Here is a 142078-nt window from a genome sequence, read left to right on the forward strand (position 1 = left end):
ACATTTAAGAGCCTGCCTTGGCTTTTGGTGTCTGCATTTTTCCCATCTTCCAGGCCAAGTTACAAAAGTTTTGCTGGTATTATTCACATCAGAAAGTGCTTGATTTATATAAAACCCAAACCACTAAAATCTGGACTCATGAAAGCAGTTGCTAGAAAGGAAGGAGTGGAGCCCTTGCAGATTTTCTGCAGACAGAGTGAGTGCAAAGGGGCAGCTCTGAGCTTTGTCCAGCAGTGACAGCAAATGCTGCCTGCCCTGCTCAGAAGCCCCTGCAGATGTTCTTTAGGGATGAAGGATTATACACACTCACACAGATCCCAAGCAGGTTTTTCTCATGGGTTTCCCTTGTGCTGTGCTGGTCCCAGCCTGCTGCAGGGCGATGGAGCTTCTTGGAGTGATGTCTTCCCTAAACAACAGGCAAGCTGGCAGCTGCAAAAATGCAGAAGAGAAAATTAAGCCATTTTTTTTCTCCACAGTCCTTCCCTTGCTGCTTGGGAATGGACTGTCCAAAGAGCTCAGAGATTTTGAAGCAGACCCAAGGACAAATGTTCTGAATTCTGCCATCTGTTGCCTCCCCTCTATCACTGGTGTTCCATAGCTGCTCTACAAATGTTTTAGTGGAAAGCACTGTGACAGTTTGTAAAGAACATCTTCACAGTCTCTTTTCCATTTCCCTCTCCCTTTTCCCTGCTCCCATGTCCAAAGCAACCTCCTCTCCTCTCCTCTCCTCTCCTCTCCTCTCCTCTCCTCTCCTCTCCTCTCCTCTCCTCTCCTCTCCTCTCCTCTCCTCTCCTCTCCTCTCCTCTCCTCTCCTCTCCTCTCCTCTCCTCTCCTCTCCTCTCCTCTCCTCTCCTCTCCTCTCCTCTCCTCTCCTCTCCTCTCCTCTCCTCTCCTCTCCTCTCCTCTCCTCTCATTATTTTGGCTGCCATGAGGGATCTCTGGGGAGATCCTTGGCCTGTGGTACCACCTGGCCCTTAGCAGAGCAGGGCCCCTTTTCCAGGGTGTCCCTCTCAGCCATCCGTGAGGACAGAGATGGGAAAGCTGCTTGGGAGAGCTGGAAATTAAGAAATGTTCCTTGAAACCGTGCCAGTGAATCCCTCCAAGGGCGAGGGACGGGTTCCTGACAGCAGGTACCTCCTCTGCTCGCTCTGAGCCTGCTTGCAGAATCCAGGCTCTTGTCCTCCTCAGGGCCCCTCTCTCTACCCCCACTCTCCATCCTCATTTCTGAACCAGCTCCAGGGTTGATTTCCTGCATGTTTGAATAGGACCAGCTTGACACAGCCTGCCTTAGGATGAAATCACCAACTTGGCTTGCCTTCTGTCTGAAAAACAAATCCTTCTGCAGGGCTTTCATCTAGAAAAAGGAGAAGGATTCTGAAATGCAGACAGGCCTCTGCCAAGATCCTGTGAACTGCTGCCTGAGTAAAGCTTATGTTTTCTGTGTGCTTAGCTTATCTTTAATAAAGGTAACCTACCTGGGATTTTACCCTAAAACCCACCAATGGATCTCTTGCTGCTCCCTCCCTTAGTGGCTCAGAATAAGGAAGTAGAACAGAGGGAAGTGAGGTATGGGTGCTTGCAGGAACCTGCTGTTTCCACAGAGGAATGGGAAATCTCACCCCCTGTGGGAGCAGAGAAGGGGAAACTGTGACACCAACCTCAGAGTGAGAGGGCTTTCTTCCATGTCCCAATCTTCCCAGGTATTGAGGTTGTTACAGGAATATCATCTTCTGGATACCTGGGCTTTGGCTTTCCCAGCACTCGGCAGGAAATGATGATGGTGAAGATGATGGTGATGGTGATGGTGATGGTGATAACTTTGGGGGAGCTGGGAGCTCTGCAGGCATTTTTTTTTTGTGTGCAAGCAGCACCATGCAAGGGCAAAGGGGTCTGACAAGCACCAGGGGCCTGCTGCACACTGTGGCTCCTGCACTGCTTTTGGGACAGAGTTCCTTCTGTGACAGTCCTCAAATGTGCCAAGCAATGGATGGGCTGTTCCAGCTACAGATGGTTGGCAGTATTTGCATCCTACATGAGTAAGATGCCAAAAGGATAAGGTACCAGCTGCATTTGAAACCTCAAAATTATCCCAAGGCCTGTTTCTGCTGTTGTCCAGCCCCTCTAATTTCCTCTTCCAGAAGAGAAAATGAAAGAGGAGTGGAGATGAGCAGTACAGCAGAGTCCTGGAGGTGAGAGATGCAATGGGAGTCTGGGCTCAGTTTGGTGCAGGGGGTTCCAGCCCAGTCCTCCCCAGCTCAGGAGATGCTGAGCCACACACCAAGGTCCTCCAGCCCTGCTCTTCCTGGGGGAAGGTGTTAGCTGGGCACAGGCAAGGCTGGGTTACATATTCACTCTGCTCACCCTTCTCCTTGCTGGAGAGCTGGGATCTGGAAGCCTCCATCTGGTTGTCATTGGTACCAGAGCAGCATGTGGCCAGGACACGTGTAACTCACATTTTCCTCTGGACCACACTCAGCCTGCACTCACTTTTTGTGGGGGAGGGACTGGAAAAACCATTGACTCACTGGCAGGAACAAAACATTCAAAATCCTGAAATGATTCTTTTTAACAAAGCTTTTCTGCTGGTGCAGAGGAAAGGGAACAAGTGTTGACTAGGAAAGTTTGGGGGCTGCACGGAGTTTTCCTTCTGTGAGGAGTAGGAGGGATATGCAGAAGGGACAGTTCTTCCTGGCTCTGCTTCCATCAGTGTCAGGTTTCTGCTCTGGCCTTGCTCTGTCTGTACCTGGTTAAACCCACACAGAAAAGCTGAGAGCCACTCTAGCTCTGTTCCTCAAACCCTGTCTGCTTTAGAAACGTCTCCATCGGAAATGGAACCCGGGGGGGCTCTGTAGCTCAAACCCCCCTGTCAGCTTGGGCACAGTAACCCAGACCAAAAGGCACTCTGCAAATGGCTGAAAGGCACTGAGCTGGGAGAGGAGGGGCTCAAAGGTTTGACCTGGAATTCAGGTACAACGCAGCTCTGCTGAACCCTCCCTGGCACCGCTGCAGGTGCTGTTGTGCAGCTCTGGGCCTCAGGTTTCCTACACCAACGGGTCAAAGCCTGCGGTGCATCAGGCATGCTAAAAGCTGATCTACAGAGAAAGAAGAAAATAAATCTATAGAAAAACCACAGACATAAACTGCCTGTGGGCAAAAAGGCCTCAAATGTGGGCAACCTCCCCTCTGCCCTGTGCCACAGCCGAATCCAACAGCTGCACTCGTGTCTGCTTCAGTGAGGCTGAAATGCCTTCAGCTACTGACAGAGCTCCTGCAGATCTGAGGAGGCTCTGCTGGGCCTAAGATCTGAGCCAAGCTTAAGCCTGGATTCTGTTGCACCCAGCTCCATTTGCCACAGTGGGCTCTGCCAAGCTCTCCCGAGCCCGGGCAAGATGTGCAGTTGTACTTCTCAGCCCTGCTCTCCTGCCTCTGCGCTCTTCCTCCCTCAGCCTGCTGCTGGAAAACACAGGATCATGGAGATTAGCCAGAGCTCAAAGGCCTTTCAAGTATTTTCCACAGAGCACGAAACCTCTGTCTCTGCTCCTTGCTGGCGTCACACAAAGACATTTCTCCCCCACCCCACACACTCTCCCAGACATCTGAGAACAGCGAGTGTCTCACAGAACTGAAGAGGGTTCCTGTCCTGAAACCCAGCAAACAATGAGATGATTGAACATCTGCAAGGAACAGATGCTTCTCATATCCCTGGATGGTGCAATTCAGCGTGGACTTGATGCCACCAGGGCTGTCTGCCCCTGCAGAAGGGGAATCGGGGCTCCTTGGCAGAGCAGAGCTGTGAGTCAGAGCTGCTGGTGCAGCTGGTGCCTCGCTGCACAGAACACACTGAGAGCCCCAAACAGCTGAGGATCCCAAAGCACACAGCCAAACAGGGAGGGGCTCACAGCACGTGTGGGCAGGAGAGAGCAGGAATTACTGGAAGCAGGGCACGGGGGAGATGAGCAGTACAGCAGAGTCCTGGAGGTGAGAGATGCAATGGGAGTCTGGGCTCAGTGCTGAGTTTGGTGCAGGGGGTCCCTGTACTCCAGCCCAGTCCTCCCCAGCTCAGGAGATGCTGAGCCACACACCAAGGTCCTCCAGCCCTGCCCTTCCTGGGGGAAGGTGTTAGCTGGGCACAGGCAAGGCTGGGTTATGTATTTACTCTGCTCACCCTTCTCCTTGCTGGAGAGCTGGGATCTGGAAGCCTCCATCTGGTCACCACTGGTACTGGAGAAGGCTGAAGGCACAGGAGAGGCCTTGGCACTCAGGCACTGCAAAACCAGTCAGCTCAGCCCAAGTGGCCCAGGGCTCCTCTCAGAAAACCTTGTCCCAGCTCACAGCAGGGTGTGCAGCAGAACTGACCTGCTGGTTCAGCATGGGGAGATTCCAACCAGAAAAACTGACACCTTTTGCAGGTGAGTAACAGGGACTGACCCACGACCATCAGCCGACAAGAACGACCCCTTTTTGCAGCCACTGCTGAAGCAGAAGCCTCTTGTGTCCTGCAGCAGCCCAGGAATGGACAGGAACAGAAGACACCTGTCCTTCAGCCTCAGTCTGGGAGTGCCTTGATCAGGTATCCTGTTTCTCTGCTGAGCTCCCAGGGAAGCAGGAGCAGGTGCCTTTGTTTTGGCAGTCTGAGGCTGCCAAGCCAAGCTCTGTGGGAAGGACACTTTGAAGACAGATCCTGTGCTATTTTCACAGCCCAGCCTTCCATGGTCTGACTCGTGGAGATGGATGAGTGAGATCATACCTGCCAGGTGAGAAAGGGAAGAGCTGTGCTGACAAGACCCACCTACAGCACAGGAAAGGGAGATGAGGATGTTGCAAACTGCCACAGCTTTAGTCTGTGCTCAGCTAAGCTGAGCCCTCCGATCCAAACCCATGAAAGTTTATAGATGAAATCCACAAGGCATTAATCTAGTTCCGTCCCTTCCAACAACCAATGAGCTGCCAAGCAGCAGCTTTGGGTGTTACACAGAAATAATCCCAGCCTGAGCTTCTTATGGCATCATAAATTGCCTGTGTCGTCAGTCAGCAGAAACCCGAGATAAAATTCTTTCATTTGCAGTTAATTATTTCCAAGCATTTGCAGCCTTAGCAGCACTGGTGAAAGGGGCTGCACTGACAGCCCTGAAGAAACAGGCTTTGCATGCGTCCACAGGGATGGGCAGAGGGGAGCCAGCAGCAGGAGCTCCAGCCTGCTCTGCCAGCGACCTGCAAGGCTTGGGCTGCTCCTCCTTCCTGCTGCTCCACGCTGGGCATGGCCCTGGAAAACCCCGGACTGATGGAGCTTCTTCCCAGGGCCAAGCCCAACATGACTTTTAGCCTGTGTCTGGCAGCCTGGGAGGGTGAGGCAGCCTCCTCCAGCCCCGCTGCTGACGTTTATCATGGCCAGGTGCAAATCTTCTTGCACTGGCCCAGAGCCACGAGACCAGCATGTTTTTCAGAGTTTCACCCTCCTACCAGACAGTGTTTTTCAATATTTTGCATTAAATCTTCTGCTGTATTTGATTAGCCTGCAGCAGCTGTTTTCCACTCTCACAACAAATCATAAATCTATAAGCTTATGTGTGAGAGACTGTCTGTGCCTGAGAATGCTGCTGTCTGAGAAAGCGTGGCTGCACAGCTGCGTGTGAGCCTGCACCTGAACACGGGCTGGGGACACACAGCCAAGGCAGAGCCCTGGCAGCAGCCAGGCTGCATCTCTGCTGGAGGCCAGCTGGTTACACAAGGTGGCTGAAATGTGTGTGTGAATGAATGTAAGAACTCCTGCGTGGATACAAAGGAATTTGTGTGATTCCATAGATGAGTTCCTTACCATTCCACACTCAGGACATCAGAAGAATGCTAAATAACACTTGAGTGCACCGGTGTGAGCTCACATATGGGCACCTTTCTGTGAAGGGAGGTGAGTTTTAGCACAAACAGGTACAACACACCAGCCTGGAGATGTCAGAACAGAGGTAAAAAAGTGCCACAAATCCTTAACACACCCATCCCAGTCCACAAAAACACAGGTCCACGTGCAGTCTGGTTTGGGATTGTGTGTGCTCAGTCAGGAGCTGCTTGTTGTGAAGCCAAGATCTCCTGTCTCATGGCCAATTCAGATAAGGAGAGCAAATGGCTGAAAGAGAAGGGAGGGAAGCTGCTACACATATTTAAAAAAAAAAAAAAAGGTGTTATTCAAAGACTATAAAAGGCAAAAGTTTGGATGAAGGAGAAGACAGAGGGTTGCCAAGTCATTGCAATTAAAAAAAAAAAAAAAAAGGAGGAGGCTGTTGCCAGGTCTTGGCACGTGTGCTTTTACTTGTGTAAATCAGTCACTCTAGACCTGTGGTAGTTCTTGCTGACAAGCTGTCAAGCTCCTTGGCTGGGAGAACAGGGCATGTGCTTTACATGCACTTACAGAATAGTAAACTGTTATTAAAAAGGGGAAAAAACCCCGGGCTGATTTACTTGTGGTTTTGCCTGCTCGGCTGTATCATCACAGAACAAATGCACTCCTGCATGGAGCAGTGTGGATCCATGGAAAACCACGGGCTGACCCCCCCGTGGAAGCACTTGACCCCTCAAGGGGAAGGGCACAAACAAAACATCTGCAAGAACAGAGAGCATCAGATGAAGAAAGAGGCTGTGAGAAATGCTACTCACTCTCAAAAAATCTAAAAGGTTTATTAAAACCTTATCAAAAATACAACAGCAGACTCAATGGAGAAAATAATACCAGGAGCAGAGGATTTTCCCCACCAGGTGCTCACCCACACAATGGAGGTTTCACCTTTTAACCCTTTAGCCCCTCCCAAAGTTCTGTCCATCCACTCCTCCTTCTCTGTCCAGGGCTGGAGATCACTGCCTTCAATCCTGACTGGAGCTCAGGTGCTGCCATGGTAACAATGCCACCCTCCCGACTGTCCCAAACCCAGGGCACCCCCTGATGACAACACAAGGGGGGTAAAACACAACTATAAATCTATAATCCATGATATTTGCCTTTTAATTGTGAGAGTCAGCCACGGCATTCCTCAGCTAGCACAAGGCCACGGCCACAGCAAGGCTGTGAGGATTTCAGGGAGCCCCGAGCCCCTCGGGATGTGGCACCTGAGAACATCGCAGCCGGGCCGGGGAGATGGGGACAGCACCTCTGGGCAGGCTGAGATCAGCCCGGGCTCAGAGCCAGCCGGGTGAGCCGGGCTCAGAGCACAGAAACCCCGAAAGCGCTGGCAGCCGAGTGCCGAGCTGCCCGGGGCCGGGCAGGGGCTGGGGCAGGAGCGGAGCAGGAGCAGGGGCAGGGGCAGAGCAGGGGCAGAGCAGGAGCAGGGGCAGGGGCAGGAGCAGAGCAGGGGCAGGAGCAGGGGCAGAGCAGGGGCAGAGCAGGAGCAGGGGCAGGGGCAGGGGCAGAGCAGGGGCAGGAGCAGGGGCAGGGGCAGGGGCAGAGCAGGAGCAGGGGCAGGGGCAGGAGCAGGAGCAGGGGCAGGGGCAGGAGCAGGAGCAGGGGCAGAGCAGGAGCAGGGGCAGGGGCAGGGGCAGAGCAGGGGCAGGAGCAGGGGCAGGGGCAGGGGCAGGAGCAGAGCAGGAGCAGGGGCAGGAGCAGGGGCAGGAGCAGGGGCAGAGCAGGGGCAGGGGCAGGAGCAGGAGCAGGGGCAGGGGCAGGGGCAGGGGCAGGAGCAGAGCAGGGGCAGGGGCAGGAGCAGGGGCAGGAGCAGAGCAGGGGCAGGAGCAGGAGCAGGGGCAGGGGCAGGGGCAGGAGCAGGAGCAGGGGCAGGGGCAGGGGCAGGGGCAGGAGCAGAGCAGGAGCAGGGCAGGGGCAGGGGCAGGGGCAGGAGCAGAGCAGGGGCAGGGGCAGGAGCAGGGGCAGGAGCAGAGCAGGGGCAGGAGCAGGAGCAGGGGCAGGGGCAGGGGCAGGAGCAGGAGCAGGGGCAGGGGCAGGGGCAGGAGCAGGAGCAGGGGCAGGGGCAGGAGCAGGGGCAGGGGCAGGGGCAGGAGCAGGAGCAGGGGCAGGAGCAGGGGCAGGAGCAGGAGCAGGGGCAGGGGCAGGGGCAGGGGCAGGAGCAGAGCAGGGGCAGGGGCAGGAGCAGGGGCAGGGGCAGGGGCAGGGGCAGGAGCAGAGCAGGAGTAGGGGCAGGGGCAGGAGCAGGGGCAGGGGCAGGAGCAGGAGCAGGAGCAGGGGCAGGGGCAGGGGCAGGGGCAGGAGCAGGGGCAGGGGCAGGGGCAGGGGCAGGGGCAGGGGCAGGAGCAGGGGCAGGGGCAGGGGCAGGAGCAGGGGCAGGGGCAGGGGCAGGGGCAGGGGCAGGGGCAGGGGCAGGAGCAGGAGCAGCAGCAGCAGCAGCAGCAGCAGGAGCAGGAGCAGGAGGAGGAGGAGGAGGCTGGAGCTGGTGCTGCTGGCGGGAGGCAGGAGCTCTGTCTGAGCGCTGGCAGCGCTGGCAGGGATGGGCAGCAGCCAGCAGAAGACAGGAAGGATGGATGTTCTGCTTCGGGGAGGAAAGGAGAATTAAAAGCAGAAAATCCAGCAAAGGATTTAGAGGGATGTCATCCGAAGAGAATAAATAGAGAATTGTCTGAGGAAAACCTGACCAGACTGGTTCTCTCTGTGCCGGCCCGGGACAGCCCCACGGAACCGGCCCCGCCCTGGCCCGGGGCTGGCCCGGGACCGGCCCGGGACACATCGGTGGGACACCGTGCCACCAAACACCCAGCCCACCCCATCAGCCTTCCCCAGACAGGCTCTGCCAGCCCAGAACACCCTGACTCCTTTTGGACAGCACTGCAGCATTCCTGGGCTCAGCTCACGCAACAGATTTTTGGGGTTTTTTGGGTTTCTTTTGCTTATTTTTTGAAACATCCTTGTCAGGACATTCAAACCTACAAGAAGTAAAAGTGAAACCCAACACAGATATGAAATTTCATGGTGCCGTTTGTAGCAATACTTCCAAAACTAGCTTTGGCTGGAAAGCAGAGCTGGATCCAGGGTCCACAAGACACACAGAACATCAGTATTGGGAGGGATGGAGGTTTTCTGTATGCCTTCTACTGTATTCCTCTGTTTGTAGCCCCGCAGCTCTGCTGTCATGTGTTCTGAGCAGTCCCAAGGGCCTGGTTCTCCTCAACAGCACATTTTTGCCACTCTGAGTTTTACTGCTTATTTGTTGTAGTTATATTTGGAGGAAAATGTAAGACAAAAACTATTTTAAAAAATAACTGTCTGCTAACAAAACCAAACCAAACCAAACACAACAACTGCAACAGCCTAAATCTCAAATTGAGAGCTTCTTTAGCCTGCAAACAGACGAAATTCCAGTAATAATCCTACCACTAATTCACAGGGAGTACAAGTTCATCAGGACACAGACCATGGACATGACAGCAAAAAAAAAGGAGAAAATGAGATGTTTGTGTGTACTTGCACAGCGAGGCTGTGGCCAAATCGAGCACTCAGGGTTTCCAAATCCCAGCTCCTGGTCCCAGCTGACAGACTTGCTGCCTGAGGGCCTCAGCCCAGATCAGAGCCTGGGATGCTCTGCCATGGCCGGTGCTGCTGAGGGCTCAGGGTGGGTCCTGTGCAGAAGGTCAGCCTTGTGCAAGGCTCGTCTGGTGGAGCAGGCTCTGAGCCAGGCCTCCATTCCAGGCTCTGAACCTCGCTGATGACTTCAGTGTCCAACTGTCCTGACAGTGGGGGCAGCTCTGCTGCCAGGACATGCATGGATCTGGGGCAGCCCCAGCCCTGAGCTGGCAGCTGGAGCAACAGCAGCACCTCAACATCCTCACAGCTACACCAGCACCTCAACATCCTCACAGCAACAGCAGCACCCAACATCCTCACAGCAACAGCAGCACCCAACATCCTCACAGCAACAGCAGCACCTCAACATCCTCACAGCAACAGCAGCACCTCAACATCCTCACAGCAACAGCAGCACCTCAACATCCTCACAGCAACAGCAGCAGCACCCAACATCCTCACAGCAACAGCAGCATCTCAACATCCTCACAGCAACAGCAGCAGCACCCAACATCCTCACAGCTACACCCAGCACCTCAACATCCTCACAGCAACAGCAGCACCTCAACATCCTCACAGCAACAGCAGCACCCAACATTCTCACAGCAACAGCAGCACCTCAACATCCTCACAGCAACAGCAGCACCTCCATGTGCTCACAGCAACAGCAGCACCTCAACATCCTCACAGCAACAGCAGCATCTCAACATCCTCACAGCTACACCAGCACCTCAGCATCCTCACAGCAACAGCAGCACCTCCCTGTGCTCACAGCAGCACCCAGGCAGGAGCTGCAGGGCACAGGGCAGCAGCCCAGCACAGCTGTGGGCCAGAACGGGCTCTGTGGGTACACAGAGCTCAGCACCCACTGAGGGAGGGTCTCCTGCCCCCCAGGTGAGACCCCACCTGCAGAGCTGCCTCCAGCTCGGGGGTCCCAGCACAGGAAGGAGCTGGAGCTGCTGGAGCCAGGCCAGAGGAGGCAGCAGGATGATCAGAGGGATGGAGCAGCTCTGCTGGGAGGAAAGGCTGAGAAAACTGGGGAGCCTGGAGAAGAGCAGCTTCAGTTTGACTCAACTGTGGCCTTTCAGTACTTAATGGGGCTGACAGGATGGGGAGAGACTTCTCGCAAGTTCCTGGGGTGACAGGACAAGGGAGAATGTCTTCAAACTGACAGACAGTAGATTTAGGTAAGATATATGGAAGAAATTCCTCCCTGTGAGGGTGGTGAGGCCCTGGCACAGGGTGCCCAGAGCAGCTGTGGCTGCCCCTGGATCCCTGGCAGTGCCCAAGACCAGGCTGGGCAGGGCTTGGAGCACCCTGGGACAGTGGAAGGTGTCCCTGCCACGGCATGGGGTGGAACCTGGGTGAACTTTAAGGTCCCTTTCACCCAAACCATTCTGGGGTTCTCTCTGTGTCACACGGGGTCACCTGCCGGTGTTTGTGCAGCAGAGAACTGACGCTGGGCAGCAGCACAAAACACACAGGCTCTGACTTTTGGGGCCATCACTGCACACCCCAGCCCAACAAACCCAAGCAAACACCTCAGCTCTTCAGTCCATAGTGATCTCGGGGCGTTCGCTTTGGTCTTCTTTAAAAGGTGTGGCTGTGAACGAGTCATGAGGCACAGGGGATTCGAGGAAGGGGCTGTAAGAGGTTAATTGGATTCTATTTGGAGAGGGATTTAGGCTGGCTGAGTTTTTTCAGTCAGCAGCACATAGTGGAACATGTCACTTGTAATTGAGCTAATGAAACACCTCTGGAGATAAAAAACACAAGCTAAATTCAGACTTGGCTGTAGAGACTCGAGGTTCATTCACCACAAGGTTATGCAGAGATGGAGCTGCTCTGTTTGAGCTCGGGCTCTGGAGGTAAGAGCAGGGCTGGGTTTACTGTGCAAAATCTGCTTTTTGTCACTCAGGGCTGCTGGACCTTGGGGTGATTAAGCAGTCTGTTGTGTTGTGGACACTCTTCCAGGCCAGGAGCCCACACTGCCAAAATGCTAATGCAGTTCTCTGAGTGCAGCCTCTCTCCTGCCCCAATGCTGTTATATCTGTGTTCTATAAATAGGCATTTTGCTCCACGGTTATTGCTGGGGAACTACACATGGCTGAGCTGAAGGAGGGCTGCCAATACCTGCCCTTTTCCATGAACCTTTTGGTGACTCTCAGCACAGTCCTTTTGGTTTTCTCAAGGGTAATGAAGGGTTTGTTTTTCAGTCCTCAAAACCGTGACAAAAGCACCTCTGTCCCAAAGCCAAGCTACCAAACATGACTTGAATGCAAGCAGGGGAGAGTTGCCTTCCTGAGCCTGCCCAAAGGCCAAGCCAGAGTCCTCTTTGTGAGAGATTTTAATGATCTGGAATAACCTTGCCTTCCAAGTCAAAAAGAAAACCTTTCAGAGGCTGTACCTTTCAGAGCAAGGTATATCATGTTAAAAAATAAAAGGGAGACATTTTCCTGCTCAAAACCATAGAGGTATTTTGTACAAAACCACCATCTCCATCTTTTCAGAATGAACCTGAATGAAAGTCACTTTCTAAATTAAAAAAGTTGCGGTGAAAATTAAGTTTCCAATTTTGCAGGTTTTATATTCTTGCTTTGGGGATAATTACAATTATCCAGTAATTTCCTTTCCAAGACACTTTCAGAAAACTAAAACTCCACTCCTTCCTTCCCTCTGTCTCCCTTCAGGAGATAGAAAATAGAGTTAGTTTTCATGAGCAAAGTGATTGTGCTTGACACCCCTGATAAAAGAAACCAACACCAACACTGTAATGAATTTAATGCCGTTGTATAAAAAATATCACAGGCACAAGGACCTGAGTTCCTCCTCTTGTGTGCCAATTTCAGGACACAGGAAGCCCTGGAATGATGTGGCTGCAGTCTGTCAGAGAAAACCATAACAGCACAAGGCAAGAAGAAGAGGAAGCCCAGACTTACACCCATGGCCCTGCACAGATCTAGAGGGCGAGGACAGGAGGGGGCTGGGTTTATATCCTAGTGACACTTGTTCAGCAGGAATTGCCTCTCTCTCTTTGGTTTCTCCTGCTGTGGTTTGATTCTTCCCTCCTCCTGCAGAGGTTTGATTCCTCCCTCTCTGGCTTTAGGCAAGAAGACAGGAAAGCAGCTGCCTGAGCTACCAGCAGGAACCTGGAAAATGGAATGTCTCAGGGGAATTAAGGGATCAAAACATCCAGGGTGCTGCAGGAGAGGAAAATGTGCCCAGGTTACAGCCTTGTCCCTCCCAACACCCACCTCAGAGCTCTGTGCTGGCCAGCACACACACGAGAGACTTCCTCAGAACACGAGTCCTGCAAAGCCACTCTGGGATGGGAGTTCAGGCTGCAGGCTCTCTGGCAGCAGCAGCAGCAGCAAAGACAAAGCCACTTCATGCCCAGTTACAGCTCTGCAGCTGATGGAGGGAATTTGCATAAACAGCAGCTGATGGGGAAAGGCCCCATTGCCACCTCAGCACTCCAGGGAAAGGGATCCCATTCTCTCCCCAAAGCTGCCCAGCTCCTGCAGTGCTGAGACAAAGAGGGCCGAAGCCAGTAGCCAAAAGCTCCTTAAGACATGGCAGGCAGTGACAAGGATCATCTCCATGGAATGGTTTTATTGCAGCAAGGCTCCCCAGCCTCCCTTGATGAGAGCCACACTTCAAAGGCAATCTGGCCTGGATTATAAACTCTAATATCTGAGGAGCCAAGAGCTTGCAGTTTCCCATTAAGTGGTATTAATTGCCCTGGTTATCGTGCTCTGCAGTTTGACCTAACCTACTGATTCCCCTTCCTCTCTGCTGCAGAACATCCATCACTTTTTAAAGGGTTCCATAAAGCTACGGGGAAGGCTCTGGTTTGTGTTAGCTTGATTGCTCTGGACTGTGACAAAGCACCCATCACAGCTGCCCAGCCACACCGTAGATCAAGCTCCTCTAACCTTGCCATGTTCCCAGAGGGAAGGCCAGGAAAATCATCAGATTTAACCTCCCAGGGCTTTATTTCTGGCGTGGAGGATGTCAGAGGCCATGCAAGCTTTCACTTTTTCCTTGTTCTCTTAGAACCCACAGCAAGCAGGAAAGGCAAGGGAGAATATTGGTTCCTCTGGGTCGGGATTGAAGGCACTTGAGGCAGCAGTTCATGTTCACACTCAGGTGTTTATTGTTTCTTATCAGTAAAACAGTCTCACAACCATGAGTTCCGCAGCCTTTCATTAGCAAGGCACAAAATGGCCAGCAATGTCTTGGTACAAGGTCTTTTAAGACTAAACTGTCCAATTAAGAGCTGACACCTGGATTATTTTCCCTTTTAACCCAATAACTCATCCCTTGAAGCTCGCAATGCAGACTTTTCTGTCCAATTATAAAATGCCACCCAGAGCCATGGAGAAGAAGGAAGAAGGTGGTAAAGAAGGAAGAAGAAGGTAAAGAAGAACAACCTGCCTCCACCCTAAAACCTCCATCTTGCTTCATATTTATTTCTGTATTGTAAAACCCCAAACTCCAAGTTTTCCACCCTGTGACATCACACACTTCTAACCAACCCCACACCCACAATGCCAGAGCTGTCAATCAGTTCTGGAAGCCTTCTCCACTGCCTCGGGGCAATGCAGGGCTCTCTTGTGGGTCTGTGCCTTTAAACACTGAAAGTTTAAAATTCTCAGCATCCAGGGTTCCAACAGGAGAACAACAGAAACAGGACCTTGGATGCCACTCAACAGCCAAGGCCCCATGCAATGCTCAGTGCCTGGCCACAGAAACACAGGCGTGAACAAGTGGCCTTTGGGAACTCCACAGCCAAGGCTTTTCTGGGGATCAGCTTTTCTCCTGAGCCATGAGGCTGCTGGGGATGAAGCCACATGTCCAACACCTGCTCGTGGCAAGGCTGGTAGGGATCAGCTCCTGGCATGCATGGATAGTCGGTGTTTTCCATCCTGCAGTGTTTTCATCCCGACTGAACCTGTTCTGTGCAGGACAGTGAGTTCCCAGGGTGACTCACACTAAACAGCACATGGCAGTGGATGTGTAGCAAACCCATCCTGTGTAGGGTCCTCCAAGATCTGCTCCTCCTCTCCCTCTGGAAGCAAAAAGCTCAGGACTCTTCTGCTTCCTGCTACTCAGGGTGAAAAAGGTGAGGAGGAGCAAAGAAACAACAGGTTTAATTCCTATTCCCCGTGTCTCCCTCAGTGCTTTATTCCCTGAATCAACAGGAAAAATTCACAGAATCACAGAGTGTTTGGGTTGGAAGAGACCTTTAAGATCATCTGGTTCCAACACCCTGCTCTGGGCAGGGAACCTTGCCCTGGACCAGTTCTGGAGAAACAGAAAATCCGCAGTGATTCTCCAATAAGAGAGGTTTGATACACCTGCCTCTGAATGGCAAATGAGTTCCAGGGGTTTGGCTCTGGATTCCAGGGGTTTGGCTCATGTCTGCACTAAGCCATTGCTGTATGAACAGTAATTGCACCCTGCCCCACCAGAGACATCTCAGGGAACGAGCCAGGAACAGCTCCTGTCACTGCAGGCCGGGCTCTGACTCAGGATTTTCCCAGGTTCTCTTTCCATGAATCCAAGCCCTCTCAAGCAGTATTCACCCTGGGGTGCCAGATGCTCCTTCAGCTCCACTCTAACATCCAGATGGAGAGTGGAGGGGATGCTGTGGGTGCACACGTGAGCGTGGGCTTCTCCTCCGCTGCTGTGAGTCAGCCACAATCACAGCAGCCAGTGATACTCTGCTGAATGCTTTTAAAAAAGGAGACCTAAAGGAACGTGAGCAAAATTAAAATACTGAACTAGCTACTCAGATTAAAAGAACACGAGCTGTAAACCTTAGAAGAGAAACACAAAGTTGCCTCTAACACAGAAAGAATTTTTAAGAGCAATTCACTCTGTTCTTCAAGGAGCTTTTTCAGCCTGGGCTTTTGCTCACTTTTTCAGAAGAGGCTGACCTGAGCATTTTTTTATTTCTTTCAAGCATAACAATCCAACCCAAAGCCATTTCTTTTTGTCTGGCTCTGTATTAATTTCAATTCCATCAACGAGGCAGTTGCATAACTGTTGTTTGTAATTGCTGTCACGTCAACCCAGAAACTGATCACTGCAACACTGAAGTTATATAAAAGGTTTTGTTAGGATTTTTGTTATTTTTCTCGTTTAAATTGTGGGAAGATGAAGTCCTACCCTGGAGAGATGTTTTGGTTTTCTAAGCTCTGTTGTCTATTAGTCTTGTGCTTTGGTGTCTTTTCTCTCCAGTTTTGTTTTACGCAGTGCAAGGCTCTGTTTATGCACAGAAACTCTCCAAAAAGTTCTGTGCACCCCGCTAATACACAGGCTATAAAATAAACTCTGCTGAGTCAGAGAAGCTACTGGCAAAAGTAAAGTTCACAAAATGGGTTTGCTCTTAAGGAGCAATTTAAATTTCTGGCAAGGCAGACTGTTTAAACGCTTCAGTGGCTGGAATTGTAATTTACCTTGTTCTTCCCAAACCAGCGGGCTGTTTCCATGCAATGATGGAGTATCAAACCCCACGGGATCCTTTCTCCTTGTGTGTGTCTCTTCACCCAAACCCACAGAATTGCTCCTGGAATTGAGAGTCAGCTCCTCCAAACTCCTCTGGGTGTCCTTGCTCCTCCTGGGCACTCCTGATCATCCCCTTTGACCCAGGGCTGTGCTCACCTGCGAGGGAGGCTTCTCCTGCCCCCAGAGGATTTGAATGATCCATTTTACCATTCATTTGCTGTCGTGCTGGAGGCACAAATGCCAGGGAACTCACAGATCTCTTGAGCCCAAGGCAGTCTGAAAGCCATTCAGCCCTGCAGACAGAAATGCTTCAAGCCAACAAATAATTAAGGACTTTATTTTGACATCAGTGAATTGTACCCAATGCTTACTCCACTTATGTTCCTTCAAACTTAAAAGCAATCTGTTTGTAGCTGGCATTGTTTTTTCTTTAAAAAAGTCTAGACAATGTCAGATTCTGCAGGGGAAAAAATGAAAGAGAAAAATATTCTGAAGTACCATCAATGCTCACTCCCTCTTAAAAGAAAACCCTTCAAGACCAGAAAATAATCTGCTCCTACAGTATCTTGTCCTGCCTCCCTGGGGAGGAGAAGCTTGTTTAGAGATGGGCATGGGATGGCAGGAAACCACATCTCTCATTCCCACTCCAAAATCAAGAGAAGCTTGTGAGGGCCAAACCAGAGCAAAGCAAAGTTCTTGCTGGAGGTCTGAGCTTGTGACCCCTTTCAGCAGAACCAGCTCCTGTGGGGAAGCAGCAAGGAAGGAGTTGGTCAGCTGATGTTTTCACATGGTCATTGTTCAAAATCCCTTCTGGATGAGCACACATGGATTGTGTGTGCACCTTCAGGGGAACAGGCAGCTCTCTGGGAGAAAAAACTGACACCTTCTGAGTGCTGGGAGCTTTGCAAACCACAGATTTCAGGCACCTAGGGAGGCATGGGGGAGACTGGGAATGCAGTTCAGCCAGATGCAGTGCATGCATTCTTAGACACTCCCACAGGAACCCAGTGGTGTTTGAAACGAGAGGGGTGTGTGTCAAAGCCAGGGCACAGCCACTCAACACACAGTTACATTTAATTCATTAATTCCATAATTTGGATAGAAGAGATCAAACTTCAACAGGGAGGTAAAGGTTCAAGTGAGATACACTAATAGATGCCCTGTGAGTTGCTCCCTTACCTTCACCTGAGACCTTGTGACTGAGACAAAGGCAGCTCCTGCTCAAAGGCAATTAACTCAAGCCCTTAGAGTGGTTTTCAAACACACAGATCTCACTCTGGGTGTTCGTGGCCTATTTCTCAAGGATTTGTGAAAGGCAGCTAAGGAAATCAGGGCTACTGCCAGTGAATCTGCTATTCCAGCATGCTGGTGTGCTCTGCAAAGCTGCAAACAGAGCCCAGACCCCACAAGGACTGCACCCCCATCTCTGGGCTGGAAGAAAGGCCCTGCCACGGACACACCTCCCCTGCTCTGCATGCTCAGGGTCTCACAGTGGTGATGGCACCCCACTGCTCTGGAGATGCAGCTTGTGGAAAGCTAAGAAGAAATAAGAAAATGCATCTCAGAATTCAAAACCCTCTGATAATGTACTGAAAGAAATTTATGTTCTAGGTTTAATCCCAAGTGTAGTTTAAGGCAAGTTCTTTCTGTTTTAGTTATCTCTCTTGCTCTGTTTGGAATCCAAGCACATGAGCCACATAAATTAAGATGTCCTGTGTTTTTACATCTCTCTTGTGAAGAACACCAGCATTTCAAAGAGCTGAACACTTCCAACAAGTTAGAGAGGAGAAATAAAATGGTGTTTGCATTGAAACTGTATTCATGCATAACCCAAGCCAGTTTCTCTCAGCAGCTTCATTTTCCTGGGGATATCACCTGGGTAGCAATCAGCCCTGGGAGAACTCTCGTCCCTGCTCTGCCACATTCTCAGTAGCTGAGTTTGGTCTTAGCTCAGGCACTCTCCTCTAAGCAAAAGAAATAATCCTTCATTACTGTCAGGAATAAAATGCTGAATGCTCTAAGGAAGCCCCACAAAAAGCTTTAATAGTGTGCACTTGCTTTGTTAAGGGTGCCTAACAGATGTTTCACACAAAACATGCAGTGGTGCTTTGGAAAATCCTGCTCCAGTCACCAGCCCAGGCCTTGCCATCCACCCAGGGGTGCCCTGCACTCACAGCTCCACCATCCACCCAGGGGTGTCTGCCTGCTCTGGGTGCTGTGTGTGCATTCACAGCTCCACCATCCACCCACGGGTGCCCTGCCCTGCTCTGGGTGCTGTGTGTGCCTTTACACCTTCACCATTCACCCAGGGGTGCCTGCCCAGCTCTGGGTGCTGTGCATTCACAGCTCCACCATCCACCCAGGGGTGCCTGCCCTGCTTGGGGTGCTGTGCATTCACAGCTCCACCATCCACCCAGGGGTGCCCTGCCCTGCTCTGGGTGCTGTGTGTGAATTTACAGCTCCACCACCCACCCAGGGGTGCCTGCCCTGCTCTGGGTGCTGTGTGTGCATTCACAGCTCCACCATCCACCCAGGGGTGCCTGCCCTGCTCTGGGTGCTGTGTGTGCCTTTGCAGTCAGCCAGAATTCACTGCAGACTCCAAATGGGACCTGGCTTCAAAGAACCAAAACTTCTGCTTTCATGGAGACCCAAGCCTCTGTGTGTCACGCTGCATCCTCTCCAGGGCCCTGACCAGATGAACTCCCTCCTCCAGTTCTGCTCTTGGCTCAGACACCTGTCCCTGTTCAGGTTCTCAGGGAAAGGGGAACTCGGGATTTAGAGACTCTCAGGCCCTGCCCGTGTTCACCGGGCTCCAGCTGCTGTGCACCAGGGAGTGCTTCTCCACGTCGTGGCTCACTCCTGTGACACACACTGAGCACTTTGGCAGCTCAGTATCACTCACCCCAGCCTGCTGGTTATTGAGCTGGTGTGGGGCAGAGTTACCTCTTCAGCCCAGCACTTACCAACCTGCCCTTTCCCCACGTTATTGTTGGTCCAGCCAGGATTGCAGCTCGCTCACAGGTGGGTCTGTAGGAGGAAAGTGATTTTAATTGCAAGGGTTGTAGAAACAGCAGAGATGGATTTCAAGTCCCACACTCTGGGCTGTTTCACGACTACTCTGAAGCTCACAGCTGCCACTACGACTGCCTACTGTACTTTTTAAACACCTTCTGCTTTGGCTAATTTGAGTAGGCTCCCCCTTGGCTTCCCATCAACATCACCCGTGGAAAGTTGGCCCCAGCACTTTCACAGAATGAGGTCTAAAGAGAACATGAACAGAAGGCAATCTAATATACAAAGAAAATGAAACAGAAATGTGTACTTTATTCTTAACACTCTTTACTCGTGTAACTTCTCCAACCATCTATTAACGTTAATTTTGTTTTAAACTACCTTTCTCCCAGTGACAGCTTCAGCACCGGCGAGTTCTCCTCATATCAGCTATTTTGGGACTAGCTGTAAGCAAAACTATAAGAGAATGTAGCTCAAGGGACAGAGTTGCACCTTCTCACTGAAGGTCCAGGTTACTCAGTTGTACTGCAAGGCAAATGCTGGCAGAGTTAAATAATGACACAAAGCAAAGATATACTCCATAAAACATTAATATTTTAATGAAAAATCTTAGCTTCATATTTCTATCCAAAGACACTCAAAACTAGTTTTTCTCCCCCCTTAATTTTGACCTATAATGGGACCAGTTTGGAGATTTTTTTTTTGTATTTTGGAACTTTTTTTTTAAAGATTAAACAACCAGGCTAGCAAAAAGGTACCCAATACATACTTTTCTTATATCAAACAAGCTAGTATTTCAATACAATGTAACTATACAGAATATATACATTACACATATGATCACAAAGCAAACACTACAGGCTCAGAACAGATTTGAAAAAACATGATATTCACATTGATTACAATAACTCTAAAAATGATTGTAACGTTGAAACGGCACTTAGTTTACAAAAAAAGTCACAAAAATATATATAGCCACCAAGAACTATGGTTCCTGAAAAATACTAATAGCCAGATAGTATTATATAAAATGTGAAGTGTATTTAAACATCGTATACATTAAAAAACAAAACCAAAACCCAAAACCAATTCTGTTAGGTCAATAAACATGCCAAGTAATCTAGCTGTGGCCAGCATCAACAAGAGAAGCTGTACTGTGGATGAGATGATGACTGGATATACGGCTGGTGACTGGAGACTGGCACAGTTAAGGGGGTTTCACTGTTACTAAAATGCACAAAGAAGCCCAACAATAATTTAATTCACATTTTTTTTTCCTCCAGCTTCCACTTTTCCCTCTTTGGGGTTTCACCATGGGGCAGCACCTCAAGTGAAGGCACTGCAGAACAGAGCAAGGAAGCCGTCCAAGGACTCGGTGTAGCCAGGGTTACAGGTCAGAATATCAAAAGCATGCATCAGCTAAATGAATGGTGAAACAAAATCACTCTTCTGGGGACTTCAGCAACCCTCAGGAAGACTGTAGGTACAGTTGCCACACAGGCTGGCAGCACCAGATTCCACTTTTTTTTTTTTTAGTGCAACCAGATTTGCAGCTGAGACCTGTGGGACGCGGAGTTACTGCGCTAGCACGCACGGGGTGAACGAAAATCCAGAGCAGTAAGTACTGTTGCACTAAAAAAATTCACATTTGTTTCTTTTATGGTACATTTCCTCAAACACTTGGAACCCACTCTATTTACCAGGTACCTCTGATGTGGGGAGGCACTGTTTTGAACCCTCTTACCTGCCATCACGATGCTATGGGATTTATTATGTCTACAGCTGGAGATGAGAACCCTCCAAAACGGGATTTCACCTTGCGAGCAAAACTGGAACGTAAGCGGCCTGAATGAAAATCAGCTATTTCCATATTCTGATGGAGTGGAAGTTGCAATGGATGTAGGAGCAGCAGGTGCTCCTCCATCTGAATTCTCTCATCCCTGCAGGGTGCACAAAGCTCCTGCTGGATTTGCATATAAAATGCTTCCTGGTTTGTCTCTGAGAGAGACCAGCACTCACCTCAGCGCTCCCACAGCCGGGGCTGCAGGGTGGAACCGGCGACCAAGAAGTGCCTGAAGCCCTCGTATAAAAACCTTAAACCATAGCTTAAAAACAATAAAATCTCATCCCGCAGGGGACATATAGGGATCATAGTCTTATAAAATATATTTGACTGCATTGGCAGCTATTACTTTTTTAAAAAGTTTAAATTCACATCTTTTAGACTCAGAATCCATGCGAACCCAGAACCATTTTCAACACCCGAGTCTACTGATCTCTCAGTATGAGAGACTTGACCGTGGTCTCTGCGAGCCTGACAACTGAACTCCAGCTGTGGGAAACACCACTTGGGCTGACTGTGCTTGCAGCAGGAGGGCTGAAGCACATCAACCCTGACCCTTGTCTAGCAGACACAGACATGCATACTAAATAATGGATTTTTCTGGGAGGGAGGGAAAAAACGCTAAGAAGAAGTAAGAAAATGCATCTCAGAATTCAAAACCCTCTGATAAACAGAAAGAAATTTATGTTCTAGGTTTAATCCCAAGTGTAGTTTAAGGCAAGTTTTTTCTGTTTTAGTTATCTCTCTTGCTCTGTTTGGAATCCAAGCACATTAGCAACACAAATTGTTTTAAGATGTCTTTGTTTTTACATCTCTCTTGTGAAGAACACCAGCATTTCAAAGAGCTGAACACTTCCAACAAGTTAGAGAGGAGAAATAAAATGGTGTTTGCATTGAAACTGTATTCATTTCTATGGAGAAAATAGATATTAACCAGAAACAACTACAGACAGGAAAATTAATAAGTAAACCAAACCTAAACCAGCCAACTGACCAACCAAAATCCTCCAAGAACTCTATTCTCCTCCAGTTGAACCAGATTGAAAAGTGAGAAGTAAATGAAGATATTACCCAGAGATTAGGAGGCTGAAAAGATAATGTGTAACACACAATGCAATGACTAATGAACCCCAGGCCTTGCCTTGTACCTCGGCGTTAATGATCCTTATTTCTTTTCAAGGAAGAACAGATCAGAGCTTTAAAGTCTTTGTAACTTTCCCCTTTCTCTTTGGTATTCTGAAAGCAATTTGCCTTCGGACTCAAAATTTTAAACCTTAAAAATCCAATATCCAGGTATGTCTATGGTGTATTTGTACCTTCTCACCAATGAACTCTTTAGCAAAATACTTCAGGGATGAAAATGATCAGATTTTAATGATCAGATTATGTCCTCCACCTCAAACCTGACCACCTTTGATTACTACATCTCTGCAGTCAGGAAATGTGGTTTGGGTGAAGCACTGTTCAGAACATGAACCACAAAGGACTCTCATTTTCCTGTGTAACACGCCAGGAAGAAGAGAAAACGCTGGATTTGAGCTCAGTTGTAGCCCTCTAGTTCAGAATAAAGCTCAGCAAAAGGCTTTGTCTTGTCTCACTGGCTTCTCAGAGAAATCAGAAGTGGAAGAGAAATGGTCTCTAAATTCAGCTCATCAGCAGGCACTGGGCTATTTCACAGTACAGCAGCCCAGAAAAAGCATTTCTCCTTCAAGCCCTTTTAAGAAGCCTCACAAAGGTAGATATAATCCAGACTGAATTGCAGCACAGAAGTTCTTTGCAGCATGTTTCTAAAACACCCTTTGGATCTGGTGGAGAAACCTCATTCCAGCAACTTGGAAAGTACTTAAATCCCAACTGTTTTTGCTCTATTTAACTAAAATATGTGGGTTTCACCTAAAAAGAGAAAAATTGTTGAAGTCACTGAAACCCTTTAAACACTTTCCAAAAGTCAATAAACTTTTTCCCTTACAAAAGCTGGCTATTAATAGAAAGAACTCAGTCTCAGAGAGTATCAGAGCTGCCTGGGCTGACTGAATACAAATTGATGTGCAATATAATACGACTTTTGTGTCTTCTGTTTCTTCAGGAGCAACCTTTCTCTATTGGTTTCATTTCCTCCTCATGTTTGCATAAAAAAAATCCGGGCAGAAAACAACAGTTTACAAAAAACCAAGATTAAAAACGAATGGAGTATATCATGCCTTTGGAATAGTGAGATCAAGCAATACCTACTCACTCAGCACATCATCTGTAGGCCGTGGGCATTTGGCATCAAACACTGAGTTAACTTCAGAAGCTGTAAGAAAAATCACAAATCTCCTAATGTACTTCCTAATTTAGGTTTCAAAGCAGTACTTGAGCCCAAACAGCCTCGACCAAACAAGACTCACTGCTCTGAAAATCCCACACCCTCCATTAGTAGCTTTTGCTAAATATGGAAAAATGAAATTGCAAATATTTCAGTTTATTGCTTGCTTGAGCTGTGTGTGTAGCTGGAGTAATGGCCTTTAATAAACCGAGTTGGCAAGGATTTAAAGTGTTTTGAAACAGGAACAATTCATCATTGCTCTATAGGCTTTTTGTAAACAACCCCCTGTTGGTTAGAAAGTTGTCCTTAGAGAGAATAAATTGCTTGTTTTATCCAAAACAGGCTAGTAAAAATCTCTGAAACTATACATACATATGTATAAACAAAAAAAATGTGCAATAATGCACAAAAGAGCTTATTTTTTCCGATCTGTAAACTCCCTCTAGCTAGCTCTCAGATTAGTAAAAACACAGTGTGTTTGTGAGGGGGCAATGATCAGAACTGCAAATAATCTGGCCATGGTTTAAGAATTTCAGTTTGGGAAAACCTCCATTTTCCTTTGCGGTTCCCCATCTCCAGACAGGTACAGTCAGGAGACATTTGTCAGGCTTGCATGGCTGAACACTTCTCCATCATTCCCAATTCCTGGTGCACCTTTAGACCTTCCAAGCCTAGCCTCAGCTGGGCTGATCTGTTTAGGCTATTTGATCAAGCAGTTTCTAAAAGGACTGGAATAGAAGAAGTAGGAATACCTGGCGTTCATCTGGGCTGGACAGGGATCGTGTGTTTTGAAGTAGTGTGTGACTGTTCCTTTCAAAACCGCTCACCATTTCCAAGCACGGGGCACAGTAAGGGCTTTGAAAAACAGCAGGCACATATAGGAAGTGTCACTTCTTTATGCAGAAGATTAAAGCATCCACTCAAAACTAGTCAAAACTGTTCAATCATGGTTTCCAATGCATCCTTTTGTTTATCATTGAAAAAGGTTTCCTCTGATTTCTTTCCCTTAACCAGAGGGCCTGCAGAAGCAAGAGAAACTTAATGAGCTGCTCTAACTGTGGAAGAAGGAATAGTTAAAGTGATCTGAATCAGTTGTTCTTCTTTAGAAGTATATCACAGCTTCCATGATGTTCTGACAAGATCTTTTTTTGTGCAATCAGTCTTAAATAGTTTCACAGAAGTGATCATTCAGTCATGAAAAATAATGTAACATCTGTCGCAGTTTTCAGTTTAAAGCGTAGCTTACAAAGTAAAAAGGGGAAAATCTCCCCACTTTTCATTTAAAAAAATTAAATTAAAATGTACAGGACCAAACACAGGCACTTTCCAAAGAACAAAAATGAAACCAAAGCATGAATTATTCGATAGTAATAGATGACAGCTCCGGTTTGGGAGGGTCACCCGCGGCTGCCTCAGCAGTGGTGTTAGTCTTTGGCTGCTCTGGCACATCTTCTTCCTTCTCTGCCAACCCACCCAGAGACCCCAAGGGGAAAGTGCTTTCACAATTCTGAGTTGACGACACCTGTGAAATGACAGGCATTTGGACAGAAGAGTTGCTTTCAAAGCCATGCTCCCCTAGCTCATACTGCCCGAGGGTCTCCTCTTGTTCCTGGTTTAAGTAGTCCGGTACTAGGAAGTCACTGGAAGAGGGGCAAAGGACAGAAGAGAAATGTCATTTCTCACACCACGGTATCAGCTCCATCACACAAGCTACACACTGCATTGACAGAGAACAAAGGTACTCATTTCACATTGACCAAGATCATGGCACTGACATACTCCAGTAAGCACCGTAACCTGGTTCTCATTTCCACACACACAGAATTCATTCCATGGCATCTATTTCACATCCGTATTTCCTACACAGCAACTTCTTATTATTAGATTGTATCACCTTGATGAGAATGAAAGTTAATGTCTGGAACACATTTGGCACTGAAAACCTCATTGAAAAAAAGGGAGCACTCAGGCTTTAAAAACAGAAACAAAAATGAGTTCAGCACTGGCAAAATGTGGCCCTTTCCATGTCTGAGGTACAGCATCCCCCAGAGCAGCAGGACTTCCCTCCGAGAGGGCAGGCTGGAACCAGGGGCACGGGGTGAGGCAGCTGAAGGCAGAGGGAGCTGCCAGCCGCAGTGTGTGATCCTGACACGCATCACACTCCTGAGAAAAGTATGGAATTGCATTTCCTTCCCCTTTCAATCCTTCCTGGACAACTCTTCTGCTATGCACCCTTAGCAGCTGAGGGCTGAGTGGATCCAAAGGAAACCTACCAAATGCTCCAGCTGTAGTTTCAGAGCGTGAGGACATAAAGGAAATAAATTTCTTTGCATGTTTTCAGCACCAGACGTGAAGTTTGTACCTGAGACAAGTCTATACATGTATCACATATATGCACATTTGTATGCTTTGTTTCACTTGGCAATGCCTCAGTTAAAAGGAATCCTTAAATGACAGAAGCATTCACTGCTCCAACCCAAACTCACAGCCAGCTCTGCTAAACCTCATGTTTGTCAAATCAGACTGAAGGAAGGGCTACGGGCAACTAAAATCACACCCTTTAATACGATTTTAATTTGCTGACAACAATGCAGTGCTTACCACAACCAGGGCATCACCCTGCAGAGTGTTTGCTCTGCTTTTGGCACAAGAGCCAAGAACAAGAACTGTGTAAGCCCACAGATATGAAGCACTTGTACTTTTAAACAATATTCCACTGAAAGAACAGCAACTGGCTTTCCTGCTTTGTTTTTAGTTTTTTTTTTGTGTCCCACGTCACTTCTGAGTTAATCAAATAGAACGAAATACTCAAATGTTTTTTATGGGAAGAAGAATAATGTCTGCAAATCAGGAGGGGTGGGATTGTGATGTTGTAACATTTAGAACATGTCTTTTTGCATTGCTGAAGGCAGATGACTTACACACACCAAGCTACACTCTCTCTATAGATTTAAGAGCTGGAAGATCTTCCTGTCTTGAATTTCTCTCATGCAACTTTTGTATTTTCTATCTCAAATTCCAACAATTACATTTATATCAATGAGAGAACACAGTGCTCATCTGATACCTCAGAACTCTTAATAGTCTTTAGCAGTGCATTTGTGATATATGCCAAGTCTTGCGCCCTGATAAAAAATGTGCAAGTGGCCCTTACTATTTCCAAACCTATTAGTCTAATCATTTAGTAATGTTATCTAGAAAATGAGAAAGGAGAAGGTCTGGAGTCATGCAATCTTTCCACAGTGTTAAGCAAGCACTTAAAATGAAGTAGGAAGTCTGTGCCCTATGAAAGTGAACAGGCTACATACAAGATTTTGCAAAGCAAATCAATATCAAATCAGCAATACTGTAGGACAGAACACTATGGCTTCACACCATTGGCCTGGCCATAGATGCTACTGAAAAGAGAAATTAAGTAACCCAGAACCAGCCTTTGCATATCACTGGATTCTTCAGTAGCCTCCTATATAGCTCCCATGCTGTAAGACAGATCAGATACAACAGAGAGCGGAGCAGGAATCAATCTGACTGGAATTAGCTGGCAGCCTGATGAGAGGCACAGCAGGCTGCCCTGAAAGCAGGAAATGATGATCTAAGGAGAAAAAAAAAAAAAGAAAAAAAAAAAGAAAAAAGCAAGTTTCCCTGTTAGGTTTTTGCTGTGCACCTCACCTGCTCTGGAAGTAGTTTGCTAGCTCTGACGCTTCATGGTTCAAGCTCCTCAGGTGAACGATTAAATTTCCAGAGTTGGTGAACATGGCGCCGCATGTTTTGCACTCGTAAATCCGAGGCTTGCGGATAATGTGCCGGGAAACCCGCATGTGGTGTTTATATTCCCCGAAGGAAGTGAAAGTGGCACTACATATCTGGCACCGGAAACAGCGTTTACCTTCGTGCTTCAGGCGATGCATCTTGAGCGAGTAAGCTCGGGTGAACTTTTTCCCACAGCGGTCACACTGAAAGGGTTTAATGCCTGCGGAAGAGAGAGCGCAAACACGTTCACCGTGTGTGACACAGGCCAGGGCAGAGTCCTCCCCAAAGGGACAGCAGCTCTAGGTGGCCACAGCAAAGCCCTGCTTGAGGAAGAGAGTCTCTGTTAACTTTAAAAAGGCAGAAACAATTAGAGCAGAGCTGCGCTCCCTCGGTAACAGCCTCCAGGAAATCTCATGGCTGTGACCTGTCCCGAGGCTCCTTCCCCACGGTTTAAACGAGCTCAAGCTCCCCTGGATTAAAGATCCCCAGGCACGGCCAACAAGGACCTGATGCTGCAGTCATCTCCTGTGCCTTTGAACTCCTTTGATCTCGGCAGATTCTTGTGCCAGACTGGTTCCCAACAATGCAATTATCAGCCTACCCTTAATTGCAGTGTTTTTTTCTGGCTGCCTTTGGCCTCAGAGAAGTGTTCTGGCAAGGGGACTGTGTGCACAGGGACGCCCCCGTAATGCAGCAGGAATGGTGATAAAAGGGGCACTAGGAGCCTTTATATTGCGTGGGAACCTTGCAGTACAAGAATTTTCGGCAACTTTGCACGACAGACAGCTCTCTAAGACAGCTGAGCTTCGTGCCTCTCATTTTTTTCTTGTATTAATTTAGAAACTTCTTCTTGTATTAATTCTAGAAATTCAGTTCCTAGCTAATTTTTCATTTCTTACCCTAAAACATGCGAGCTCTGCAACATGTTGCAGTGGCTGAGTGTGTAATCACACAAACAGAAGTATTACAAGATAAAAGTCTCAGTCACCAAAACCTTAGGATTTAATAAAGAGTCTGAACTGCAGAAAGTGGGAAAATCCAAACATGAGGCTAAGAATCTGGAATATGGAGCTCTATTCATAATAGGGCTGTCAAGGAATAAAAAAGATTTTCTCAAAAGGCTGAATGTGCATCAGCCCTGGCTGTTAATTCCCCCAGTCTTTCACTCTGCTTTCCTTACTTTCAAAGCAGGAGGTGAACTTTTAATTGAGGGCTTTTAGACAGAGAAAGCTGTAGTTAAGGTTACACTGAAATGCCCTGTTAAGCATGTGAAAACAAGTTAATAAACTGGAATATGGTCTGGTGGAGCTCAAACTTTTCATGCTTTCCTGCTGTCCAAGGGCACCTATTTCCTCCGGTAGTTTGAGGGAAATCTCTTTAGCCATTTTACTCATGTGAAAACACTTTCAACATTTACAAGCTTTGAGAGATCTTTTGCATGTTAATTATTCTAAACCAGCTATTCAAAGCTCTCCCAGCTTCACCCAGGGGTTGTCAGTTGACAGGTGGACCAGAGATGCTTTGTTGTCAGATTTTAACAATAGGCTTGGGATCATTTTGCACCTGATATGCTCACAGAATTTGCTTTTTCAAGTATTAAACGCATATCTGGCTATTTTGCTTGAAAGGATTCGACAAAAAATTGTTGACAGGGAAAAAATTACGCCTTGTCAGTTGTGGCTGCTCTGTCCCAGGATGGATCAGCCTCTGTGTAAGAGTCAGACTCAAACCAGGAGATGCTAAACCATGAGACTTAGTGGCCAAGTGCAATAACCCTTCAATATTCCCTTTATTCTTTCAAATGTCAATGTTATTGCCACATGATGCTGACAAGTCTTGAAAACACCAATAGCAAATCCATTGGGGAGTTCATGCTTGGTTAGAAATCAAAATGAATTTGGGGACCAAGGCCCAGAGGAGGCATTCCCATAAACCTTTGGCTGCTTGTGCTACCTGCAGGAGCTAAATTGATAATCAAACCAATTCAGTTGTCCTGCAATCCTTCCAAAAATCTGAGATCCAAAGGCATACAAGCAACCTTCAATGCAAGGACACAGACAGATAATTTTTTCTTATGGCTGCAAGTCTCCTCTGAAACACAGCAGAGAATTGCAATATGGCAGAGGAAGAATTTCAATCTACTTCTTTAGTGCAATAAAAGGGCCAAGTATACTTCATTTCATCTCAGATATTTTTCAGGAAAATTACTTATCCTGATGAGTTGCAGGCAATCAGGTTTTTTTCAGTCCACACAAATGCTGATTATCCACGAGCACAACTATCAGCCAGACTGCAGGGATCAAAACAAGCATTCAATGACAAACCTCTACCCAGTCCTTCTGAAATCAACTCTCAAGCACTTGGCAGGTGAGTGGCAAAGCTGCATGATTACAATTGCTGCAGAGCAAGGCTGTGAGGCAGGAATTTGGGGAGCAGGGCTGTTTCTTACCTGAGTGGATAAGCATGTGTTGTTTCAGGTTCTGGATGCGAGTGAAGCGCACCCCGCACGTGGGACACTGAAAGGGTCTGTCGGGACCGTTTGGGCTGGGCCTCTCTGTGCTGCTGGTGGAAGGAGCAATGTAGAGTTGGTAGGGATACTGAACGTTCTCCAGACTACAAAGAAAAAAGGCACTCATTTACAAAACCAGCCAGAGGAATCACCCAAGAAGCCTGGTCTGTGAAAATCTGAACCTTGAGGGCTTTTGTGGGAGAAGGAAGAGACTGGCACGTCACATTTCTGCTGAAATCTCATTTATTCTGGAAATCTCTGGGTTTGCAGCAATGTGTCTGATCTGCACCTGAAACCTTACAGTCACTGACTCTGCACATCTGAGCACACCCAGGGAATAAGCTCAGAATTCTGTTTCTTTGGGCAACAGGCCTGAGCACAACTGCAAACTGAACGTTATTTTCCAGGCGTGGGCATTTTCTCCAGCACATCGATGACTTGCAATCACTAAACAGTCCCTGAGGAAGAGTTTATAGAGCTGAGCAAATGAAAAGCAAAGGAGTATTTTGCAGCTTCAGTGATATTTACAAATGAAATTAAAGCCAATTAATTTTTCATCTCAATCCAAGCTCCATCAACAAATACTAGTACCTACAATTGCGTATTTCTAAGTTTAAAATATTAATCTAATGAAGCAGTACTTGCTCCTTGTCTGATTCAAAGAGCTCCATGAGCAGGGCTCCAGTGCTGTGTTTAAAGAACAGCACATAAACTGCAATGAGGAACAATTTAACTTTCAAAGTCATTTATTTAAAACTGACTAATTGCTCCTCCATAGCCTCCAGCTGCAAACTGTTTAAGGGAACTATAGTGCTCTAATCCAAGTCCTCCGGCAAGGAACTTGCTAAAGGGCACAGTGAAATAGGAACAAATCTGGTACAAACAGGGTTTGCACTCACCTGGGGTTTCCCTTCCCTGAACTAAGGTGTGTATTTTTGGTGAAACAGCCATTCCAGCTGCTCCCAGCCTGCTGAAAGATCAGCCATCGCTGGCAGCAGGGAACTGCTCTGACCCTGACTGTTCAGTCCATGGCCAGCACACTGCAACTTTAGCTTTACTAAGCTGAAATGTCCTGAGAAAAGATTCAGTGATGTCTTCTCACAGTCAGAACGTTTTCCTAACTGAGAAAATCCTTCTGCTGCTCTGCTTCCCCCTCAAGCCCAGAGGGCTGGCTTCAGGGGAAGCTGGATTTGGGGATTTCTAGCGCTCACACAAATGAAACATGCACTTTGCACAAATACATTCTCCTAGGCATCATACAAAAATTCACAAAGCAGTTCAGCACAGGAGGGCATGAACTAGGATCATCTCTTTAAAATCAACACTTAAAACTGTCTTTACTCTGGAAAAGAATGGCACTACAACTGTGAGGACAGGGGTATCTGAATTCTGAGTGCAGAATTCTCAGCAGCCAAAGTTCTCGTTGTAAAAGTTCTCTGGAGAGAGAGCACCAGGTATCTCTTGATACACACAAGATTAAAGGGTTTCCTGTCGGAGTTTAGTATCACTCAGTCTATAAAACCCTAAGGATTTCTGACCTCACATGGCACTGGAGGATGATTTGCACTACAGGAGACATTTTCTTGTCCTTGACTTTTATACACAGTAGGGTCCCAGAGCTGTGGAAAACAGAGATGCTGACAGACTTGTTGATCTGTGACAAAGGGAGTATTTGCAGAGCTAAGTCACTAGCTCCTGTCCTGGGCTTGGCAGACTGGAGCTCTTGGCCATTTTGGAGTCTCAAAAACATCAACTGAGGCTTTTTGAAATAAGTGAGAGTATGTTACACATAGGTTCTGATTTTTCTAATCAAATTCCTGACCAACTCTGGCACTCCACTTCCTTTTTTTATACATGTAGTGTGCTCAAATAAGAATAACCTTTGGGTTTTGTGACAACAAAGAATTTCATCTTCTACTGACATGTTCCTTAGGTGCTGCCTCCCTCACTCCTGTGTTAGGGGACTGTGAGGAGGCACAGGCACGTTGTGCTCCTGGAGCTTCCTCAGGAGACACCCAAAGTAGGGCAGCAGTCAGGAGCCAGAGCTCTCCTTTTGTTTCCAGCTCTCGGGCTCACTCGCCCTCCACGCCTGTGCTGGTGCCACCTCCTCCCCTGGAGAAGTGCTGTGGGCACAGCTCCATAGAAGAAATTGAAAATAAAGTCTGTTTTTTTAATTCCCCCATCTTTCATGATGAGGAGGGCTGACTAAAGCAGATCCAGTGGGAATCAGGAGGCTCTCCAGCTATCAGTGCCTGGCTTGTCTTTTCCCATGCTCACACTGCCAGCAGGGTGAAATACCTATTTGGTGACACAACTTAGCACCATGAAGAGATTATATTTGAAGCATTATTAGATTTTCTCTCCCCTGCTTCTTTTCCCCTCATATTTATTTAATTTTTCACGACTTGCAATTTGTGATCAATATGGCATTTAACAGCTGAGATTTGTCTGCCATCTCCAAGAACTCCTGTGCCAGCTCCATGGAGACAGAGGTTTCAAATGTTGTCACTGAAATATCCTACTTGCACTTTTTCTTCTTTTCACCCGGAGATTATTTACGTTTTTAACTATGCAGAACTAAACTCTGACAAACATGAGTGCCAAAATGCCAGTGCACCTGGAAATGTTCGTTATTTGCAAATAACTATTATTTTAGAGCAGTGGAGGTTCTCATTCTATTGGATCAGAGAGACCTTTCATAACTTTTATAACTGAGCAACTCCTTTTAAAGCACAGCCACAAACTGATACAGAGACCAACTGTTAAAGCAGGCAAGATTAGAGAAGTGTGTAACTATCCAAATGTGAAATACCAGAGAAAGAATAGATGAGACTTCACTGGAACAGCAATTTTAATACTTAAAAGACTCCTGTGTGCCTATTAAGCTGACAACAATTACATGTGACCTACTGCTTATGAAACACTGATTATGCAGGAGGCCAAATTAATGATGTTAATTATTTAAGACAGAAACTCAAGAGATAAGACATCTTAGTTTTTGAAATGTTGATGATTCTTCCCACAGTGACATGGATGTAATGTGGAGAGACCTTTAGTGGGACTAGTCTTTCGTTTTGTTTTAGAAATGTAATATATTACATTGATTAATATCATAAATGCTTATTACAAGATACATTTTTCAATATTAATTTGCACTGGGCACACAAAACAGGTTTTAACATTTTGAGAATTCTTAGTGATAAAGAAATGTACAATATGGAGTTAAAGGTGCATGAAACATTCAAACAGTTTGGGAGGGAAATTTTCTCCATCTGGACAATGTATTGATTGGTTTTTTTTTCCTGATTCAGCTAGAGAAACATGTTTTCCTTTATTCAGAACCCTTATGCTCCCAAAACGGTGCCCAAATTGCTGCACAGTGAACAACAGGCCATATTTATTGGCTGCTGTGTCCATCCCATGCTTGAAATGGGAATTTCTGTCATGCTTGAAGGGCTGGCCCAGTGTATTTGAAAGCACTGACAAGACAAATGCACACACACCCCTGAAAGGAAACTGCTCAGGTCTTGGAAGCACCATTTTAAACATTGAACTGGTTCTTGGAATCAGAACCTTCTTAAAACTTTCATTTGAATTTATAAAATAAATCACTTGGTAGAAAATGTTACTTCTGGAGTCTAAAATGCCCATGATTCTCAGTTCACTTGTAGCTATTTAAACAAGGTGCAAATTCTAGTTCATTTTCCTGATGCTTCTGTCACTCTGAGACTAATTATTTTCAAACTGGGGCATAAACTAAGGTAAATATTCTTTCCTTCTCTGCATGTAAGAGATCTTTTAGTGGGAACTTTTAGTGTGTTTAAAGAATTTTTTATCTTTTGAATTTTCTATGCAATTTGTGCTGAAGCTCTGCAGTTTTATAGGAAATTTCTGAAATAATCCACTGCTGAAAATATGTGTGCCACTTGACTTCAGAATTACAGGTTTAAAAGCCTGGATTAGTTCAAGTGCAACATGTGCTCCTACTATTAATTCAACCCTTAAGTGCTGGGTGTTATTTTTATACTCAGGTTTGTTAGCAGACAGATAAAATCTTCTATGTCATCCAAAAAGTCTTATCTAAGCAGTTATTTTCCCTTTTTAAGGGAAGTGGGACAGATTTTAGATGGAAATGACAGGAAAGATTTTATGAGCGATGAAAATGCAGCTCTTGGTTATTATCTCCATAGGGAGCTCCTCTTGACACAGTTTCTGGAACAACTTCCAGAGGTTCACCCTTCTTCCCCAAACCCACTTGTCTTACAAACCCCTGCAAAAACCAGCTTGGAAAAATGTGCTGAGAGAGGGGAGAGCTAAGAACTGGAAGTCAGAGGAGCTGAGAGCAGCCCTCAGGAGTGTGCCATGGGTGGGTACCTCACTTGGCTCTAACAGAACCGTGATGTCTCTTTGACCAAACAGACCCAGTTTAGTTTGGTTTTCTCTGCCAACCTTCCCTTATAAGGGATTCCCTTAATAAATCACTCAGCTCAGCACAGCAAAAGCCTGCTAAATATTTACAGCAAGTGCCACACAGCATTTTGGTGAGAAGCTAAAGGCAGAAAGTTTTGGGGAAGAGATTTAAGGCTGCTCTGCCTCTCTCCTGTGGCTTGCAGTAGTGAAGTCTGTTGAAGTCAGGGCTAGCTCCTTGTTTTCAGTTTGGTGCTTTAGCATGCATGTTTCACATAGAGGTTTAATTAAAATTTATTAATACAGAGCAATGATGAAGAAACAGCAAGAACAGGACTATCTTTCTTCACCAGTGCTGCCTGGAAATAAATAGGAAACAAAAAGCAACGAGTAAGCAGATTCTGACTTTCATCACCTACATTCTTCCAAAGCATCTGCCCCTCCAGGCACTGATTGTACTTTGATCAACACACACAACTCGATGTAGGAACAACTAAACATTGTGGGATTAAGGCTGGGGAGGGTAATTACAGCACAGCACTTGGTGCAGAACACTCTGCACACCGGGTTGGTACATACCGATCGTCATCGTCCGCATGAGCGTTAGTGCCAGAGGTGCTCTGGAGTGTGGGCAGTCCCTCTGTAACCCCCTCATCTATTGAGCCTAGGCAAAGAAAAAAGGGCAATTGAATACAAATAACTCTTCAAAAAGGGTTGGGGAGCAGGTAAAGACACATCAAGCTTGCTTTCCCAAATCTCTGATAGACACTGATACTTGGGTGATAAGACAATAAAAGTGCCTTGGGAAAGTCATTTAGAACACCCAGGAGCAACTTGTTCCAAATCAGCTTCTTTCTGCACAGATTACCCAGTAAATTGACAATTCAATAAGGGCACGTATTTATTACACCTAAAAATTGGAAATCTTAAATACAGCCACTTTTCAAAACACATCCAGTACTAGCACTGAAAAGCAGAAAGGTTACATTCACCTAAAGGGACTATTTTGTCATTTTTTTCAAGACTTCCTGAGCAGTAAGGAGTTCAAACCTGCTACACTAAATGGCTTTTATGGTCCAAATCTTCCATAAATATATTAACTGATAACGTCTTCATTTATTGATAAGCAGCTGAGACAGGAAGAGCCCTCTGGGAAATCAGAAATGCAACATAAAAGAGACCAAACACCTGCTTGTTAGAGAAAAGTGCAAACAAAAGCACTGCAGAGCTCTGCTCAGTTCACCAGCACTGGGCAGATGTGGCTCAAGGGGCTCGGGGAACAGAATGCAATGGAAATGCAGCACTGAAACAAACCCACACCTTCATTCACTGACGGGGCTGCTGCTCATCTCTCATCAGCACCAGAGTCTGGTCAAGCAGCCCCTGGATGTCCCCCACTGAATCCACGGGACACCAGGACAGGTGGGGAAGGAGATTTCTCTCCCTACACCTCCACCTCGAGGACAAGCAAAGTGCAGGACAGTGCTACGAGCTGCCCTTGCTGCTGGGGTGAAATAATTCTGCTTTCTAAGAGAGGGGTACAGGAGCAACCTGAATTTGGGGACCCTAAGGCTCACCAGGAAAATCAAGTAGAATTAGGTGTACACTGGCAAGTGTCAGAGAAAATGGAAAACCAAAGAGAAGGAACAAAGATGGGAAAGGTGAAGCAGAAAATGTGCATATTCTGTCAAAAAGAATGAGAGACCTTTCCTGAAGTGAGAGATTCTTGTCTTAATGTGATGCCATGTTATGGGGCCAGTGACAAGAGGAAAATTGCATTTCTGGCAGCTTCGCAATTAGTAAAATAAAAAATTTTGATTTTTGTTAAGAGGTGACAAACTATACTTGGGAAATTCATCAGCTAAGCAATCTGAAAAGTACAGAAGTTAATCCCATTTTGATTTATCCTTCTTTCTCATGAAATACTTAAATGACAGTCTACTGAAAAATAAGCCCAACTGCTCTTAGGTTTAATTTCATGCCTTCACCTCTCAAATGCCATAAGTGCTAATGAGTTATGAGAGCATCTTCTCAGCCACAGCTGTTTTGTAACCATTATGATTTATTTATCGAGTCCCTGCTCCACGTCTCCTTCCGTATTACAAAGTGCTTCCAAATATAATAAATTTCAAATGAGCAATTCTTAAATTTCCCAAAGAGTGAATAAGAGCTTTTTGCAATATCAGAGAGAGGCAAGAATGCTTTTGTAAATGCACTATAAAACACTGAGATAAATATATGCAATTATAAGAGGAAAATATGTTCAGGGGAGAAAAAACTGTTCTTTAACATATCTTGCTGCCTCCATTTACTATTCTTACATTACTGCATAAAGTAATGCATTTTTGGGAGGTAAAAAGTGCTTTCTAGCTACAAAGTGTGCTGTATCATAACTGTGCTAAAAAGCAAGAACACTGTTTCCCTTTATAGCAAAACATGAATAAAAACCATTCTGAGGACGGTTATTATGCCAAAACCACTAAATATTAATTCAAACATCCAAAGACAAAGAGCAGATTTGTACTTTAAAGATTTTGCCCTGGCACATTTTTCTTCTCTCTGCAGCTGTTTTAAGGCAGGACGTGCTGTACTAACAGCAATGACAGATATTTAAGTTTAAAAATTATAATCACTAAAGCCTGAGATTCTCTACCCCATGCTCAAAAATCTACTCATCTGGGGCCTGGAGTTTACACCCAGATTGTTCTTTCAGCTACCTTGGTGTGATATTCATTTATATATTTGTGATATATATCACTTGATATGCTATTTTTAACATTCCCTAACCATTACTGCTTCTTGTTCTATTTTGTCTGCGATGATAGAATTACTTTGATGAAATAATTTGCATCTCTTATCAAACTGCCCTGGCAAAGTCTTTCAGTTCTGACTGCAATGAGTTAAAAACTGAATCAAACAAAAGCTGCTTTGAACAAGGACCACTTTTCCTGGTGACTCCCCAGCAAACAAACAGTTTCTTTTAGTTTTTAATTTGGGCAATATTTTGGCAAACTACATTTAAAGATTTGAACTAGAGGACATGAAGTCTGTTCCTCAGCAAAGGTAAACATCCTCGTCTCCAATAAAGAAAACATTTTCATTTGGAAAAAGCATTACAATCTAAAATATCAACATGTGAGCTACACAAACTGGAGAACAATCCAACAGCAAAGGATGGCATAGATGGAAATATTTTCATTTCTTTTTAGTGGATAGTTTGGCATTGAATGTGTGTTGAGTTCTGCAGGGTCAGCCTGATCTCACCTTCTCCAGGGGTGTCACAGTGTTGCACTGACCAAAGCAAACAAACAATGCAGGCTACAATTTACAGCTCTTTACTGTGCTGTAGTTGATTTAATTCCTTAACGGGGGCAGCCTTTCACATGCACATTATTTGAATGAAGCAGAGCAGTGCATTTGCCATTCTTACAGCCTTCAAACAGGAGTTATTAAAAATCTTTCAGTAAACAAACTCTGCTGAGCACAGCTCAAGCCACTTGAGAGTAAAATAGCTGACTTGGGCAAAATGTTGATAATTAAATTAGAAATATTGCAAAAGCTCTATCTTCTGATTTACTAAAAGCCATTCAATGCATTCTGTGCAGAGGAAAAAAGGGATTGTTCCAGTAACCTTTAAGTATTAGCTCTTAATAAAGAACAGCCTGCTATAAGATCCCCAAACTGGTTTCAAATTGTCTTTCATGGAAAAAAGATTTCTCTCAGCAACCAGCAGCATTTGAAGAAGCAACTTGAGAATCAAATCCCACAAAAATGGAAAGATTCTCAATATTATGACTGTGTGGTTTTATTTTTGTCTGGGGCATTAAGATGACAGTGTTTCACCACTTATTTTGCAAATCCTCTTACAAAGGCTCTCTGTCACGATTATACGAGATTTGATGTCTGATGCAAAGCACTGTTCTAACCCTTTGTGGCTGCAGGCACAGGCTTTTCAAATCTGATGCTGCAGCTCAGCTGAGATCGTGCCTTTTGGCACTACTGAAAGCAGAATTAAGTTTCCCCAGTCAGGCACCTAGAGGTAAAAAGGAGTTATCAACCTCTGCTGAATAAAGAGGCCACCACAGGCTCACCATTCTCAGCTGCCCTCTGCAAAGTTATTTAAAGAACTCCAAGTTTATGTGTAACATTTCAAAAATCAGGGGGAAAAAAGGGAGTTTCACAGAAGTAAAGCATGAACACCCACGAGGCAGATTTCCTCCAATGAAATCCCCTGTGCTCACGTGCCAGGCGGGACGTGTGACTGCAGAAATGGTCATACCTATAGATGAAGACTGAGGGCTGATCAGGAGATCCTCCTGCACTTGCTCGCTCCCCGGGACCGTCTGCTGGTCACTCAGGGAGCTCTGGGACGCGCTCACAGGCTGCGACACCTCCTCGTGAACCTCCTCGTCACTCAGCCTTTCCACCTTGACTCGCACGTCCTCCTCGATCACCAGGGGAGAACTGCCTTTGGTGCTCTCACAAGTCACATAATCTGCCATCCTCCTGCTGGACTCGGAGGGCCCAGGCATTTCCAAAGTCCTAGAGTTCTCCGCCTGCTTCACCTTTTCTGACTGAAGTCTTCGATCAATTCCAAAAGGAAAAGTCCAGGGAAAAGCTAGGGACGAGTCCACGGGCTGATTTCTGGACTCTGGGTAGGAAGTGGAAGGATTGAGCACTTGGGGGGAGCTGGTTTGTGTGTTACACTTGAGGGGGCTCTCGGGAGACATGACGATGTAGCTTTTGCGCTTCCTCCGAGACTCCCGGCAGACGGGAATGGTTCTCTCCACCACGCTGCACTCGGAGGAGACGGGAGACAGGCTGCCGTCCCGGGAGGTGAAATTGCAGTTTGCACTGCTCTCCTGTCCTGCGTCCAGCACCTTCTCCTGCTGGCTGTTGGGTGTATTCCATAAAATGCTGGACTTCATGAACTCGGAGCACGTGCTGGCCACGCTGAACATCTGCATGTAGCTGGCGGCGGCCAGCACGTCGATGATGTTCTCGGTGTTGATGGACAGCGTGGCTGTGTAGGCGTACTCCAGCAGGGGGATGAACCCCGTCACCGTCACGTGGTGCAGGTCCAACACGCTCTTGCTCTCGTCCTCTGCTTGGCCAACGAGTTTGGAGCGGAAGAAGTCGCTGCAGGCTGCCAGAACCACCTTGTGTGCCCTGAAGATCTTGTCCTGGACGCGGATGGTGATGTCGCAGAAGTGGCCGTCATTCCGGAGCATGTTCAGCTTCCCCAGCATCTCCTGACTGTGCGCAGGGGAGTTATGAGTGAATGTTTTAACACCCATTTTTAGATGGCTCTCTTAGCGTTCTTCCCACATATGACAGATCAAAGGTATCCTGAAATAAAGAGGAAAACTGTCATTTCCATCTCTGAAAGCAAAAGTCAAGTGTCTTGGTGATTGTAAGACGAAGAGAATTCATCTGAATCCTCTCAGGCCAGGCTCCTCTAGGATCCAGACTGTGCAAGGGACTAACTCTACAGAAATGCAATGACTTGTCATTTTCATAATCACAGATTATTTGCAATCTATCCCCACCATCTTCCATACATCTGTGTATCTATAGCTCCCTATACCTACAGGGGTGTCTCTCCCTCTCTCTCTCTCCACATTCCTGCTATGCCCACTCAAAACCAAATTCCCAACACAGTTCAAAAAAATGTTTGTAATACTAAAAATAAAACATTTTAAAAGCTGTTCTCTGTGTAGAAATCTGTATTTTTATTTTCTGAGCCCAGAAAACCATTGTTCATAGTTCTTACATGGACAGATTATTGAAGGTTTCTTTTAAACAGAAAAGTCAGGCTGAGTCAACAAGAAGGGTGCAGGAGTAAGCAAATCTCCCAGGGAAGGTATTTAATACCAGAAAAGCTTTAGAGAAACTACAGCATGAATTTTCAGAGGCCAGAGTTCAAACTAGTAAACATAAAACAACACTTGCCAATAGGTCTGATTTCCTGCTGCAGTGCAGGTATTGATTACCTAAAGCTGCTTTTAATAGTTTTAAACTAGGATCAGAAGTTATTGAAAATTCCTTCACAAACACAATGCAATATAAACCTCAAAGGAATGTTTTAAGTTTAAATCAAATAGACATAAACTGATTTTATGTATGTGATAAATAAAACAAGGAGGGCAACTTGTTTCTCCTGAAAAACACAAACCTGCCTTCTCGGGAGCAGTTCTCTCCATGTGGGAGCAAATGCATGTGTTTTGTGCAAGGTCTTGATGAGAATGTTTGACCCCTGGATTTCCCCAACATTGCACTGGAAAGGGAATATAAAGCACAGTGTTTCACTTGCTTAAGCCCCTTCCAAGCCTCCATGGAAGCTTTCTGTGTTGCACATGCCTCATCAATGAACACGATACAGAATTATCTCACTGGTTAAACATCAACAGCGTTATTGTGTTTGATCCATTCCTGGAGTCAGCCGGCTTCTGCACATCATCCTTCCTTCCCTTCCACATCAGAAAACATTCCATGCTCGCAAACGGCTCACGTGGAGCTTCACAGAGCAACTGCAAGTGTGGAACAACTTACCCCAAACGTGACACATGGGAGCAGCAGCTGTCACAGCCCACCTGGTTCTACAGGCATTGACACTTGGCTGCTTCTTGTTCCTGGGTTTTCACTTTTGATACTCAAACCCTTGCAGACAGAGGAACCCTAACTGTTCAAGAGAACAGATTAACTAACACCTGATAATATTTATAAAGTCTGGTGGAAACTGTAAGGGCCATTTGGGTTTAAAATGAAATTTCACACTGGTGCAGAGGAAGAAGTTAAGCACAAGCAAAACACTCCCTTCACTGAAAGAAAACCGATCGACCTCAAGAGGCATCTGAATATCCAGACTCTTTGTTCTCCAGCATGAATCAAATGAAAAACAGATTTCATTGATCTCAGACCAACACACTACAGCAAAATCTTGTAACAGCATATTCAGAAATGGCCTTTGGATCCCCTTCCTTCTGAAATCACAGAATCACAGAATTTCTAGGTTGGAAGGGACCTTTAAGATCATCGAGTCCAAGCCATGTTCTAACACCTCAACTAGATCATGGCACCCAGTGCCACATCCAGTCTTTTTTTAAACACATCCAGGGATGGTGACTCCCCCACCTCCCTGGGCAGATGATTCCAGGATTTGACCACTCTTTCTGTGCAAAACTTCCTCCTTAATTCCAGCCTGGATCTCCCTTGGCGCAGCTCGAGACTGTGTCCTCTTGTTCTGTCTGTCGCTGCCCGGAGAAAGAGAGCGACCCCAGCTCAGCACAGCCACCCTTCAGGAGGCTGCAGAGAGTGACAAGGTCACCTCTGAGTCTCCTTTTCTCCAGGCTGAACACCCCCAGCTCCCTCAGCCGTTCCTCACACGGCTTGTGTTCCAAGCCCCTCTCCAGCCTCGTTGCTCTGCTTTGGACACGCTCAAGTGTCTCAACGTCCCTCCCAAACTGAGGGGCCAGAGCTGGACACAGCACTCGAGGTGTGGCCTCACCAGGGCCGAGTACAGGGGAAGGATGACCTCCCTGCTCCTGCTGGCCACACCATTCCTAAACACTGAATCCTGGTCGCTGCAGCTGTTCCTTGGCACATCAGAAGTGCACAAGTGCTTCTGCTCAGCAGAAGTACGAGAAGAACACATTCACAAGGACTAGCCATGGAGTAATTTGGTATTTAGAAATAGTACCAATACATCGTTATAAACAAGGAGAAACATCTCAGAGCAACCTTCCCAGTTCCTAGAGGCCCAAAAGACAAGCCCATTTTCCTGTCTGCTCTTCTGAACAGGGAATGCTCAGCCCTCCAGTCCCAAAGTGAGAGCTCAGTTCTGCTGCCCTGCTCTAAATCATTCCTTGTCCTGCTGCCCCTCCCCTCTTCTGGCTTCCTTTCCCCTTCTCCTTTTAATCTTTTGCTTCCTTGACCTTGATCTGGTTACAGAATTTAAAATAAAATAGCGGAAGTCAGTGATGTGCAATAAATTGATTTAAATTTATTACAGGAGCAGTGTTCCTGCCACAAATGTGGGATATTGCTCTGTTAAATCACTTCTGTAAAATGACTTTCACCCTCATTGCACTGACACCTCCATTCAAACAAGTGGCTCCCACCCAGGCCTCAGTGAGAACAAGGAGCATGCACAAATGCTATTTTCAGAAAAATCCAAAGGGCCGGGCTGAGGAGGGGGAAAAATATCAGTTCTTACAGTTAATGATGTAGTAAAAACATCAAATATTTTCAGAAGGTAATTTAAACAGTATGAAAGTATTTTCCACATGAAAAGATGAGCGTGCTAAAGCACAGCCAGGCTATACAATGGTTCAACCTCTTTCTAATCTTTCAGTGGCACAAGGCACTTTTATAGCTGCACTCAATTCACAGTGACCTGAGAGGGTAAAGGGCTGCAACATTACAGCTTCAGCCCTAGTCCATCATCTCTGTATTATCACCATTTCAAAATAGCCCTTTGGCAGCTCTTACTTCCCATTCTGAGGCAGTCCCTGACAGCAGCTCTGGGATGCCACATCCAAGAACTAAATATACCCACGCCCTTGGGAGTGCTGGGGTGGGGACAGCAAGGTGCACACCTCAACTAAGTGCTAAGTGGGCTGGAGCTGGAAAAGCTGTTAATTTTGGAGCCACAAACCATTCTCTGGGCAGGGACCAGGGACGGTATCACAGAGAGTGGGGCTCCTCCTCCCACAACACATTCCAAACCTCCAGAGAAACACAGCGAAATTCAAAGACACTTTCACAGGTTTTAAAAATATTCACAGTGGGACACTTCAGTCCATATTTAATGGGCTGTATTTAACTTTGACACAGACATTTACAGTTGGAGAGAATGGTTTTTCCAGCATGCATTCCTGCCCTGGAAACATGTGAGGAATCACCATCACAACACTCATCCCTGAACAAGGTGAGAGCTCAAATGTGAGCACTTCAAGGCTCTCAGAAGGAGCAATTTTGGACAATTTTGTCCACTATTAGCCAAAAGCAGTCTGAAGGGAGGTGCTACTGAACCAAAGGCTTTGTACAACTCATTTGAAAATTAGTTGGGTTTTTTTTAATGCTGAGGGGCACAAATGGAGACCTGACCTTTAAGTAGTTAGGAGTAACTCAGCTCATTCTCACTGCTTCAAGGCTACTGAAATGCAAGTTTCAGCAACAGCTACCAGAGCACATCCACTGTTTGGGGATTCAACAGGTGCCAAGTTTCCGAGCTTAGAAACAGCAAAGATGAAACTGTACACTGTAAGTGTAATATTATAATGGAATGAAACTGTGAATGGAAAAGAAAGGATACTGGAATTCAAAAATATTGTGACCTATTTATTTCCATGTACACAAAATGTAGCTCCTTATTCACCTGCTGCCTAACCCTCAGATCATTGGGTTTGAAACACGGTACCTACAATGATATTTTACAAGAGTCAGTGAATCAAACTCAGGGAGCTGTTTGCATTCAGTTTCTCACTTAGTCACATAATTTCAAAACAAAAGTAATTTTTAGACCACAAAACCACCACCCTACCTTTAACCTCTCTATCCTGATCTGTGGCAACTTACAGCATGAAAACACCAACTTTTTCTGAACACTGAAACCAACAGACTTTTATAGCATTTTGCAGTCCTCAAAACGATTAGGAAATTCCCACTCTGGTGCTCACCAAGCCCTCAGACACATTCAGCCAACCGTGAGCCCATGGTGTAAATCAGATTTATTATTTATTTTTAATGCTGATCACTCCTTGGGCACTGGTTAGAGCAGCATTCCATCAACAGCAGCAGTCCAGACACAGACAAATCTTCCACGGGGATAAACATGTGACCTGGAGCATTTTATCTCTGTCATCTCACTGAGTACACAGGTACCAGCACCCCTCACTCCCTCAAATTAACCAGTTAGTATAATTAAGTATAATTAAGTTCATAATTGAGTCAGAACAACTGCTTCAATCAGAAGTAACTACAAGTCTGCTATTTCTATTTCTATCTCTAAACACACATCTGTTTCCCCAACAGCAGCTGGCCTAATAAAAGGTACTATCTCCATTATAAATCTTGTCCTGGTTCACTTCACAAAACTGCTGGCCAGAGCTAGCACACCATCCTAGCTTCAAATCAATCAACAGCACTTTCTAAACTTTATTTTAAATCCTATTTTAACTCAGGTCAGTGAACCTAGTTTGACCTCAAGCCAGCACTGCCAAACCTGACAGTATTCACGTAAAAGAGGCAAACAGAGGGTTCTGTGCTCAAAGTGACATCAGTGTGGAGCATTCACTTTGGAGCTCTGGAATCCCTGGAATGCAAACCTGTAACCTTTGGCTGCAGTGGATGAGTGGACCAGGGAAATGACCCATTCTGGGAAGTATGCTGGGCTTGAGAACTTCAATTTCCTCCAGGACAGCAGATTCCAAACTGTGAGTGCACAAAGGAGCCAGTGTTCAGGAGCTGCTGCATAAACCCCGTTGTGCTAAACCTGAAAGAGATGCCAAGCTCCAGCCTGCACTGGGGTGAGGCGATGGCACAGCCTGCAAACAACTGGGAGCACTCACTGCTCGGCCTGACTCAGCTCAGGACCAGACTCTGACTGTCCACACCACGTCACTGAAATGTCCCAGGACACTGACACTGCCCCTGTGTCCCTTTCCTCCCAGCTTCTCAGAAGAGGACAATGTTCAGGCCCTTTCTGTTTCAAAGTGTTTGGAGGTGTTTTGTTCTTGGCCAGGGCTCCAGCTGCACCTCGAACATTCACTTCTCTGGGAGGATCTCTGTCTGGCCACCGAGCGTGCCTGATGACAGGTAAGGAACTCCAGAGAACTCCACTGGGGAGCTGGAATGGAAGAGCAATTTCACCTAACAAACTGGAAGCTGAAATGCTACAACCCACCTATTTATTGTGAGCAGCTAATACTCCCCTTCACAGCAGAAGGCATATAAAGAGTGTGTTGTGCTTTCCCAATGTACTCCAATGTACTGCACTTCACAAGACCACATATTTTGTAAAGACTGGGTATTGGCACACCACTGCTGCCAAGTTCATGTGCCAGAGCTGTTGAGGCCACTGACTTCATGACCATCAGTGCTGCTCACAGAGAGCATTTGTTGGGTGCTCTGCACTCATCCCCCAGCCTCTTCCTTTGTTCCACACTTAATTTTTCATTTATCTTTTTTTTTACTTTCCGAGGATGCTACAGTGGCAAACTGGTTCGTAAGCAGCCACCTCTTCCTCTGAAAAACTCCTTGCAAAGACACTTTCCAAATTCTAGAATTTAGATCCTGCTAAATTTTAGGTATAGCCCACCAGAAGCTGCTGCTGAAGGGTGGCAGGCAGTACTCCAGAACCAGAGTTCAGCTCCATGGAGGGAGACTAAACCACTGTCAGGAAGCAGCCATGGTTCAAACGGATGCAGGTCAATGTAAATAGCCTACACAATTATCAGAGGCTCTGAATGTTTATCACTCCCAGGAACTGACAATAAGCTGCTCGCATTCCCCAGTTCTAAATGGATTTGTAAACATTTAGGTAAGTTTCTCCTGAGTGCTAGAGGAGCTGAGGTTTACAAAGTCAACACACCAAGGCTGCAACTCTTCACAAAAAATTGCTGAGAAGGTTTGCACATCTGGAAATCTGAGCTGTGACAGGGCCCACCACCATTTTTGGTAGCAACCAAGGTAAAACTCTTCAGGGCAGGAAAGAGGTAAGGGCAAAAGCACACAATATTTCTTGACTCAAAGTCCTCCAACAGACCAGGAACAGTGTTTATCTGCAAAGGACAAGGTGAAAAGCATCCAACAGCTCCTCTTCCAAAATAATTACTCAGGAAAAAGGCAGTGCCCATGAAATGCATGTTACATATTCCTAACAGATCTCTGCAGTTTCCCCCAAATTAAACCCTGCAATAACAGAAAACAAAAGCTTTGACTGTACCATGGCACAAGGAGAAAGCAGATGTGTGCGGCCATGGCAAAGCCCCAGCTCACAGCTACAGCTCTGACTCACACTGTCACTGCTATCAAAAACATTAATCTTTCATGGGGCTAGGAAAAAACTGACTCAGATCATGGAAAAATGCATTTGCATGATGCAAATCTAGTAGGTGCATTTTAATTCTCAGGGCTGGTGAAGGCATTGAGACAAGTAGTGGGGTGCCAAACCCATCAATTTGCTCTGCAGAATGGTTTTATTGTAAAGTGGAGATGGGATGTCAGCTGCAACAGAACGCTTCTGAAAGGATAAAATTAGAAAACATTTACATACACATTTTAAGGGAACAGTACCAACAGACTTTCCCCAAGCAGAAGAGCACAGATTATCTTAGACTGGTTTGCATGAGTGGAACTTCAGCGGAGTGTTGAATGCAGGAGCTGACACCCCTCCTCTTGGAGGTGCCAAGGCTCCCAGCCACTTATCACCCCTGCATTTATCACTCAAAACCAGCCTCTGCTTTTGGCAACAACGCCTTAATCACTGTTAGCTTTTTGAAAAAGCTGATCTAATTAACTTCTCAGTGCATATTCCTATACAAGAGAGCAAAATATCCTCCTACTCTGGCATTCTGTTTTAATTCTTACCAGCAGCAAGGTGCGAGGTATGGTCAGACACTGCACCATGCTTGCAATCCACTTCTATATCTTCTGGTACTTGATTTTAACTTCCCTTGCCACAAGATGGACAAGCAACACCTCAGCATGTACTTCCTGTTCCTCTATGGTTTTGCAGATTTTTTTGTTTTCACACCATGGATATTAAGCACAATGGCTGCTGTTAAAGCAATATGGACCAAGACCAAATCAGAAATATTTGCTTAATTCCAAATATCTCAGTTGTCCTCACTGAAAGCTATAAAACTCCAAGAAAAGGTTTACAGTTTCCAAAGTGAGACAACCAAAGTCTTCCTCGTGTCCCCAGACTGCCTGAGCATACGAAGGTCAAAAAAACCCCCTAAACATCTACTGTGATGAAAAGAGGTATGTATGTGTCTACTGTTTTTGTTTTAGAATATTAAAACCAACACAAACATATCACAGAGCTGTTGCTCCTGTACTGTGAGGTCACAGCAAAGAAAAAGCTGAAAACCATTAGTGAAACCATCAGCATTCTTCAGGAGTTGCTGTTTCTACATTTAAGGCGAAGCACAAGGTGTCTCAGGGATTTTTGTTTGTTTTCCTGACAATCATTTGCGTGGGAATGAAGAAGTTGGACGTACAAACTCAGGAGCTCTGCTCTGACAGTGTGAGAGGAGATATTAAAGAGAGCCTGTGCGGGCTGACAGGAGAATTACAGCCTGCAGAGGAGAGCCCAGCACATGGCTCAGGATGGGAATGTGTGCATCCAAACCAAGCCAAACCTGCTGAGCAAAGGGATCCACAAACCCTCAGAAACGTCCCAGGGACGGAACAGAACAAGGCACAGAACTTACCTATTTGGGCTGATGCAGCTTCCAGAGTGCTTCTGCAGAGTGTGTGTGTTTGAAACCCCCAGGCATGTCCTGGAACTCCGAGTGCAGCTCTCCCATCTGGCAGAATTAAGCACTCGTCTGCCTGACTGTAATAATTACAGATTCCAAGGCCACATTCATTAACTTCACCAGCAGCCACATACTTGCAGCAGATTCTCATGCAGCTCTGGCTTGTCATTTTCTCATGAAAGTGACACTTCCAGATTTATTCTTGTCCCTTATCAACCCTGATGTATGGCCTACAGGAAGGGGCCTGCAAGACTTTCTCCCGTCTGATCTCAAATTGGCAGGAGAGTTAATTCTACTTCAATCCTCTCTTTTTAATTTTGATGGCAGGAACTGCACATCAGTTATGTCTCAGGCAAATGAGAGTTGTGGTCTCTGCAGCTGATGGACTCAGAGCTGCCATGAAGCAGGTCTAGAGTGAAAACCAATCCACAGATAAATGGGGACATTATGAACTGCAGAAATGGCACAGGGCTGGAAGTTAAGTTGTCCACAGTGAAGTTTCAACTGCTAAATTCTCCCGTTGGCTTCAGGGCAATGGAAATTCATCTGCCCAGCTCTGAAAATGGCCATGGCTGAGCACAGACCCTCCTGACTGATGGGAAAAGCTGGGAGCTGGCACCAGCTTGTAATGCAAACGCTTGGGAATCCCTGAGAGCCGACCTGGGGCTCTGCAGGCAGGCACTGAGTGTGCTGGATTAATGCAGCAAGATTAAAGCATAGCTACAACTCCTGGCCCAGATAAAACGTGCAGATTAAATGTCATGTTGTAGGTGTGTAAAACACGTTACTGCTCCTTTCATTAGAAGCCAGTCTAAAAGTGTTTCCATTAGACAGTGCTGTGATTAAATAGTGACACTTTAATTCTCAGGGAAAAGGTGTCAGGGTAGCAGCAGAAGAGGCAGGACTGTTCAAAGACTGCCTCATTTTGTGGTGCACACCTGCAAATAAGCTTGGCAACATTAGCACTATGGTAATTTCATCTCTCAAATATTTAATGTACAAGGTCTGATTATTAAAAAATATAGAGATGTTTTCATCTCTCAAAGATACATGATTGCAGGTGTTTGTATACAAGTGCACGAATCCAGCCAAATGAAAACAAACTGAAGAAAAAAAGAATGAGAATAGGAAAACAAACAGAAATTGGCATACCACCTGTGTTTACTGAAGTTAAAGTGTCTCAAGCTGAATTGATAATGTATTTTTCAGAGAAAGAGGAAACACCAGCTCAGATGAGAACTTCATTAAATGTTTGACTAACACGACAAATAGAGCTGTTAGTGCAAACACACAGACAAACTGAAGGTAAAGAGCCAGGTGAGAGGAATTCATGTACTTGGATAACAGATTGAAGAATTCACCTATGGAGTGCCATAAGGACTCATTTCAGCAAAGATCTCCAAGACACTGGCTCAGAAAATGCTGATCAAAAGGTTAAGGTGTATTGTCAGCACAACACACAACAACAAATGACTGAGAACTGGAATCCCAGGAACAGAATGACATGCACGGGAAACCCAACAGGATGAGTTTAACATTTGGCGTGACACATTAGGGATCTAGAACAGACTGGAGCTGTGAACTGGAAGCTAATGAGTTAAAAGTGACTTTAGAGTAAGATCTCCATAGTGTTACATTAAATTAACAGCTCAGCAAAAGGCACACAGAACAGCAGCCTGCTGCAATGCCTCATTTCTTGCCAGGTATTTGTCAATATCTATTTTAACCTCCTGAAAGAGTCTCAAGAAGGGGGTTTTGGTGGGTTTTTCTTCTCTGTGCAGCTGTCCCTTAACATGTCTGCGAAGTGTGCTAAGATCTTCTCCTAAACTGTGCTTAGATCTTTGAGCATCTTCCTTTACCAGGACACGTTTCAGCAGGGACACAGGAGCAGCCAGGACTGACAGGGAACGCATCGAGGGCACTGAGCAGCACAACAGCTCTTAATCTCAGCATCTAATTAAAAGCAGAGATCACAATAATCAGGGCAGGACGGTAGTGCCTGCTGCATGGAAACTGATCTGACACCACAGACTGCTTTTCTGCAACAGTGAGATGTTTCCTGAGATCATTCACAGACACAGAAAGGAGATCTATGTCCTTTTTTAAGACACTCTGCCTTTCCACATAACTGAAGTTTGCTGGCTCCGACAAAACCCACGTTTCATACAACAGAGATACACTGCAATAAGATTTATCTGGGGAGAACTGTCTTGTTTTCCTCAGCCATGACATTTTTTGAGTTTCGGTGTGATCATTTGAAGTCGTCACTTCTGGAGAACAGAATGTTACTATTCACTACTTCAAAGGGCCCAGATTTAACTTGTTGCTTTTTTGAAGCTGCAGTGCAGTGCAGAAAGTTTATGTGCCTAATATAGCATTCACATGGTTGAATAAGCAAACCAGATAAATGCCACCTTCCCCAGCCTCTGGTGCTTTCAGCTCTGCATTGGAGGAATCTCACGTTAGCATTCCTTACAGCACATAAAAGCAATTTTCTGACAGCACTTAAAACTGAGGCTTGTTTAACAATATGAGCAGGAACTGTGAAAAGGTCTTGTTCCATACTGAATTCCCTTCATTTTCATAATAAAAATTAATGTGTGAACTTCACTAGGCAGTGTTTTGGGATATCTCACAGCAGATTCACTACCCTATGCTTTTCAGCAATTCCCCAAAAAACACATCATCAAACTACTAAATGTGCCATCAACATATGAAACAAACCTCCACTTTTTCACTTTTTGGGGTTTTTTTGGCAGAATAAAAGCAACAAGTGAATGGAGTCCTCATCATACCCTTATGCAGGGAAGTGGCTCAGAATGAAATCAGCTTGCAGTGAATGGGCTGATGTGTCACAGCCCTAAGGCACGCGTGCAGATTTAGCCACGCTTTCCGTGGCACTGTTCATGCATCATTTTTATGGGATCTCAGTAACTTTTTTATCCTTTTGCTCCATGCAAATTCGGGTTAAGTTTTTCCCAAATTTCTTAGTGTAGAGAAGCTGTTAGATGACCATTTCCCACCGTGTAATAAAAAGCAAGGCTGCAGTTTTATAGTCCTTGGTCTTTAACAACAGTCCAAAAACCCCCAACTGAATATTAAATTTTCTAAGTACTGCAAATTGCCAAAAAATGTCCATATATTACTTTCATTTGCACGTGGCAGCAACTGCAGCAACCTGCTAATTTAAACGAATTCCAGAAAGCTATTTTTTCTTGTTTTACCATGGCTACCCACAGCATTTGAGCCATCACTTTCAGAAGCTCTGCAAGCCTATCAACAAGAAGTCAGGAAAAACACACACGAAGACTACTCAAGCCAGCCTCCCAAATTAGTCACAAAAACAAGAATCTCCAAGCCCTTTCTGATGATGGCACGTGGAAGAAATATCAGGAAAAACGGCACAGCAAAGCAGTATGGCTCAAGATTGTTTTGGAAGCGCTGCTCCCCTGGATCCCTGAAAGAGTCAAAAAGACAAAAATAACAAATCTCTCCTATCTGTTGGTCCCCACACATTATTTTTTCCTTTCCTCCAAGGCAAAATCAGGGGTGCATTACACCAAAAGCAACCAAAGTGCAGAGTGCCTCCTCTCCACGACCCCCAAACCATGCCTCCCACCTCACTGGGCTCCCTCCTGTCCCTGCAAAGCGCTCCCTGTCTCCTGACAGCAGTGAGAGACTGGAGGCACACCACAATCAGTAGGTCTGGCACAACCAAATTTGGCTAAGAGCAGTTTTTACTAGTTCAGCACAAAGCTTACCTGTCAACTGACTGGCTGTTTGAAATATTCAGGTTTATTACACAAAATGACAGCTTTTCTCTCTCACTTTTATTCCAGGAAGCATTACACCCTAGTAAAATCCACATTAACTATAATAAATGATTTTTTCTGAAGGGCAAGGCATATCTGAACTCTCCCTGAAGCACAGCAGCCCCATAAACACCCCCAGTGCTGGAAGCAACACTGAAGAAAAACCTCAGTAAAGAGCAGAAGGGGGAGATCAAGGCAAAGGCTCACATCCCGTGTGATCCGAGGAGGAGAACAGGCACTGCTAATCCAGACAGCATGGACTGCTGCCAGCAGCCAAGGTGTCACAGACACAGCAACAACAGCCACCTTCCCAACGGAAGCAGCTAGAAAGAATCCTCAACAAGTTCAAGCAAGGCAGGAATGTGGTTGTGTCATCACCCTTTCAGCACTACGTGTACCTTTATTTTCCTAATGACTCATTTATGCAGATAAATGCCTAAAAGGAGTTCTTCTTGGCTCCAAAACCTAAAAGTGCTTGGATTTATCCACAAATCACGTTATCAGGTGAGCAGCAACTCCACAGGCTGGAGCTGTCTGCCCTTGTATGGCCAAAGCTGGCCTGGCAGAACCATATCCACGGTTCGTGCTGGCAGCAGGAGAGTTTTGTGGAGAGTTTTGTGAGTTTTTTTTAAACCTCCAGCATCTTTACTAACATTTTACAGAAGCTTCTCACAGTAGGGATTTCAAAACAGGGGTAGTTATCCACTTTAAAAAAACAAAACAAGACATTGAAACAAAACTGCAGGAAGTGTCAGAGCTTCAACACTGTCAGTATCTGTCCCTAACACAGGAGCAGTGTGTCCCTTCACCCCACAGTTATCCCCAAACCCACGAGTAACCTCTGAGGACATGGCCTCTTCATGCTTCCAGTGCCTTCCTACTTAACTCTGGCAAGTATCCACCACAACTGTAGTTTTTTCCATAATGCTCTCTTGGTAATATCCAAATACAAAATGCCTTATCAACAGCCATCTGTAGCTGTATTTATAACCTAAGATCTTCTTCAGGATCTGTATTTCCACTACAATATCTCTCACTGTGATTACTGTGTTCATTTGCACTTTGAATATAAAACATTACACATAGTAAACGTTTATAATATTATCACAGAGGAGCTACAAAGTATCCCTTTATTAGAAAGCACATCTCCCTTTATTCAGTCTTCGTGGGTAAAGCAAGCAAACAAATGTTGTGGCCAAATCACCTCAAAACAATAGCAGAGCTCAAAGAAGATAAAACCCCAAAGTGATGAAGAGCTGCCTCTGCAGACAGATGTACTAAACACACTGGGGCAATGCAGCTTGGAAAAGGAAAAGAACTCAAAGAGAGAAACCTGAGAACACTGAGACCTGTAAAATCACAAATGAGGGGCTGATGCAAAAAAGGTTCTTTATTCTTTCTCATACTACAAAAAGTACGAGGGATTAATGAGATTACAGTTTAAAAAGAAGCAAAAAACCACAAAACCCAGAAGGCAGGTATGATTTTTGTACAAGTTGAGGGTTCATCACAGGATATCCTGGGGAAGCTCCAGGTACAAACTGTTGGAAATGTTTAGGCAATGCCCTCCAGGACAGGTCCCACAGGCACTGCCAGCTCAGGCCACCTCGAAACCAGGAGCTGGGGATGATGCCTGAGCTGCCCGGGGCTGTGCTCCACTCTCCCCTCATGATTCACTCCTGGCCACTGGCACAGAGCACACGCTGAGCCCAGCACACTTTTTGCAGCACTTACTCTCCATCTCACATACTCTGCTAACGTGCTCACGTGAAATGATGATTTCCCCAGCTCCGAAGGGGAACGCATTAAGAACACGCTATTTACAAATAACGCACAGTTTAAAGTCACTTCCTTCGCTTGATTAAATGGAATGTAAGAATTGAGTGAAATGCTGAGCGTTTACATTTCCTGTCACCCCATTTTATCAGGTTTGCAGCTCATTTCCTACTACCACCATTTCATTTCAGCACCTTGCACAAAGCAGTCCCAGACACCTGCTTTCATCCAGTGGAACCATTAGAAGAATCAATTTGCTCTCCGAGGCAAGCGGAGTGATGGACTCCTATGTTTACTTAGCAATAAGCACACAACTATTTAATTAGATCTAGATGCTGGAAGCTGCATCTTTGAGGCACAGCCACCGGGAGAGAATGAAGCATTTCAATTTGTTACATAAATCAATGCTTTCAGCAGGTTTTTTTCTGCTTGTAACTGCTGACTTCCATATGGAAACAGTGTCACAGGTAGAGGCACATCTCCCACCCAGTTTGGCTCCCGCACCCTCACGCAACACTTCTTGGAAGAAACAAGCAATTAAGTTGCTGCCCCTTCTCAGCCACACGCGATTCCAAGATTGATGTCGTATTTCAAGCGACAGACTGTGAACACGCTCTGCAACCGTGGCATTTAATTTAGGAGTCAGCACTTGACACATTGAAGTATTTGGAATTCCTGAAGTCTGGCTGTCTGCACAGTTGCATAATTTGAGCAGGGATAACCTACTTATAACTGGGAGAGGGAGAAGAATGTCAACAGACAATCCCTTCTACGTCAGGGGACATCTCCTTCCTCGTCACACGCCAGCAAAAGCACCTCTGCTTTGTCACAGGTTGATTTTCTTTTTCTTTCAGCTAGTGGATTACAACCCCTAAAAGGAGTGAAGCTGCATATATCACCAGATGTTCTCCTAGGAACACACTCAGACGTTCTCAAAGCTCACTGAAAAACAAGTTTAGCAGACAGAATGGGTGAGGCCAGCGAAACACTGATGTGAAATACCCCACGCAAGCGTGAAGGACCCAAGACTTGCTGCTGGCCACACAAACACCTCACAGGCTCAAGCACCACGCATCCCTCCACAGAAAGGCCATAAAGATACACAATCTCCTTCCAGCAAGCCGTGGGATACCAAACCCAAGGGCAGCGTGGCTGTTCAGCCTCAGACAGGGGGAAGCTGTTTTGCTTTAGATCCCCATGGCAAACAGCTGAGCCGACCCTCGGAGCGGCACCATTCTCCACCCACACTGCAGAATGAAAGCACCCCTTTGGAAAGTGCCAGAGTTTATGATTAACCTCCTGTTGCAACGAACATGGCAAGGGTTCAGTTTCACCCTCTGACTACTCCTCTTACGTACTGCAGAAGGAATATGTAAGGACAGTCTCTCCCCTCCAAACCTCCCAGTCAGAGAGGCAGGAATTCTCTCACCCTGTAAACAAAACCAGGACAAATCCTCCCGAGCATGATCCTCCCTCAGCATCCAGGCATCATCCACCTGGAGAGGCTGAAGTGGGGCTGGAAATTCCCTACCCATGGACAGAGACTGCTTGGAGTGTCAGCACCAATTAAAGCTTTGGATTAAAACCAGCTGTTTAAATAGAAGCAGTCCCAAGGGAGAGGCACTTAGAGCATTGTAACTGGTTCCTGGAGTAAACAGCTGGACATCAATGGAGGCATTTACACAGGGAGAGCTGCATCTGAGCTGCCAGGATCAGCTCCACCTCCTGGAACAGCTGCACTGAAACCCAGGCAAGGTCTCCGGGCTCATCACACCTTGGGTCTGCACCACGTGAAGACATCGGGCTGCAGCAGGAGACCTCGAGGGCAGAAGAAAAGCACATTGCACTGCCAATTCCCTGAGAGACTCCCGGGTGCTGGTCTGTGACCTGCCTGCACAGGACTCATTCCCACCCAGCTTCACCCTGCAGGGAGCACAGAGCAGTGCCACACGTGACAAATCACCACCACCTCACCTATGGAAACATCCAGCTCGGAGCCAGGGGTCAGCTCAGGAGTGAACTGGGTCATCTCCACCTCACTAAGAGCTGCCATGTGGATACACCCCAAGAATAAATAAAATAACAATTTTAAAAAGGGTGAGGAAAAGCTTTGTATCAGGCAGAAGCACAGAAAGAAAGCAGGGGAAAACGTGTGACTAGGAAAATGGAGAAACTCCCCATGGGGGTATGGCAACCCCAGAGTATCAGATGGGCACAGCAATGATTCTAGAAACACCAAAAAATTGTTTGGGTTGGAAGGGACCTTAAAGATCACGTCCAACTCCCCTGCCATAGGCAGGGACACCTTCCACTAGCCCAGGGGACACCTTCCTCTAGCCCAGGCTGCTCAAGCCCTCTCCAACCAGGCCTGGAATGGTCCCAGGCATCCAGGGGCAGCCACAGCTGCTCTGGGCACCCTGTGCCAGGGCCTGCCCACCCTCACAGGGAACAATTCCCTCCCAATATCCCATCCAGCCCTGCCCTCTGTCATTTGAAGCCATTCCCCCTTGTCCTGTCACTCCATGGCCTTGTCAAAAGTCACTCTCCTGCTTGCCTGGAAACTCTTCAGGCACTGGAAGGGCCTGGAGTGGGCAGATTATGCATTTGACCAGAAAAAGAGAAAGTGATGGTATTTCAGACTCATGGAATGTGCTGATACCTAGGAAGTACACACACCACTTGATTTTACTCTGCTGGACTGCTCAGCAAAGGAAACCCCAAAGTCAAAGCAAAAACCAAGGTAGGCTTAAGCTGAGAGTCTCCTACTGCAGGATCAGCAGGGCCCCGGCAGGAAAAAGGGGAAGTTTCAACCATGGAAGATGTAACAGGCAGCCAAGAAGAGAGCAGAGGTGGGAACAGGGCACGAGCAGCAGGGAGGTGATGGGAGCAAGCACAGCAACAGCTGGCACTGGGCATCTGCAGGAACATCCAAGCTGTGAAAGGACTCAAGGCGGATGAGGAATGCCTGCCTGCAGCAAGGCTGCACCTGCCCTGAGGGGTGCAAACACACCCGGGGCAGGATGCAGGCCCCCGGCAGGAAATCAGTGGGCGAGTGGGGAGGAGGGGACACAACCCTCAGCAGTGGGCTGAACAGGCTCCGCAGCACACTGGATGGGCTGGAGGACTCATCCCTTAGGCTTTGGAGGAGGATGCGTCTTTGTGCGTGGGGAATACCTCAGCAGCTTTTGCAGCCAGGCGGGAGCCCCCTGGGGTGTGGGATTTAACAGGCTGTGCTTGACCCCAGGGAAACAGGTACAGCAGATTGTGGGAGGCACCGGTACCCTGTGTGTGTGTGTTAAAGGAGACAAGAGGCTTTTGGCAAGCAAGAAACAGATGATACCCTCCCAGAATCTGCTGATTGAGTTTGTACAGGAAAATGACTCTGGAGAGATGGGAGGAGAGCAGAAAAACACAAAGCAGTTCCTGGCAGAGGAGCACCATGACACCCTGACGTGCGTGGACAGAGGCAGCGCAGCAGACCCTGGCAGATGGGCACTGAGGAACGTGCAGAAGGGGCTGTGGTAGGGAAAAAACAAACAACAACAAAGGGACAGAAGCTCTGCCTCACGGCTAGTGGGAATCCCTCTATTTCCTCCCATAAGCCGGCACTGGAGGCAGCAGGTATCCCGTTGGGATGCAGGAAACAACACAACTTCCCCCCCCAGTCCTTGGAACTCCAGGTTCGCGCGTGTACCCGCAGGCTCCGGCAGCCACTGCGGCTCCCCCGGGGCCGGGGACACCCCCGGAGGGGAGAACACCGGCACGGGGACACCCCCGAACACGGGGACACCGGGCACGGGACACCCCCGAACAACGGAACGCGGGGCAGGGACACCCCAGAGGGAGGCGACACCCCCAAAGAGCAGCAGGAGGGACGGGGGACACTCCCGGAGAAAGGTGACACCCTCAAACGGCGGCACAGCAGACACCCCCGCCCCGGGAACCCTCGGCGAGGCGCGGGGCGGACACGGCCCCGCGGGAGGGGGACACACCGGCTGTGCACCGCGCAATGGGATCCCCCGGGGGGGTGAGCGCAGCCCCGGGGCCGCGGGGCACGGACGGGAAACACGGGGGAAGGCACGGCACGGGAAGGGCCGGGACGGGTCAGAAAGGGAGGGAGAGGGGCCGGAGCCAGATCCCTCCCGCCCCCGAGGGGCACCAGCGGCCGCCGCGCCACCGACCGGCCCCCTCCCGCTCCAGGCCCGGCCGCGCTCCCCGGTTACCTGCGGGCGGTCGGTGAGGCCGGGCCGCTATCTGGGGGCCATGACGGCGGGGCCGGGAGGCGGCGGGACGAGCGGGATGACCGGGACGAGCGGGATGTTGTCGGGGGGGGGGGGGGCGGAGGCCGCCGCCTCCCCCTCAGGCGGCGCGCGGGAAACCCGGGGGAGGGGGGGCGGGGGGGGGAGAGCGGGGGGCGCGCGACCCCCCCGCGCGGAGGGGCGTGAGGGGCGCGCGCGCTGCGCGTGCACGCGGGGGAAGGGGGGGGCGCGGGGGGGGGGAGGGGGGAGCGCGCGCGCCTCCGTCCGAGCTCCCGCGCGCGCCGCCCGGGCACTTTGTTTGTGTCCCACAATGCACCGCGAGCGGCGGCGGGGGCGGGGCCCCGCGCATGCGCACCCAGCGGCCGGCGGCGGCGGCCGAGCCGGCACCCTGTGGGGAACGGGAGATACGGGAAACGGGGAATAGGGGAAACGGGGAATAGGGGAAACGGGAGATACGGGAAACGGGGAATAGGGGAAACGGGGAATAGGGGAAACGGGGGATACGGGAAACCGGGAATAGGGGAAACGGGGGATACGGGAAACGGGGAATAGGGGAAACGGGAGATACGGGAAACGGGGAATAGGGGAAACGGGAGATACGGGAAACGGGGAATAGGGGAAACGGGGAATAGGGGAAACGGGAGATACGGGAGATATGGGAAATACGGGAGATACGGGAGATAGGGGGAACGGGAGAAACGGGAGATACGGGAAACGGGAGATATGGGAGATACGGGGAATAGGGGAAACGGGGAACGGGAGATACGGGAAAACAGGAGAACGGGAGATACGGGGAAACGGGGGATATGGGGAGCGGGGAAACGGGAAATACGGGAGCGGGGGATACGGGGGAACCCAGCGGGGCCCTGGTGACCCCCAGAGGAGTCCTGTTGCGTCCTGACGGGGTTCTGCTGCACCACAACGGGGCCAAACGGGGCCCTGCGGAACCCGAGCGGGGAAACGGGGTCCAGGTGCATCCTGACTGGGAGAAATGGGGTCCTGCTGCATCCCAACAGGGTCCTGGTGCATCCTGACTGGGAGAAACGGGGTCCTGCTGCATCCCAACAGGGTCCTCCTGCACCCAGCGTGGGGAAACGGGGTCCTGGTGAACCCCAGCGCAAGGAAACGGGGTCCTGGTGAACTCCAGTGGGGCCCTGCTGCACCCAACGGGCAGAAGGGGGTTTCTAATGAACCCCAGTGGGGGCAAATGGAGTCCTGCTGTATCCCAACAGGGGGAAACGTGGTTTTGCTGAACCACAACAGGGAGAAACAGAATCCAAGTGAACCCCAATGGGGCCCTGCTGCACCCAGCTGGGTCCTGCTGAATTCCAGTGGGGGAAACGGGGTCCTGGTGAACCCCAGTGGGGCCAGATGGGGCCCTGCTGCACCCCAGCAGAGCATAGCGGGGTTCTGGTGTCCCCCAGCACGGGGAGAACGGGGCCCAGTGCCCCCCGAGGGGGTAGCGGGGTGTGAGTGCTGCCCGGCGGAGGCTGGAGCACCCAGCAGAGAGGGACGGAGCGCTGCTGTGCCAGGAACCGGGAGAGAACGGGGCTCTAGTGACCCCCTTCTGCCATCGGGGCACCGGGGAACGAGGGGCACCGGGGAACGAGGGGCATGAGGGGAACGAGGGACACCGGGGAACGAGGGACACTGGGGAATGAGGGGCACCAGGAAATGAGGGACACAGGGGGAACGAGGGACACTGGGGAATGAGGGGCACCAGGAAATGAGGGACACAGGGGGAACGAGGGACACTGGGGAATGAGGGGCATTGGGAGAACGAGGGGCACCGGGGAATGAAGGGCATGGGGGGAATGAGTGGCACAGGGGGAATTAGGGGCACCAGGGAACAAGGGGCACCAGGGAATGAGGGACACTGGGACAATGAGGGGCACCGGGGAATGAGGGGCACAGGGGGAACGAGGGACACTGGGGAACGAGGGGCACCAGGGATCCAGGGGCACCAGGGATCCAGGGGCACCAGGACATGCAGCCAGTGGGGGCTGGGGAGTGTATCCCTGTGGCTGTGCATCCCACTGTTACAGATACACATTCTAATATTGGCTTTTTGCAAATATTAAAATGGGTTTTATATGTGTGTTGTTAAAGTAACTTTGCTATAAAGATACAGTTTTTATTTCTGTTGTTAATTAAGCTTAGACAGTAGTGAAATAGCTGCTTGTGTTAAAATGGGATAACACCCAATGAACATAAGATAAAGACATCTACAGATCTGCCAGCTGTCAACACTCATCTGAAGACTCTGTAGACCAAGACCCAAAAAGTAGAAGTAATAAAAAAAGGGCTGAACCCACAGCCAAAGAACGTGCATGCTCTAAAAAGGCGAACCCAAAGAAGAACCGTGCTAAACAGTTCTTAGAACATGTAGAGTAGTTTGAGAAAGAAGTTTACTATGCATAAGGGTCTGTGAATATGCATAAGCTGATCTAAAGAAAAGAGTATTTAAAGAGTCTCCCCGAAGGCAGTGGTGTAGTCCCAGCTGAGTGCCGAGACGCACCCGGCCGTAACAACCTTTACACTCTAGTCCTTGTCTCCTGTTGTCCTTTATTAAACTTTTTACATTTTCACAGGGGAGTAAACGTGTGTTTTTCACCACCTCCCTCCCCCGAGCACGGGGCACCGGGATATCCAGCCGTGCATGCCCCGGGCACCGGGATACCGGGATATCCAGCCGTGCATCCCCCGGGCACCGGGATATCCAGCCGTGCATCCCCCGGGCACCGGGATACCCAGCCGTGCATGCCCCGGGGCACCGGGATACCCAGCCGTGCATCCCCCGGGATACCGGGATACCCAGCCGTGCATGCCCCGGGCACCGGGATATCCAGCCGTGCTCCGGGATGGTCCAGCCGTGCATGCCACAGGGCACCGGGATATCCAGCCGTGCATCCCCCGGGATACCGGGATATCCAGCCGTGCATGCCCCGGGGCATCGGGATGGTCCAGCCGTGCATGCCCGGGCACCGGGATACCCAGCCGTGCATCCCCCGGGGCACCGGGATACCCAGCCGTGCATCCCCCAGGGCACCGGGATGGTCCAGCCGTGCATGCCCCGGGGCACCGGGATGGTCCAGCCGTGCATGCCCGGGCACCGGGATGCTCCTGCCTCCCTCAGCCGTGGGATGTCCGGGCATTCTGCCCTCCCCAAACGTGGGGCACCCCAGCTCCCACAGCCTCTCAAACCACCCGCCAGTTTGCAACCAATCAACTTTAATGAGTGTCTAATGAATCCACCCCGATAATTTGGTCCACATCTGCACTAATTCGGGTAAACACGGCTTTGATCCGACAGGATGAACGCAGCCCTTTCCTCCGGGTTGCTTTATGGCATGGGCTTTTGTTGGTTTAGGTTTGTTGTTTTTTGGTGATGAGCTCTGGGTAAATTGAAGCAGGAAACAGATTGAGGGCCACGGTCCAAAAGTGTTCATCAGCAGTAAAAAATTTAAAACCTGTCCCTGGAAAAGCCATGCTGCTCCATCAGCAAAAGGAAAAGGGGCCAAACTGCCCTTGCGCTGTTGAGAAAACTCAGGGATCCTTTTAGCTGCTTCCTTACACACCTGGGGGGAGAACCAGAGCAGAGTTGGACTCTGCCTAATTCTCATTTCACTTCCCCCGACGCTGGTTTTGTGTTCCCAGGGCTCTCTCTCAATCCTGACACATGCAGCCTCCCGTTGCAATCTGCTCCAGTGTAAGCAGCAGTGAAACAGCCCCAATTTCAGCTCATTACGTGTCTGCAGGTGCTGGTTCCACTTTAATGAGACATAACTTTCAAGGAAATCTGCTCCTGGCTACCCGTGGTAACTCCTGAATCACAGAGGATTATGGAAAAACCTCAGGCTGCCATCCCTTACCTTCGGAAGGCTCTGGAAAGTCTCAATCAGGGGCTGTTTGATGGTGAAATTGTGGAGTGAGTGACTTTAGTTAACTGGGAGCCGGTGCTGTTTCCTGCAGATGCAGAATCTGATGTGCCTTCTCTTGCTGACTCCCGAGATGTATTGTTGCAACTTTAAAATTGCTTTAAAATGCTGTTTGTAACAATTTCATGAATAAAGAGTCCAGTGAGCCCAGCAGAGACTCTCAGTGCTGTGGGCTGTCACACATACTCGTGGCTGGCTCGAAACTTGCCCTGAGCAGGGGATGGGGTTTGCACAGGAGGGAAAATGGGTCTAAATGCGTGGCAGGGAGACAGTAAAATTAAGCATGTAAAATTAAGTAAAATTAAAGTCCAATTAAGTAAAATTAAAATTAAGTAAAGGTAAAATGAAGCATGGTCTGTGTCCTCACTGTCAAAACCAACAGTCTGTAAACCTGCTCCATGTGACCTGGAAATAAGCCACAAAACTCCAAAATAAAGAACTGCCTTGACTTTCTGTTGAAAGAATTAATTCAATAATTAACTAGTCAGGAAGCTAAGAACAGGCACTAATAGCATTCAAGTGGTAAGTTTTATTCATGAAACCTCTCCTGCATGTTACACATAAAGTTGGGGATCTGAGGATTCTATTGGAAAATAAACCAGATAGTTTTTCAGAGACAGTACCAAGTTCCAGAACGCCATGTTTATAAAAAACTCTCTCCTTTATGCCATGTTAAAACCTGGTAAAAGTGATATAGGTGGGAAGAGAACAGTTCCAGGGCTTTTCTGGATAGCTTTTATAAAAGCGCTATGACATTTGTTTGCTTTCAGTCTCTAGTGCTGTGTCTGCAAGATGAGCCGACTTGAAAAAGAAAAGAGCACTGCGCACATCATCACTGGGCAGGGGCACACCAGCCTGCCCCAGACCTCAGCTCTTCTCCCTTATTAACAACATTTTATCAGCCCTGGATACCTGCAGAGCTTCTCCAGCGATTCCCAGAGCCAGGGAGGAGAAAAACTAGCAGAGGAGCTGTGTTGATTCACACCTGCTCAGGTTTCCTAAGTGACTGGAGTGTCCTTTATTACTCTGCTTTTCCCACAGACTCGCAGTTTCCCAGTGAGAGGCTGATAAATGCCAAATGCTGATTCCTGGTGTTTGCTCTTACATGCATTTTACAATATTCTGGGATTGATTTGTGGAGGTAGATGGAGCAACGCCAACATAAACCCTGAGTGATTCAGTGATAAAACTGCTCTGGGCATCTTCTGCTCTCTTATAGGGACACAGAGGGATCTCAGGAGTTCCTGGGCTGAACCTCCTGGAATTTGATGGGTATAAAACAGCTTTCAATAAGATTCCTCTCTGCAGCATGAGGGGAGTGGCTGCAGGTTGTGCCATGCTCTTAAAGCCTCCTTTGTCCATCTAAAGAGAAAATCTGTTTTCCCATACATTCAGAAAACACCCATATGTATCTCCCATCCCTCCCTGGGATCTGCCCCTTTCTTTAATCCTCGAATCTCTCCCTTGCTTACCTCATTCAGGCACCCAGAAGGTGCCATTTCTGGCTGGAAGCTGCTTCACCCTCTTTTTGCAGCCTGTGGGATGTGTTTTCCTGTGCCTCAGCAGCTCTTGGAGCAGCCTGCTCCTGGCAGCATTCCTCATTAGCAACCGCAGCGAGCGACACCTTCCCTGCACAGCCTGCTCTCACCTCCCTGACCCAGCAGCTCCTGAGGGAAAACAGCTTTGCTCCCACACTCAGGACTTGTTGCCTACTCCTGAATTTACCACTGGAGTGCAGGAGCTTTTCCTCTCCACCCCCCTGCCTGCTGTGGTCTCCGGGGCTCATTTAATCTGCTTTAACTCCATCCTGCTGACTTCTCTCTTTGGAAACTCCTGATTTTCTCCTGACACGGGGAGGATTTGGGGTCTATGCCCTCCCCAGACCTGGAAGTGCTTTCCCTTTTCCTCAGTGAGCGTGGTGCTGGGGGTTAAAGCATCCTAGTTGGCAGGGGAGGAGGTTGAAGCAGGAATTTAGGAGAGAAACCTTTCTGAAAAGTTCTGAATTGCAACAGCCCCTCAGAAATGCCATCGCCAAGGAACCAGAGACTTGCTTGGGCACCTGAGGATGGATTTATCGGGTATCTGTGTGGGGAAAGAGGGATCTAACAGAGCAGAGGGGTTGTAAGGGCAAGATGGATGAGCTGAGCAGAGGACAAGGGCAGGAAAGGGATGTTATGGTTCTAGGACAGGGCAGGAAGGATGATTCCATCAGAATAAGGATGGATTTGTGGCTGAAGCAGCAGGTGCTGGTGTGACCTTGCTGGGACACCGTGGTCCAGGGGTGATAAATTCAGCCCAGAGCTGAGGAGGGTGTTTTATGAGGAGAGCCTTGCAAAGCTTAGCAGAGCAATGCTGGGAGAGCTCTGACTGCTGGCCACAGACACATGGGGAGGGAGGGATGGACCCAGCAGAGAGGAAAATCATTGAAATGAAGAACAGTTTTAGCACAAGGGTAACGGGGAGCAACTATCCAGCAACGGCTGGGGTTGGAGATCAGGAGAGGCCAGTCCTTGGAGGGAGAAGCTCTGGGGATCAAGGAGCAAAGCACCATTTCAACACAGAGCTGGTAATGTTCATGCCACGGGGAGAAGCCTGCGGCATCCTACATCCTCTGGAAGTGCCTTTCCAAAGGAAATGTGCCCATAAAATATAATTACCCTGATGGGGGAGCAGCATTGTGGGCAGCACAGGCTGGGGAGGCTCAGCCATGGGTTGACCCCAGTGATTTCCCCTGGTGGGACTGCAGAGATCCATCTGTGCCTGCTGGTCCCCACTGTCTCTGTGGTACTGTCATGGACACAGTGTAAGAAATGTTCCCCTAAGGTTTATTTCTTACCCCACAGGTATTTTCTTATCCCACTATTTTTTTTTAAAGTTAAATTATGATGTTTACACTGATATCCTTAATTAAGGACTTTTCCCCTACCTGGTAATATCCCAAAGCCTTGTGGCATTGTTTGGAATCGTTCAACTCAGACCCAGCGATGGCAACAAAACAAGGAAGAGAAAATGTGGGGGAAAAGCCCGGGCAGGCTGTCACCTTAAGAGCTGCAAGCCAGGGCCTGTCCTGAGCCAGGGGAAGGCACCTGGAGTGGATGTCTGTCACCTTGATTTTCTAAGACTTTGCTAAGCCTTCTGATGTTTGCATTCTTGTAACGAATTTTCTCACACACAGTTCTGTAAACAACTTATGTTTTGCATTCTTTCATGGAGGAGGAGAGAATTGATGGACTCTTGGTCTGTTCAGTGTCATTGGAGAGGTGGCACTGTCACCCTCCAATCCACTGTCACTTTTAGAAAACTATAAATGTTGGAGTCAGAAAATAAAGGTCCCTTTTTTGTTCACCTGGAGAGCAGCAGTGTCCGTGTCGTCTTTTCGTGTCGTATTACGACAGATGTCACACCTGGCTGGGGACAGCGTGGCCGCAGTGGCTGTGCCCATCAAGGTGGGGACGCGTCCCCTGCTGCCCCAGCCGTGGTGGGGGGGACACGCAGCCCCTGCAGCATCAGCACCCGGCTGCAGCGGGGCAGGGAACCCCCAATTTACAGACAATGATGATGCAACGTGGAGCCTTAGAATAATAAAATATTGTCTACGTATAAATGTATGTATTGTAAAATTTTGTATATATATTGTATATTATAATAATGTATAATTAGATATACAATATGTATATGTAAAATATATATTATATATTTAATAATGTATAATGTACATGTATTTTATGTTATAATAATGGTATAATATAATGATTATGCTACAAATAATAGTAACTGTGAATATAATTATAATACAATTTAATAAATATAGTATAATATAATATAATATAATATAATATAATATAATATAATATAATATAATATATATAATTAATATAGTATAATAGAATATAATATTATATATTATATTCTATATATATATGTAAAATTTTGTATATATATTGTATAATAATGTATAATTATATATATGTATATTATAATATATATAATATATATGTAAATATAGATTATATAATGTATAATGTATATGTATTGTATATTATAATAATGGTATAATATAATGGTTATACTAGAAATAACAGTAACTGTGAATAGAATTATAATACAATATAATATGGTATGATATATATGTATATGTAAAATTTTGTATATATATTGTAGATTATAATGATGTATAATTATATATTATATATAATATATATATAATATATATTATATAATATATAAAGTATTATAATAATGGTATAATATAATGGTTATACTAGAAATTATAGTAACTGTGAATATAATTATAATATAATGTAACATAATAAATATAATGAATATAATGAAATATCATATCATATCATATCATATCATATCATATCATATCATATCATATCATATCATATCATATCATATCATATCATATCTAGAAAATGAAGCAGCCATCAGGGTGTGCTTTCACCCAGGACAGCTGGCAGGCATGCAGAACTGCCCTGTAATGAGTGCAGGCCGATTGCAGCAAGGTGGCTCCAACATTCCCACCGCCATAAACCATGCAGCCCTCCAGGGTCTCAGGGAGCCGCGCAGCCCGGGGGCAGCGAATTCCAGCGCCGGCGGCTGCCCCACAGGTCAGTGAAGGGTCAGGATCCCCACAGGTCAGTGAAGGGTCAGGATCCCCACAGGTCAGTGAAGGGTCAGGATCCCCACAGGTCAGTGAAGGGTCAGGATCCCCCCGGCGCAGTGCTGCTGAGGCTGCCTGTCCTGGTAAAGAGCAGAGTTATCTGCACGCGTGAACACATTTCTATTCTGTGTCTGTGTGCAGGTGCACTGTGTCTGTATTATGGCTATATTCTGTGTGTACAATATACATTATGTATATATAATATATATCCATCATCTATATACATATATATTATCTAGAATATAAACATTAATTATAATTATTGTATATTGTAAGTTATAAAATTAATGATAGTATATATGCATATATTATGTATGTATATTAATATATTATGTGTGTATATATACACTATGTATATATATGTATATATTATGTATATGTAATATATATGACATATAATGTATAATGTAACACGTATGACATATATAATAAGTATATTACCATGGATGAATAGGATTCTGTGTAGAATATATAGACAGAATATATTAATATATAAAATAGAATTCTATGTAGATATACAACATGTATATATTTAATAGATGATGTATATATAGATATATAATACAGTTAGAGTTCTGTGATATTATGTGTCTAACAGGTATATTATGCATATATAATACATATGATGTATGTATACATCATACACACAATATATTATATGGCTCTATAATGGTTCATATATATTATATACATCATATATGGTTCATACCATTTGGCTCTATATTATCATAGTAACATATAGTATATTATCTATAATATATTATAAACTATATTCTAATATAGTAGATTATCAATACTACAGTATAATATAGTGTCTATAATATAGCATAGCATAATATATTACATTATACTATACAATATTATCTATAATAATATAATTATATAATATATACAGACATACTATATATGTAGAGAGAAGATGTAGGTACTCATAAGGCATCGCTTCAGAGTTTTTTCTGAATTTCTGTGGGTTTTATCTATTCTCTCGTGTCATATTTTGGTTCAGCGTCTTAAAACTGAGTGAACCATTTATTACCAACAAGACACAGAAAAGAGAGATTTAAAATCTCTCTGGGGTGCAGATAACAGTAGTCCTGAGAAAAGTGCAAATAAAGACAAACGCAAAGAGATAAAAGGCAGGAAGTCCTTTATTGAGGGGCAAAGGCAGAGCCACAAACAGACTGTTTTCAAAATTAAAAACAAGTACAAACAACAGGCTAAAAATAAGAAAATTGTATTTTCTCCCCTCTTCTTAAGATGAATTCCAAAGCTTAATTTTGGTTGGGTTTGTTACGCTTACACAGCTTGGCTGGTACACCAGGGAGGAGGGAAACACCAGTCAGACACCAGAGTGGATAAACAATGAGCAAAGACATCCCTTCCCCGAGCTCCCTGCAGCTTCCAGAGAGGGGATGTGGGAGCAGCATGGTAAAACACAGTCTTTTAAAATCTCTTTTTTCCTCCTTATTTATTTTTTTTCTCCTTTCCAGACAGCTACTGTACAAAACCAAACAGAAATTTGTAATAAATACCTAACACAAGAGGCTCAGTACATTGCTACAATCCTTCACTGAAGGGAAACATATATATATACAAACATATATATATAGCCTAATATATAAAACCTCTTTGACTTAAATCAGCATAAAGGCTACTTGTTTTTACAGAAGCCTGGGGCAGGAATTCCACTTAGCATCACCCACACCTCAAGAGAGCATCACTGCCTCTGATCCCCCCATCCTGGGGGATCCCCACCTTCCTCCTCGCTGGAAAAGCAGCAGGATCTGCCCTGAACAAGGAGTTTTTACATCGAGGAAGCTCCAGCGAAGCAGCCACACGGTGATTACAAAAACCTGGAAAAGCCCCTTGGCATGCACACATCATCCCGTGTGATAAATACAGACATTTTCCTTGGCACTGCCTCAGACTGATGTTCCTGACCCATCCTAAATGCTGGTGCTGACACTGGAGAGGAAACACATGCTGGCTTTGAGTTTAAAACCCTTGCAGACTCAGAGGGGAAAAAGAAAATAACCCTGCAAGGCTACATGACTCGAGCATCCAGCTATTTGTTAGAACTTAAATTCCTGGAGATTAATTAGCAGATGTAGAACATTGCCCAAAGGTAGGTCTGTACCACAGCCCAAACAGCTCTGCATCCAAACTCTGCAGCTGGCCTTCAGGTTTTTTTCCCTTTCCTAAAGAAAAAAAAAATAAAAATAAAGGAACCAAGCACTCAATACCCTCAATCCCGGGCTGTAGCTCCTGTGGTTATGAAACAAATCATGTATGGGAGATAAAACAGGAATATTTCATGTTTTCAGGTAAATAGTGAGGTTGCTGTCTTCAGAGGAGCAGCTCATCTCACTATCCCATTCCAAACCTGTCTGGACAGCCAGGAAAGGGTCTCACACGAGCTTGGCTTGCTCAGGCAAAAGGGATGAGGAAAAGGATTTGCTCCATGAATGTGAATGGGGACTCTGAAACATCAAAAATTCCAGCCCTCCTCCCCTTCCTATGAGAAAAAGGCAGATCCCACTGGAAATTCAACATTTTGCTGCCAAAAAGGAAGCCAAGGCAGGGTATGAGAGGAGCCTGGAGATACTGAATTGCTCATCCAGCAATAGCAAAATCTTTCCACATTCCATCCCTGCTCCCCAGGCACAGGCTGCTGCCAGCACATGGCCAGCAATTGCTTTGGAAAGGGTAAAGTTCAGGGTCTGAACAGCCATCTGCGCTGGGGCCAGGCAGCAGCTGGGCTGGGGCTGCTTCCCACTGGGAAAGAGCAGCTCCAGCCCTGCCAGGCTTGGTTCTGGACTGAGACCTGCTCAAGCAAGGCTGGAGCTGGCACCAGATCTGAGCATTCTCAAATATCCCAGGAAAGCAGAGGTGAAGAGCAGCACTGGTCACCTCTGGCACGACCTACAGATCCTGGGCTCATCCCTGCTGCAAACCAGGCTAGTGAATGATCTCCAAAATTACAGCAGAGCTGAAAAAATGAGCCCACAGGGGACTGAAAGCCAAGGATGGGAAAGGAAACGCTGGCACACCAGAGTGCCTGCTCCAGAGGCCATCACAATAGGCATTTCACAGTCAGAGCACTGCAGAATAAGGAATTAATTAATCCTCACAGTAGCCCTGTAAGACAGATCAGGTGTAATTAAGCCTTGGTTTTATAGCTGGGGAAACAGAGGTGTGGGGTAACAGCTGTAAGAATAACCACAGATGCTGGGGGTGTTTGGAGACAGAGGTTTGTTGCCTTGTAGATTATAAATCCAGCAGAAACCACCTCTCACCTGTCCTCCTGCCTGATTCATGCTAGGATCTGGCTCTCAGCTTACTCCTTCTCCCATTCACACAAGCAACTTATCTCCCAAGCGAAACCCAGAGCTGATAAAACACTCTTCATGCTCAAGGACACCCATGCTGCTGCAGGGAGGGGGTGGCAACCCATTCCATGCCTTTTGTGAAGACACCCCACTTTCATCAGCAAAGACATCCACCCTGGGCCTGCTTGACCTGCAGCTGGGATGGGGAGACAGCAAAACCAGGCTCCCCGTTTTCACCAGTGCCAAACCCCAGCAAACCTTACAAAAGCAATCTGCAACCACATCCAGCTCTTTGGAAACACCCTACAGATCTGCTTATTTTTCCCTTGAATTACAACTTGCCTGCGAGCAGCCAGCCAGAAAGAAAAGGAAGAAAGAAAGGAAGAGAAGCGATTCCTCCCCGTTTTGCTGCCGTTATCCTCCCCTCTGAGGTAGACATCGATGCGGTGGGGACGAAGCACTGGCGAGCGAGCCCACGGCGCCCTTGCTGTCCTGCCCCAGTGTCCCGTGGCACCCCTGCCTGCGAGCGGCCGGCGGGCTCAGCACTGCCGCAGCACACAGGCGGCGCTGGCCGGCGCTGGCCCCGGCGAGCTGCATTTCTCGGGGGCGGTGATTTTGCCGGCGTAGTCAATGCAGGAGGCGCTGCGCGTCCGCACGCCCTCGCCACACGTTTGGGAGCAGGGGGACCAGGGACCCAGGCGCCAGAGAGGGCAGGGCACGTCCCCACAGGGCTTGATGTCCTCAGGCTTGAGGGATCTGTTGCAGGCAGAGGAGGTTTGACCCTCCACGTCCCGGCAATCCACCGTCCGCCGCTGCCAGCCGGAGCCACACGTCTTGGAGCACTCGGACCAGTCCCCCAGCACCCACTGGGACGTCAGCATCGGTCGGATGACGTTGACCGACTTCTTCTCTTTGCCCTTCTGCTTGCTGAAAGGGACGTCCTTGGGGATGAAGAAGGTGTACTTGACTTTTGGTGGGAAGACCTCGCTGGCAATCGTCAGCAGCTGCACGGTCAGGGGCTCTGGGAGCTGTCGGAAGCTCTGCAGCCTCTCCAGAGTGGTCATGGAGCCGCTGTACTTCAGGATGGTGCCCTTAATGAGGATGTCCTGCTCCATGGCTGAGATGGCAAAGTCTCCATTGAGCAGGTACTTGCCCTCAAGGGTCTTCAGGGCCAGGTAATTGCCGTCGTGCCGGACCCCTCGGTGGCTGCGCTGTTTGATGTCGATGTTGGTGGCTCCGGCGGGGATGGTGACAATGTCATTGTAGCCGTATCTGCACGGGGCAAAGGGACACGGTTATTCTGCAAGGCTTACTAAGAGCACACTCATGTAAGCGACAGCAGTCAGGATCCTGGCTCTGAAGCCATCCCTCTGTAACCCCGAGCACTCAAGAGTTAGAAATGCTGCAGATGTTCTAGATGTGAGCTCAGCTGGAAGATTTCTCTGTATTACATATGAAAATAGTGATGCAATCAAATGAACAGCCCTGTGATTACCAGCCTAGGTGGGAAATCCCCTTGCTCCCTATTATTTAGAAATGGTGAAGTGTTTGGGATTGAAAACCTGTCACTGGTGATGCTGAAGGGCGACATCACCTATTGACAGAGACAATTTAGATGTAGGTACAGATATAGATGTAGAACAACAGAATAGGAGGGAGTCTCTGCACTCTCAGCTCACTTTTTGAAAGGTTTTGCAGCTACCACTACAATGCAGAAGTAATCCCATTGGAGGATCCACAGGACATTCCCATGCCAGGGAAACGTTTTCCTGCAGAGCCAGCCAAAGCCCATCCCTGGAGCACCACGGCTCCCAGGACAGCACGTGGAAGGTTTCACTTGAGCCCTCGGCACTGTGACTCACACTGCGGGGCCAGCACAGGATCATTTTCCACGGATCCCCATGGTGGATGCTGCGGTCAGTAATTAGGTTCAAAGTACTTTATAAAAAAGCCTTTGAGTCAAACTCTGCTCTCCGTCACCCTGGCTCTCTCACCCTGATCTTAATGGGATCTCTTCTTGGCCGCAGCTCCTGTGCTAATCTCCATTTAGTCAACCACAAACAACTCATAGGAGAGTGGAAGCCCCATTTCAGCTGTTCCCTGGAAGGAAACCATTTAGGAAATCTAATTTGACTGTGTGAGTCACCTCGCTGCATGGAACTGGACGGTTTTCCAACAAAAGCCCTAAATTCTGCTCTCTGGCAAAGCAGAATTCCCAAATCTGTTGGGTGAGGGAAGTGACTGCCCCAGTGCCCTTGTCCCAGCACTCAAATTCACCCCAAGCCCAGGGAAAGGTTATTGAACATTTATATCACAATCAGCCCTTGAAGATGTGTCCAACTCACTGCACTGGTGTGAAATGCGTTTTGTTAACTCGGAGCAGCAGATTTATTTGCAGTGGTGTACCGAGCCCGTCACATCAGTTATTATTTTAGGAAATAAGCTCTACTTGGCTTGTATACTTCTGCCCCAAAATAAACTGAGCTTAAGTCCCGGAGTCTGGGGAGGAGCCCAGGCTCTGGCAATGCCAGCCAGCTGAGGATGCTGGCTTGGATCCTAACATACTCCTAGCCCACAACTTCAGTGATAGAAAAAGGGGAATGAGAGAGGATGCTGGTGTTTCTCCCACAGCCCATCCCTGCAGAACCTTCTCCCTGGAGCCTCACTTGGATCTGTTGAGCGAGCCGGATATCTTCCTGCACGTGGAGCCATTGCCACCGCACACCCCGCACTTGTCCAGCTTCTTGGAGGAGCCAAGGACGTGATCACAGCCAGCCTTGACGCACTGCCCGTGCACGCAGATGGACAGGGTCTCTGGGCCACACAGCGTGCCATCGATCACCTGGGAAAGGGCATGCAGAGCAGGAACTAGGGCATAGTTCTGACATAGGCAAACAGGAGTGGTTCCCATCTCCAGGAATTTTTCTTTGGAGATTCCCATCTCCAAGAGCCTATCTTTGGAGATTCCCATCACCAGGAATCTATCTTTGGAGATTCCCATCTCCAGGGGTCTTACTCTGGAGATTCCCATCTCCAGGAATCTCACTTTGGTGACTCCCATCTCCAGGAATCTTTGGAGATTCCCATCTCCAGGAATCTCACTTTGATGACTCCCATCACCAGGAATTTTACTTTGGAGATTCCCATCTCCAGGAATCTCACTTTGGTGACTCCCATCTCCAGGAATCTTTGGAGATTCCCATCTCCAGGAATCTCACTTTGATGACTCCCATCACCAGGAATTTTACTTTGGAGATTCCCATCTCCAGGAATCTTACTTTGGCCTCAAAGACTTTGAATTCGCTCCTCCCTCGGGCTCGGCAGAAGAGTTTGCATCTGTCTCGGGGGGACACTCCGGCGTACTTAGGAACCCACTCCAAGTGATTCCCTTCCAGGTCAGTGAAGTTGTAGCTGTTGTACTTCTCACACTGCTGCTCCCGAAAGCTTTTTCCTGAAAGGAAAGGTGAAACGTGGCCCAAAATCCATGGGAAGCTGGCAGGAGCTGCTGTCCCTGGCCATCACAAAGCTGTGGGAGTGAGCTAAGGACAGGGAGAGCATGCGGTGAGGGTGCAAGCACAGGAGGAATGTCATGAAGGAGGGATCCCACACTCCTTCCATCAGCCACAGAAGGTCACAGCCCCTGGCAGGAAGCTGTTGCTCCCCCCAGATATGAACATCCAAGGGAGAGCAGAGCAATCCCTGTAAGGCATTCCGGAGCAGCAGGCGCGGGAGCTGAGCGGGCACTCGGGCATTGCCATCCTTACCGTCGGGCGGGCACTCCTGGGTGTGGCAGGACTGGTACTTGGCTCTCTGGCCCTGGCAGTAGCTGCCGCCGTGCCGGGGCCGGGGGCTGTCGCAGTGGCGGTGCGAGAACTGGATGCCTCCCCCGCAGCTCCGCGAGCAGGAGCCCCACGCGCTCCAGGGGCCCCAGCCGCCGTCCAGCGCGGGCTGCAAGAGGCCAGGAGAACTGCTGAGCCCATCCCTGAGCCTGCCCATGCCCAGCTGCTCCCTCCCAGGGCGAGCTCAGGGCTGGAGCAATGCTAGAATCTCCCCCAGCCCTGATGCGGGATCCAGGCTTTGGCACGTACTTCACACAAAGTTAGTACTGACTTCCACCGCTCTGTCTGCATCCTTCAAGTTAAGCTGGGCTTTGACTGCTTTGCTGACTGACTCTGAAACTGCTGCTAATTTCCCCAGCAGGGCAAAAAGGCATGATTTAATTGCAGATCTGCACTGCTTGTTTTGGTTCAGATCAGCCCACGCCCAGTAGCAGACTTTTGTCTAAGAGCTGGACTTGCCAGTAATAAATATTAACGAAGGAGAGACATCCAAAAATGAATCAGCCCAATCCAAAACCAGTCAAAGACCTGGCGGGGGTGGTGTCAGAGATTTGGAAATCCCAAAGGGTCAAGCCCCAGCCCAGCTGTATGGGGTTTGTGGGGGGGATACAGGGGTGGCTTCTGTGAGCAGCTGCCAGAAGCTCCCCCTGTGTCCAGCAGAGCCAACGCCAGCTCCAGGATGGACCCACCCCTGGCCAAGGCTGAGCCCAGCAGAGATGGTGTTGACCTTGTGGATAATGTATTTCGGAAGAAGAAAAAAAGTTATCAGGCAGAGAAGAGAGAAGTGAGAATGTAAGAGGAACAGCTCTGCAGACACCCAGGGCAGTGCAGGAGGAGGTATCAGAGCTGAGATTCCCCCAAAATTCTGTGGGGAAGACCACTGTGAGGCAGCTTTGCCCCTGCAGCCCGTGAAGGAACCCAGGCCAGAGCAGGGGAATGTCTGAAAGAGGCTGTGACCCTGTGGGAAACCTGAGCTGGTGCAGGGTCCTGTGGAGAGAGGAACCCATGCTGGAGGGACGTGGGAGCCTGTGGAACACCCACAGTGGAGCAGCCTGTCCTGGAAGGACTGGCCCCGTGGAAGAGTGACCCATGCTGCAGCAGTTTGAGGAGAACGTCTCCATGGGAAGGACTCATGGAGAAATTTGTGGAGAATTGTCTCCCATGGGAGGGATCCCACACTGGAGCAGGGGAAGGACTCTGACTCCCCTCCCTGAGCAGCAGCAAGAACAACCCATGATAAGCCGACCACAACCTCTATTCCTTTTCTCCCTGCACCACTGGAGACAGAAGGGAGAACTGGGAAGGAGGGAGGTGTGGGGGAAAAGTGTTTTTAAGGTTTTATTTTACTTCTCATTATTCTGATTTTGTTACTAATAAATCCAATTAACATCTCTAACTTGAGCTTGTTTTGTCTGTGATGGTGACTGGTGAGTAATTTCTCAGTCTTTATCTCAACTCATGAAACTTCCCTGTCCAGCTGTGGAAGGGAGTGAGAGGGAGGCTTTGGTGGGCACCAGGAGTGCACCCGGACACCACCATTCCCGGGTGTCCCCTTACCTGGGGTTTCAGGGCATCCTGCTGCACACAGCGCCCGTCCCAGCACAGCCCCTCGGCTTTGCAGGGGGTTCCATCAGCCCATGGCAAGCTGCCATTCTTGGTGTGGCAGAGGGGCTCCCCACTGCCCGTCCTGCACCACAGCTGGGCACAAATGTCCTCCTCCGTGGTGTTGGGGCAGTGCTGGAAGTCCTTGCCAAAGATCTGCTGGCACTGCTGGTCCAGGCTGTACAGGGCTCTCTGGCCGGGCAGCTCGGCAGGCAGGGACACGGCCTCGGCCGGGGCATCCAGCAGGCAGTCACCTGGGCAAGGCTCAGAGTTAGGCTGGAGATGGAGCTCTCAGGGCTGGGTGCCACTGACTGCACCAAGCAGGGCACCCCACACCTCTGTCCACGGTCTGGTTCAACTCCCCCTTCACCCCACACCCCCTCCAGGCATGGCAAAGAGCTTGAGCTAAGGAAAGGCTGTTTGGAGAGATGCTGTAGCTGACTGGTGTCACAGTCATATTTTCTGGAAAAATCCCTTCTTCTTCTCCTGGGAAGCCGAGAAGCCTCAGAGAAAAAGGAAAACAATAATTATCTCATTTGCTTCTCCTGTGTTTTGCTCCTTTGGAATGTGTTTGTAAATTGTTTACCCACAGGTGATTGTTTCATTGGTTTCTGGTGTGAGTGTTTTGACTCACTGGCCAAGTATGGCCAAGCTGTCGAGGCTCTGGAGAGAGTCACAAGTTTTCATTATTATCTTTTAGCCTTCTGTAAATATCCCTTCAGTATTTTTTAGTATAGCATAGTATAGTATTCTTTAATATAACATAGTATCATAAAATAATAAATCAGCCTTCTGAGAACATGGAGTCAGAGTCATCATTCCTTCCTTTGTCTGGGAACCCTGCAAATAGGACAGACTGGAGCCTTACCATGGCCTCCATCCAGGAACTCGGTGAGGTACATGGCACTGCAAGGGGACCAGGGCTGGCTCTTGTTCAGCTGGATGAAGAGCGGGGCCATCACGTGGTGCTCGCCAAGGGGCCCGAAGAGCCGCTCGCAGTTCTTGGAGTCGTCGTGGGGCATGCTGAGCACGTGGCCTGGGGAGCAGAGGGTATGGCACAGCTGAGCTCCCCAGCCCAGCCCCTGCTCCTCAGCAGATGGTGTGTGGGACCATCTGTAAGGTATCAAGCAGCTCCCATGTCTGCCAAAGCTATTTGCTTCCACAAATCAGAAGGAATAAAAACCCTGCTTGGTCTATCTCAGTGGTACAGCCTGCTGTGTGCAGGGCAAAGCAGCCCAAATTTTTAGAAACTCAGAACGGTTTGAGTCGGAAGGAATTAAGGCTCACCTCATTCCACCCCCTGTCATCGACATGAACACCTTCCACTAGACCAGGCTGCTCCATGGCCCATCCAACCTGACCTTGAATATTCCCAGGGATGGGGCAGCCACATCTCTGGGCAAAAATTAGTCAGTGCAGGAATGGCAAACCAAGGCAGAGACGTGCTTGATGCCATGCTTGAGCTCATCACAACAGGTAAATCATAGAATTGCTAGGGTTGAAAAAGACCTCCAGGATCCTCAAGTCCAGCCTGTGACTGATCCCCTCCTTGTCACCCAACCCAGAGCACTGAGTGCCATGTCCAGGCATTTCTTGAACAACCTGAGGGACGGGAACTTCACCACCTCCCTGGGCAGCCCCTTCCAATGCTCAACAACCTTTCCAGTGAATAAATGCTTCCTGAACTGGTGCAAATGCACCAATTTACACCAATTTGGGCACTTCTTAGTGTTTCTGCTGGTGCAAACCACCTTTTGTCAGTGCCAGAAGCTCCCCAAGGCTCAGTGGGTGATCCCCAGCCAGGAGATGCTGGTGCTGGGCTGTGCCACGACCCCTCCCAGCAGCAGGAGTGGAAGAAGCAGGCTTCCCCTTGGGAAGGGACCCAGTGTTACCCAGTTCATGAGCCAGGGTGTAGGCTGCCTGCAGGCCCTCGTCCTCGATCACGGAGCAGCTCTTGTTGCGGTCGCACATGGTGCCGATATCCGCCACGCCCAGCGTGTCACAGCTTTGGTGGCCACAGAAGTCCTGTTAGTGCCAGGCAGGGGGAGAGGTCAGCAGGGGGAGGGAGCCCCATGGTCAGCCCCAACATCTCTGTGAGCAACCCACTGCTGGTCTGAGATACGACTTGATGTTCACGTGTCTGAGATGGAACACAGGACAGACCTCGGCTGTTCATCAGCCAAACAGCCTGTTTTATTGCTTGGACTTGCTCTTCAAGGCAGTTCAAAGCTCCCAGCTCTAAACAGCCATTGGTCTAATCTCTACACCCCCTAGACCCTGAACCAGTCAAATGCTTGTATTTTAGGGGAGCTGATATTGGCTGAGACCTCTGTCAGTCAGCCCAGAGGCTGGTTTATGGCACTGGGCTGGATTTCTTATCCATAGCCGAATTAATGTTCAGTACAAGCCAGCCTCGTCTGCACCCCAAATGAACCCCCCCAACTGCTTTGCTGCATTCTTTGCACAGTGGGGCATCCACCTCCACGATCAATCCCCTTCTGCCCCTCCAGGGATGCCCTGAGCCCCTTCCTTTCTGCACCCCCCGGGCTGCTGACCTGTCTGGTGAGGAGGATGGCAGTGTCGTAGTGCTCTGGGTGCCGGTCGCTCGGGGGGTTGAACCTTTGCTGCCAGCTGCAGAAGTTGCGCAGGGTGAGCCCACCGTTGTCGGACACCTCGGGCCCTGCTGCTGCCTCCTCCACCACCAGCACCTTCACCACCACCAGGCTGATGGAGTTCCTCAGGCTGGGATGCTTGTAGATGTGAGCTGCCATGGACATCAGGGTCAGGACGTGGTTCTGTGGGGGAAGAGATGGGCAGGCAGAGCCTGGGTAAAAACTCTGCTACGGGGCAATTGTTTTTGTTTGGAAAGAAAGAATCAGCCTCATTGATGAAGCCCATCACATCCGGACTATGGGCTGATGGACTCAGTGCTGCCTTTCCTGTATGTGATGCTTTACACCTTGTGCTGGTGGACAAGCCCTGCATCCCCTTCTGCAAACCCTGCGCCTCCTCTCCCATGAACCCTTTGCACCTAGAAATCCCTCTGGAAGAAATTCCTCGAGGAAAACCTCAGCATTCTGGAGAGTTCTCTGCATATTCCCAAAGCATTAACGCTGGCCTCGCTGCCCCAGGGCAGGAACCAACTCACACACACCTTGCTGGAGCAAAACCACCCAGTAAAACTTCTGTCTGTGCTGGTCCCAGGGCTTGAACCCAGCGTCCTTGGAGACAAACTGGGACTAAAACACTTTGACAGCCAAGACTTTGCCCAGCAGCATCCCCTGCCTGGTGATGACCAGGGATTACTTAATATGTCAAAAGCGCCAGCAATGTTTAGGCTGATGTAAACATCTTATCAGAGCATCAAAATTCCTCCTCTGCTTGGCACTGCTCACGCCCCGAGTCAGGAGTAAAAAATGCAGCTATTACACAATATGGGATTGGGAAAGAGAAAGTGGCTTCTCTGCTCCCCAGACAAATTACACCCTGCGGTCTCGATTCAGAGCCTAATTAAAGTGGAAGGACTCGATGGGAGCCCTCTCTGATAGCCAAGTTTCACCCGAAATACATTTCCTCAGCAAAGCTGACTCCGTGTGCTCATCCATCACGGTACTGCCAGGACAATGCCATTTTCTGGGACACAAAATGCTGTTTTCTCAGCAAATGAGGGAGATGTTGAGTGAGATACAGCATATTTGCTGCACCAAGAGCCACTTGCCCAGGGCACTTGTGGCTATTTTAAATTATTCTGCCACATTTTATCCTGCCACTGGCAGCTCCACGTAAACAGATGTTTTGTTTCAACAAGACATATCCCAAGTCCTCCCCGGCTCATTATCCAAGGGCAGGCCCCAGCAAGGCTGCTGGGAGCAGGGAATAGACGGGTTTATTTAGACTGGCCAGATCTCCACGCCATGACTCACATCCATGCAACTCATGTCACGGAGAAGTCACCGCAGAGACAAGAAACTGAGGTGAGATCCCCACAAGGGGTTGCTCCACGAAACTTGGGGGAATTGTTCACCCTGTGGGGAAAGTCCATTGGGAACCTTGCTAAAAATATCACAAAGCCTTCTTAAAATCAGGCCCCTGAAGATCTAGAAGGATGCTCTGTGCTGGAGCTGCTCATCCTGGGATCATCCCTCATTTCCAAGGGAATAAATCTGCATCCTTTCCTAACCCATTAGAGGTTTCTGTCCATAGCAGTAGATCTGACCTGGGAGATCTCAGTTCATACCACAAATCCCCCAGCACACCAGCCCTCACATCCTCAGGGGTACATCCAGCCAAAAACCTCTTTCAGCAGTAGGAGCAGAGGGACTTGGAAAACATCTGTCCACCTTCCCCGTGTCTGGAAAGGGAAGATGGAAAGCAAACCGAACAAACAGCTATTTAGCACAGATTAAAAGGTCAAATCCACTTGTTCCACCATCTGGTGTCTATTTATACCCATCCCTGGCCCATGCAGGAATGGGTTGGGTTTCAGATGGACCCCGACTGCTCTGGGGAGAGCAGCAATCCACCTGCACTGCCTTGGCTTAGCCAAGGGCTTGAAGCCGTGGCCAAAAGCAAATTATGGATCCTGGGGGCTCAGGAGAGGCCAGCTGAGTGCTTTTGGCCAACAAGTGGCTGGGGAAGGGCTGAACCTGCTGGTCCCATCCTCCCTCTGCCTTTGTAAACCATCTCTGGCTCGACCATCCCCCAGGAGGGAATGCTGCCTTCTCCAGGGTTTCCTTCCCAGCACCGAGGCTGAGGATGCGGGGATTGGGATCAGGGCAGTGTTTTGGGCTGGGTTTGAGGAGCCCAGGGCTGCAAACACACCGGTTTCTGCCTTCTTGCCAGGCACTGCAGCCCTGCAGGCACAAGGAGCTTCCGTGCCATTTCCAACCAGCATCCTGGGAGATCTGGCAGGATGTCTGGTAAACACAGCTGGAAAAGCAGCCTCTCACTGCTCTGGGGAGAGGACACAGTGTGAACCAGAGAGGGTCGTGGAGCATCCCTTCAGTCCCCCATGCACTGCATTTATGTCAAGGCACTGTGGAGGGTGAAGCCCCAAAAACCTCCTACCCGTTTTACCCCCAGCTGCAATCCTGGGCTCCCTCTGCTCTCAACATCAAATTCCCCCTAAAAATGAGGATGGATGACTGTCTGCCACACAGCAGCTCTGGGATCCTCCTGCCACAGCATCACTGTGCCTGGGAGAGCCCTGCCCTGAGCCAGGCACTGCCAGGAGCCCTGCAGCAGCAAACAGCACAGGCAGAGGGACAGGAAAAATAAACACACATCAGAGCAAGGGGACCTGAAGTGGTTGTATTCACCCTCACTGAAGGACTGAGTTCTCTGATGCAGGCTCTTGCACAGTCTCTGCTTGCATTCCCTTTCATGGGAACCACTCAGAACCTGAAGCCTGGCATTTATTTTGAATTATTATTATTTTGATGGGCGCAACTGCTCTTACCCAGACACTATTATTGTGGTATGCACAGAATGATTTAATGCTGCTGGACCCATCCAGGACAGAGGGACAGCAGGGAGCACCCCAGGACAACCTGCCTCCCCCCAGCATGCTCCCCAACGTGGGAGCCTGGCCTGGGGGTGCAGGATTGCTTGTTGGCTGGATTTGGTTGGGTTTTTTCCCTGCTTTCTCCCTCAACACCAGCATTTCTGCAGAGGGGGAAAAGAAGAAAGAAATGCTGAGATTCTGGAGCACAGGCAGATGGAAGGGAGCAAACCCAGGCTGCCCAGCTTTTAAAAATCTGCTGGTAAAAACATCTCAGGTTGTCCTTTCCCCCAGGGCTCCACCTGGGAGCTCCCTGCCTGGCTGGGGTGCCCGGGGGCTGCTGGCTGCCCTGCCAGGCTCCTGTGGGCCAAGAATTCCCTCACAAAAATGTGTCAGGCAGCCAAGGGCAATGGGGGGCAAGCCAGGGGAGAGGGGCACACCTTGCCGGCGTGCTGGTGTGCCAGGCTGCCCTCCTGCCTGCCCATCCCTGCTCTGTTTGCCACATGATTCTCCCCCCTTCTCTTCCCCTCTTTGCTGGATACTTGGGGCTGAACCACAAAAGCAGCAATTACCCCTGCTCGGGGCAGGGGAAACTGAGGCACATCCAGACTGTCCCTACCTCTGCAGAGACAGAGATGGAGTAAAACCCCATCCTGAGAGCATCCCACTTTGGGAGTCAGCATGGAGCTGCTTCAGTGGGAGCCAGCACATTTCACTGTGAAGCCCTGAAACGCAGCAGCTGTTGAATATCCTGGTGTGAGGGGAGAGCCCCAGCCAGAGGAACATTTAGGGAGGCTGCCTGCTCCTCCAGCCTCTGCCCCACAGAGGCTCTGGGTCACCCCCAAAGGACAAATCCCAGAAGAAAAGCTGGTGGATGGCAGCATCAGGCTGCATCCCCTCTGCAAAGATCCCCTTTAATCCCACTCCAGTTGCCTTTGGGATGGGCTTAGGAGGGGCTGGCTTCTTTTCTCAAGGGATTAAGTGAATTTACCCACTCACACTGCAAAATACCCTAAAGCAAGGCTAAGAGCCAGACACGAGGGGACCTGGAGCTCCAGGGTGGCTTTGAATTTACCTCCAGTCCATGTGGCAATGGGAGAGCCCTGGCTTTGGATTTACCTCCAGTCCATGTGGGAGTGGGAAAGCCCTGGCTTTGGATTTACCTCCAGTCCATGTGGGAGTGGGAGAGCCCTGGCTTTGGATTTACCTCCAGTCCATGTGGGAGTGGGAGAGCTGGCAGCAGGACCCTGGCAATGCCCCATGCCCTGCACTCCTGCCTGGTCTGAAAGGGAGGGGTTTACAACAGCGCTCCTAAAACCTCATCAATCTGCCTGGAAAAACACAGAAGTCAGCAAGGAATCCCAGCTTTTCCAGACTGATCTGATTCTGCTGTGGTCCTGGGATTTCTGGGAGTCAGGAAGGGCAGATTCCTCACTCAGAGAGGAGGAGGGAAAGGGGATCACAGCCATTGTGCTTGCGGAGGAAAGCCTGGAAATGTGTCTCATCTGCACCCAAGAGACTGGAGAAATCCCACCACAGGAATCCCATCTGGCTGCCAACTGGCTGGGGATGCTGCAGCTGGGTTTTGGAGCTGCCTGGTGCTTTAGGTGTCCTGGCAAACGTTCCCCAGCCACGCAGAGCATCCTCACAAGTGCAGCCCAGCTGCAGGTGCTCAGCCCTCCTGCACATAGGCAGGATTAGCCCTGTCCCCTGCCTCAGCTCCCCTGCTCAAAACCCCACTTCACTCTGTGAGTGATGCTCACAGTGCCTTTGTTTTCAAGCACTCGGGATCCTCTGCAAGAAAAATGCAGAAGTTCCCATGTCCAGCCTGGACATCCCTACATCAGAGGGCTCTTCCCAGTCCCTGCAGGTTGAACTCTGCCACATCCCCCAGGATTTACTGCCCAGCACTGTCCTGCTGCTGATGCCCCCCCAAATACCCCAACCCCTGCAATCATCAAGCCCAAACAATGATTAAACCCCCAAATTTCAGGTCTAGTTCTGCTCTCACTTCACCATTCCCTCCTGGTTTACATAAAGGTATTGATGGAGGTAGAATAGGCTCTTGTTGTCTAAATTAGGTTAACAGCTGAGTTATAATGCTCAAATTGATGGGAAATAAATCATGAGCAGCATTTTCCCACCACAAGCATGGCATTGATTATAACTCTCAACACTTGAGTGCATCTTGGGGTGACTCTTCTGCTCGAGCTGTTACAACTTATGCAAGAAAATAACTGGGAATACAAACAATGCTGGTGACCTTTAATAAATATTTGGTAATTAAAGTGTGGTTACGGGAAGAAAAGTCATTATATAAATATGGTTTGTTCTGACTCAACATTTCTACTCCTTGGGCATCTCTCCTAGATCTCACCAGCACTTGACACTGCTTTTTTCACCCCACAAGAAAGGTATTTAGGGGGAAGCAAGATTGCTCTGCTGCTCCCTGCATGCTTGTTCCAGAGAACAAAAGACACAGAAACACAGCAGGTGGTTTTTTGGTTGTTGTTTTTTTAGCTGCTACACCAGAGCTGGTGGAAGTTTTCTCACAAATATTTCAATATGCTATTACTCTATTCATGCACAACAAGATCTTTGAAGGTTTCCTTGCCCTCCCTGAGAGCTGATGTGAAGATGTTGCTCTAGGGGCTGAGGAAATGATGTAAAATGGGAGCCAAGCAGGCAGCATCACCCAGCCCAGGGCTGGGGCAGCCAAACCAGGGCAGGGTGCTCGTGTTCCAGCCCCTTGGGCATGTGTAGGTGCCGTTTCCTCTCCTGCTGCCTTCACAGATTTACCCAGAGGGCTGCTGCTTTTTCTCCAGCTCAAGCTGGGCACCATCAGGATTTCTCCCTGTCCAAATAAATCACCTTGTTTCTAGCAATGCAGACACCCTTGGGTGTTGCTTTCAAGCCATCAGGTGCCCAGCTGGGTACAGAAGGTTCACTGTATTATTTTTTCTGCCCTCTTGGGAAATCAGAGACCAACTTCACACTGTGGGGAGCATAATTCCCACCACCGTTTATAAGTCTGTTGCTTAAAAATACTGCTGACTCCACTTCAAACTCTCTTCTGAGCCCTGTGAGCACTCGGGGTACCTCCAAGTGCATCACCCCTCACTCACTGACCCCCTGCTATCTGCTCCTGCCAGCCTGGCTGGGTGGCAAAACCAAGCAAAGGGCAAAACCAGAGTGATGCTGTGCAGCTGAAATCAGCTGAAGCCCCAAGGTTTAGCATTTGCCAAGGTCCTGAGCAGGGCTGGAATTAAAACACTGCTTTGTTAGGAGCAGAGAAGCCCCCAGGGGAAGGATAAAGCCGGTAGAAGTGGCAAAGCCAGGCTGCCAAAGGGCAGCCCCTGGTTTCAGCTTCCCAACCGCTCCCTGCTGAGCTACAGCTCCAAGGACTCTTCTCCCAGCCCAAACAACCCGAGAAGGAGCAACTTCAATGCACAATTATCCCTCGCAAAGACCTCAGAGCACTTCAGCTCCAAATTCAGGCGCAAACCTGAATTTGGAGCGCCCATCCCTGCAGGGTAGGGGTGGGGAGCTAGCTTTGAAAAATGACCCGGTGCTGATGAACGAGGCACATGGGCAGCCCTGGAGAGGGGTGTGGGGGGCTGAGGCACCTCGGTCTCGGCTCCTGGGGTCTCCCCAAAAGCCTGGTCGGGGCAGGGTCTCCGCAGAGAGTGTTTAGGGAGGGTGAGAACTCCTGGCTGGTGGCTGAGGGGAAGGGGAGGGCTGTTCATCCGTCTGCTCAGCTAGCAGGTGGCTCCGGAGCGGGACTGTGCATGCCGCAGCCCGGCTTCATCCGCTGTCTGGCCCCGGCTCCACTCGGAAGGGAGCTCAGGCCATTGCTTGGCAGCGCGGCTCTCCCCTCGCAGCACTGACCCGCCCTGTCCCCACCTTTGGGGACACCGGGCTGAAGGGACACCGCAGTGCCCGTGTGTGCAGAGACAGGCTCGCTGGGTCTGGGAAAGGCTCCCAAACTCTGAGCGAGCCGCACAGATCAACGCCGCAGCTCTGCCCCGGGGACTGGCAGCCCGCACACAGCGAGACAAGGGGAGCACCGAGTCCCTCGCTCGCCCGAAGCTGTCCCCGGTGTCCCGGGACCGGGGGCATCGGGAGGCCCGGGGCGACAGGAGGGGACGGACAGCCAGAAGGGCTGGAGGAGGAGGAGGAGAGGCAGCGGGGATGGGGCAGGACAGAGCGGGATGAAGGGCTGCGTGTGCAGGGAGGGATGAAGGCTACAGACAGGCAGCGGGAGCGCAGGAGCGGCGCGGGGAGGAGGCGGAGAGGCGGCCGGGCCGGGGACAGCAGGGGACGGGAGGATGGAGAGGCAGGAGCGGCACAAGCGCGGACAGCAGGCTGCGGGCAGGGGGACGGCGGACAGCCAGCCCTTACCTCCACGTCCTCCCCGTAGAAGCGCACCATGGACGCGTCAGCCACCAGCAGCGTCTCCACGTAGCGGGCCTGCGACACGAAGCGCGGGGCCCTGCGGGGCCGCTCGGGGCCGGTGTCGGTGCCGGGGCCGGTGTCGGGGCCAGTGTCGGTGTCGGTGCCGGGGCCAGTGTCGGTGTCGGTGTCGGGGCCGGGGCGCGCTCCCGGCGGGGCCGCGCGGCGCCTCAGGCGGTGCAGGCGGCCCCAGGGCGGCCCGGGCGCGGCCGGCCCCAGCGGCTGCAGCTCGTAGGCCGCCCCGTCCAGCAGGAACGCGGCTCGGAGGCCGCCGCCGCAGCTGCTGAGCACGGCGGGCGCGTCGGGGCTGCCCTCGACGGCGCCCGCGTAGAAGCAGCCGCGGCGCGGCGGCGGCGGCGGCGGGCGGCGGCCGCCCAGGCGCTGGAGGCGGAGGCGGGGGGCCAGGAACGCGGCGTCGGGGCGGAGGCGCAGGACCACGGCGCGGCCGAAGGCGGCCAGGCGCAGCGCCAGCTGCCCCGGGGGCGCGGGCAGGCGGGCGGGCAGCACGGGCTGCGCGTCCCGCGGCGGCGGCAGCGCCCAGGCGTGGCACAGCAGCAGCAGGTGGAGGTGGAGCGGGGCCCGGCCGCCCAGCAGCGCCCGCCGCCCCATCCCGGCACGGCACGGCCCCGCACCCCCCGGGCTCTTCCCCCGCAGCCTCCGCGCCGGCCGCCGAGCCCGCTGTATTTATACTTTCTCCCCCCGGCTTTGACATAAGAGGTTTATTTTTGATCTCTCGCTGTTCTCCCCACTCCCCTCCCCTGCCAGCCGGAGCCTGGGGGAGGAGGAGAAGTGAAAGAGAGAGAGAGAAAAAAAAAGAAAAAAACGCGACCAAAAAAAAAAAAGGGGAAAAAAAATTTCAAAAAATATCCCCCCAAACCAGGGAAAGAAAAAAAAAAAAAAAAAGAAAGAAAAAAATAAAAAAAGGAGAAGACGAAGAAGCAGACAAGAAGAAAAAAAAAAAAAAAAAAAGGGAAAAAACCTAATAAAAAAAAACCCCAAAAACCCCAACCCACTTTTGGATACGATTTGAGGCCAATCAGGCGCCGGCAGCCCCGCCTGCCTGCAAGTGTCAACTCCAGCCTGTTGCTCTCCCAGTATTAACCCCTTGTTCAGCCCCAGCGCTGCCCGCACGGGTCTGATCCTTCCCAGGCTCTGGGGGTCCAGCCCCCGGGAGAGGGGCTGGCACAGTTCCCCCTCCACCACCACGGAAGGGTTTACTCCAGAGGGCTGATTCGCAGCATCCCTTCCCAGCTGGAAAGCACCGGGCCCATGCCAGCTGGAGAGCATCTCGTTTCAGAAGGTGCCCCGGGAGGTTCCCATGTCCTTCCCCTAGCCAGGGACAGAGAGGGCTTTGGGCCCCAGGGAAAACTCCAACAGGACACACGTACAAGGAGTTTCCATGCTCTGAACCAACAGCTGGATCCACATGGGGTTTCCTCCAGCTGGAATAAGACAACCGGCTAAATCAGACTTGTGGAAAATACCTATGAGAATAATACAATGCAGCCGGCTCCTCCTGTTGCTCTTTGTTTGTTTCTCTGTGTGTGTGTTGTGTGACTTCATTTACAAACCCTTCATTCACCCCGTTTCAGACTGAGTTTGAATTCCCAACTGGATTCCCTTGCAGCGAGGAAAAACCCTGCAGCAATATAAAAGTCTCAGGCTGTAAATCCAGGTAGCTGCTGTGTGCTCAGCGTGGCAAGCACCAGGAGATGGGCAGAAACATTCTGTCCCTGGCTGGGAACCCACTCAGAAAGAGGGAACAACCGGCTGTCACGGAGGAAGGGAAATCACTACGTATATATTACTCCTTCTTTCCTCTTAAGCCCTCCTTCTCCATTAGTTCATGAAATTCCTGGCCTCTGGAGCGCCCTTTGTGCGGCACTGGAACATCCTGGGACGTCCTTGCAGCAGTTTGGGGGTGGTGGAGCCATCCTGTTAAACCTCCTCCAGGGAGTAGCCCACGCTCAGGGCTCGGGCTCTGCTCCTTTAGCCTTGCTGGGTGTGCCAGCCCAAGGACCAGCTCCTCCACGCTTGGTTTTTTTCCCCCTCAGCCTAATATTTGAAAGAATTGAAAGAGCCAAGCTGTGTTTGGCACCTCAGGATTCTTGGGAAACCAGAGTCTGGCCAGTGCTGAGTAATGAGGAGTGGGGTAAAGGGCTGCTCTCCTTTTACTCCAGGATGTATTTACATCCCCCTCTCTATTATTATCTCCTCTTAAAAGCCACATCCCTACCTACAGTAAACACACAGCCCTGACTCAAACAGCAGCTGCCCTGAGGCCATGGCTCTGCTCACTCCTTTTTAAAGTGTGGGGTTTGTGACCCTGGCAGAGGGGGAAATAATAATTGAAACCAATTTTGGATGCTTGTGGTGGACAGTGACACAGGTGTGGGACACTTAAAATCCAGATATCCAGAAAACTGCAGGAAGGGAGGAAAGCAAGCCCAGGTTCAGTGGAGTTTGTTCTGGGACGTGTCTCCAGATCTAATGGGGTCCTTCAAAACCCAGAGCCTCGGCTGGTCTCAGCAGCCCCCTCCTCTCCTGGCAGGGAGCTCCGGCTGCAGCTGGAGCTGCTCCTTTCCACTGACTCGGGTGGGTTTTCCTTCCTCTCCAGCTTCACAGAGCTGGGGACGGTTTGTTTTTTAACACCAGCAGGAAAGTGCAGAGCCAGCACCAGAAGCCAGAAGTGAGCCCCGACTCTGCCTCCTCCAGCCCCAAACCCCACTGACGGTGCCAGCACCCCCCGGGCTTTGCTTCCCGCGGGAGGGGAGGCGCTGCCCCTGCTCTGAACTAGGACAGGTAAGGCTGCAGGCAGCAGGATGTCATTTATTCCCGGCTTTCCGCTCCCGGAGCTGCATCTTTGATCTGGGAGGACACGCTCGCATCTTAGCTCGGAGGCACCGCTGGTTCGCATTAGCGGCTCGCTCTGCAAACAGTAGCTGGAATTTCTTGTAGCCTCGCCGGGCTCGTTCCGAACCAGCCCAAAGACGCGCTGGGAGGAGCAAAACCTCACCTGGCTGCCCCTCAGCATCCTCTCCCAGCAAAGGGTGAGGAGCCTCAAGACTTTTCGGGGTTCCTGCTTCTGAACCCCTCCTCGCAGGATGCGCCGTCTCCAAAGCTCGCCCTCCGCTCGCGGTTCCAGGGGCTGCCCGGGCATGTGAAAGCCATTAACGGCGCCGGGTCCGGGCTTTAAAGACCCTTTTGATCAAACAGCCTGGAAACGTCTGCCCCGCTCCCCCCGGGTGTCCCCAGCCCTGCGGGTCCCTCCTGTCCCTTCCCGGGGGCTGCTCCTGCCCGGCACCCAGCCCCCGAGGCGTGTTTGGCTCCCAGGATGAGACCCGCGTTGTGTTTGCTGTTCCCGCTCTGCAGCAGCAAAATCGACGCTGATAGGAAAATGAATGTACAAACACCAGAGATTGATGTCCAAAAAGGAGTCAGGGTCCTTTTTGACTTTATTCGAATAGCAGTCTCAGGCTGCGCCAAGGGAGATCCAGGCTGGAATTAAGGAGGAAGTTTTTCACAGAAAGAGTGGTCAAATCCTGGAATCATCTGCCCAGGGAGGTGGGGGAGTCACCATCCCTGGATGTGTTTAAAAAAGACTGGATGTGGCACTGGGTGCCATGATCTGGTTGAGGTGTTAGAACATGGCTTGGACTCGATGATCTTAAAGGTCCCTTCCAACCTAGAAATTCTGCGATTCTGTGAATAAAGGGAGAGGCCATGGGGCATTCCCCTGGGATCCCTCAAATTTTTGGAGGATGCAGCCTCATTTTTATCCCAATTTCCCAGCAGCATTTCCCTTTCTCTTTCCCCATTGGCTGAGGTACTTGAGAGGCTCAGACTTCCCAAAACATCTGATACCAGAGATATCCCTCAAATGTATAACCCTCCCTTTTAATTTTTAATTCTTATGGAATTAAGGGATTTTTCTTTCTTATTGTTCCTTTCATCTTTCAATGTCTAATTTCATTTCTCAGCAAACCTACAGTTTATTTGTAAAAGAAAGTATCTTTTTCCATTCATCAATCGGTGGAATCCTTCCCATTGTTTCTTTTATCTCTCAGTGCTGGTTTTATCTACCAGCAGACCCACAGCTTGCTTGTAAAGACAAATCTGCTGTTCCTCTCACTGCCTTTCTGGGGAGTCTGGGGTGCTTTGCTGTCCCCTCCTTGCTTTGCAAACGAGTTCACATCCAAATCTGCAGCTCCAGGCTGAGTTTTGGGTATTCCTTTTTGCCCTCAGCGCAGAGAAAACACTCAGGATAATTATTTGAGCTGCTAATGAAGCAGCTCCAGCGCCCAAAACTGAGACCGCTAGATGTCAGTGCTGCCCTACGCTGCGGCGGGAAACCCTAAATCCATCCCTGGGAATTTGCCGGGGAAGTGGGAGCGAAGGGGTCCTGCAGCTCCAACCCCACCCCACAGCAAAAGGAACATTTCCAATAGTTTTCATTTCAAGTGATCAGGTGGGTGGAAATGTCCACCAGAAAAGCAGCTGGGCTTTAAAGCAGAGTCCTGGCCTGTGTCCTGCCAAGTTACCTTCAGGGAAACCATCCTGGCTGTGGAGGTTGCTGAGGGGACTCAGGGAAATGGTTGTTCCTGTGAGCAAAGGGGAGATTTGGGCTTGATGTGGAGCAGGGAGTGAATGAAGAAGCGAAATGTGCCAGTGTGAATCTGTGGTCGCTGCCTTGCCCTCCCCTCCCCCCATGGCCACAGCCACGAGAGGGCCCTCCTGCCTCAAAAGTGGTGGAGATTTAGGGTTTGGTGCCTCAGAACCCTGAATACCCCATTAAAAAAAGGGTTTTCCTTCCCCTTGGAGCTGTATTTGAATGCAGCAGCTCATCCCTGGAGATGATTTATCAGCAGCACCAGAGGGTTGGCTGCTGTGAGAGTGATGCTGGGCAAATGCTGACTCTCCTGGATCCCCTAAACATGGGGAAAAAAAGATTTTTAGGAGTCAGAGAAGGGCAGGGACATCCAGGCTGGGTCTTGGTTCATCAGCTGATGCTGCTGCCTCTGAGATTTGGTGCCCTTGGTGCTGGGCACATCGAGAGCCATGGCTGATTTGATACAATTTGAATGAATTCCATTTCTAAACCATCTTTAGATTTTTTTTTCCTGTATAATTTTCTCTGCTTTCCATATTTATTATCTCTTTACATTTGCATTTTGATTTGCAATGCCAATATCCATTGCCTTCATTCCATTTCATACCTGGATTTCCAGAGCAAGGATGTGGCACTAGAGGTCAGCCTTGCCTCAGGGTGGGTTTGGAGCTCCAGTTGTGTCCAGGTGCAAGGGAACAGGTTTATGGCTCTCCAAAATCAAGGGCTGAATCAAAATCAAGGGCTGTTTCCAGCATTGCAGCCTCCTTCCTGGGGGGCTGCTTCTCTGTTTCCTGTCTGGGTCTTGGGGCTTCCAAGGTGTCCTGAGAGCAGCACACCAGTGAGAAGATCCTTTTGGGGATTGAAGCTGCTTCATTAGCAGCTCAAATAATTATCCCAAGTGTTTTCTCTGCCCTGATGGCAAAAATTAACAACTAAAACTCAGCCTGGAGCTGCAGATTTGGATGTGAACCTGTTTGCAAAGCAAGGAGGGGACAGCAAAGCACCCCAGTCTGGTCCTTCCTGAGACTCCAAAGCTGTGTCTGCTCTGGGGTTAAAACCCTCTGAAACCCTCCAAGCCTGCTGTAGGGCTGCTTTTCCTGTGGAACAGCCCATAAATTCTCTAAATAAATATGGCATGTTAGAATGAAAAGACTCTTTTCTACAAATAATAATAATAATAAAAAATTATAATATCCCCTCCTCTCCGTTCCAGTCTCACATGGTTTGTGGGTTGATGAAAATGGATGAACTTTGTAATGGTTTTGCTGAGTGAGAGCTGCCTTGTGGAATCTCTGTTCCCCCAGGTTTATTCCAGGTGTGGATCATTTCAGTGACCCCTCAGGCTTTCCCAGAGCTGCAGCCTCACCCTGGGACAGCTTTGTGCACCTTTGGTGTCCCCGTCCCTGACAGCAGCATCCCAGAGAGGGATCCCTCAGGATGGGGCTGCCCAGGTGGGGACAGTGCAGTGCTGAGTGCTGGTGCTCAGTCTCTGCAGGGGAGCAGGAACTCGTGATGCTGGGTCTGGCACGGGTGGCACTGGCATCTGGCCCTTCTGAATTCCCATGTTCTGTTTGAAAACACTGTGGAAAAACCTGTGTCTCTCTTCCTCAAACAGGAGAAAGCCCTAAATACTGAGGGGGGTGAGGAGAGAAAGCCCTAAATACTGAGGGGATTTTAGCTGCTTTCAGAGGGAAAGGACTATCAGCATCCCCAGGACCTGCAGCAGCAGCTGGAAATCACCCAAACCCAGGAGTTACGTTGGTTTTATTCAATGTACCATGAAATCCCCATTGAAAACACTCCCAGACTGCAGAGGTGACATTTTGTGTCAGGACATTGTGAGAGGGCAGAGGGGTGAACAAGGCTCAGGGATCCTTCTCCCGTGTCCCCTGTGCACATGGGGAGCTGCAGGCTGCTTTGGTTTTTGCTGTGGGACTCAGAGATGGTGCTGGGACACCTCCAAAGCACAGACCCTCTTCTCCCACCATCCCAGGAGGAGCACCCTGCCCACCTCTGTCCCATCAGCCAGGCAGAATAAAGCTAATTAAATCCAGCATCTTCCTGCTCCAAGGATGGGGCAGGTTTTAGGTTACTGAGTCCTCCACATGCTCAGGTTTCTCAGATTCTCACCCTCAATGACCCTACCTGCACCCAGCTAGGTTTTTTTCTCCTAGAAAATTTTATTTAATTTTATTTCCTGGAAAGCTGACTAACAATGCACTCTGACTCATCCTCAGTCCCTGGAGAGGATCTTCCTTCCTGCTCCGGTGATGGGGAGTTGGGAGAGCACAGCCTGAACCTTTGGGTGAGAAGTCTCTGATACGCCAACCTTTTATCCAAAATAACTGCTTGAGTGGCAGCTTCCCCTGCCTTACCCACCTTTCTGCTCTATCTTTGGCCTAAAATTCTCAGATGCTCTATTTAAAACAGTTTCTTTGGTGAACTGGAGAGTTCAAGAGACATGTGAGGTTTAAAGTGGTTATTTTTTGCTTTTTTGTATTTGAAAATGAATAGATTTGCATCACGGTGATGAATAAATGAAACAAAATAACTTGGTGCTTCCTGGAGATGTTTGGGGAGAAGGAAGAGGAAGGTGGGAGAAGGAAAATCCACGCTGCAGACCAGCTCCCACTGCTATTGCAAGATCAGAGTGAGCAATGGATTAAGCCTGAGGGAGATAGGCTTTACCTTAAAGTGGTTTCTAGACAAAAAATCAAAGCAGAAGCAGAATCCACCTTACATCCCTTGGTATAGTTCATTATCTGCAGCTGCTCAGGATGTTCCAAGGGCATCTTCCATCTCCATTCCCTGCTTTCTGTGTGCTCTCCTTCAAGGCACACGCATTGATCCCTTTTCCATCCAGCCCAGATGGACTGCAGGGGCTGGGGAGCAGCCAGGCTCAGCCCCAGCGCCTGGAAAGGCAGGGAGTGACACCAAGGTGACACCTGGGCCAGCTCCTGCCTTCAGGCGTGGGCTTCAAGCAGCTGCTGGTTTGTCCCCAGAGAGAAAAATCACATCATGTCCTCGAGCAAGAGGAAAGCTGAAATGAAAATATGACTCCTTCTTTTAAGGAGTGCTCTGAAACATTCCTGTACCTGCTGGGAAGGGTGAGCGGGGTGCACTGCTGGTGCTCCACAGCTCTGCTCACCCTGGGCAGCGAGGAGAGGGTTTGGGCTGGGTCAGGGTCAGGGTCAGGGTCAGGGTCAGGGTCAGGGATAGGGTCAGGGTTAGGGTGAGGGTCAGGGTCAGGGTTAGGGTTAGGGTCAGGGTCAGGGTCAGGGTTAGGGTTAGGGTCAGGGACAGGGTCAGGGTCAGGGTTAGGGTGAGGGTCAGGGTTAGGGTGAGGGTCAGGGTTAGGGTCAGGGTTAGGGTGAGGGTCAGGGTCAGGGTTAGGGTTAGGGTCAGGGTCAGGGACAGGGTGAGGGTCAGGGTTAGGGTCAGGGTGAGGGTCAGGGTTAGGCTTTGGGTTAGGGTTAGGGTCAGGGTTAGGATCAGGGTCAGGGTGAGGGTTAGGGTCAGGGTCAGGGACAGGGTGAGGGTCATAGTCAGGGTGAGGGTCAGGGTTAGGGTCAGGGTTAAGGTCAGGGTGAGGGTCAGGGTTAGGGTCAGGGTGAGGGTCAGGGTTAGGGTCAGGGTGAGGGTCAGGGTTAGGCTTTGGGTTAGGGTTAGGGTTAGGGTTAGGACCAGGGTCAGGGACAGGGTTAGGGTTAGGGTTTGGGTTAGGGTTAGGGTTACGGTCAGCATTAGTGTTAGAGTCAGGGTTAGGGTTTGGGTTAGGATTGGGGTCAGGGTTAGGATCTGGTTTAGGGTCAGGGTTAGGGTTTGGTTTAGGGTTAGGGTTAGGGAAGTGCTGCTGCAGGGATGTAATGGTTTGGTTTGCAAACAAAGCAACTTGCCTTGGGGTAGGTGGTTCCCAGCTGTTCAGAGTGAGGGCTGGGGAGGCTGGGATGGTGCATCCAGCTGATTCTTGCCTGTTTTCCAGCCCATGGCAGCGTCTCAGGATCATGGGACACAGCCAGTCTCGTGCCTGGAGGCTCCAGAGGGTCTCAGCCCAGGCACAGCCAAACCACTCACATTTTCTGCCTGCCTTTCCCCATCAGGAGGCAATCAGATGTTCTCCAGGCTGGAGATAAAGCTCCTGCCAGCTTGGTTTGACTCATCCTCTTGATGAGAGCTCCCAGATGGAGGGGCTGGAGCTCAGGGGCAGCAGTGACTAACTCTGGCTCGATGACCTCTGGGCTGGTGGCAGCTCTGGGAGCCTGTGGCATTGTGGATGCTGCTGTGGTCTTAGGAGAAACCATCCTGCTGAGCAGAGCAAGGCTGTAGGAAGGAGAAATTCCCTCCTGGAACCTCAAGTTGCTCAAGACTGTGTCCCTCTTCTCTTGCTCCTCCACTCCCTGGGCTGCCCATTACCAACACCCCTGGGCACGTTGCACTTTGGCCAGCAGACAAAATCCCTGATTGCCTCAGCCCAGTGCAGCCAGATGGTTTTGTTGGGTCACAAGTTCAGCTGGAAGGCACACGACTGAGCAAACCACAGCACAGGGATGCACTGACAGCAAAGTAAGCTGGGCTGTGGGCTGTGGGCCCTGTGCCTTAGGCAATAACTTTGGATTCTGTTTCATACATGCACACATTCTTCAGTCGTGCTTGCATTTCAAAGGGTTTCAGCCTTTGCTGAAATCACATCAAAGCCAGCTTGTCCATGAGAAGCCTTAATTTTCTCACCAAACCAAACTGTGGTGCTTATGGTGCTGATAAATCTGTCCCTCAGCTACAGGTTGTTTTTACTGCTCTCCAAAAATCCCATCCACACTGAGATCTTCCCACCTCCCTGGAGCATCAACTACCCCAGCACCCTGTGCACACTGTTCTGCTGATCCCTGGGTTTGGTGGTGTGGGGAATTCCATGTACACCACACAGGTTGTCCTGCAGTCTCAGAGGAGGGGATATTGCAGATGTGAACACTTGTGGAGAGCACTTTGGTGCTCAGGGATGAAGGGAGGCTGAGAAGTGGAAATTGCCTTTGCCCCACAGCTGGATGAGGGTGGGGTGGGTGGAGAGGGGTGCCCTGGAAGCTGCTTTGCAGGGGAGAACGTGGATCCCCCCGCTGTGAATGCAGGAATTGTTGGGGCAGTGTGACACTGGGGTGGCAGGTCTGGAGGTGCACAGAGGGGCACAGCCCAGATCTTGGTGCTAGACACCCCTGGGCTGTGGAAAACATTTATCTTCCTGAATAAATCTGGGAACTGAGCCCTCAGATGCCAAATAGCAGGTTCCCCACTCCACTGAACTGTCCCAAATACCAGCACAGAGCAGAGGATGGAGGGCTGGAATAGCTGACCTTTAAAGGTCCTTTCCAAACCCAAACTGTTCCATGACTCAATGATTCTATGACCTTTTATCTTTCCTGCACACCCCTGTTGTAGCCAGAGGCCCTCTCCCTGTGGGGTCACAGAGCTCCATCCCTTCACTTAGATCAAGGTCCAGAAAAACTGGAGAGTGGCAGGAGGGAGCCTGGCAGGTGGGAGCATCCCTGGGGGATGCAGAGGTTCCCTCTTTGCTGCAGGAATAAAAGTGAAGAGGGTTTCCTCCCACTCCATCCCATCCAACACCCCAATCCCATCCTGTCCCACACCCCCATCCCACCTCATTCCATTCCCATCCCATCCTGTCCTATCCCACCCGTTATCCCATCCATCTCACCTCCCTCTATCCCATTCCACCCCACCCTTTATTCCATCCTGTTCCAACCCCAGCATCCCATTCCGTCCCACACAATCCCATCCCACTCCTCAATCGCATCCATCTCGCCCCATCTCATCCCACCCTCTGTACCACCCCATCTCAACCCCCATCCCACCCCATCCCGCCCCATGGTTCCATCCCCTCCCGTCCTCCCGCCGCTGCCGCGCCCCCACCCCGCTCCGCCCCGGGGAGGCGGCGGCAGCCCCGGGCGGAGCGCGGTTCTCTCCCGGCTCCGCTCGGCTCCTCCGCCGGCCCCGCTCGGCCCCGCTCGGCCCCGGCCCCCGCCCCGGAGTGGCTGCGGCGGGGCCAAGCCGCGCCCCGCTCCCGCGCTATAAAAGCGCGGTGCGCCCCGCTCAGCAGGTACCGGCGGGGCCGCTCCGCTCCTCCAGCCTCCGCGGGTCCAGGAGGAGGAGGAGGAGGAGGAGGGAGGGAGGAAGGGGGGGGCCGGGCGCTGCTTTCTCCCCCCCGCGCCTCCCCCGAACCCCGATGCGGCCGGCCTGAGCCCGCCGGGACGATGCTGCCGCTGCTGCCGCTGCTGCTGCTGGGCGCGCCGGGGCTGCGCCTGAGCGCGGGGGCGCCCCCGGAGCCCGACTCGGCGCTGGTCACCCCCCTGCGCCTGGACCCCGACATCAACGGGCCCGCTTATTTCAGGGGGGGCCCGGCCGAGCCGCCCCGCGGGGGGGCAGGCGGTGGTGATCCAGCTCTCGGCTTTCGGGGAGGATTTCTACCTCCACCTCTCCCCCGACGCCCGGTTCATCGCGCCCGCCTTCGCCGCCCAGTACCTGGGGGCGGCCGCCCGCCCGCTGCCCGCTCTCCGCCACTGCTTCTATTCGGGGGATGTCAACGCCGACCGCGAGTCCTTCGCCGCCCTCAGCCTTTGTGGGGGGCTCCGGGGGGCTTTCGGCTACCGGGGAGCCGAGTACCTGATCAGCCCGCTGGCGGCGGGGGCGGCCGGGGGACTCCATCGCCTGCAGCGCCGCAGCCCCGGCCGCCCCGTCGGGGCCGGAGCATCCCGCTGCGCCGTGGGCTCCGGGCTCACCCCCGGCGTGCTGCAGGCGCTCGACAAGTACCGGGGGCGTGCGGGGGGGGAAAGGCGGCCGCGCCAAGCGCTTCGCCTCGGTCCCGCGCTACGTGGAGACCTTGGTGGTGGCCGACGAGTCGATGGTGAAGTTCCACGGGGATGACCTCCAGCACTACCTGCTCACCCTGATGGCCACGGCCGCCCGCCTCTACAAGCACCCCAGCATCCGTAACCCCATCCAGATCTCCGTGGTCAAGTTCCTCCTCATCGGGCAGGATGACAAGGGGCCCAAAGTCACCAGCAACGCCGCCCTCACCCTCCGCAACTTCTGCGCCTGGCAGAAGAAGTGGAACAAGGTCAGCGACAAGCACCCCGAGTACTGGGACACCGCCATCCTCTTCACCAAGCAGGTGGGTGCAGGGGGGCCCGGAGGAGCTGCTCCCCCCTGTCACGGAGCCCTGCACTGGGCTGAGGTGTTCCGCCACCTGTCTGCGTGACGGGGGAGGTTGCGCCTGTGCCTGTCCCCCGTTCCCAGGGAATCTCCACTCTCAGATGCTGGGTGGGGGGACCAGAGGCATGGAGCAAGCAGACTTGGGCCAGCCCTTGCTGTCCCCTGGGCAGGTTTTGGCTAGCAGCCTGGAAAAATCCCTGCCATGGGGTGAATGAGGCCGGGAGGTGACCAAAGGCAGGGTGCCCCACGGGCAGGAACCTGCTGCTCTGTCTCCTGCCTCCATGCAGGAGCTTGGCAGCGAGTGCCCTGCGGCTCTGGCGTGCACCCTGAAGTGAGAGGTCTGAGCCCAGAAGAGGAGGAGCATGGTCCTGTTCCCCCTCCCCAGCTGGGAAGAGCTCACAGTGCCACCTGCCAAGAAAAAACCTCTCCCTGCTTCCTCTGACTCATGCGTGAGGTTCTCCTGAGAACCTGGACCTCTCCTCAGCACTGGCTGCGCTGCATGGACCCGGTTCAGGGCTGGAAGTGAAGCACCAGAGATTCAGCCAGCACTGCAGTCCTCGAGTGGGGGAGAGCAGAGAGCCCCAGCCGTGGGCTGGCTGCGTCCCTGTGGTGGGAGAGAGGCTTGGAGCTGCCTTTGGCGTGGCTCCGTGGTGATGTGGCGTGTGGGATGAACTCTGCATCCTCCCACCCCCACAAACTGGGTGACACTGAAGCTCCCACAGCCTCTCCCCATTGTTCCTCCCTCCCTGTAGTCCTGTCTCAGTGTGGACATCAGTCCAGTGCCTGCATCCCAAAATCCCTGATGGGATGGGAGGAGGATGAGCCCAACTTGGAGGGGTCAGTCACGTCTCATCCTGGCTGCAGCAGGCTTTGGCAGAAAAGGCTCCTTCCATTTTCTCCTTCCACTATCCCTGCCCAGATGTTTTTGGATTAGGGACAGGTGAGGAACTCCCCTCGGCAGCAGGGAGACCATTCCCAAAACATTTTTCCAGGTCAAGCACTTGTGGTGGGTGGGAAGGATATAGCATCCAGCTCAGGTCAGCTGTCCCTAGCCTGGGCTCAGCAAGGGCTGACAATGGCCTGGAGCAGGAATGATGCCGTGCAGGACGTGTAGGATCTTGTCCTGTGTGTCTTCTTGTCCTCCCCACCCCGAGCCAGCTGCAAATCCTTTGGGAGCACAGACAGGATGGAAGCCCAGGCTGCTGGAGCAGCTCACAGAGGACACTGCTGACACCTCTGCAGAGACGAGGCAGCTCCACCTCGGGTGGAAGCCCCGTGAGGTCACTGGAGCTGCACGTGGGACAGAGTCGGTCCCAGCGACTCAAAAGATGTGGATCACGTCTGGGCTGCATTTTTTACACATTGCTAAACCATCCATTCCTGAAATCCCAAAGCAAGCTCAATGCAAAGGCACACGGTCAGGGAGACATCTGCCTTCCTTGAGTGCATCCATCTGTGGTCCCCTGACATCCCGAAGCTTATCTTCCTGCCAAAAAGCTGTTACATAAGCCCCCGACTTAAATTTCACCTCCAGGCTGGTTGATAGGCAGTTTTCACTGTGATGATGAGCTGCTGACGAATGGGGCTCTCTTTTACTGCTTGGATTTGCTCCCTTCCAACACTGCCGATGCTGAGTGATGGATTTGCCTTTGGGAAGCTCAGTCCTGATCAGCTGGTGGGTGCAGATTCCCTTCCTACCTGAGCCACTGCTTGTTGGAGGGTCTTGCAGAGCATCCGGCCTTCAGCTGCCCTCCTGGAAATATCCCTGCACACCACGGCAAAGGCTTGTCCACCCTTCCCACCCCTCCTGGACCTCGGTGTCACACTGGCTGCACATCTTTGCTTTGCTGTAAAACCAAAGGGATGTTGCACGAAGGAACATCTGGCTGCAGCCTAGCACGTCGGGGAATTTGGAAACGGCAGCTCAAGCCTCAGCTTTTTGGAGTTGCTTTGGATGCACACAGGAAGCCTCTGTGGCAGGGAGAGTGCTTATGACTGAGTTATTGCACGAGGATCCCCCGACTGACCTGTGGAACGTCTTGAGAAGTTCACAAGGGATGACAAAACGCCTTGGGAGGTCCCATGTGGGAAGGTCAGGCTGGCAGGAGAGTGCTGATGCTCTGAGCAGGTTGCCTGCAGCCCCTTGGGGGACGTACCTGTGCCAGCAGGGGGGATACAGTGACAGAGAGCAAAGGCAGAGCCAGCTCCTTGCACGGTGCCTTCCCACCCCAAACCTCTTCCATTTCTCTCTGCTCCCATCCTGAGCAGCCTCAACACTGGCAAGGCTGAAGGAGGTATTCAGGTGGGGGATCAGGACCTCTCATTAAAGCCCAGAGATGCTGCCTGGCACCCCCAGGCTGTCCTGAGGAGGCTGGGGTGAGGAGTGAGGGAAAAGCCCCCAGAGAGCTGCTGGTGGTGTGTCCCAGCGAGGTTCAGAGCCAGAAGTGGGTCAGTGTGTCAGTGCAGGTGTTGGGCTGGGAGCCAAAGCTCGCTGTGCTGGCGAGGAAAGAACTCTTCAAAGAGCACTGAGAACTCTTCAAAGAGCACTGAGGAGGAGCAGCGAGCTGTGAGGCTGGGACATTCCTCCCCATGCCCCATCCTCGCCCCCAAACCCCCAGTGCTGGTCAGAGCATGGGCAGGGGCTCCTGGGCAAGCTGCACTCCTGGACTGGCTCAGGGTGGCGATGGCACTGGGTCTTGGGGGTGTTTTGGGGCTTGCCAGCACTGTTAACCCTGCCAGCACTGTTAATCAACCTGTGCCCAGCAGTGGTGGCACTGCCAGTGCAATATGGGGTTGCCACCTCTTCTCCTGGGATGCAGCAGGGCCCCAGCTGGGCAGGAAAATTGCAAAGCAAAGCGCTGAACTCAGTTGTATGATGGGGTTTTCCACCACCAGAGCAGACCCAGACGTTTCTTCACGTCACCTCTCTGGAGATCCCGGTCTTGCCTGTGCCTCCACGCTCCGTGGCCCCAGGTCTCCTGTTAAAGCCATCTCAGCCCTGGCTGGGGCTCTCTGAAGTCATCAGGACTGTTATTTACCCACGGCTGAACCTGCCTGCGCGGGAATGCCTTCAGCTTGGAAACCTTGCTGGAAATATTGGCAGAGCAGCTCCTGCAGGATTTTGAGCAACCCAGGCGCTTTGGCTGGGCGAGTGCTGAGCATGAATCACACTTATTTATAGCATGGGAGCGCCCAGCGAGTCCCTTACTTTTCTTTTCATGTGGAAAACAGCCCCGTGCCCGCTGCATGGCCTCCCTGGCAGCTCTGGGGCAGCACCGAGGGAGGGGAGGATGCTCCAGCCCTCCCAAACCAAAACCACAGCCCAGCAGGGGAAGGGAGCACCTGGGATAAGGTTACTGCCAGGCTGCACCATCAGTGTGTCTTAAATGGATGATTTTTAGCACGAGTACCTGGGGAAGGGCAGATCTGCCCACAGTGAGACCCTTCCCAGCCTCTCACCTGGCAACGTCTGTGCAGGATGTGGCTGTACTCAGTTTGGGGGTGGAAGCCTGGGCTGGTTTCTCCTTTGATCAGCTGGGCTTGGTTGCTCCTTGAAGGATGACTGCAGAGTGTCTTAGAGAGGCAGGAACACCTTCTTTAGCCTTGGAAACCTCTGGACCTGCTCCAGGGCTTTCTTGTTCCTTGGAAGAAGCCAAGAAATGAGACTGAGAAGTGGCTCAGCCCTGAGTCCAAGGCCAGATGTTCCCATCCACCCACCTGTGTCACCGTCCACCCACCTTGAGCTCACACTTAAGACCAAGGGAACCAGACTGGCTCCTCTGTGACAAAACCAGCTCCACCCTGGCCAGAGGAGCTGTTTGGGTAGGAAAAGCTGTTGCTGAAGGCAGGGCAGGATGCTACACACGTCCCTGGTGCAAACACACCCTTGCAGCCTGGGCTGGGTCAGGGCTGAGGTTTCTGACTCTGTATCCTGGTGTGGTTCCCACCCCTTTCAGCTTTCTTCCCTTTGGGAGCTCCCCGTGGGGGGGCAGGGATGAGGTGGAAAAGGGGAATGGTGACACCTGTGCTGTCCCCAGGACTAACCCCTTCCCTCTGTGACTGGCAGGACCTGTGTGGTGCCACCACCTGTGACACGCTGGGGATGGCAGACGTGGGCACCATGTGTGACCCCAAGCGCAGCTGCTCCGTCATCGAGGACGATGGGCTGCCCTCGGCCTTCACCACCGCCCACGAGCTGGGTAAGGCTCCCAGCTCTCCTCTTCCTCTCAGGAGCAGTGCCAGGAGCTGCCAGGGCTCAGAACAGCCCTGGTTTCAGCCTCTGGGAGATGAGACAATAGGCGGTGTCTGGTGGTAGGGAAACTCTGCCTTTCCTCCTGAGCCAGGTGGGAGAGGGCTGCTGAGGGAGCAAAAGGCTTTGCTCTCATGGTTGCTACCACAGCTGGGTTTCCAGGATTCAGGAGTCCTGAAATATCAGGCAGAGGGCACACCTACCTCTTGGAGGGAGGAGACAGCGGGGCAAGTGCTGAAGTCACCTGTCACCTCTTCACAATTTCCCTTGCCCTTTCTTTTCCATGTGCTTTCCACGTGCATGAGGCATCTGGGAGAGAGCTGGAATGTTTGCTGACTCTTCTGGGCTGTCCACAGCTGCAATCCTTGTGGGTCTGCCCCACTCCATGTCTCAGCCTCCCCTGAAAGAAGCTGGGTGGGTTCCTGCTCCTCGTGCTGTGCTGGGTTATTCATGCTGCCTCCCTTATCCCCAGGCCACGTGTTCAACATGCCCCACGACAACGTGAAGGCCTGTGAGGAGGTCTTTGGCCGGCTGAAGACCAACCACATGATGTCCCCCACCCTCATCCAGATCGACCGTGCCAACCCCTGGTCAGCCTGCAGCGCTGCCATCATCACTGACTTCCTGGACAGTGGCCACGGTGAGCCCTGCTGTGCCCCTCACCCCCTGCCTGTGTCCCTGTCCCCTTGGAACAGGGTCTAGCCCTGCAGGTGCTTGCTGGGAAAAGATGGTTGGCTGTAGAGCTCTTCCTCTCCTGGCTCTGTAAGCAAATTTAGAAGGAAATGGGAGGTTTTTGTAGCTTCCAGACCTCCTGGGTGTCCCCAGCAGTGACATCTGCACTCAGGCGGCTGGCACAGCTCCAAGGCATCACCAGGAGATGGATCCATCTGCATCTGGGATACAGCCAAGATCGAGGGCATCCCTGGGGTAGCTTTGGCCCAATCTCTCCCTCATGTCCCTGCGATGATGCCTTCCCTGGTCCCTACAACCCCCAGGAGCTGACAGAGCCCCTCTCCCCACTCCTGCAGGGGACTGTTTGCTGGACCAGCCTGCCAAACCCATCCCTCTGCCCGAAGACCTGCCGGGCACGAGCTACAGCCTGAACCAGCAGTGCGAGCTGGCCTTCGGGGTGGGCTCCAAGCCCTGCCCCTACATGCAGTACTGCGCCAAGCTGTGGTGCACGGGCAAGGCGCGCGGGCAGATCGTCTGCCAGACCCGGCACTTCCCCTGGGCCGACGGCACCGCCTGCGGCGACGGGCGCTTCTGCCTCAAGGGAGCCTGCGTGGAGAGGCACAACGTCAGCAAGTACAGGGTGAGTGCCTGCGCTGGGAGCCCAAAGCACCCCACAGGGTCACTCAGTGAGTACAGCACGGGTACCTGTACTGGGAACCCAAAACCAGGTCACTCAGTGAGTACAGCATGGGTACCTGTGCTATGAACCCAAAACCAGGTCACTCAGTGAGTACAGCATGGGTGCCTGTGCTGGGAACCCAAAACCACCCCACAGGGTCACTCAATGAGTACAGGGTGAGTGCCTGGGCTGGGAGCCCAAACCACCCCACAGGGTCACTCAATGAGTACAGGGTGAGTGCCTGCGCTGGGAGCCCAAAGCACCCCACAGGGTCACTCAGTGAGTACAGCATGAGTGCCTGTGCTGGGAACCCAAAACACCCCACAAAGACACTCAGTGAGAACAGGATGGGTACTTGTACTGGGAGCCCCAAAAGCACCCCACCGGGTCACTCAGTGAGTACAGGGTGAGTGCCTGTGCTGGGAGCCCCAAAAGCACCCCACAGGGTCACTCAGTGAGTACAGGGTGAGTACCTCTGCTGGCAGCCCACAGGGTCACTCTGAGCAGGTGCTGGCAGAGATATCCCCCATCTCCTGATGGTGGAGACCCAGCATGGGGACACTGATGTGGAAAGAGCAGGAGATCCCATGGGTAATCACGCCTTTCTCAAGGAGTGAGGCTGCTGCTCTCCTCCAGCCAGCCCTGGGCAAGTTTCACAGAATTTGCTGTGTTGGAAGGGACCCACAAGGATCATTGAGTCCAACTACCGGCCCTGCTCAGGACCATTCCCAAGAGTCACACCACACACTTGAGAGGATTGTCCAAATGCCTCTTGAGCTCAGTCAGGCTTGGGGCTGTGACCACTTTCCTGGGAGCCTATTCCAGTGCCCCAGCACTCTCTGGGGGAAGAACCTTTTCCTGATATCCAACCTAACCCTCCCCTGACACGACTTCAGACCACTCCCTGGGTCCTCTCACTGGTCACCACAGAGAAGAGATCAGCATCCACCCCTCGGGTCCCCTCTCCAGGAAGGTCTGCAGGCAGTTGGAGGTTTTCCTTGAGAAGGGATGGCTCCACGTGTGGAGGGGACGGGTGTGCGGCGCCTCAGGCTGTCCCTCCCTGCAGGTGGACGGCGGCTGGGCCAGGTGGGCGCCGTACGGGCCGTGCTCGCGGAGCTGTGGCGGTGGGGTGCAGCTGGCCAGGCGGGAATGCAGCGACCCCGTGCCGGCCAACGGGGGCTCCTACTGCGAGGGCATCCGCGTCAAGTACCGCTCCTGCAACCTGGAGCCCTGTGCTGCTGCAGGTAAGGGCTGGGGCTCGGCTCGGCCTGTGACAACCCTGGAAAACTAAAGCTGGAGGTGCAGGCTGGTGCCCAACACCACGTCCCTGTTATTTTCAGTGCCAGGGAAGAGCTTCCGTGAGGAACAGTGTGAGGCTTTCAATGGCTACAGTCACAGCACGAACCGCCTGACTGCCTCCGTCTCCTGGGTTCCCAAATACTCCGGTGTCTCGCCCCGGGATAAGTGCAAGCTCATCTGCCGGGCCAACGGCACTGGCTACTTCTATGTGCTGGCACCCAAGGTTGGTGAGAGACCCCCAGGGTCAGTGCCTGGACTGTGGGATGGCTCCAGCACCCCTGGAGATGAATAGATTTTCCTTATCTGGTGGGTGGATGGTGTTAGATGAGGTGCCACCAGTCTGGTAGGAATCAGCCTGGGGCTGGAGTTGGTCCATGGAGGGTCTTCCTCTGGAAGAATTAATTTTTTTTCCTCTTGTAAAGGTGCCTCTGGCATATTCCTGTGGTCCTGGGATAGAGGATGATAGTTTGGGTACTGGGGAAGCAACGGGCAGGGCAGGGTGCACATCCAGACATGGGACTGAGTGGGATGGTGTTAGCAGTGTCCCCTGTGCAGCTTCTTCCCTGCAACGGAAAGGGCAGGAAATTCTGTGGGTGGGAGAAAAGGGATGAAGTCCCATGTATCTTTTCTCAGAGACCCCAAAATCCTGCCTGCAAAGCAGAACATGAGCAAAGAGCGACATGGTGCCTGCTGGCATCTCCTCAGGACCTGTCAGATGGATTGGGGTGGGATGGACACAGGTGGGATGCCTCGGGAGGTGTGAGAGGGAAATGCAGCAGCTTGTTTTTCTGGCCTGGTGTAGGTTGTGGATGGCACCCCTTGCTCCCCGGACTCCACTTCGGTTTGTGTCCAGGGCAAATGCATCAAGGCGGGCTGTGATGGGAAGCTGGGCTCCAAGAAGAAGTTTGACAAATGCAGCGTCTGCGGAGGAGACAACAAGAGCTGCAAGAAGGTCTCAGGCTTGTTCACCAAACCCATGTGAGTGTTTGGCGACCACGTGTGCTTCTCTTACTCCAGCTCTGTGTTTTGGTGTGGGGGATGCAGGAAGGTTGTGGAGATGATGACAGGATAGATCCATCCAAATCTGCTGGTGCTCGTGTACATCACTGCACAGACACCTGGGCTGGCTCTGAAGGAGCAGCAGGACACATTTAATGTCCTGCTGACTTCTGCTGATGGAGAGCTGTTGAGCCAGAGGGGCTGAAACATCTTCCTGTAACTGGGTTACAACAGCCTAGACAAAACTCAATGCAGCGAGGAGATTCAAAATGATCTTCACTGCAGGAAGACAAACGTAGGGGTGGGAGGATCTCAGGGCTGAAGTAATGCACCATGCACCATGTCACAGATAGGATCTGACTGACGTTTCCCAAATGTTCTGTCTTCAGACACATGTTGGGTAATTGAATCATTAGTAATACTTTTATCTTTACGTGGTGGTTTCCCTCCCTGGGAAGCATTTTTCACAATAGAAGATTTCTATCTATATCATATTTGGAATAACATTGATTTGCATAGTGTTTTCTTTTTTCTGCATCCTGGGCAAAGGTTTGGCGCTTTCTCACTTTTCGCTGGTTCTGGACAGTTTTTTTTATCACGTGTCTATATCTTCTGCATCTGAAGCGTGGTCTGTGCATTGCGTCCTGTGCCTGATGTCCTGCCCTGCCCGCTCTTCTCTTTCAGGCACGGCTACAACTTCGTGGTGGTCATCCCCGCGGGCGCCTCCAACATCGACATCCGGCAGCGGGGCTACAAAGGACTCGTCAGCGACGACAACTACCTGGCGCTGAAGAACGCGCAGGGCAAGTACCTGCTGAACGGCCACTTCATCGTCTCGGCCGTCGAGAGGGACCTGATGGTGAAGGGCAGCGTCCTGCGCTACAGCGGCACCGGCACCGCCGTCGAGAGCCTGCAGGCCTTCAAGCCCATCCAGGAACCCCTGACTCTGGAGGTGCTCTCCGTGGGAAAGATGACCCCTCCCCGGGTACGCTACTCCTTCTACCTCCCCAAGGAGAGCAAGGAGGACAAGTCCTCCTACAAGAAGGAGGGCAAGACCCCGCCGGACCTCAACAACAGCGTCCTCAGCCTGTCCAACCGCCTGGACGGCGGGAGGCCGAGCTACAAACGCCCCTCCTACAAGTGGGCGGTGGGCGGCTGGGAGGCGTGCTCTGTCACCTGCGGCGATGGCTTGCAGAAGCGCTCGGTGGCTTGCCGCGACTCCTACGGCCAGCCGGCCGCCGAGTGCGACGCCGCGCAGCGCCCCGCCGACGTGCGGCTGTGCGGGGAGCCCTGCCCCGCCTGGGAAGCTGGACCGTGGTCTTCTTGCTCCAAGAGTTGTGGTCGGGGTTTCAAGAGACGGGCGTTGAAGTGCGTGGTGCCCACTGGGCGCCTGCTGCCCCGGGAGAGTTGCAATTTTCGGAGGAAGCCGCAGGAGCTGGATTTCTGCACCTTGAGGCCGTGCTGAGCAGCTCAAGGGGTGCCTGCAAGGAAGGGCATGGTGTTCCTATGGCTGCGTGCAGCCAAGCAGCAGCCGGAGGTTGGGACTGGGGGAGATGTCCGTAGCACATAGCAAAAGGGGGAAAAATAACAAAAAAATGGGAACAAAAAGGGACCTGGGTGTGGGGACAGCCCCGTGCACCTGGGAGAGAGGGCTTTTACCAACCAGGTCGCTTGGAGACAGAGCGGGAATGAACATCTACCTCGAAGCCACTGAACGACACGGAAACCACCGGTGGAGGCTGGGAACTGGGGGGACAGATGGGAGCGAGGAGGATCACCCCTGCCTGTGATGGATCTGTGGTACAGGCAGGGAGATGCCCCTAAATTGCACAGATGAAGCCTTCCCCCACCTTCCCAGGACCAACCCTACCTCCCTTCTCCCTGGACTCCCCCAACACTCATGCTAAACGGGACCAAAAGGATTTACCAATGCAACGACCACCGGTGCGATGAGGCACTGGGACTGATGCCTGCAGGGCTTGCTGGTGGGGACTTTGTTGTCCCAGCAGCATCCCTGGGCCAGGCTGGAAGGTGGTGGCTTTATTTTCATTCTCTCCTCGTGTTTATGACCTGACCAGTGTAAATTTTATGGTGCTTAACTCTGTATTTTTTTAACCTCCTTCCTCCCGTCCTGACGGATGTAAACCTTGCATAGCAGGGCTGGTGTTCCCAGGGGATCTCACCAGCCTGAAGTTTCCTATGGTGCTTTGGGACGGGGCTGTGTGAACATACAGATGCTCCTTTACACCTTGGTCCACCTGAAGCTTTTCAGGGCTAAAAGGGATCACAGTGGACCTGAGGTTTGAGCTGTCGTTCCAGAAAAGCAGCAAGCAGCTGTGCTGTAGTTCCACAGGGTCAGACACAGCCCCCCCAGCCACTGAGACTTCGCTTCACTCTGGAAATGGTGCTCAATGCTCAATGGGACCAGTATGTCATGCCCAGACATCCCATAGCCTCCAGCCTTTAGCCAGGCTGGGGTATTTTTCCTCTGTGTGAAGTCTCCCTGAGATATGCTGAGCTCTGTCAGAGCTGGGGTCTCTTCCCTGGCATCCCCTTGGAGCTGAGGGAGAGGGAGATTAATTTGGGTCTTTGGCTTTCCTGAGGAAAAAGGGGCTCAGTGGGGTTCAGGCATGCAGGGAAAGAGGGACTGTCAAACCTCTTGCTGCTGCAGAGCATCTACAACCATTTTCCCCCTCTGGTTATTCTGGGCTTGTTCTGTGCCTCTGGGGTTATTCTGCACCTCTGATGGTTTTGTATCATCGTGCCTGTTGTGGTCAGAGGCTGTTTTACCTCTTCCAAACCCCAGTTATCATTGAGGTCTCTTGCTCAGATCAAATCATCAAGGCACCATTGAATTTTTTGCTTTGTCACTGATGCAGGTGCTTCTTAATCAATGAGCTGTGACTGTCAGCAAACCAAAGCTTCTGGGTCAAGCTGTGCTGTTACTGGGATCAGCAGAAAGGTATTTTAGGGATGAGACACAGATTTTGGGTAGGCAGAAGATGCCATCTCACCAAATAAAGGCTTGGAGCCTGCCATGCTTGTTGGAGGTCCAACAAGGAAACTCCGTTGCCCCTTGTGTGGCTCTGGAAGGTCTCCAGCTGTGAGCAAGGTGAGAATGACAAGAAATGGGACAGGTGGCACGAGAGTTCCCTTCTTAGGTCTTTGCAGCAGCTCACAAACTCCTTGTGACAATGTTTGTGGGCTCATCCTCCCTAGGGATCCTCCCAGAGGATCGATCTAATGCCTCTTTCAACACAATCATGTTTTAGGTCTCCAGGCTGCTCCACAGAGCCAGGAGCAGATGTTGTGGTTGCTCTGCACAGCAGGGAACGGGAGTTAATGTTCTTAGGAAATCCCTTCCAGGTCTCCATTCCCATGAACATTCCACCCATTTTCTGAGGGTTTTCCTGCATATCTGAGCCCGCTGCGCTTTCCTCTGGGGACAGAGCTCCGAGGAGCTGCCCTTTAGTGTCCTGCCATCCCACAGCTGGTTTCTAAGCCACCGAGAAATTGCCAGCCTCGTTCCTGAGGAGGGGAGGGATTCCTCGTGTGTGGTTCTTCTGCTGAGGGTGCAGCAGAGGGACGGAGATGCCGATGGTGCTGGCTGCTTTGTGTATACCATGTATACTGAACATCGATCTCTGCTGTTCGTGCGTCAATAGCAAACCTGAAATAAATCTGTATTTAAAGTTACACCCGGGGGGACACGGTCCTGCAAGGGTTGTTTTGTTGGTGGCTGTGGGGCATTCCTTGTGTTATTGTGATCCTGACCCCTTTATTGTGTCAGCTCATTAACTAAAGAACAAAACTGATGCCTTCTTGGGCTTTGCTAAAAACAGAGGCCAGACGAATTAAGAGAATAAAAAGCAGTTCTATTTATTGAAGGATCTTCAGGTTCATTTCAGGCAGACAAAACCCCCCAGGGGCTACACCCAAAAATGGACTCACAGGTTTCACCCTTTTATAAGTTTGGTCCATTTGCATTTTGGGGTGAATCTTCCAATTCCAGCTTTAGCTAATGAAGGCATTGACCCCAAGTTTGCTGCCCCCCAACTCCCTTTTGTTCCTATCTCTCAGGCCTGAGGCAGTGAGGGGTCCTTGACTGCCAGGCTGGAGAGGAATTGTTGTGTCTGCCCCAAATGGGGGAGCAGCAGCTCCCACTGCGTGTGGAGTTTGGAGTTCTGCACTAAAGAACTGCAGGGTTACAAACAGATGGAAAATGCAAAAGCTAAACTCCTAAGGCATCATTCCCCCTTTTAGAGGCCTGACAAGGCCCCTACCTTGTCCTTGAATTGGACACGAGGGGCAAGGCTGGTTTGGAGTTCTACACTAAAGAACTGCAGGGTTACAAATAGATGAAAAATAGAAAAGCTAAAATCCTAAGGGATCAAAACCACCACCTTTATAAGCCCAACAAGTTTGTTCTGATTTGGTTCTGATTTGGGCTTTATGAGCCCAACAGGTTTATTCTGATTTGGTTCTGCTACAGGATTGGTTATTGGTAGAAAGGAAACCCAACCTGAAGGAGCCCTGGGGTGAATCAGAGTGAGAATTCCCCCCTGTGAGCCCCGGGGGAACTGGGGATGCTCACTGAAGGAGGCATTTGCCTTAGGCTTGAATCAGGATGTTCTTTTGTCAGGGTGACAGGAATACAGAGTTAAAATGATTGATGTGAACTGGAACAGCACTCTCACATCCTGGAACAACCCTGTCTGTGTGCTCCTCCTAAAATTCTCAGCACACCCTCCCTGAGTCAGAGCCCCCTCTCTGCCCTGTTGTGCTGGGGCCAATGGTGAGATAGAGCCCCTCCTGTTCCTGGGCCCTGTCAGCTCAGGGATGCCTGATGTCACCCCCCCAGCTCTCAGCAGGTTGCCTGGGATTTTATTTTCCCCCAGCAAACGCAATTTATTCCCCCATTATGTTGTAATGATTTGGCAAATTTCATGTGTTTTACTGGGGGAAAGCTCAGTTTGCTGTCCATCGTCACAGAATCCCAGAACAGTCTGTGTTGGAAGGGACCATGAAGATCATCTCCTTCTGCCACAGACCCCTTCCACCATCCCAGGGTGCTCCAAACCCCATCCAACCTGGCCTTGGACACTTCCAGGGAAGGGGCAGCCACAGCTGCTCTGTGCCAGGGCCTCCCCACCCTCACAGGGAAGAATTTCTCTGAAATGTTTAATCCTAAGGAAACAAACACAGCTGAGAACCTTCCCCCTCAGCAGCTCCTACGGGGAGCCTCCCCTCACACTAAAGTTCACTTTCACCCCAAATATATCCCACACTGCAAAGGCAACAGCTGCCAATGGCTTTTTTGGGAGCAAGGAGGGAGATTCCCACCTGTTACAGCCATAACTTTTGCCTCAAGTATCTGTTCAAGAGCAGAAAATTAAGTTTAAACTATCACCCTGCTCCTCCAGGTGACAGCCCCACACTTTTAACCAGATGCCCTTAAACATTACCCAGAGAGACAAAAATCCCACACAATCCCCAGGTATTTACCTGGTACATATACATATATATGTACATATTAATTAATTAATTAATTTCTTTATATAAAATTTATAAGTAATAAAATGTTGTATATTTTAAAAAGATATATGTATTTATATATAATTTATATTTACCTGGTATATATATATGTGTGTGTGTGTGTGTGTGTGTGTACCAGGTAAATATAAATTATATAAATAGATATCTTTTTTATAGATATAATTTTTATTATTTATAATTTTTATTTACCATGAAAACAAACAAACAAACAAATGTGCTGGTGATGGCTTAGTGGGGCAGCAGGTGGGTGACACAGCTTTTGTCCTGTATCAAGCCTCAAGGCACAGGAACAGGCTCCCAGTGCAGGAGGAATGATGATCCATCAGATCTTCTGTCTGAGGAGAAGGGCTGGCTTTTCCCAGCGTCATGAGATGCTGCACTCGATGTTCTCTGGATTCCTCATTTTCCAGCACTAAAAGGTTTTATTGTTTCTTCCCTTCCCTGCGAATTTGTCGTGTTTGGACTCTCCAGTACCTAATAAAAGACTGACCTGGCTGCTTTTCCCTTCAGGGGACACTCATGTGCCTTCACCTGCCGGGAAAGGAAGGTCAGGATGATCTGGTGGAGCAAGAGGCATGAGACCCACCCCCTCAGGCCAAGGAATCCTGTCCAGGAATCCCCTTTTTGGTCCAAATCCATCCCTGGCTGAGCCAGAGAGCTGAAGATGGCTTGGGCAGAGCACACCAAATGTCTTCAGGGAGCTAAAACTCAGTCCTGCCTCTGGGACTGCCTGCAAATCTGCTTGTTTACATTCGTCCTGTGCTGAAACCCAAGAAGCTTAAAAATTTTTGTAAAAAAGGGATTACCTGGAGTGTAAGGGAGAGAAACTATGGAGGGGGAGGGAAATGCTGCTGCCTCATCTGGTGTTTTGGTCCAGGGCTTCAACGTGGCCGTGGATCAGCTCCTTGGGGTTGGGATGCTGCCTTGCTATTTTTATATCTCTACATACACACACACACACACACATATAAATATATATGACTGCCATCACTATTAATAATAATTATAATTACTGGGCTTTGCCAGGAGACAAAAGCAAAACCAGACGTACGTTGAACTAATGGAGCTAATTGATAACACATGTCCTGCAGAAAACCTCTCCTGGGAGAAGAAAGAAACTGGGAAGGGCTCTGCTGTGCCTGGGAAAAGGGGAATGTTCACTTGAGCCTGGGGATGTAAACCAGAATGCTGACGTGGAGCCAGGATGTGAGACCCCAGCCCCTCTCCCCATTCCCTCCGTCAGCCCCCCCAGCACCGACCCCTCGGTACCGCAGCTCCGGCTGGTTCCTCCTGAACCTGGCAAAAAATCCTGCTCCTCAGGCAGGAAAGGCTTTTCCCTGCTGTGGAACCCCTGAGAATGGTCTGAATCGTGGTCAGGCAGTCAGAGGAAGCCTGGACAGCTGCTCTGATCGGGATGGAGACGAGCTCCAGCTCGGTGTGGGACCAGCTGGAAGGGATGCCAAGGCCCCGGCAGTGCCGACCCCCCGGCCCTTGCAGCAGACTAAACTTCCCCTGTTGTCCTCCCAGCCAGCAAACTGACACGTTCCCACAAGCATTTCTGCTGGTTTGGGTTTATTTCTTTTCTTTTTCTTTTCCTTTTTCTTTTCTTTTTTTTTTTTTTTAATATTTTTTTTTCTAATTATCCAACACGCTCAGTGCCAAGTTTGTCTGTCCAACACTAATCTGGCAGGCAGAACCCATGGATTTATGGCAAGCAAACCCCCACCTCTTATTGACCAGAGGCAGGAGGAGGATTTTATCTTTTTGGAGGTCTCCATCACGTACTTTCACTCCTAGAAATGCAAAATCCTCAGAGAAGTGATGGCAGGAGGAGCGAGACGGCGTCAGCATCTCCGAGGGAATGAGCTGAGTAAATCAGGCAGCTGTTAAAGATTATAATCCTTAACTAGGTAAAAACCCTTGGAAATTGCAGCCATGGGGTGAGTGGTGAGAGCTTTCCAGCCAACTCCTGGGGAAGGTGCTGCCTTTGGATTTAGCCTAATTAATATCAAGTTCAGCCAAGCAAGCCTGGGAGGTGGATGGGCTCCCAAATGGTTTTTTAATGTGCCATGATTATTTTTTAAAGGTTTCTTTATTTTCCCCCCACTTGTAAATGAATTTAGCGCTGGTGGAAGGTGTTGGATTGACAGCCCTGGAAATATAAGTCCTCAAGGAACAATGTTTAGGAGTTGTGAAGGGAACAACACTGTGTGCAACCGAGATGTAAAGGTAATTATTTGCAGTAACAGCTGCTTTTTGCTCTAAATTAAAAAATAGAGACCACAGGGATTCGTCAGAGCATCTGAGACATTTTCAGGTGACTGAAGCATTGGGCACAGTCAGAGCTGGCTACACACACTGTCCCCGAGCTGCTGAGGCACTCAGGGCCACGTTTCAGTATTTAATTGCTATTTTCACTTAAAAACCTGCAATTTTTTCAGCCCTTAAGCACACTCCTAATGCTGAGCAGGGACCTCAGCACCTCCCTGCTCAATGCAGCCTGCAAGCACAGCTGGAGGCTTCCACTGAGGCTGAATCAAAGCCTTTGGGGTGTTCAGAGAGGAGAAAATACCCCAAATAAATCCCTCCCCACCACACAAGTGGTGTGCTGTGGGCCTTTTCTGCCACTCTGTCACTGAGAATGCTTTTAAAGGGCAGCACCCAGGCTCTGGAGAGTATAAACACATCTCCAAATGGTGCTCACTGCAGAGAATCATCCTGACAGAGCTAATTAAGGATCTCTGTGCTCTCCATGTGCTGCCCAGGAGCAGCCCCAGCTGCAGAAACCCAGGCAGGACAAGCAGGGAAGGACATCTGGAGCAGGGATGGAGGGAAAGAAGCAGCAGGATGATGACGAGTAGGCTGAGCCTATCAAAGCATGGCCTATCTGGGCATCTTAAAGAACTCGCAGGGAATTTGGGGATAAAAAACCAATATCCCAGTGCTAGATGTTTTGTGAAATTAGGGAGATGAAAGGCCACTTCTTCATCCATCTTCAGACACCCCCAGGATCCAGGAGGTGAGGTCTGGGGTTTGGGGTCGTACTCGGGGTCAGGCAGGGTCATCATGGCAAGGAATGGCCTTGATTACAGTTTTCCCAAGCTGCCCATTAACCCCTGGGCTTCAGCACTTACTGTGGAGGTGAGGATATATTAGGTGGAAAAACAAACACGGGGGAAAGGGGGCACTGAAAGACAGGGAGAACCTGGGCTGAGCTCTTTTCTCCCAAAGGAAAGAGAAACAGAGTGAGCAGAGAGAAAAGGAAATGAGGAGAAAGAATAAAAACATGAGAAACCTCAAGAGGGAGATGCTAATGCAAAGCAGCTGTTATCCCACCTGAATCCTGGTGGGTTTGGCTGCTCCACATCCCTGCAGCAGCACAGGGCAGCCAGAGCCCCTCTGGGAGTTGTGCCTGCTGTGCTGCTCCATCCCTGACGGGGCTGACAGGAGATGGGAGAGGAAAATCCCTGTTCTGCTGCTCACAGTGAGCTTTTCTGGGGTGCATCAAACTGCCTGAAGTGTGTAGCTTTTTGAAAAGGAAGTTTACATTTTTTTTCTGCATTTGAGGAAGGGAAGTGAGAAGTGATGACACATCTGATGGCACATCTCCTTTCAGTCCTTAGACCGTGTCCTCAAGAGCAAGGACCTGGCATACTGAAGAAAATGGGAAGCACAGAATTTTAAGGCAATTAAGCTGCTCTTTATGATAGAAATTAGGTCTCCAGCACAAGCAAGTCTCCACAATCCCTTCCCTTCCCTTCCCTTCCCTTCCCTTCCCTTCCCTTCCCTTCCCTTCCCTTCCCTTCCCTTCCCTTCCCTTCCCTTCCCTTCCCTTCCCTTCCCTTCCCCTGTTTTTAATGCATCCAAAGGATTGCTGGAATTGTTGGTTTCCCAGTCCTGGCTGGTGTTTCAGGCCTTATTTGGGTCTGAAAAAGCCAAATTTCCCAGAATTAGTGCGTCACACGAGCTGGAGGCATCAATGGTTTGTTTCCTTCTAGTAAAGAAAAACCAAAGCCCCACAAAGTGAGGGTACAAAGTGAGGAAAATCCAAATATTCCCCTGGGAGCTGCCCCAGGGAGGGCAGGGCTGGTCCTGGTCCCCGGGTGGTGCTGAGCAGAGCATCCCACCCAGCTGGGCACTCAGCCTGGCACGTGCCACCCGCCTCCACACCCAGCCCTGCAAATCCCTCCCCACATCCAGCTGGGATTCACTCCTAACAATGTCACTGGGGGTGTATATATTTTTTTTTGGGATGGGGAAGTGCGTGTTTATATGGGAAAGGAATAACCCTGCCCTTGGCTTTGCCCAGACTGCTGGGCTGTGTTCTGCTCCCTGCCAAGGATTCCTCTTGCCTTTTGTTTTTTCCATTGTTTCTGCTTGGTGGGCAGCCAAAAGCACCAGGGAACCTGTTTCTGATTCCTGCTCTGTCTCCATCCTGCTGCTGGAGGATCTCAGCCCCCTCTCCATGGTGCAGAGACGTGGCTCTGGGAAGGGTTAACTCTTCCAGCCGCCCTTCCACGTTTTTCCATTTAATATTGCCTCTGAGGAAACAAACAGAGGCAAATCCCACCCTCTCCCCAGAGACTCTTGGCTTGTTCCAGAGAACATGCAAATAATAATTATTTGTCCTATATTTTCTTTTTCGGTGCCTCATTTCAGCAGCCTGGGGGACTGAGTAAACGGAATGACAGAATGAACAAGGAAGGCAATAAACCCAAATAAATAACAAATTGATAAAGCTGGAGCGGGAAGGAGATTAAAAAAACCCCAACAACATTCCCCTGGTGGTGTGGAGAGGCTGAAAATGTGGGACAGACGGGAAGGGGACGTGGAGCTCCCCTGATGGATGCCAGCAGTGTGCTAGGAGAGATACGAGCCCAGATGTCTGGGAAAAGGCCTTAAATCCTCCTTTTTGTGGGTAGGGAGCCCAAACATTTGGGGATAAATCCTTCATGGAGCATCAGTGAGATTTGCTTGTATTAAGGTGAAATCCACTTGGGATGGGACCTTCTGGTTCTGCATCCTGTGTGCTGCTATTTCCATCCCTTTCACTTTCTTTTTAGTGTTCTTTGAGGTATTTTTTGTCCCCAAATTGGTTCACATCTATCTATATCATCTATATCTATATATCTATTTATATCTATATCTAATCTATATCTATATACCTATATCTATACACCTATATATATATTCATATCTGTATCATCTTTATCTATATCATCTACATCTATATCTATATAAACTGTATTTATATCTAAATCTATATTTATCTGTATATATAGATACATTCCTCTTCTCCCCTGACTGTAGGGTGTTGTGCCAAACAACCTCTGAAGCCCCTTTTAAACCTGAGCTCTTGCTCAAACCCAGGCTGCAGAGGCTCAATCCCTGCTCAAGACATGGCTGCTCCTGCTGGACAGATTCCAAACCCATCGGAGTTGTGTTAGGGCTCAAGTTTGGATGATGAGCAAAAGACATAGAAGGAATTTTTCACTAGAAGAACTTGTATTTACAAGAAGTCACATTGCTTTGCTGGATCAGAGGCCATCCAGCTGCAGGGGATGAACAAAACTCCTCTCTTGACCCATCTCCTTCAGTTTCTGCAGGTGCCTCTTAGAAAAAAGAGATCTTGCAGCACTAAAAAACCCCCAACAAATGGGAAAAAAATATTAAGTTAGTGGGTGCAGCCCCATGATTTTGAGAAATTCCTGATTCCCAGCCAGGCTGCAGGTCCTGGGTGTGCCTGTGGTGTGCAGGCTGGAAATGCCACATTATAGATACATCATCATCATCATCATCATCATCATCATCATCATCATCATCATCATTATCATCATCATCATCATCATTGTCATCATGATATCTAATAGTACAACACAATGATCACAGCAGTAAAGAATTTTCTGAGTTGGAAATGGTGACCCACAAGGATCATTGCGTTCAACTCCTGTTTGCTATAATAAAAATAAAAATAAAAATAACATTATATGACATATAATATGTGCAATACACAATGTGTACCATATACACTACGTAATAATATATAACAATGCAATCCAAACAGAGCCAGTATCTTGCTCTGGGTGCAGCCAGTATTTCCAAGGCATTTTCACCTCTCACCAGAGAGCAATCCTGTATTTTTCATTCCTGGAACAGCGGATTTGTGCCTCTCTCCCTAATCTCTCATCTCCGAACTCCTCGGAGCCGATAATGAAAAACTTCCCTCTGCATTGGGCCCACTGCTTTTCCAGATTAAGAAAGGCTCCTCGAGGAAGCTGACAACCATAACAAACCCATTTGCTAAGATAACATTATTCCAGGATCGTGGCTGCTCTCCTACACGTGCCTCAGCCCAGCCCCTGTGGATAATAAACGTCCACGACCAGCAAAGCCTGCCCAGAGCCTGCCCCACCAAGGTGATCTCCACCCCAGCACACCCCCCGGGGGATTTGAGCTGAGTCAGAGCCAAATGAGGCACATGGGAGGGGGTTTGGGGACGCTCTTGATGCCTTAGGATTTTAGCTTTTATATTTTTCATATGTTTCAGGGCTCCATGAAATGGAAAAGGATGCTTGAGGGCTTGGCTGTTGAGTAAGAAAAGGTGCTCAGCATCCCTTTCCCTTTGGAAAGCAAAGCCCACAAAGCCTCAGCAATGACACTATTCCTTCATAAAGGTGGAAATGAATGTGTGAGAAAGAAGCAGAAGGGAAAGGAGCAATTGTGAAATTGTAACCCTGCAGTTCTTTAGTGCAGAACTCCAAACTCCACACGCAGTGGGAGCTGCTGCTCCCCCATTTGGGCAGACACAACAATTCCTCTCCAGCCTGGCAATCAAGGACCCCTCACTGCCTCAGGCCTGAGAGATGGAAACAAAAGGGAGTTGGGGGAGCAAACTTGGGGTCAATGACTTCATTAGCTGAAGCTGGAATTGGAAGATTCACCCCCAAAATGCAAATGGACCAAACTTATAAAAGTGTGAAACTTGTGAGTCCATTTTTGGGTGTAGCCCCTGGGGGGCTTTGTCTGCCCCAAATGTACCTGAAGGCCCTTCAATAAATAGAACTGCTTTTTATTCTCTTTATTTTGTCTCTGTTTTTCGGCAGCCCAAGAAGACATCACTCTGAGCTGCTGCCTCCTGCACCCCAGCCACGAGAAAGGAGCAGCTCCAGAGGCCACAGCACCTCTCCCTCTCCCCCCTTGGCCCATCCCTGCCTGCTGACCACTCACATCTGCAGGGATAACCTGGTGTGCAGCAGTGTTTGTACAGCCCCAGCAATCTGTGCTCCCTTGTTTACTCACATTGGGCTTGTTTAAAGCCCACTTGACAGCAAAATGGATGTGTGTGGTATTTTTGTGGGTCAGGACAAGCTGACATTTCTCCCATCCTGAGCCTAACGTTGCCCTGGTGCAGGCACAGCAAACTCAATCCACAGTGCAGGCGTTTGGATCCATGCCTCAGGAAACAGGGAGAGCTGAGAGGAAAAGGGGCAGTGCAGCAGGATGGATGGGTTTTATTGTGAAGGAGGGAAAGGAATATCATTCCCAGTCGATGTCATCCCCCTTTACACCAGTTGGTGACAAGACCTCTCCCATTTCAGGGCTGCACGAGATGGAAAATGATGCTTGAGGGCTTGGCTGTTGGGTTAGAAAAGGTGCTCAGCATCCCTTTCTCTTTGGAAAGCAAAGCCCACAAAGCCTCAGCAATGACACTATTCCCCCATAAAGGTGGAAATGAATGTGTGAGAAAGAAGCAGAGGGGAAAGGAACAATTATGAAAACCTTCTAGATTTGCAAAAATTAGGATGCTCCTGCTCAGAGATTAGGAGAGCTCAAAAAAACCCTTATTTTCCTAAATTGTGGAAATCCCATCTTGACAAACCCTGTAAATGCCTGATGGGGAAGGAAAGCAGGTCTGATTGCACCTGACGGCAGCAGGATGGTTTCCCAGCAGGAGGCTTTTTTGGGCAGTGGATTGTGGGAACTTAGATGGATTGACCTTGGACTTACATGGGAGCAGGGGGAGGGGATGTTCCCCAGGGAGGAGGGAAACGGGAGCATCAAAGCAGGGAGAAATTCCTCCTTGTTGGCTGATTTCTTCAGAAAACTAAATATCACAAATAGCCCGAGGAGGCTGCGTGGCAGATGGGATTTGGGCCCTTTGGGGAAGCTTTGTGTTCCTGCCACTAAGAATCCATCATGGGAATCTGATCTTGGGAGGCTGCAAAGCTGCAGACCCAGGAGGCTTGGGCAGCTTGGGAAACTTCAGAGTTCTGCCTTGCCCTGAACCTTGGATGGGAGCCCAGCTCTGATCCTGCTCCATTTAAGCCATGCCACTAAGCCCTTCCCAGCCCTTGTCCCTAAACCTTGCCTTTGTGGGCCCAGCTCTTGAGCCCCGCACTGCAGACCCCAAACATCCACTTTTGTCCCAAACCCACATCCTCACCCCTTTCCTTCTTCTAAGGACTCTTGCACCCATCAGAGCCACCTCTGCTGTCATCAAAAGCTTTCCCACTGTCCTTTCCTGGCACTGTTGCCTTTTGTGTCCCTTCCCTGGGGACATCTTGCACTCATCAGTGCAATCCCAACCCTCCTGCTCATTGCACAACCAGGGTTGAATGCCAAGACCTGGACAGGATTTCTCTCTGCATTGCTCTGAGTGATCCTTGCAGGGAATTTATTTATCCCCTTTGTGGTCCCTTGTGCAATTTGTGTAAAGTCAGGGGTGCTGGCCTCCAGCAGAACACACAGAAATTATGAGGCCACTCAGATTTCCCCAAATTTCAACATTTTGACTTTAGGAGGTGGAAAAGAAGGGTGAATACTCCATTAAATTTAGGAAATGTATTGGAATTCATCTCACAGGTATTCTGTGATCAAATCCCACAATCCAGGATCAAGAGACAGCAAAGCATCTTTGCAAACAACATCTCCTGCATGGTGTCCAGCAAAGTCTTGGGGGAATTTAGGCTAGGGATGAGAGTTTTCCAAGCTCTCTGACATTTTGGGGATCACTGCAACCCCCTAAGATCTGGCTGCCTCATCCTTTTTGTTTTCCTTTGAAAGAATCCCAGTTCAGCGCCTGCTTTGCAGAGCCTTGCCTCCTCCCATCTCCGCAAAAAGGGGAGCAGGAATTGGCTTGAGCATTTGGTGGGTCCTAAACACACCCCAGGAGATCCAGGCAGAAGGGCTGAACCTCCGGAGGTGTGGAACCCCTGGAGACCCCCTCATAATGGGGGTTTTGGGTTGTGCTTTAACAAGGGGCCCGTGGGTTGCCCCTACAGTGGTCCCTCCCCAGAACTCTGCTTTTCTCTCTTGAGTGCTTAATGGCTTGTGTTTATGAGAGTTAAAAATATTTACTTGGGGAAGAAGGGGCAGGGAGAGGGGACATTGCTTGAAGATTTTATAGGGCATGTTTGGGAAAGAGGCTTCTATAAAAATAATGTGGTATTAAAGAACAAAAAAACAAGCACAACCAAACAAGAGACCAGGCCAAGGCCCCTGCCTGACCCCGAGGATGATGCTGGAGGATGGAGACCCCAGCAGGAGCCAAGTCCTTTGGAAACTTCGCCCAAATTTCATGGCCAGGAGGGTTTATATTTAATGTGAGGCTTCCTCAGCATTTTACCTGTCCCCAACCTCTCCCATTCTGCTACCAACAGTCCCAGGAGGAGGGAGATTTGGGGGTGATGCCGAAAAAGGGCTCAGACAAAACCCAACTGGGGCTGCTGGTGAGGAGCAGGAGGAACTTTGGCAGCCTGGATGCCATCTGTCAGGGCCTCTGCTCCTGCCTGGCATGTTAGAAATATGAAGTGCTAATTCCCTTCTCCTGGGGCTGGGCCAGCGTGAGCCGGGGTTATCAGCTGGGGCAGGGCATCCCCTGGAAAGGCCACGCAGGGGGGGACAGGCAGCATCCAGGCCCAAGGCACGGCCAGTTCAGCTCTTGGGCTTTGTTTTTAAAGGGCATTTTGTTTGCAGTGAGAAGTTGGTGACGTCCATCACGCTGAGAAAGGGACGGCTGTGCCCCAGCACCATAAACCCCTTTTTGTGTGCTGATGGCCCTGCGGTGTCCGTGCGCGGGGGGCACAGGCTGAGCTTTGTGTGAGCCATTTCCAAGCGTGGCTCGGGGCCCTGTGGCACTGCAGAAGGTCAGCACAGCCCTCTGTGCTGGCTTGAGTCAATGGGGTATTGTCTGCCAGAGCTCTGGGTGGCACGGAGCAGCGTGCAGTGGTGGCACAGGGGTCAAGGGCAGAAAGTCGAGAGCAAAGTCTCACTTGTGCTTTAGTCTCGGTTTGAACAGACAGGTGGCTGCTAAGGAAGGCAGGAGCCTCCCCCGACATGGAAAACGTAAACACCCTCCCTCTGAATTATTGTCATTTTGAAGTTAAGGGGCTCTCAGGCAAAGATATGGGAGCAAGAATAACAGTTCTTTACTAGGAAAATTAAAATTACAAATGCAATAGTACAAAAAGCCCAACACAGACAGAGTGAGAACAGGAGCTGACCCCCTGTGGGTCAGGCTGGTGGCAGCAGTGCCATTCCATGGTGGCTCAGCCCTCCTGCAGGGCCAGCTGTGCTTCTGCTGGAGCAGGGATCCTGCACAAGGCTGGAGTTTTCCTCTGCAGCTCCAGGGCTGCTGGAGATGGGCCTGCTCTCCCTCTGGGAATGCAGGGCAGGAGAAAGCTGCTCCTCTGGGAATGCAGGGCAGGAGAAAGCTGCTCCTCTGGGAATGCAGGGCAGGAGAAAGCTGCTCCTCTGGGAATGCAGGGGGCAAAGGCTGCTGTGCTGTCCCAGGCTCAGATTGTATCCAGGTAGGAATGCTTGGCTCCTGCCCTGGGCAGAGCATCTCCCATGGGATGATGGAATTTGATCAGCCATGCAGGGACACTCCCTGGCCATGGACAGCAGAGATCTCCTGGAGGGAGGATTGGCTGTGGGAGAGATAAAGAAACTGCCCCATGAGCAGCAGAGAACTGCCCCAGCTCTGACAGGCGGGGATAGAATGCACAGCCCAGACACATCTTGCAGCCTGAGACAGCTTTTTAATGCTCACAGTCTTGCTCCCATTCCAGCACACCTTGTAGCTTTGAGCACCAATATTCCATGTTAGAGCCTGGGACAACAAGACCAGGAGGAGCTCAGGGTACAGGAGGCATCTTGCAGAACAGGAATGGATCTCCCTGGGGTGGCCAAAGGCAGCAGGGCCACAGGGAGCTCCCACTGCTGCTCCGTCAGGGAAGGAAAAGCAGGATGAGACACACAACGTGGTGCTCAAGGGCTCTGGGAGCACTGCCAAGCCCTTTGCCCTGCACCAGGGCTCATGGATGGTCTGCAGGAAGGCAGCTCTGCATTCTGGGAACAGCTCTGCATTGGAGTTTGGAGCCCAAATATGGTCTGATCCAAATGTGACTTTGCCTTGGTTTCAGTTACGGGCTGAACCCAAATTAGGCCTGAGGCCATCAGCATTTGCTCACCAGCAGTGCTTGGGGTTGGTGGTGCATGTCTGCACACCAAGGAGAGCAGCGAGGGCAGGGTCCCTGCTCAGGGTGTGGCAGTTCTAGGGGTCACCTCCCTGGTTATTTAGGAGCCTTGTGCCAGCAGGTTTGGGGATAATTGGTGACAGCAGCTGTGTTTGTTGAATTTTTGGTGTTTGGAGCATGGTGAAGTCAAGATAAACCTCCAGTGAGTTCCAATGGGAGCAGGGCTGGGGCCGGAAGGAATCTGCAATCCAAACACCCACAGACCCCGTGGACACCTGGACATGGACCTGACTCCTTCCACGGCCCTGAGCTGCCTCTGAGGTCACACATTCTGCGAGGAACAAACCCCACGCATCCTTTGATGTTGCAGACAGGCGTGAGATTGTTCAGCAAGTCCCTGCCTGGAATCAAGGGCACCAGGAGAGCTTCTGCTGCTGTGGCACAGCTTCAGGCTGCTGGCACGTCCCACCAAGAAGAAGTATGACTTGGTGCTCTGTGTGGCCTCCAAAAGGAGAAATCCTGGCTTGCTGAGGTTGATGAGACCCCCTGGCCCCTCACAGCTGAGCTCACTTGGTTTCTGATGAAGGGCTCCTCAGTAGTTAATGATGAGAAGGAGAAGAGAGCATCAGTGTCTCTGTTCCCAGGTTCCTATTTCATCCACCTGGTACAATTTTCCCCACTTGAATTCCTCATGTCTACTCAGAGGAATTACCAGTAATTACCAGAGTAATTACTATCCCCAGCACGTCTGGATGCCTGGAAAGAGAAAACAAGAGTTGGGAGGATGGAGATAAGGTTTCTGATGCTGGAAACCTGTTTATCTCCCTGGGCCCAGGGGTTACCTGCAGCATGTAAGAAATTTTCTATGAAAAAGCACAGGTTTCTCCAAGACTCCCAGGAAAAACCTGCTCTCCTGCCTATCTCACATTGTACCGATGCTCTGCAGACAAAATCACCCTCTGTGCCCAACACAAATGATATTTTTTGTGCATCTTGGCCCCACCAAGCGGCCCTGAAGCCTGGCCACAAACAATGAGTCAGCTAATCCAAACCACACGGCAGGGAAACGCTGGAGGTCAACCCAGTGCACAGTCCTGATCCTGAAAAGCAGAGCTGCATCTTGAGCAAAGCCAGGGGTGGAGAAACACCCTCCCCTTGGCAGGGCAGCAGAGCCACGGAGCACCTGGTGCCACCCAGTGCCACCCAGTGCCACCCACTGTCACCAAGGAGCAGGGCTGGCTCTGGTGGCCCCCACCTGCAAGGTGTTGCCTTCCCCATCTCCCTTTTGCTTTGCTTTGCAGCTGCTTCCCACTTCACAGTCTCTGAACTGAACTCTCTGTTCCTTTGCTGCCCCATCCCTCTTCCTTTGGGGGTTTTTCCACCCCCAGTTCCCTGCACTTTCCCCCTCTTTGTTTGCCCCCTCCCCACCTTTCTCTCCTTGGAAAGCCTGGCTGGAACAGGCTCACATGAAGTTAAACCCGACCTCCCAGCTGCCAGCTCTGCCTTTGGCCTATTGCTCCAGTTTCATATTTGACTCTAATTCCACAATTTATACAGCAGAGAGCTCTGGGCCAAGCTGACTGTCTCGGGAACCTGCCAGAAACCTCAGCTTTTCCTAAGCCTTATAAACATTTCCTGCCTCCATCCCTGCACCTGCTGTCCGTGCCGTGCCTCCCGCCAGGATGCTGGGCCATCCAGGGGATGGGATGCCCACAGGGTGCCCCAAGCTGCCTGATCTCACTGGCATTGAGACTGGCTGCTCCTTGTGCTGAGGGAAATGAGCTAATGGCACTGCTCCCCTGGGATAACACTGTTTCTCCTGGCAGGTCGGGCACCGGCCGTGTCCAAAAAGTGCATTTCTGCTCAAAGCTGTTTGCAGCCTTTTTGTCCTGTGGTGCTCTGCAGGCTGGAGCATCCTTTGGAGGGATGGGTGCCCACCCTGCCACTACCTGATCCCTGTGTCCAGACCCCAGGGGAAGTTTGGGGTATTTAGGAGGAGGATTTGTTAGTGACCTTCTCTCCCTGCAATGTCTGAGGTTGTAAAATGCTCACTAGGAACAAAACAGGCACCTCCTGTGTGCCCTTGGGCATTCCAGGAGGAGGTTATGGGAGCAGGGACAGGGCAGGCATGCAGGTGTCCCAGACAATGGGATATCCAGGAATCCCAGAATCCCAGAATGGTTTGGGTTGGAAGGGATCTTATCTCATTCCAGCCCTCCACACCTTCCACTAGACCTGGCTGCTCCAAGCACATCCGAGCTGGCCTTGAAAAGGAAAGCATCAGCTTGTAAGCCATGGAAAGAGAAGAAAGCAAAACCTTCCCCTCCTGCCCCAAGGCCACTTGCTCATCTGAACTGTTGTGCTTCATCCTTTTCCATTTGGCCATGAGAAAAACCAAAGCCTCCTCTGCAGCGGATGGAAGCGGCACATCCAGGGGAGATAAAGCCAGTGACACAATTGGGAGTTTTATCTTCCCAGGCCACTGAGGGATTCTTTTGCAACTGAACTGCAATGTCCTTTTTTCGTGTTATTTTTCCTCCTCCAAATGTTTTCTGACCAAGCAAAACCTTGGGGATGCAAACAAGAAGCGGGCTCAATAAAAAGGTGCTTTTCTGGTTAATGCCACAATGTGTTTGAAATAAAGTCAGCACGAAGCAATAAACTGTGCCTCAGCTTGCTGTAGCTCTTTTGGTGCAACAAATGTGTTTTAATCCTTGTTTTGCTGGGAATGGACCAGCTCATCCCAGCCAGGATGCTGCAAATTATTCAGCACCATCTGCTGGCACCTGATTTATTAACTCTGTTTATTTGCATGCAACACGCGATGTCCTTTTCCTAATGGAGCCAGTTCTGCTTTGCTGAACAGCCAAACAAGCCCTCTCCGTCTGGTCTTGCCCCTCATCCATGGTCTGAGGAGGATTTCTGTGGGTGTTACACAAGGACAATATCTAAAATAAATGTTAAAACTGGGATACAAAAAGGATGGGCAGCACACTGTGGGTAAAAACTTGCTCTGCAGAAGATTAAGGCAAAATCTGCCCCTGAGGGCAGGAGTTCATCCATAAACCTGACCAAAAGGTGAATTCAGAATGCAAATTCATGACATTGGTGCTGCCCTCAGTGATCATGAGACTGAAGGCAGAAGGGTTTGCTGGTCCATTGGCACTGTTCAGGACTCCAGTGCAAAGGACATAAAGCTCTTCCTCCTGGATAAATCACCTGAATATCTGAGCTTGCTCTGAGGCCTAAAGCAATGATTTCAGACTCAAGCTTGCTTCTTGGTAATTCCTCCTGGCAGCTGGCTCCATCAGTCCCTGGAACAGGCAGGTAGCTGCAGCCCCTGGCAATGCTGATTTATGGCTTCAGTGAGGAAATCAGCAGAAAAATCATCACAGTGGGGGCTGATATTTTTCCAAGAGGAGCCTTCTCACAGGGAAGGTGAAAGGTCCTGGGACCCAGCACAGCAGCCCTTGTGCTTATTTTGGGAGACAAACTACAGGCTTTTCTCAGTCTTGAGTCCTGCAGGCCCTGCTCCCCCTGCAAAGGAGCCTCCAGCCCAAATCCCTGTGATGTGGAGAGGTGGAGATACTGGGACAGGGATCTCACTGCTGGGAAAGGAGTTTGTGCCTGCACTGAGCTGGCACTGCAGCACTGCTGGTGGGATGTAAGCACAGGATCTGTGGGAGTGGGGGCTCAATGGCTCCATCAAAGCCAGGAGCTCCTTCTCCTGTGTAAATCCATGTGAGACCCAACTTGCTCCCTCTTATTGCAGAGGAAACAGAGGGCGGTGATGCCTCTAGGTGGATTAACAGTGTGGTGTTACAGGGGAGATGCTGGAGCAGTCTAAACGAGCCAGGTTTGTGATTCCCAGCAAGGATGCCTCTCCTGTGCACTGTTCTGCTGGCAGTATGGGAATGTGAAATTTTCATGCTTCAAAGCCCCTCTTGCAGTCTGGGCTGTGTGATCTGAGCCAGAGTGCAGCCCTAATCCATCATCCAAAAAAGGGATGTTTGTATATTTATGTAAAATGACAGATTGGAGAGACCCAGTGCTGGAAACCAGATGCTTTCCCAAGAAACTGAAAGGGCTCAGGACTTGGAAATGCAGGAACACAGAGAGAGCTGTGACAAAAACATCCCTGCAGCTACTGTCTTAAAAACACCAGTCCTTGGCTTTCCCCAGGCTGGGCAGCACAACCATGAGCACCACAGGGAAACTGAGACACAGGGACATGAGACACAGCCAGGGTCAGGCAGTGTGTCCGTGCTGGAGAGGAGAGCAGCAGCCACTCACCCCTTGGGATTAGAGGGGACTCTCCTTTTGCAGCTCCCAACTGTTTCACCATCAGTGGATAAGCCCTGAACGGGGTCAGTGTGCCAGAAAGTTTGAAGGAATTGCAGAAGTGAGCGTCCACTATCATTGAGAGCTCACTGTCTTCCCAAACAAATATCCATCAGGAGGACGAGATGTCTGATAGGTTTGTTTCTATAAACAGTCTCCTCAGCCCACAGTCCCACTGGATCCTCCCCACTTGGAAATAAAAGACAAAGGACAGCAGGGTTGAAACCCACCCCCCACCCCACAGCCTTACCAAGATATGAGAGCACGTGGTGATTTCATTCCTGGCTTGGATTTCTCCTTCTCCTCTCTCTTTTTTTTTTTTTTTTTTTTTTTTTTTTTTTTTAATTTTTTTTTTATTGTTTTGATTTGGTCATAAGCAGGAAAAGCTGCTCTTATTACAGCTGAAAATCCACCGTGAGATCTGATGGCAGGCAGGTGGAAAGGAAATCTCCTGCAGGAGCCCCAAATGCTGGGCAGTTCCTGCTGACCTCCAGCACTCTTGGCACAAGCCAAAGCCCTTCCCACCTGTGCCAGGTGCATTAAAATCCATCTGTGTGTTTGTCTTAGGTTGGAAGTGGGGGTGTGCATTCTGTCCCCATCTGTCAGAGCTGGGGCAGTTCTCTGCTGTCCATGGGGCAGTTTTCTTTATCTCTCCCACAGCCAATCCTCCCTCCAGGAGATCTCTGCTGTCCATGGCCAGGGAGTGTCCCTGCATGGCTGATCAAATTCCATCATCCCACGGGAGATGCTCTGCCCAGGGCAGGAGCCAAGCATTCCTACCTGGATACAATCTGAGCCTGGGAACAGCACAGCAGCCTCTGCCCCCTGCATTCCCAGAGGAGCAGCTTTCTGCTGCCCTGCATTCCCAGAGGAGCAGCTTTCTGCTGCCCTGCATTCCCAGAGGGAGAGCAGGCCCATCTCCAGCAGCCCTGGAGCTGCAGAGGAAAACTCCAGCCTTGTGCAGGATCCCTGCTCCAGCAGAAGCACAGCTGGCCCTGCAGGAGGGCTGAGCCACCATGGAATGGCACTGCTGCCACCAGCCTGAGCCACAGCGTGCCAGGGCCTGCTCTGACTCTGGCAGGGTTGGTTTGTACTACTGCATTTTTATTTTATTATTTTTTCTCTAGTAAAGAACTGTTATTGCTGCTCCCATATCTTTGCCCAAGACCCCTTAATTTCAAAATTACAATAATTTGGAGGAGGAGGTTTACATTTTCCATGTCAGGGAAGGCTCCTGCCTTCCTTAGCAGCCACCTGTCTGTTCAAAGTGAGACAGTGTCTCAGTAGGCCATGAAGCTGCTCCTGGGAGGAGATTTGTCTCCCCAAGCACCCCCTGGGAGCAGAGGTGTTGCCCCACCACACTCCCACCTGTATGGGGTCTGTTTGGAAAAAGCATTTCCATCAGGGATTCAGCAAAGGATGCTGCTCCTGCTCTTGCAGTAACACTTTCCCGAGAGCAGAGAAGGGTGTTAACAGTTCAACAAAGCTGTTAAATACGTGCAGGGGGGGCTGGCACACAGGCTGAGTCTGTAAAAACACACATCAGTCCCCAGGTGCTACCCAGGAACAGGCAAAATTGCTTTTTTCAGAGTGTTTTGGAAATGTCTCAGCCAACAGGATGGGATCATCTGCCAGCTCCTGAGTCTTGCTGCTCTAGGGGCAGGAGGAAAGCAGCAGGATTTGTTGCTGGTGGTTCCCTGACATGTTCCCTGCACAGCCCAGGCTCTGGCCGTTCCCAAAAGCCCACGCACAGAATCCTGTTTCATTTTTCTTGCTGTGATCAGCCCTGTGCATGATGGGGTTGAGCACTGGTATGTGTGGCAATGCCAGAAGTAAATGAGACCCTTCCCTGGGGAAAAAGGTCAATTGCTTTTGGCTGCAAAATTTGCAGAATTTTCATTCTTTTTTTTCCCAAAATGTCTCCTTGGAAAACACCTCTGCGTTTTTATTCAAAGGGAAAATAGGCCCATGCTTTTGATTGTGCAAGTTAAAAAAAAATCATTTATATCTTTGAAAGCTGGATAATTTTAGCCAAACATGGGGAACAGGATTTGAACAGGGTCCATGGCCATTGGAAGGGCTTTAGAGGGCTTGGAACAGTCTGCTGACAAGGGAGCATTAGCCTGTTGACACCTTTCAGATGCAATGAGCTGAACTTCCTGCTACAACACCAAAACCCACTGGGGAGGATGGCAGGCAAGTTTTTTCCTGGGATCTGGGTTGCTTCTCCCTTATCCTTATCAAAAAAATAAAGGTTGGAAGAAAGCAATGGCAGGAAAAGAAAGCATAAAAGATAAAAGGATCAAGAAACCCACTGATTTTTACAATTTAATATCCTTCTTTGAGTGGGAGCTGCTCTAATAATATGCACAAGGAGTGAATAATGCTTTCAAATATTCCCAGAGAGTGAATAATATGTAATTATATTCCCAGAGTATTTATTTGGCTAATTTCCCCCAGTGTTTTTGAACTGAGATCTAACAGCTCTGGATCTTAAAGGGGAGATCTGACTCCCTTGGAAGGGTGGATCAGGCTCCAAACACCAAATGAACCCATGTTCAAACACCACCAAAGGGTCAGCTGATAGACATCCAGTAAATTGTTGGGTCACTTTTCCCTGCTGATCCCCAAATAAATTACCTGCCAATAAATGGAACCAGAAGTGGCTTGGCCAGGTGTTCCACTGGGGCCCCAAGGGATCTGTGGTGAAGAAAGGAGAAAATGGGGGGGGGGAAAGGAAAAAAAAAAAGCTAATAAAAATAAAATATTAACATCCCCAGCTCATTGGCTGCTCGGTGCCTCCAGCAGCTGTGCCCATGTCACAGAGCGAGCTGCAATGGCCCAGCTGGGAGGACGTGCCAAAAGCAGGATATGGGAAAAGACTGCTTTTAAACCAGATGGATTAAACCTTCATTCCCTTTTAAATTGCATTTTAATGCACTGGCTACTCTGGAGGTGTTGGTGGGACTGGCTGGGCCTGAGCTGGTTTGGGGTGAGTGTCCCCAGGGAACCTGCTGAACCCAACCCTTGGTGACTTAGATATTAGGAAGAAGTTTTTTCCAGAAAGAGTGATAAAGCTCTGGAATGGCTGCCCGGGGAGGTGGTGCAGTCCCCATCCCTGGGTGTGTTTAACACAGCCTGGATGTGGCACTGGCTGCCAGGGTTTAGTTGAGGTGTTGGGGCTGGGTTGGACTTGATGATCTTGAAGGTCTCTCCCAACTCAGTGATTCTGTGACTCTGTGTGATTTGGGTGGATCTCTGTGCCCCCAGCCCACCCTCCCCCATCCTGCTGGTATTTCCAACCCCATCCTCGTGTCTGCATCACCTCTGACTGCTCTGGGTCACTCCACCCCAATTTCAGTGCTGAGGGGTCACAGGAGCAGCTCCTTTGTCCCATGCTCAGCTCCTGTTTCCCATTGGAGAAGCACATCTTGGAAGGCCTGGCTTTCTCCCCTTCCAAAAAACCTCTTGGAGCATTTGGAGTCCTCAGCAGAGTTTCTCACTGCTAATTATCCATTAATGAAGAGATTTGGTTACTTTGGCAGCATAAATGAGGGTTAAATGCTGTCATTCCTGGTTTCCCCCCTCTTCAGAGAGCCCTTCCACCCTGCTGGGGCAGCACCCCCAGCCCAAACAGTGACACCCAGAGCCAGGCGCCACCCTGGGAGTAAAAACAAACCCATAAACGTGTGCTGCCCGAGGCAGACAGACAGACAGATCTGCTGAGCTCTGTGGGTGGACAGGGGTCTTGGCACATCCACAGCCCGACAGTTCCTGGGGTTTTTGGTGAGTGGTTTGAGTGGAAGGGCTGATAAAAGGGTCGTTTGGGTGCCTGTGATGGTGGGAGAGCTGGCAGGGGGATGTGGAGGGTGGATCAGCTCCTCACCTGTGTGAGAGGGGATGGTCCGAGTGCTCCACAACCCACCAGAAAGAGCAGATTTACAGATAAAGATGGGAACTAAAAGAAACCGTTCAGTTTGTTTTGTTTTTCCATCTGGAAAGAGAAAGAGAAGGGAACATTCCCATGGACCGAACACGGTATTTAATTATTTTTGTGGTGCTTTTTTCATGTGACTGAGCTGAGCTGTATCAAGTCACTTCAGCCCCCTCAAACACAGGATTTTCTCACTTTTTGGTAAACTGCAGTTACCATGGAGAGGGTTGAGGAAAGCCAAATGCAAAACACTGGAAACTACAGCCAAACTCACCGCAGCCATATCAAACAGTTAATTAGAAAGGCCGTCCATGTGTTTCCCATTCCCTGGAATGGTTTGAATCAATGGCCCTGTGATTTATCACCTGTTTTCTGTGTGAACGGCTCTGCTCTGCTCTTGTGCATGTGTTGGAAAGGGGATTTGTGCTGTACAGTGAAATAAGGAAGGGAGATATTGAGGACTTTAAAAACAACCCCAACACAATCATCAAATAACCACTTCTGCCCCTTCCCCCAGTATGAATCTCCCCCTGGAATGATAGGCTTTGGATCTTGATGGGATTTCGAGCCTTTGGCAAGAGGGAAAAAATAGACAGAGCCTTTGTCTTGCTTTGGTTGTGGAGAGTGAGAGATCAGAGAGTCCTGGGCCACTCCCGGGGCTGCCTTATGCTGTGCTCAAATGGAAATTCAGAGCATGCTTTCCTTTCCCACTGCACTGGGAGGAGAAGCAGGAAAGGCGTGGCTGGAGGAGGGAGCGAGGGAGAGGAAGAAGAAATCCAAACTTCCCACGAGTTCTCTCGATGTGTGATGTTGTCTCCCCACTAAGCAGGAAGACTTGATGGTGGCCAAGGTGCTCCAGTGACACGGCTTATGGCAGGAGAGTCACTTGGAGGAGGTCCTGGTAGGAAGCAGAGTCCATTCATCCATCATCCATCCATCCATCCATCATCAATCCATCCATCATCAATCCATCCATCATCCATCCATCCATCCATCCATCATCCATCCATCCATTCATCCATCCATCCATCCATCCATCCATCCATCCATCATCCATCCATCCATCCATCCATCCATCCATCCATCCATCCATCATCCGTCCATCCATCCATCATCCATCCATCCATCCATCCATCCATCCATCATCCATCATCCATCCATCCATCCATCATCCATCCATCCATCCATCCATCCATCCATCCATCCATCCATCATCCATCCATCCATCCATTCATCCATCATCCATCCATCATCCATCCCTCCATCCATCCATCCATCCATCCATCCATCCATCCATCATCCATCATGCATCCATCATCCATTATCCATCCATCCATTATCCATCCATCATCCATTATTTATCCATCCATCCATCCATCCATCCATCCATCATCCATCATCCATCCATCCCTCCATCCATCCATCCATCCATCCATCCATCCATCCATCCATCCATCCATCATCCATCATCCATCCCCCATCCATCCTGGCCCAGGATGAATGCAGCGTTATCCAGGTGAGCCATTCCCTGCAGCCCTGCTCCAGTGAATCCCCTGGCTGGGCTGGCTGGAAATCCTGCACGTTCATCCACCCCAAGGCAGCTGCTGGCCTGAGAGGTGGCTGCACCTCTCCATGACCCACGTTCCACCTTCCCTGCCAAGCCGGGGAAGAGAGGCAACAAAAGCTGCTTTCCTGTTGTTTAGAGATGACTGGAAAACCTTACAGCTCCCCTGAGCCAAGTGTGAGAGGTATCAGCCCCTCTGAGACCCAAAAATGTTTTTTTTTTGGGGTGTTTTGGGGTGTTTTGGGGGGCTTGAGAGTGAGGCTCAGACCTAAGAGAGCTGGACAGGGAGATTTGTGTAGGATCCCAGAGCAGAGAAAATCTCTCTTCAAGGGGAAGCTGAGGCATGGAAGTGCAGTCAAATCCTTGCCTGGCAAACAGGGGTGTTTGCCCCATCTCTTCAGATCATGCAGAGGTCTGGAGAAGGTCTCCTCCTAAAAAGGCCAGGTTCGTGCCTCAGTTTCCCCTCTTGCTGCAAAGGAAAGAGATGGTGTCAGGGAACACAGGGTACTGCCCTGGGAAGGAGGGAAGCAGCAGGGAGAGCTGGGGAGGCTGTGCTCTTCTAACTGGCACATTGCTGCTTTTATTGCAGTCTGCAAGGAATGAAACTGGCCTCAAGAAGCAGGAGAAAGGAGACGTTTCCTAGGAATTTCCAAAAGTTCCCCCACGCTGGGAAAAACTGGAAACAGTGAATGTGAGCACTGAGATTGCTGCACTACCCAAACCCATGAGACCCCACCAGCCCCGGGCTGAGATCCTGCAGGGAGCAGGGTACCATCCTGCTGCATTTCATCCGGCTGGCTGTGCTTCTCAACACCCTTTCCCAGATTTGTTGGACCTGCTCGCTGGGAAGCTCCAGCACTGGATTTCATTTCAGCCTTGCAGCACTGACCCTGTGAAACCACAGAGAAACCACCAACACCTCATTGTGGGGCTGTGGGCTGCTCGTCCCAGCCTTGGGCTGTCAACAGGAGCACATTCCACTCTCAGCTCTGAGTCCTGGTGATGAAAATGGACCTGTTTTATGCAGTGGAGCTGCTGGTGGGAAGTTTCCCAGGAAAGCTGAGTGAAGAGCAGGTGGTTTCACCAGGAAAAATGAAGAGGGGCTCTGCTGAAGGCCCTGAAACCTCCCAGCAGGAGGGAAGAAAATGGCAGAGATGTTTGCAAGGCAAGAGGGAACGAGGCTCACAAAGAGGAATGACCTCTGTGAAGTGCTCTGAGGAGAAGCAGCTTGGAAAGGAGACTCACAGCTACAGATGTGTGAGGAATGGATCCAAGATTATCCAGCTGGGATCCAGCTCAAATGGGCGGCTTTTCATCAGTGCAATACACTCCCTTCCATGGCAGCCCCTCTTCCAGCACTGCTCCCATGGATTGAGGTGTCCCTGCCCATGGCAGGGGGCTGCACTAGATGGTCTTTGAGGTCCCTTCCAACCCACACCCTGCTGTGATGCCACGATTCTATGGTTAAACCCCATCGTTCCTAACTTTTTTATGCAAATCCAGAATCAAGTCACTGGTTGGTTGGTTTTATTTTGAAAATAAGGCACTCATTTTCACTGGGGACTCTTTCCCCAGTTTGGGGGCTGAAGTTTTGCATGGGGTTGCATGAACTTCCTTCAGTCTTAGCTATTTCAGCGAGCAGGTCTCTGGATCAAGATCATAGCTGCCAAAACTAGAAGCTTACACACATCCCAGGGGCTCACAGCTGGGTGTTTGTCACCCTGCAACCCACAGGAATTAATGGATACAGAGGAGCAGAGCCAAGATTTGCTCTGCAGGCACACAGAGGATAGAATGGAAAAAACCCCAAACAAACCCAACTGCTAAAAACCATGAAGAGCTAAACCTGCTTGATCTGCAGGTCCCCTTGTGCTGGTGGAACACAGGAACACTCCCATCTGCAGGTGGGAGTGATGGCAGCAGGTGTTGCTGGCCCAAATTTGTTCCTGGGCTTGAACCTCATGATCTCAGCCTCTAGAATAGCTTCAATTGTGGATAATCAGCCAGGTAAGCACAGAGCACATCCCTGCCCTGAGCACCTTTCTGTGCTTGGAGTCAGGGCTACACTGCCTTCATGTCTATCAGCAAGATGCTGTGGGGTTTTGCATTTTATTATGTTTAATGGGTTATTATTTTTTTCCTTGCTGGCTGTTTGTTTGAGAAATTTCTCCCAGGGGAGCCTTTTTTTGATGGCTCGGTTGCCAGACAGAATGACATCAGACAGACGCTCGCAGGAATGATGAAAAGGCAGAGCCTTATTTCTTAATAACAGTCTCTGGCAGAACACAGCGTGGAGTTGAACACACTGGAGAGCACCAGGCCCTGATGCTGACGGGGCACAGGGCAGGGGAGGGAGGAGGAGGAGGAGGAGGAGGAGGAGGAGGAGGAGGAGGAGGAGGAGGCTGCTCTGCCCAGCTTGGGCACCAACACCTCCACATTAGCCAGGGGTGCTGCCAAAGTGTCACCATGGACTGCTGGGTTTTGCCAGAAGGCAGGGTTAGATGGGATAGTGGGAAGGAATTCCTGGCTGTGAGGGTGGGCAGGCCCTGGCACAGGGTGCCCAGAGCAGCTGTGGCTGCCCCTGGATCCCTGGCAGTGCCCAGGGCCAGGCTGGACGGGGCTTGGAGCAGCCTGGGACAGTGGGAGCTGTCCCTGCCCGTGGCAGGGGGCTGGGTGAGTTTGAGGTCCCTTTCAACCCAAACCATCCTGTGATTCTGTGGTTCTGCCTTTCTTCAAGGAAGATGAAAAGGAGCAGCAGAGGATGCTGATGTCCTTGCCCTATCCTAATTATCCCTTATCATTTTCTATGGAAGCTGTGCAAGTCTCCTCTGTCCTGCTTTAGTTGATATTTCTATTTAATCCTTGGGCCCCATGGCAGTGCTGTTACTGATTTCTCCCTAAAACCAGTGCCAGTTTAAGAAGATCCAATCCCTTCTTTGTAACGGGGACATCCTGAGCCTTGAGCGTCTCTCAGCCTCATCCCTTACCCCACCCTGGTGGACAGAGGTTCCACCAAGATGTCCTTGCTGGAGGAGCAGTTGCTGGTGTTGCAGGAGCTCCCTCCAGTTCCTGGGGGCTTGCTTTGTCCCCATCCAAAGCCACTTGTCCCTGCTGTGAGCAGGGGACCTTTCCTCCTCAGCCCACCACTCTCCTGATCCTCCCTCAGCAGAGCCAAGCTTTGCTGCAGCTCCCAGACCACTTCATGCCAGGCTGTGAGTGCAATGAAGTAAACAGCACACGAGGCCTCGCTGACCTGTTTAATTGGAATAATTGCTTTCTCTGCAGCTCCTTCCCCAGGACGTGTATCCAAGCAGAGCAGGTCTCTGTGCTGCTCGGGGTGTTTCACAGCTCCTGAATCCTTGTCTTCACAGCATTTCTGCTGATTCCTGCTGTTCTCTTCCTCATCTCAGCATCTAAAAGCACGAGGTCAATGAGATGGTCAGATACTCCCTTTTGGATGTGGGCAGAAGACCAAGAAATAAGTGATCAAAAGTTCACGGTTGCCTCAATACCCGATTACAGACCCATTGCAAAAATCCAACAGTTCCCTGTCAGAGCCCCTAAAAAATCTGAAACTAAACTAAAAGCCATCTAAAACTGCAGTTACATCTGGCTTTCAGTTTCTTCTCACTGCCTTCTCTTTTTAAGTTGCTCATAAATTCTTTGGATACAATTCCTTTTGGGCTAAAGTTTTTTAAGTTTGGCCATCCCTCAAAAGTACATTAAAAAACAAATAGAAAACTTGACAAAATGGGTTTGGCAGTTGACATAAAGTTGTTGTGCAAAAATCTTGTCCTGCCTTCACTTTCCCCAAACCAGAGCCACCCCCAGTCACCCAGTCTGCACCAGTGTGAAAACTGGAATTTGGTTGGAGGGGCCACGAGACTCTTGGAGGGGCTGGGTGGAAGAGGACTTGGATCTCCTTCTTCTCAGCCCCTTCCTCCTGGCACTTCTGCAGAGAAACAGGCCAGATTATTTTCTTTACAGCTCCTTTCCCACAGTTGCTCCCTGCTCCACGTTACCATGGGATGCATCACAGAGGCAGGCAGACAGGGATAGCAGCCTGGGCGAGGAGGGGATGGAATCTGTAACAATTCTGGGATGGCATCAGCTAGGAAAAACCTCATCCCATGCTCATGCATAGTCCATATACAGTCCCCAAACCCCTTTTATTACTCAGCTAATATCCCATTTCCTGGAGTGTTCAAGGCCAGGTTGGACAGGGCTTGGAGCTACCTGGTTGTCTCAGGCTGCAAGATGTGTCTGGGCTGTGCACTCTATCCCCATCTGTCAGAGCTGGGGCAGTTCTCTGCTGCTCATGGGGCAGTTTCTTTATCTCTCCCACAGCCAATCCTCCCTCCAGGAGATCTCTGCTGTCCATGGCCAGGGAGTGTCCCTGCATGGCTGATCAAATTCCATCATCCCATGGGAGATGCTCTGCCCAGGGCAGGAGCCAAGCATTCCTACCTGGATCCAATCTGAGCCTGGAACAGCACAGCAGCCTTTGCCCCCTGCATTCCCAGAGGAGCAGCTTTCTGCTGCCCTGCATTCCCAGAGGAGCAGCTTTCTCCTGCCCTGCATTGCCAGAGGGAGAGCAGGCCCATCTCCAGCAGCCCTGGAGCTGCAGAGGAAAACTCCAGCCTTGTGCAGGATCCCTGCTCCAGCAGAAGCACAGCTGGGCCTGCAGGAGGGCTGAGCCACCATGGAATGGCACTGCTGCCACCAGCCTGACCCACAGCGTGCCAGGGCCTGCTCTGACTCTGGCCGTGGGGTTTTTGTTTGTTTGTACTATTGCATTTGTATTTTAATTTTCCTAGTAAAGAGCTGTTATTCGTGCTCCCATATCTTTGCCTGAGAGTCCCTTAATTTCAAAATTACAGTAATTCAGAGGGAGGGGGTTTACATTTTCCATGTCAGGGAAGGCTCCTGCCTTCCTTAGCAGCCACCTGTCTGTTCAAACCCAGACACTGGTCTAAGGAAAGGTGTCCCTGCCCTTGGTAGGGATGGGATGAGTGTTGAGGTTCCTTCCAACCAAACCATTCTGGGGTTCTTTGGTTCTTGGACATGCAAAACATGGCATGAAAAATGCTAAACTCCAGTGTCCTCTACACACCCTGGATGGATTTGTGCCCTCTACAAATCCTGGATGGATTTGTGCCCTCACCATTCTAAGAAGTGGCTGAGATGGTTTAAGGAAAAGACAAACTCCTGTGAGTATCATCTGACAGCCTGGTTTTCCACAAGGCTCTCCCTCCTCTCTGTTCCCAGGCCGTGCTCCTACAAGCAGATTTTGTGGGAGACTCCTCAAGAACCACCCATAAATAAGGCTGTAAAAGAATATTTTCCTCCTCTTCTCTACTTTTTAAAGTACTGAATTATCCAGGAGCTGTAAGAAGCAGAGATGCAGTGCTAGGAAGATCAAAGCAGGGTTTTCCTGGGGTGGGAAAGCTCCCTTCACCCAGGAGCTGGGAACTTGCCTGGGGCACAGAGAGCTGGTTGTCAGCTCAACACAGGAGATCATTTTCCATTCATTCTCCATCCCCATTGTGTGGATCACAATGGCCATGGCCAGCCTCGGGCAGGACGGTGGTGCCACGCTCTGGAGGGTGACAAACAAGGGATGCAGTGTGGTCCTTCCTGGGCCAGGGAGGAATGGGATGCATGCCTTAATACCGACATACACAGAGGGGTTGTAGGAATTGGGTGTTTGTGGCTTTTATTTGTGTTGGTTCTTTCCTCCAGGCTGAATTCCCACTTTTCTGCAAGCCTGCAGAACATGGACACCCTGGTTTAACCTGCAGCACACAAGCACAGGATTTGAATAAGTAAATCCACCAAAACTCAGTCCTTGGGGACTTATTAGATGAAATGGCTCTTCTCTCTTCTCTTCTCTTCTCTTCTCTTCTCTTCTCTTCTCTTCTCTTCTCTTCTCTTCTCTTCTCTTCTCTTCTCTTCTCTTCTCTTCTCTTCTCTTCTCGAAGGACACCTGGAGGATCCAAGACCATATAAATCATGGTTTCTCCAAGTGCAGGCAAGTTTGGGAAGGGTCTTTAGATAATTTGCATAATTTTAACGACTTTGCCTCATCTGCAAATGCCTTAAAAGGGCTTAAAAATTATGGTTTGGAGATGGAGAAATAAATGTTTTCACCTGTCAGGGCTGCTGTTGGAGCAAGGATCCTGGATCCACACCCAGAGCTATACTGGCAGTTAAATTAAGGTCCTTAATACAGCATTTGCCTTCCTTATCCCCTTGCAAACCCAACTTTACTGCCCATGAGCACATGGAGATTGGCTTGACCCTGTGATGTTCTGAAATTGGATTTGAACAAAACCCCCCAAACAGCTAAGGGAGAAAAAACCCCGACCAGAGCCCAATTCCAACACCTGGCATTGCTTTCCCTCCTGCCAAATTGTCCATCTCCAGCTGGGATGGACACCAGACTGCAGGGAACTGGGCTCATGAGAAACAGATAATCTTGAGAGACCCTGGGAGAACTGGAAGGGCTGGAGACATCCCTGGAGAATGTTCTGGAGTGGTGAGAGGGTGGGACAGCAAAGGCCTCTTCCAGCAGAGAGCCAGCTGAGACTGTCACATGCAGTTTGTCATCACTGCTAAGTAAAGTGGCCTTGGAAGGCTGGGTGAGGGCTGGCCTGTCCTGGAGAGGGGTCAGGATGGCTGAAATTGGGGCAGCACACGTGCACCCTCCTTGCCTGTGTGAACCCCTTGGCTTTCTTCTCTCCTGCTCCCAATCTTCTGAGAAAAGCGGAAGGCTTCCACCCCTGCCTGTTCTGGTGCCTGTGGGCTCACACTCACCTCGTGCCTTGAGAGAATGGAGTCATGGGCCAAACTATCTGGAGGAATCCCCCAAACCCCCCTTGCACCTCACACCTGGATGAGCTGGGTGAGTACTTGGATCCTCCTAAAACTCGAGGTTCCTGGAGCTGGCTGGCCCTGGAATCAGGCTCTGAAGAACTGCAGCAGTGATGCCTGATCCGTGGCTGGTGCTTTTTGCTGTCCTTTGCCTCATTAACCTCCTCATTAATTGATAAGGGAAGGAAGTGGGGAGCGGCGTTCCCAGCCGGAGCCGCAGCGCCAGATGAAGGACGCATGATGCACTTCCCTAAACTTCAATTTGGCCCTTTTTCCTCTTGCCAAAACAAGCAAACAAACAAACATCTGAGACTTCATTGTCCTTCTGGGGCACTGGAAGTCACGGGGACAATGCTGATTTTCCAAGGCATCTGCAGGATCACTTTCCAGGGCTGGAGAAGCGCTGGCTCTGGTGGAGGAACACTCCTGATCCAGGTACACAGCTGCCCTTGCCCTGGGGACACTGCTGACAGGACACACAACAATGGCCTGGGAAGGAGCTGAAAGGTTTTGATCACAGTTAAAGTCAGGAATCAGCAACATTCCTTTCCCTGGAGGTTGCTGTGGCATGGATTAAAGCAGGACTAAAGTTCAAGCAAAACGTGAGCCAGCATTGCACAATGCTGGCAAAAGGTCCCGTCATGAGCACTTTGAGGTTGTGGGGAAGAAGAAATTTAACCCATTTTCCTGCTTTTCCCCCTACTGCTTCGCCACTCGGGTGATCTCCAGGAGGTCCAGGGGGATCTCCTGAGCTTTCTGATGGCAGCCCTGTGATCTGGCAGCCCAAAAGGGTGACGTGATGAGGGTTTGCTGTCTCTAACAGGCCTGGCTGTCACACAGCCTGCCTTGGGGACACAGCTTGGAGAAACCAAGGCCAGAGGCTGCTCCCCACAACTCCTGTCAGACCACTTGGGATGGTGGTTTCACTTTGGGACCCTGGATTTGGGAAGAAAAGAAAGGGGCTTGTTTTCAGAGCAATAGAGCACAGAAACAGGGTCCAGATCTCTCTTCAAACAGCTCTCCATACCTACCCACACCTTCCTAACATCCCAGGAGTGCTTGGCCCTGCAGCCCTATCCTGGATTTGTTCCATCCCTCACTCCATCAGAGACATGTTATCAATTTCCTGAAGTAAATCCAAGTCCAAGCCTGTTCCTGAGGGGTATTTGGGTTTCAGCTGTCACAGAGATCCCTGCCTGCATCTCCTTACAGGGGTTGTAAAGCCCATGGTCCCACTCTGTGAACATCAGAGCTCCTGCTGGGCCACTCAGCCCTGGGAAAAGGCTCCCAGATCCAAGCAGGCAGCATGTCCCAGGCGGTTTAGGGGAAGAAGGATCCCCACCTGTGCAAGCCCCCAAGAGCATCCCACACCTCTGCATGCCCAGGCACAGGAGGGCCAGGGGCGAGGGCTCAGGGCTCAGCTCTCTCCCTGCTGCTGGCATCTGTGAGCTCAGCAAGCTGCTGGCTCCAACAGAGCAGCCTGGCAGCAGGGCTGGAGGCAGCCAGGGGTTTTCACAGCAGGGCTCTGTGTGTGACCCAAGCTGTGACACTGATGTCCCTGTCACATTCTCCTGTGGCAGTGCCCTGGAGCTGCAGCATTGCCACGGAAAAACCACCCTTGGCAGGGCAGGCAATGAGCAAAGCTACATGCCCGGCATAGCTGGAATTCAAAACCTCTGTCTGCCCCTGCAGAGCCTGGAACACACCAGACCACTGCCTTGTGCCTGCTTTCAGCACAGCCAGATGGAATCCAGGAGATAGCCAAGGAAAAATATGGGCCTGGAAAAGGGAGACACAGCTTTGATGTGCAACCACCACCCCTCTCCTCCTTGTTATTCCTTCTCCCTCACACCAAGCTGCTCTAACAGATGCTTTCCCTCTGCCCCACGATTCAGGGGTCCCTGGGCAGATGAATTCATCACTCAGATAACTATCCAGCAGCCACGAGGCAGAGAAGGCCAAGGAAAACACACATCCATCAGCAGCTACGTGGTGAAGCTCTCCCCCTCCTTGAGGGATTCACCTGGGGAATTCAACCATGAAGTGATGGCTGCAGTGAGGAGAGCTGGGGGGATCCAGGGCCCCCCAGATCCCACAGGGGATGCTGCCAGTGTCCCTGCAAGGTGATTCACTGCAGAGGGGACAGCCCACAGCTGAGCTGGGCCCAGCCTTTGCCAGCCAAACTGATCTCTGCAGAACTCTCTGAGGGGAAGGTGCTGCTGCTGCATCAGGAAGGCAGCACGGACAGGACAGATGCCTCCAGCTCACAGCCCCTGACCTCCCTGAGCTGCACACAACCAAAAATGGCATCGTGGTGGTTTGAAACTTCCTCCCAAAGGAAAAACTAAATAAAAACAAACAACAAACAAACAAACAAAACCCCAAACAAACAAAACCCCAAACAAACAAACAAACACCCCAAACAAACAAACAAATGCCCCAAACAAACAAACAAACAAACACCCCAAACAAACAAACAAACAAAAAACCGAACCCAAAACCACAAAAAAAAAAAAAAAGCAAAAAAGAAAAAAAGCAAAAAAAAAAGCAAAAAAAAGAAGCGCGAAAGCAAGACAAATTCCCAGGAAGACAGAGCTTCACCGTGTCTTCCATCTTGCCTTCCCACAGAGCCCCTGGCTGGTCTCCAGCCCCCAGCTGGGCAGCAACACAGATTTCCCAACACAGCAAACTGACTGATGTGTGTGTCACAGGGAGCTGCCTCCAGACCCCTGCACTGCAGGAATTTGTGGCCTGCTGGGCCAAGTGAGATAAAAAAATGTGCCATCCCCATCCAGGGGGATGCTGGGATGGCAGGAGTGGGGTTTGTGTGGCTAAACTGGGAGAATGAGTCAGGCTGGGGAGCTATTGGTTTCTGTGGGTCTGGACTGAAGGCACTTGAGGCAGCAGTTCATGTTCACACTCAGGTTTTATTGTTTCTTACCAGTGAAACAGTCTCACAACCACGAGTTCTGCAGCAAGGCACAAAATGGCCAGCAATCTCTTGGTACAAGGTCTTTTCAGACTAAACTGTCCAATTAGGAACTGACACCTGGATTATTTCCCCTTTTAACCCAATAACTGATCCCACAGAGCCCCAATGGGGACTTTTCTCCCCAATTACAAAATGCCACCCAAACCCATGGAGAAGAACAAGGAGGAGGAAGAAGCAGCATGAAGAAACCCAGGGTGACACCCTGTGCCCTCCATCTTGCTTCCCCCCACAACATACTAAAAATCCCAACACCTCAATTTCTCCCCAAGTGACACACCTGCACTGCTCTCTATAATCCATTTCACACCTTTGTGGATTCCAGCCCATCTTGAAGTCCTGGAAGCTTTCTCCATGAGTGAGGGTCAGAGTCAGTGCTGCCCTGGGGGTCAGGGCACCCCAGAGCAGACAGAGAAATATTCCCTGTGCCCGAGGTTTCCACAGGGAACCACAGCCAGCCCAGGAGCAGACTGGGGTGGAGGGAACTGGGCTGCCCAGTACCAGGCATTAGCAGAGGGAGAATGGGACTGGAAACCACAACCACACGCGTGTCTCATGGACCTGAGCATTCCTCCCGGCCGCTCTCACCAGGAACACCTTTAACCTTGACAAATCCATTCTTCCCTCAGGCTGCGAGCACATGCCATCATCTCATCCCAGTAAATCCCCTCACCATGGAGCTGGCTCTGCCCAGGGCAGGGCTGTTCTCCTCTCCTGTTCTCCTCTCCCTCTCCTGACCTGTGCCAATCCTACAGGGTTAATCCTACAGGGTTAATCCTACAGGAACACACTTGGACACCTCTGTGGGATGTGATGGGAGCTGGGCTGAGCTGGGAGGAGGAGGCCAAAGTCAACAGCAGTACTGGGAGAGGAGCTCAGGCACTGGCTGGGAGAACAAGGATGGGATCATGATGGATCTGAAAACGTGACACATTTGCCTGGAGTTGTCCAGGAAAATAAATTTTTGTGGTGTTAGGGTGGTGGCAAAGAAGAATGAGGGAAACAACAAGAGGGTGTAGCAGGTTCTCTCAATGCTTTGCTCCACGTCAATCCCACCCTTGGGTGGATTTGGGTCTGTTTGGACGGAAGAGGAGAGATTTGGAGTGAAGTCAGGATCAAAG

At 50.0% G+C, this 142078-nt stretch overlaps 3 protein-coding genes across 8 annotated transcripts; 1 reads left to right on the top strand and 2 right to left on the bottom strand.

Annotated features, from left to right (window-relative positions):
• Positions 1-19590: 19590 nt before the first annotated feature.
• Positions 19591-57392, bottom strand: ZBTB44 (zinc finger and BTB domain containing 44). Of its 6 annotated transcripts, none has more exons than XM_038161325.1 (6): positions 57134-57392; positions 38115-39184; positions 34415-34499; positions 29369-29478; positions 26839-27139; positions 19591-24809 (listed from the first exon to the last, which is right to left on the bottom strand). In XM_038161325.1, the coding sequence occupies exons 2-6, from the start codon at positions 39130-39132 to the stop codon at positions 24527-24529; spliced, it is 1797 nt and encodes a 598-aa protein (XP_038017253.1). In that variant the 5' UTR covers positions 39133-39184; positions 57134-57392; the 3' UTR covers positions 19591-24526. The 6 variants fall into 6 exon arrangements, with proteins under 6 accessions (XP_038017253.1, XP_038017252.1, XP_038017249.1 ...); XM_038161324.1 differs by having other exon boundaries at positions 29369-29481; XM_038161321.1 differs by having other exon boundaries at positions 29369-29532; positions 57134-57389.
• A 9318-nt stretch (positions 57393-66710) lies between these two features.
• Positions 66711-85241, bottom strand: ADAMTS8 (ADAM metallopeptidase with thrombospondin type 1 motif 8). Its single transcript, XM_038161320.1, has 9 exons — positions 84445-85241; positions 77099-77338; positions 76436-76568; positions 75412-75579; positions 74499-74797; positions 72867-73050; positions 72381-72553; positions 71769-71944; positions 66711-70374 (listed from the first exon to the last, which is right to left on the bottom strand). Exons 1-9 carry the CDS (start codon positions 85102-85104, stop codon positions 69642-69644), a joined length of 2766 nt encoding a protein of 921 aa, XP_038017248.1. The 5' UTR covers positions 85105-85241; the 3' UTR covers positions 66711-69641.
• A 9868-nt stretch (positions 85242-95109) lies between these two features.
• Positions 95110-108090, top strand: ADAMTS15 (ADAM metallopeptidase with thrombospondin type 1 motif 15). The gene is given in 10 exon segments (XM_038161318.1): positions 95110-95520; positions 95522-95940; positions 95942-96284; positions 100392-100524; positions 101047-101214; positions 101603-101886; positions 102992-103169; positions 103266-103447; positions 104027-104202; positions 104908-108090. Coding segments are annotated over 10 exon segments (2817 nt in total). The 5' UTR covers positions 95110-95367; the 3' UTR covers positions 105689-108090.
• The last annotated feature ends 33988 nt before the right edge of the window (positions 108091-142078 follow it).

This window comes from Motacilla alba, chromosome 24 (assembly GCF_015832195.1).
Source record: "Motacilla alba alba isolate MOTALB_02 chromosome 24, Motacilla_alba_V1.0_pri, whole genome shotgun sequence".
NCBI lineage: Eukaryota > Metazoa > Chordata > Aves > Passeriformes > Motacillidae > Motacilla > Motacilla alba.

Coding starts and splice junctions, on each gene's coding strand:
- ADAMTS8 (XM_038161320.1), bottom strand. CDS start 85,104: ATGGGGCGGCGGGCGCTGCTGGGCGGCCGGGCCCCGCTCCACCTCCAC. Junction 73,051..74,498: donor AGGATGCCCTGAAACCCCAG/GTAAGGGGACAC, acceptor GGCCTCTTGCAG/CCCGCGCTGGACGGCGGCTG. Junction 70,375..71,768: donor GGCTCGCTCAACAGATCCAA/GTGAGGCTCCAG, acceptor TGCCCCGTGCAG/ATACGGCTACAATGACATTG.
- ZBTB44 (XM_038161321.1), bottom strand. CDS start 39,132: ATGGGTGTTAAAACATTCACTCATAACTCCCCTGCGCACAGTCAGGAG. Junction 29,533..34,414: donor CATGCGGACGATGACGATCG/GTATGTACCAAC, acceptor TTTTCTTTGTAG/TCTGGAGAACGTTCAGTATC. Junction 27,140..29,368: donor ACACATGCTTATCCACTCAG/GTAAGAAACAGC, acceptor TCTCTTCCGCAG/GCATTAAACCCTTTCAGTGT.